Below are 144,179 nucleotides of genomic sequence, written 5' to 3'. Positions count from 1 at the left end.
GCTCGGTGTGTTGGTGCCTCTGCGTCGTCCTATAGGGTGGCGGTATCTAGGGGCGGGGCGGTGTGAAGGTGTGGGCGGGGCTGAGCCGGTGTGTATGGAGCGTCCCCGTGTCCCAGTGTCAGTGGGATTATGGCCCGGGATCGCACGGAGAGCCGGTTCTGGGAGGTCCTGGCTCGGTGCGGAGGCCCCCAGCGGGTGCTGCTGGTCGGGGAGCTGTGGGAGCGGGCGGAGAGCCGGGCGGCGCTGGAGGGCTTCCTGCGGGCGCTGTTCCCGGACCAGTCCCAGGATGCGGTGGCCGACCGGCCGGCTCGGTTCTCCCTCGTGTTCTTCCTGTGCCGGGCTGAGTCTCTCCGGCTGCGGGAGGCCCGGGGGCAGCTGCGGGAGATCCTGCGGGATGTGAAGGAGCGGACTCCGGGGGGCGGAGCCATCATTGGGGTCATCATACCGCCCGACAGCCCGGCCACGGACAGCGACACCCCCGGGCACAGCATGGACTCCGCTCCCGGGGAGACCCAGCCGGAGGGACCGGGGCACAGCCTGGACTCCGCTCCCGGAGAGCTGCCCGCCATGCTGGACCTCCTGCAGTCCGTGTTCCCGCCGGGCAAGGGCCGCTGGCCGGAGGTCCGAGCTGCAGTCCTGCTCCCGGGGAAGGAGGAGAGCCGGAGGGAGGTGCAGAGAGCGGCCTGCGAGGCTCTGACAGCGGCAGGTACTCCCCGAGATCCCCCAAACCAGGGGCATTTTATATGGATAGTGCCAGACCGACCATGAGTTCCTGGACAACCATCACCACTTCATGTTGACGGGCTGTGCAGGAAAAGTGCTGCCCTGTATTGTGTTCCATTCATACATTAATCAAGGCTGCCCACTGTCAATTAGTAAACTTTATTCCTGCACCACGTGAAATCTACAGAATACAGGGCAAACTTTTCATGTCGTTCCCAACATGTGATGTGTGTGTGTGTGTCCAGGAAAATAGAGTTCTGGCTACCCCAGGCAGCAGCTGAGCAGAATCTCGAATTTCCCAAATTGTGATTATCAGCCATAGAACTAGTTATATGAGTTGGCGGCCTAATGGTGGTAATTTCAAACTGTGTATGTGACTTCTAACCGGTCGCAAGAGCAGGTTATTACTGCTATCGATAGTGATAACGTTAAAAAAAGTACTTATTGTCTTATACCACTTAACCCCTTGTGACATGTCATGATTCCCTTTTATTCCAGAAGTTTGGTCATTAAGGGGTTAAAATTGTCACCAAACGAATTCTCTCTTCCACTGACATTCCTTATCCCTGCCCTACTGCCTACATCTGTAGGAAAGTACCATAGTATTGCACACAGAGAGATGGTCAACATCTGACTCCATTCTTTTAAAAAAATCGCCACACATCCTCTCATTAATTATTTACATTTTGGCATCCTTATTTGTCTGAGTAGGTAGATTAACAAAGCCACCTTTACACATACATTGTATTTGGGAGAAGTGCTTGATGAATATGCTGTTTGCCGGGGGACATACTAAAAGGAATGACAGATTGGAATGCCCATAGACTTTAACAAGGCAGTGGAATGCCCATAGAGAATAATGGAAACAAAATATTTCAATTAGAGACAAAACTATTAGACATATGAAATAAATCTTTTGCCACAATACTCTCCAGATTCAGTGGCAATTTTTGAAATTGAGATTAAGTGGGATTATCATTGTTTTCTATGGAATGACCGGTAAATGATGCAATGGAATGCCCATAGAGTATAATGGGAAGCAAATGTGACTTGGAATCTGAACCGTGAAACATATCAAGTAAATCTTTTGCAGGCATACTCTACGAGTTCAGTGGCAATTTTTGAAATTGAGATTAAGTGGGATTATCATTGTTTTCTATAGAATGACAATGGTGAATGAATAAAGAGAATGCCCATAGAGTATAATGGGAGGCAACACAAACTCATTTGCAGGGAAATCTGTGTTCTGTAGCAAATTCAACTTTACCACCCCCCGAGAAAACCGACAGTCTCCCTCTCCCCTGCCAGCACATGCAGGTGCTAGCCCTGCAATGTGCCTGTGGACCGGAGGGGAGATCAGAGGGATCTCCCTCCCCGGTCCGCAGGCACTATGCTGACAGCCGGCAGGGAGGGAGAGGGAGTGAGAGATGACCCGGGAGCTCAGCCTGCAGCTCCTCCGGGTCCTCATCTCACGAGCTTGGAGCGTTGCCGCGGTAACCACGGCAACGCTCCAAATCTCGCGAGAGTGAACTCTAGTCCTGGAGCGCAGGCTAGAGTTCACTCCACACTGGAACCACCAATGAATCCCACTGGGACCACCAGGGAGTCCCCACCTGACCACCAGGGAATCCCACCGGGACCACCAGGGATCAAGAAATGTCCCCCCTTCTCCCAGTAAAGGTAAGAAGGAAGGGGGGACATCAATATTTATTTAAATTAAATAAAAAATATATGTATATTATAATAATAAAAAAGCCCCCTACCCTTATCACACACTCTACACACACACACTGCCCCCCCCGTACACACACACTGCCCCCCCCTACACACACTGCCCCATACACTGCCGCCCCATACACACATTACTCACACTGCAACTGTTACACACACATACTGTCCCACACATATACTGCATCCCTGACATACACTGCCGCCCTCACTCACACACTACAACCTTCACACACACTGCTCACACACTGTCCCCCTCACACATTGCACCACTCACACACACCACTGTACCCTACTACAGCCCCATTTCCCAGCAGACCTCAGGTAAGTTGTTAAACTGTTTTTAAACGGTTTGACTACTTTCTCTGGGAGGGGGTCCCAGCACTATTGTCACCATAACCACTACACTGAGCTGTAGTGGTTATTGTGTCAGTATTATTTCTTTAAATAATCTACAAGTGCCCCTCCCGAGATCAGGCTCTGGATCCGCCACTGCTACGAGTTCAGTGGCAATTTTTGAAATTGAGTTTAACCTGTTAACGCCGTTACGGCGCTCTATGCCGTCCCGCTTTAAGTGGGCTTTAAAGCCGTTGCGACGGCATAGAACGTTGTAACGGCTTTGAGCCCTGAAGCGCCCGGTACACTAACCTTCCCGGCGCTCCGCTTCGGGAGGACTGCCTCACAGCCCAGGCAGCCTACGGCTGTGGGGGCTGCAGAGCTGTAACTTACCTGTCCTGCAGCTCCTGTCGGCTCTCTCCTCCTCCGCGCCGTCTGGTCAGCTCTTCTGTGAGCTCACACTGTAAGTGGCTCTCGCGAGATTTACACTGGGAGCTGATCGAGGTGCTGAACGGACGGCGCAGAGGAGAAGGGAGCTGACAGGAGCTGCAGGACAGGTAAGTTACAGCTCTGACAGCCCCAGTCTGTATTATGGCAATGCAAATTGCCATAATACAGACTATTGACTCGAGTATAAGCCGAGTTGGGGTTTTTCAGCACACAAAATGTGCTGAAAAACTCTGCTTATACTCGAGTATATACGGTATGTAATTTCATTCTAACTGTATTTTGTTTATATATTTACATTAGTATACACGTAGAATTTAAATACCTATAAATGCATATATATTAAAAGTCTATGTGTATATTTAAGTAATATTTGAACATAATTAGGTGATTTGATTAATTAAAATTTGATTGACATACCTGATAACACAGGGAGAAAGTGCAGAGAATTTAATTCGCAAGCACTATATTTGACCCTGAAACTCTCCAAGACACCATAAAACCTGTACATGGGGGGTACTGTTTTACTCGGGAGACATCGCTGAACACAAATATTAGTGTTTCATACTGGTAAATTGTATTACAATGATGATATTTTAAGTAAAAGTGACTTTTTTTTGCATTTTTACAAACGAACGGCACTTTTATGGACTATATTATTGTTGTAATATGTTTTTTACTGTTTTAAAACACTAATATTTGTGTTTAGTGAAGTCTCCCGAGAATAACAGTACCCCCCATGTACCGGTTTAATGGTGTTTTGGAAGGTTAGAGAGTCACATATAAGGCGCGCAGGCAGGCAGGCGCGCAGGCAGGCGCGCAGGCAGGCAGGCGCGCAGGCAGGCGCGCAGGCAGGCGCGCAGGCAGGCGCGCAGGCAGGCGCGCAGGCAGGCAGGCGCGCAGGCAGGCGCGCGCGCAGGCAGGCGCGCGCGCAGGCAGGCGCGCGCGCAGGCAGGCGCGCGCGCAGGCAGGCGCGCAGGCAGGCACGCGCGCAGGCAGACGCGCGCAGGCAGACGCGCGCAGGCAGACACATACACACACGCAGACAGTCGCACACACGGGAGGCCATACACACAGAGGCACACACGGGAGGCCATACACACATAGGCACACACGGGAGGCCATACACACATAGGCACACACGGGAGGCCATACACACAGAGGCACACACGGGAGGCCATACACACATAGGCACACACGGGAGGCCATACACACAGAGGCACACACGGGAGGCCATACACACAGAGGCACACACGGGAGGCCATACACACAGAGGCACACACGGGAGGCCATACACACAGAGGCACACACGGGAGGCCATACACACAGAGGCACACACGGGAGGCCATACACACAGAGGCACACAGACACACAGACTCTGGCAGAAGTCAGATTTAGTTCAAATAGACGAACGGCAACCATTTGTGCAAACCGTCAATGTTAAAGTGCTGTTCGAATTCTCGAACGGTGTTCGACTCCAGTCAAAGTCTGGAGAAGGTAAAGTTCAGCGGTGTTCGTGCCGTCACATATCCGATTTGAGTTCCATGAACTCAACGACCAAACACCGCTGGACGCGTTCGACTGAATTAAAATGGCCGCTGCCACGTGTTCGTATGTCGAATGGCGGCTACTTCGACTACTTCGGGACTTCAGCTGCATCAAAAGTGCAGAACTGTACCAGTACCATTTAAAGGGGCAGAAACCGTGCTCCTAACAACAATAGGCAGAAATAGAGTTTTTAAAGGGCAATACACCCCAGGGGCCATAGTCACAGGGCAAGAGGCTGTCAAGAAGGCCTCTCCAAAAGCCAATGGAAAAGGGTAGTTCGTTACTGGGCTGTAGTAGGGGGTTATGGTTTAAAGTAGAGTATGGGGGCTGTAGTGGGGACTAAAGGACTGTAGTAGGGTGTAGGGTCTGTAGTAGGGGGACAGGGGCTGTAGTAGGGTGTGTGGGCTGCAATTGATGGTTAGGGACTGTAGTAGTAGGCTAAATGCTGTAGTCTAAGGAGGGATGCTATGTTTAACTTGCTATGTCTTTCAGATTTCCTTACAAAAGAGTTAATATACACTAGACTCTATGGGCATTCCATTGCATCATTCACCTGTCATTCCATAGAAAAGAGCTATAATCGCAGTTACTTTTAATTTTACAATCTACTGCTGTCCTTGGGGAACACCTGTGGTAAAGATGAATTTGCTACATAACACAGATTTCCCTGCAAATGAGTTTGTGTTGCCTCCAATTATACTCTATGGGCATTCTCTTTAGTCATTCACCATTGTCATTCTATAGAAAACAATGATAATCCCACTTAATCTCAATTTCAAAAATTGCCACTGAATCTGGAGAGTATTGTGGCAAAAGATTTATTTCATATGTCTAATAGTTTTGTCTCTAATTGAAATATTTTGTTTCCATTATTCTCTATGGGCATTCCTTTCACTTCCATTATTCTCTATGGGCATTCCAATCTGTCATTCCTTTTAGTATGTCCCGTTTGCCGGACCTGTATAACTGTCCCAAAGTCTGTTTGAGTTAAGTCCTCCTTTCACTTAAATGGGGCTTCTGGTGGGGGTTGGTTAGAATTAATTTGGGGGAGTTGTTACACTTAGCCAAGTAAAACTGAAGTCTGTGAGAGACCTCTTCATTTTTATTTAACCCCTTAAGGAATAAAAGGAAATCACACATGTCATGTGTCCTTAAGGAGTTCAAGGAACACTATAGTCGCCTAAATTACTTTAGCTAAATGAAGCAGTTTTAGTGTATAGATCACTCCCCTGCAATTGCACTGCTCAATTCACTGTCATTTAGGAGTCAAATCACTTTGTTTCTGTGTATGCAGCCCAAGCCACACCTCCCCTGGCTATGGTTGACAGAGCCTGCATGGAAAAAAAAAAAAAACTGGTTTCACTTTTAAACAGATGTAATTTACCTTAAATAATTGTATCTCAATCCCCTAATCACATACAGGAGGCTCTTGCAGGGTCTAGCAAGCTTTTAACATAGCAGGGGATAAGAAAATCTTAATTAAAGGACCACTCTAGTGCCAGGAAAACACTAGTTTTCCTGGCACTAGAGTGCCCTGAGGTTGCCCCCACCCTCAGGGACCCCCTCCCGCCCGGCTCTGGAAAGGGGAAAGTGTTTAAAACTTACCTTTTTCCAGCGGAGAGCTCTCCTCCTCCGATCCTCCTCTTCTCCTCCCCGTCGGCTGAATGCGCACGCGCGGCAAGAGCTGCGCGCGCATTCAGCCGGTCACATAGGAAATCATTCATAATGCTTTCCTATGGACGCTTGCGCACGTGCTCTCACTGTGATTTTCACAGTGAGAATCACGCAAGCGCCTCTAGCGGCTGTCAATGAGACAGCCACTAGAGGAAATAGGGGAAGGCTTAACCCATTCACAAACATAGCAATTTCTCTGAAACGGCTATGTTTATGAAAAAATGGGTTAACCCTAGAAGGACCTGGCACCCAGACCACTTCATTAAGCTGAAGTGGTCTGGGTGCCTAGAGTGGTCCTTTAAACAGAACTTGCAATAAAGAGCCTAAATAGGGCTCTCTTTACAGGAAGTGTTTATGGAAGGCTGTGCAAGTTACATGCAGGGAGGTGTGACTAGGGTTCATAAACAAAGGGATTTAACTCCTAAATGGCAGAGGATTGAGCAGTGAGGCTGCACGGGCATATTCTATACACCAAAACTGCGTTATTAAGCTAAAGTTGTTCAGGTGACTATAGTGTTCCTTTAAAGTCAGCCAACATGTTAAAGTTCTTCAAACTTTGCAATGTTTATCAACAACAACAGCAGAGTTATGCCAGAGTGATCCCCAGACAGCTCAGGGGAAAGTGCTCCCTCACCATTGCCGCCCGACCGACCCCCCGCTTGCCAGTTAGCCGCAAGGCTAACAAGACATTTGCTCTGGGCATTTGGGGGCGGCTTTTTTTTTTGCCGCCCCTGGAAAATGCTGCCCAAGGCAAATGCCTTGTTTGCCTCGCGGCTAATACGTCCCTGGGTATACTGGAATGGGGGTGATAGAGTGTGTGCGTGGGGGGGGGGGGTTAGTGGGAAGGAGGGGGTATATTGGGAGGGAGGGGGTAACTGGGAAGGATGGGATATATTTGGAGAGCGTTATATTGATGTGTGTTACTGGGAGTGGGGTTACTGGGAAGGAAGGGGTATACTGGGAGGGGGTGTAGTGAGGGGGGTATACTGGGAGGGGGTTATTGTGAGGGAGGGGGTTACTGGGAGGGAGGGGGTAATGGTGAGGGGGGTTACTGGGAGGAAGGGGTGATATTGAGAGGGGTTACTGGGAGGAAGGGGTAATATTTAGGGGGGCTACTGGAAGGGAGAGGGTATATTGGAAGGAAGGGGTGATATTGAGGGGAGTTACTGGGAGGGAGGGGGTGATATTAAGGGGAGTTACTGGGAGGAAGGGGGTGTGATATTGAGGGGAGTTACTGGGAGGGAGGGGGTGTGATATTGAGGGGAGTTACTGGGAAGGAGGGGGTGTGATATTGAGGGGAGTTACTGGGAGGGAGGGGGTGTGATATTGAGGGGAGTTACTGGGAAGGAGGGGGTGTGATATTGAGGGGAGTTACTGGGAAGGAGGGGGTGTGATATTGAGGGGAGTTACTGGGAAGGAGGGGGTGTGATATTGAGGGGAGTTACTGGGAAGGAGGGGGTGTGATATTGAGGGGAGTTACTGGGAAGGAGGGGGTGTGATATTGAGGGGAGTTACTGGGAAGGAGGGGGTGTGATATTGAGGGGAGTTACTGGGAAGGAGGGGGTGTGATATTGAGGGGAGTTACTGGGAAGGAGGGGGTGTGATATTGAGGGGAGTTACTGGGAAGGAGGGGGTGTGATATTGAGGGGAGTTACTGGGAAGGAGGGGGTGTGATATTGAGGGGAGTTACTGGGAAGGAGGGGGTGTGATATTGAGGGGAGTTACTGGGAAGGAGGGGGTGTGATATTGAGGGGAGTTACTGGGAAGGAGGGGGTGTGATATTGAGGGGAGTTACTGGGAAGGAGGGGGTGTGATATTGAGGGGAGTTACTGGGAAGGAGGGGGTGTGATATTGAGGGGAGTTACTGGGAAGGAGGGGGTGTGATATTGAGGGGAGTTACTGGGAAGGAGGGGGTGTGATATTGAGGGGAGTTACTGGGAAGGAGGGGGTGTGATATTGAGGGGAGTTACTGGGAAGGAGGGGGTGTGATATTGAGGGGAGTTACTGGGAAGGAGGGGGTGTGATATTGAGGGGAGTTACTGGGAAGGAGGGGGTGTGATATTGAGGGGAGTTACTGGGAAGGAGGGGGTGTGATATTGAGGGGAGTTACTGGGAAGGAGGGGGTGTGATATTGAGGGGAGTTACTGGGAAGGAGGGGGTGTGATATTGAGGGGAGTTACTGGGAAGGAGGGGGTGTGATATTGAGGGGAGTTACTGGGAAGGAGGGGGTGTGATATTGAGGGGAGTTACTGGGAAGGAGGGGGTGTGATATTGAGGGGAGTTACTGGGAAGGAGGGGGTGTGATATTGAGGGGAGTTACTGGGAAGGAGGGGGTGTGATATTGAGGGGAGTTACTGGGAAGGAGGGGGTGTGATATTGAGGGGAGTTACTGGGAAGGAGGGGGTGTGATATTGAGGGGAGTTACTGGGAAGGAGGGGGTGTGATATTGAGGGGAGTTACTGGGAAGGAGGGGGTGTGATATTGAGGGGAGTTACTGGGAAGGAGGGGGTGTGATATTGAGGGGAGTTACTGGGAAGGAGGGGGTGTGATATTGAGGGGAGTTACTGGGAAGGAGGGGGTGTGATATTGAGGGGAGTTACTGGGAAGGAGGGGGTGTGATATTGAGGGGAGTTACTGGGAAGGAGGGGGTGTGATATTGAGGGGAGTTACTGGGAAGGAGGGGGTGTGATATTGAGGGGAGTTACTGGGAAGGAGGGGGTGTGATATTGAGGGGAGTTACTGGGAAGGAGGGGGTGTGATATTGAGGGGAGTTACTGGGAAGGAGGGGGTGTGATATTGAGGGGAGTTACTGGGAAGGAGGGGGTGTGATATTGAGGGGAGTTACTGGGAAGGAGGGGGTGTGATATTGAGGGGAGTTACTGGGAAGGAGGGGGTGTGATATTGAGGGGAGTTACTGGGAAGGAGGGGGTGTGATATTGAGGGGAGTTACTGGGAAGGAGGGGGTGTGATATTGAGGGGAGTTACTGGGAAGGAGGGGGTGTGATATTGAGGGGAGTTACTGGGAAGGAGGGGGTGATATTGAGGGGAGTTACTGGGAAGGGGGGGGTGATATTGAGGGGAGTTACTGGGAGGGGGGGGTGATATTGAGGGGAGTTACTGGGAGGGGGGGGGTGATATTGAGGGGAGTTACTGGGAGGGGGGGGTGATATTGAGGGGAGTTACTGGGAAGGAGGGGGTGTGTGATATTGAGGGGAGTTACTGGGAAGGAGGGGGGGTGTGATATTGAGGGGAGTTACTGGGAAGGAGGGGGGGTGTGATATTGAGGGGAGTTACTGGGAAGGAGGGGGTGTGTGATATTGAGGGGAGTTACTGGGAAGGAGGGGGTGTGTGATATTGAGGGGAGTTACTGGGAAGGAGGGGGTGTGTGATATTGAGGGGAGTTACTGGGAAGGAGGGGGTGTGTGATATTGAGGGGAGTTACTGGGAAGGAGGGGGTGTGTGATATTGAGGGGAGTTACTGGGAAGGAGGGGGTGTGTGATATTGAGGGGAGTTACTGGGAAGGAGGGGGTGTGATATTGAGGGGAGTTACTGGGAAGGAGGGGGTGTGATATTGAGGGGAGTTACTGGGAAGGAGGGTGTGTGATATTGAGGGGAGTTACTGGGAAGGAGGGGGTGTGTGATATTGAGGGGAGTTACTGGGAAGGAGGGGGTGTGTGATATTGAGGGGAGTTACTGGGAAGGAGGGGGTGTGATATTGAGGGGAGTTACTGGGAAGGAGGGGGTGTGATATTGAGGGGAGTTACTGGGAAGGAGGGGGTGTGATATTGAGGGGAGTTACTGGGAAGGAGGGGGTGTGATATTGAGGGGAGTTACTGGGAAGGAGGGGGTGTGATATTGAGGGGAGTTACTGGGAAGGAGGGGGTGTGATATTGAGGGGAGTTACTGGGAAGGAGGGGGTGTGATATTGAGGGGAGTTACTGGGAAGGAGGGGGTGTGATATTGAGGGGAGTTACTGGGAAGGAGGGGGTGTGATATTGAGGGGAGTTACTGGGAAGGAGGGGGTGTGATATTGAGGGGAGTTACTGGGAAGGAGGGGGTGTGATATTGAGGGGAGTTACTGGGAAGGAGGGGGTGTGATATTGAGGGGAGTTACTGGGAAGGAGGGGGTGTGATATTGAGGGGAGTTACTGGGAAGGAGGGGGTGTGATATTGAGGGGAGTTACTGGGAAGGAGGGGGTGTGATATTGAGGGGAGTTACTGGGAAGGAGGGGGTGTGATATTGAGGGGAGTTACTGGGAAGGAGGGGGTGTGATATTGAGGGGAGTTACTGGGAAGGAGGGGGTGTGATATTGAGGGGAGTTACTGGGAAGGAGGGGGTGTGATATTGAGGGGAGTTACTGGGAAGGAGGGGGGTGATATTGAGGGGAGTTACTGGGAAGGGGGGGGTGATATTGAGGGGAGTTACTGGGAGGGGGGGGTGATATTGAGGGGAGTTACTGGGAGGGGGGGGTGATATTGAGGGGAGTTACTGGGAAGGAGGGGGTGTGTGATATTGAGGGGAGTTACTGGGAAGGAGGGGGTGTGTGATATTGAGGGGAGTTACTGGGAAGGAGGGGGGGTGTGATATTGAGGGGAGTTACTGGGAAGGAGGGGGTGTGTGATATTGAGGGGAGTTACTGGGAAGGAGGGGGTGTGTGATATTGAGGGGAGTTACTGGGAAGGAGGGGGTGTGTGATATTGAGGGGAGTTACTGGGAAGGAGGGGGTGTGTGATATTGAGGGGAGTTACTGGGAAGGAGGGGGTGTGTGATATTGAGGGGAGTTACTGGGAAGGAGGGGGTGTGTGATATTGAGGGGAGTTACTGGGAAGGAGGGGGTGTGATATTGAGGGGAGTTACTGGGAAGGAGGGGGTGTGATATTGAGGGGAGTTACTGGGAAGGAGGGTGTGTGATATTGAGGGGAGTTACTGGGAAGGAGGGGGTGTGTGATATTGAGGGGAGTTACTGGGAAGGAGGGGGTGTGATATTGAGGGGAGTTACTGGGAAGGAGGGGGTGTGATATTGAGGGGAGTTACTGGGAAGGAGGGGGTGTGATATTGAGGGGAGTTACTGGGAAGGAGGGGGTGTGATATTGAGGGGAGTTGATGTTGAGGGGGTTCCTGGGAGGGAGGCGGTAATGGTGGTGTGGGAGGGGGGACGAAATACCTGCATTCCCTGGTGGTCCAGTGGCTTCTTTCCCTGGTGGTGATGTCTGGTCTGCAGCTCCACGAGACCCGGTCAGAGCGTTGCCGTGGTAACACGCGGCAACTCTCTGATTGGCCAGATCTCGCGAGACATTTTGTCTGCAGCTCTGCACACTGTGCGGAGCTGCAGACCAACGGCTACAGGCGCTCTCCGGCCAGGCAGCCTGGAGGGGCCTCGCACCCGGCGGCATACCGGGCAAGCCGCCGGGCCCCCTCCTGGTGTCAGGTCCTCGGTCACTGACCGAGGATCTGACACAGTTTGCCATAAGGCGGTTTAGGCGCCCGCGAGGCCATTATTATTATTATTATTATTATTATTATTATTATTATTATTATTATTATTATTATTATTATTATTATTATTATTATTATTATTATTATTATTATTATTATTATTAAACTTCCTACCTATTTATCCCCTCTCACTCCCTATTGTAATGGCAGTTCGTTAAACAAATAATGAATGAAAAATGTATGCAGACGTGCATGAAGAACAAACTGGGAACTACGGGCAGACACTAGATTAGGTGCAGATTTAACTATTGATAGATCTGGTACATATGGGATTTTTGCAAATTAATTACGTTTTCTAATTGTCAGACCTACATCACTGGAGGAGGGGGGGGGCATGTTTTTGTCCTTCTCTTAAACACAATATTGTTTATTACTGCTCTTTTAAAGTACTCTATAGGGAAGACTAGGTGTGTGTGTCCGTGTCCCCAGCTAGTCCTAGATCTTTTCAGTTGTGCTCAGTCTGAATCTAACTAAATTCCCTTCTTGCTCAGATCTACAGAGAAATCAGAAGAAAGAGTCTTTTCTTCCGTGCTTCTTCTCATGTAGACGCAGGAGGAGGAGGAGGAGGAGAGACCCCGTGCTGAAAGGTAATATCCCCTGCTAAAAGACGTAAGGAATTTGGATATCTTTTCCAGTAAGACTCTAATGCTGTCTATATGTAATTACAGATAATCCAGAAGAAGGAACTGCACTAACTGTTCTAAACCATTCCAATGGAGACTATGCCAAGAGTACCTCTGATGCTTAATTCCTGAATGAAAGTCTCCAATGTAACTTTTATCGAAGGAGATTGGACATAAGATATTTTAAGCTTGGGGTTATGACCTCTCAACTATTAGACGGATGAGCAGACATTTATGAAGCCTCAGATTGTCGATAATCTGTTTCTGTAAACTAATATCCTTTAGAAATATCAGGCCAAAAAGTTGTTGGTTACATCCTATCTTTGACGTGAAGGAGAGAAACTGGATTACAAGCCTGAATCTGCTTGTAAAAGTGGACCTTGTGACTTAAACCTCTCAGAATGAGATTAACTCTTGCATTTCGTGCCTTACTATATAGTTTATAAAACTAGACTGAAATGTTTTATTGTATTATAGCTGCTAAAAGTAGACAATGCACAGGTTGTGTTCGCTGATTATCTGTTAATTGTAATGCAGTTTTCTAACGTGTCATAGGTGTGATCTGGTGTCTTCAAGACATATGTTCAAGATAATTTAAGACAATAATACTATTTATATTAACCAAGATAAGCACTCTCTTCTTTCCGTTTTACTTTAGATTTCCTTGCACATCTGCTTTCCCTCTCTGATTGCGTACACTGTTAAGAACACTAGCATTAGGAATGCAAACCTGTATTCCTAACAACATTATAGTGCCCCTGTCCCTAGTCATGGCAGGTGTACCAACACCCTTTCCATTAAAAATAACATGTCATCACTTTTTCTTTCCATCCGTCACTAAGACTCCCTTAGCCCTGCTCACCTCTCTGCCTTCTGTGACGTCATCGAGGAGACATGCCCTGCTCGGTGATGGTCAGAAGCAATGTTCCTCATAGACGATCAGTGGGGATCTGATGTGCTTGCGCAGTGAGCACTACCCGTGCATCCAATGTTTCTCATAAAAAAGCATTGAAGAATGCATTACTTTGCTATGATTTTCTGCATCACGTGACCAAGTTTTACTCGGCCAGAGCAGTTAAAGCACCTCTAGTGGCTATTTGGGAGGCAGCCATTAGATGTGTGTTTTTACTCTGTAATGTAAACCTTGCAGTTTATACAGGACTTATTCACTCTTTTATGGTAATGGGTAGACCAATCACTTGTCCTTCTGCCAATCCTGACAAGTTATCTATCACAAAGGTGTTAAACTTTAAATAACTGAATGGAGATTTTTTTTGGTGGGGGAAAAAAACACATCAACAAACGGCGGGTGTTCTATGCGTCCTTTTCGGGGCGGTCCTAAATGCGGGCTGTCCCCGCTGTTCCCCTGACGGCAGTCGCGATCCTGGGAGCTCAGGCAGACCCCCTCTGCCTGCTCCGGCCATGTGATTGTGGGGTCCTCGTGATCACATGGCCGGAATTGCTGGCTTATGCGGTTCCTGCATGGGGGCCTGCCTGAGCTCTCAGGCAGTCCCCCTAATGCCTGTAAAAAAAAAAAATGTTTTAATGTTTTTATTTTTATTTTTTTAATAACGGATATTAAAAAAAAAAAAATTAAAAAAAAAAAACTTTATATATTCTAAGTGGCTACTAAAAAAGACCGGACAATACCCCATTTGCAATACCTTGGGTTGTCTACTTCAGCAAATGGTATGCCATCATGGGGGTAATTTTCATTCCTGGACAACCATACCCTCTCAAAGGCAACATAACCAATCTGGCAATTTCAATGTGTATAAACTGAAAAATGTAATATGCTATATTTGACACTGTAACTTTCCAAAAAACCTGTACATATGGGGTACTGTTTTACTCATGAGACATCGCTGAATACAAATATGTGTACTTTATTGCAGTAACCGCTAACAGTATTGTGACATTCACAGTTAGAATGCCATGCAGAACTAAAAATAAATAAATTTCTCATTTCTTTTTATTTTATTCATATTAAATTATATTTAATAATCAAATATTTTATGTGACATGAAAGCGCTGGTTCTCCTAAACAAAACTATATATGATAAGTGTGCAAATTCAAGGTTTTGTTTTGATTACAACTGCCTCAGACTTTAAGGGGTTAAGCATTTTGTAGTGTGGTTTGTTTTTATTTTTTATGCACCCATTTTCAGTAGTGGCCATGCGCTTAGTTGGTCATGACATCCATTTCATAACGCAATTCTTATGTCGCAGGTGTTTTTTTTTTTTTTTTTTTTTAAACTGCCTTCTTCAGATCCCAAAGTAATTATTTTGTTTTTGTGGTGTCACGCTGTTGCACGATATATTTGCACTGGGGCTGGTCAGGACCATAGTCTGTTATTTGTAATGGTGTAATAAATAGATGATACACTTTGGTATAGTTGGCAAAAAGTGAAATGATAAGGGTTAGAAAATAAACTGTGTGCATATTAAAGCAATAGTACGTGTAACATTTACCATCTTGAATTATTATATATGTAATCTCTGAATGAACTGCCTTATGGGGAAGTGTATATAAATCCTACCAAAGTGTAAACTGTTGCTGACAGTTAAAGGGGCACTACAGTCACGCAGGCCAATTCAGCGCATTGGTCTGGGTGCAATATCCCTGTCCCTCTTAGTCCTGCAATGTAAATCATTGCAGTTTAGAGAAATTATTACATTGCAGGACAAGGACTGCTTCTAGTGGCTGTTATTTCAGACAGCCACTAGAGGCACTTCCTGGATGTTAACAGACCCCATGTTGCCTAACTGTCGCTGGATGTCTTTATGCTCTGCATGAGTACATCCAGTGTCAATGAAATCCCCATCGGAAAGCATTGCCTCATAGGAATGCTCGCTGTGCATGCACATTAGGCTGTCATGTTGGAGGAGGCAGAGCACTGACCCAGTGCTGAAGGACATTGGAGCTGGAACCGGATAAGTGTAAAAAGGGTTTTTTGAAGCCTTTACGTGCCAGGGAGTGCTTGAGGAATGGGGAGGCCTGATGGCACTATAGTGTTAGGAATACAAATCTGTATTCCTAACTCTTTAAAATCCCTTTTTAAAAAGTGAATCCAATGGTTTTAGGGGTTTTAATAATTGCCCAAGATTTTGGCCTGAAAACCTTGGGTAAAGCCTTCCCCAGTAATGCAGACCTACTTGGTTGCTGGGCAACTGCTTTGCAATCCTACTACTAGTATGTGACATGCGCTACATCAGCCCAGTCAGTATTGACCTACAAGGGAAAGATCATGCAGAGAAAGAATGCAGACTTAGTCATGCTTGTCACTAAGAAGAGGTAACGGCACTCAATGTGTCCCCATTTTACCACAAATCTAAAGCAGGGCTGCATGAAAGTTTGTCTGAACTACTGTTAGATTCCTTCATATTTTTCCTTCAGTTTTGTATTTAAATTTTCTCCTTCTCTAAATACATATAATTTTTGTGGCTATTGCTCAAAGTGCTAGGCTCTATTATATGTCATTCATATGCTGCAGCAAGCTCTATTAAATGATTACAGGAGTATTTTTGGTGTTCTTCCTAGGTAAATGTATTTCATGTGCGTGGTGTCTGCTCACATACTGCCCTTTGGCCCAAAGTAATGTGTTCACATCTGACAATGTTACATCCAATGCAGAAGGCATATCCCAAGATTGAAGAATGATTACTTGTGCTGTTAGAAGTGTTAATGGAGGAAAGAATGTATGTTGAACTAAGAGAACTATCTGCAGTTTTGTGCTGGGGGCTCCTTACACCCATGGCTCTTCCCTTGTGACTTTGAGTTCTGAGCTAATGTCAGTTCTGTGAAAAAAAAAATGTTTGTCATTAGAGAACATGTGCTCTGAGTCTGGAGATAGAAACACAGAGAGGAAGAGGGAGTGTTGCAGCTTGATATTGAACGGGGCGTGCAATAATCTCGCTCAGCGCTTGTAAGCTTATTTATTAATTTTTTTTTTTTTTTACTCAAAACAAAGTGGGTGGAGGGGACAAGATACTAATGCCCAATAAAGCATTACAAAAAAAAAAAAAAACTTCAAATAAAAAAAATAATAATGGAGTAACCTCTATAAGTCCCATGTATTTAATTTTTTGTTTTTTAAGGACATAAACATAGTACTGTTGAATGACTTCAAGGGTGTACGATTAATATTGTTTTTAATTATTATTTATATAGTGCCAACAAATTCTGCAGTGCTGTACAATATTTAATACATGAAACATCTGAAATAGAGGGGGAGGATATCATAGGTAATCAAAGGTCGTTTTGTGGGTGCGACAGGTCTGGTATGTTTACAGTGTGTTACTGTTTGTTGTCGTGTGTAATCACGTAGTTTATTGCTTCATTCTAAAATTCTCTATAGATATAGAATACTTGAATTACTCCACACGCTGAATAGGAGTCTGGGAAGTGTTTGTTTCCTCTAAAAATAACTGCCTGAATAGTTAATTCTGTGTATTTTCTTTGTTTGAGTTTTGGTTGAACCGGCATCAGATTGAGGATGTGCAGGTATTTCAGGACGTGTTTTTCCAGTTTGCTTTAAGACCAAAGCAAGGGTCTACTTTATAGCAGAGTTCTTCAAACCTATTTGCAGTAGCCATCAACTGGCTACTAATGTTAGGATCTCCTAAACTGCACAGTCATTTCAATTAAAATGGCTGAGCCTCTGGTTAAACAGAAGAACATACCCTGTTGGTAGGTCCTATTGTTGGGCTTGATTCTAAATAAATTTAAGAAAGAAATGTGGTGGAATCTCAGTAAAAATAAATTTACTAGGACAAGATTGCCATGTGGCATATGTGTAAATGTTGTATCAGTTAGTTACACGTAGCTAAGATACAATCAACACTATATTGAGCAAATGCAGGAATGCAGAAACTGAAAACACTTCCCCTCCTCCATTGTTCCGGGTGAGCCATGTGGTCTAACAGGTAAGGGAAGTTAGGCTTTGTTCAGCTGATTGTGTAAAGAGTATATGTGGGTAGAGTTAACTATAGGAGGAGCTATATGTCTATATCATGCATTTACACAGTCAGTTCTGGGCTCAGATCTTTGCTGTTTTTGGTGACATTAGTCCCTCTGAGTCCCGATCGGTGAACCGAATAAAGAATCTCTTCCTTCCTGAAGAAACCTGTGTCCACTTCTCTGTGCTTGGCTTCCGTCAGTTTCTCCGGTATCATTTGGTGCATTGGGCCGGGAAGCTGAGAAGCAGAGGCGTGAGACGGTCTATCTTTGCCCACGTTCTCTACGGCTGCACCCCTGAACTTCTGCGTGGACCTCCTTTCGTCTCGGCGCCACTGGTCTGTTGTCCAGGAGATCATCGGCCTCTACGTAATAAGTGCTGGGGTGCCCCCGTCGATGAGTGTGAACCCAGGTTCAGGAACGAGGAGGTAAGACGACTGCTGTTTTAGACGGCGGACCCACTAGGGGTATACCGATTGTGCGGTAGGCCCATAAGGGGTCTGAATTGTGTACGGAATCTGCCCCCTCCAGTGGAGGGAAGGAGCGAAGGCGCACCGCTCAATTGAACGCTCTTTAGTAAGACCGTTTAATTTGGTTTGGAGTCAGGCGGGGTTCTGTGTAAATAGCCCTAGCCGGACACCGGTGTCTTGTCTAGACTAGCGTTCTAGGGTGTATATTTTGTTCGCTAGGTCGGAGGGGCCGGGAGACTAAGTGGCGTCTGTGTAAATTCGGTCCGCTAGCTCTCAACCTATCTTGGCTAAGTGGGAAGGCGTGTAAATTTGGAACCCACTAGACTTTTGATAGAGTAGATAGACTAAGAGGGTTCTGTGTAAATTCCGCCCTCTAGTTCGCTATATGTGGTGTTTGGGCAGCGTGGCTAACCAAAACGGATGTAAATTGTTTTAGGTAGTCCATCAAGGTACTGGCCAATAGATTAGTTGGGAATTGTAAATGTGTTAAAGATTGTTGTAGTAGAGTGTATATCTTGCCAGATAGCGTGAGCTCTGCCGTCTAGCGAGAGTGTGAATAGTGTGTAACTGTATTATAGCGCACGGTACCATAACCATGTATAATAACTACTGATACTGTAAATAACTACTAATAACTGTCGTCTATGTTGTATGTTTAACACCATAACCACTACTAATTGAACTGTGACTTTAAATTGTACTCTAACCAATGCTAACCGTACTATAACTACTGTTTGTAAAGACGATGTTACTGGGGTGTGTTATAGACGGGTAATTCAGATATAGGGAATTATAGCGTGGGTGACTGTATAGTTTCGCCAAAGGGCACAGTATTAGTTATTTACTGACTGGTGTAACAACTGTGTGTGTACGGGAATTCCCTGTATGTTTTGTTGTATGAGTTTGACCTAGTAACTGTGCCACATGGTGCTGTTGCCAGGGAAACGAGTGTGACTGTTGGAGGTGTGTTTGTTGTGTTTCTTTGAATTAGACGCTCCGTTGCTAAGTATGGCAGCGCCGGAATTTAAAGATTGTTGATCCCTTAGAATGTATGCTAAATAACTTTAAAAAGGGATATAATGTGTGTGATTTTGGGGACTACCTTATGTAGTAGAGAATGACCAGTTTCCATATTTTGACTGTTAACACAGTTTGTGTTACTAGATGGTTATCAAAACTGGTCTGTCCATCCCCAATGGAATCTGACCCATCTGACCATCCCTCAACTAAATTCTTTAGCAAGAACTGGTGCCTTTGTGCCTACCTACCCCCCCCCCCCCCAACTGGTTCTTGTACCCTGAGGCCATTTTTGGTGGAAGGGTATTTTAGTGTTTTTTTTATTATTGTTTAGTTTTATTATTAGCAGTCAAAATTATGAGGAGAATTTTTAACAGTAACTCTGATCCACTGAATCAGATAATTCTCAGCAATTACAAAATACCATAACCACTGACAATACCATAATCACTGACAACACCATAACCACTGATAACACCATAACCACTGACATAGCACTATAATTACTGAGCCTTGTGTGCCTTTAGTAACAGTAAATTAGTTTTGAAATACAACTGGATGAAATGGTCAATGGTATAGGACGCTGGAATACACTTTTACAATTTTTGGTTACTGGTCAAGCTCCTCCTAGCCCTGTCCGAAACATTTTGTTAACCAAGTTACTGACCAGTACAATTAATTTATCCATTTCCACCTGCCTCACCACTCCCCGACCGGAACCTATGACTAAACAACCCTATCTAAGTCCCACCCTAACCTGACAAATGACCGGTGCCCTCCAACTTTGATATTTACAAATGCCACTGCAGCTTACCCCTGGTCCCCCACACATTGATATTAATGGTCAATTACAGTTGGCAGACCCTGTATTTGGTTATGTCCCGTTCACCATGACTGATCTGTTTAATTGGAAGACCCATAATTCCTTTACGAAAGCAGACGAGTCACCAAGTGCTTTCTATGAGAGATTGCTGGAGTCATATAGATTATATACTCCTTTTAATCCAGAGGCCCCTGAGAACTCTCGAATGAACAACTCAGCATTTGTCAGCCAGACCCAAGGTGATATCAAAAGAAAATTGCTAAAGTTAAAGGGATTTGTAGGAATGTCCATATCACAGTTAATGGAAATTGCAAGTCAGGTGTATATGAACAGGGAGATTGAAACAAAGCAGGAGGAAGAACGTAAAATGAGGATGAAGGCAGATATGCTAGCTGTAGCTATCATAAGTGTAGAGAGACAGGGAAGGGAGGTGAATAGAGGAGTTGAGAATAGGCTGAGTAAGGGAGGAAGTAGGAATCACTGTGCGTATTGTAGAGAGGAAGGATATTGGAAAAGTGACTGCCCACAGAGGGAATATAAAGCAAGTTATAGATAAGACAAGAGAGAAGGTTACGAGATGGTTACAGAGGTGGCTATAGAGAAAGTCTTGGAGGGAATGACAGTAGTAACAGAGGAGGTGTTCAGGGAAGTAGCTACTATTCCCCTACCCAGAGATTAAGGGATAGAGAAGATAGAGATTTTGTCGGTCTGGCTGCCACTGTCATGGAAGACTATTGATACCGACTGGGCTCCATCCCCCTTTAGCCGAGTGCAGCCTATGGTCGATGTATCAATAGAGGGAAAGAGGAGCTCTTTCATGATTGACACGGGTGCTGAGTACTCTGTGGTAACTAACCTAGTTGCTCCTCCTTCAGGAAGACTATAATTATGATAGGAGCTACTGGGAAAAGCGCTGCTAGACCAATTCTCAGGAGTCATACTTGTATTCTAGGAGGCCATTTGGTTAAGCACCAGTTCCTGTATATGCTGGAGTGTCCAGTTCAGCTTCTAGGACGAGATCTATTATCAAAGCTTCAAGCCCAGATAACTTTTAAACCCAACGGATCAACGTCTCTGAAGTTTAATAGATCACCAGGCATAATATCAGTATCAGTGCAAAGGGAAGAAGAATGGCACTTCTACTCTATAATAACAAATACAGACCCTAAGAGTGATGAATCCTTATTTGACATTTCAAGAATATGGACAGAGAATAATCCTCCAGGACTTGCTCGAAATATTCCACCAATACACATTGAATTAAAGCTTGGAGCGTATCCTGTTAGCCTTAGTTAGTACCATATATTATAGAGGGCTAAGGAAAATATACAAACCTATGTGGATAAGTGTGTAAAGTATGACATCCTAAAATTCTGTACCTCCCCTTGGAACACTCCATTATTACCTGTTCAGAAGCCGGGATCAGATGAGTATCATCCTGTACAAGATAGATTACCTGTGAATATTTATCCACCTGTTCATTCTTACCATCCAGGGGATCAAGTGTGGATAAAAGAATTGAACACTGTTCCATTAGGTTCCAAGTGGAGAGGTCCCTATGTTGTTCTTTTATCTACCCCAACAGTTGTAAAGGTTGTAGAAGTGACTCCGTGGATTCATCACTCTAGGGTAAAAAAACCAGCGGCAGATTCCTGACAAGCTACCAGATCCAGAGAATCCCTGCAAGATCCGGTTAAAGCGCACGACTCAGTCGGAGTAACGAGGAAACCTTGTGGATTACAATTATTGTTGTTTCAGAGATTGGTAAGTGAGTGTTTAGACGGCCATAATAACGCCTGTCCGCTCACCAACGTTTTATTAAAAGCAAGGAAAGTCTCGAAGGGACCCCTGTGAAGACGAGCAGAACTCTATTCCCTGCAGCCCTTACATCCTGGAAGCTGAGGTGCCATCGCACGGATGAAGACTGAGGATGCAGCCGACGAAAGATGTGCTTATGATAATGTTTATTTATATGTCTTTTTATATTCAGGAAGGTAGAGGTACTGACACTCCTAGCTGTGAGGTTTGCATTAAGACTACTAAGACAGGTAATCATATTTCCCAGACCCTAATTTGGCATTCACAATATGAGTGTAAAGGTGATGTGTCTAGGTGTATATATCTAGGTATAGAATATAGTGTATGCCATTTAGGAGTAGGAGAACCTAAGTTCTTCAATCCAGAGTATCAACCCCGCACAATTTGGTTGACCCTCAGGAATGGAGATCCTCAGGGGACCCTAATAAATAAAACTGAGTTAGAAACCGTACATTCTTTGGGTGTTCTGCTATTTGATGCATGTAAAGCAATATCAAGTGGTAGAAAGCCGTGGAATGTATGTGGGGATCTTAAGTGGGAGAGAACGTATGGGTCTAATGATAAATATATTTGTCCCAGTAGTAAAAACAAGTATGTAAGTCCGAGATGCCCAGATAGGGAATATAACTTTTGCCCATATTGGTCTTGTGTGGGGTGGGCAACTTGGGGACAGACAGTAGATAAGGATATGATTGTTACTAAGCTGCCTACCAAACCGTATTGTAAGTCTATGGAATGTAACCCAGTCCATATACTCATAAATAATCCTGAACAATTTTTAGATAGGTTTGGGAACTTATTTGGGTTCCAGATATATGGAACAGGTTTGGATCCTGGGACAATATTATTTATATGAATAGAGACCGATACTGTGGCAACCCAGACTCATCAGGTTTTTCATTCCTTCTATGAAGAGATGAGTGTAGAAAATAAGATCCCCCATAATGCTAAAAACCTGTTTATAGATTTAGCTGAAAGTATTGCTGGTAGTCTTAATGTTATGTTTGGTTATGTTAAGGTTATGTTTGCATAGCAAGAAAAGGAATAATGTTTAACACATCTGTAGGAGAACTAACTTGTCTAGGGCAAAAAGCTTATAATGATAGTACAAAAGAATACAAACCTGGTGGTCGGCTTCAAATGTCTCAGAACCACCTAACCCGTTTGCAAGTTATGCCAATTTAAAGGATGTGTGGTTTGACCTATCTGCTACATCTAGTTGGAAAGCCCCAGCAAATTTGTACTGGATCTGTGGTAAGAAAGCCTATTCGGAGTTGCCACAGGACTGGGAAGGGGCATGTGTGTTAGGTATGCTCAAACCATCCTTCTTCTTGTTGCCAATTGAAACAGGAGAGACCTTGAGAGTTAAAGTTTATGATGTGAATCATAAAAAGAAGCTAGCATCCTTGAATGTAGGTAGCTGGGAAGATAATGAGTGGCACTGGCTACCTTAGCGCGCTTCATTGCCAATAGGAGGGATGTAATATGTGAGGGAACTGGTTAACAGCCAAACTGTATGCCCATGAAGTGTTATTGTATTCTAATACAGGGATTCAAGCCTCATTCTACCATTAGGCAATTATGGATTCCTCTGTAAAGCACATAGCCTTCTTACCAGGTAAACCAGTTGGGCTGTTAATAAAGTCCTCCATTCACTTCCAGTGCAAATAGAAGGAGGTGTATGTGGAAAGTTCAATCTCAGCAACTGTTGTCTGTACATAGATGATGAAGGGCAGGCAGTGGCTGATCTCACAAGCCACATGGCTAAACTGACGCATGTACCGACTTAAGCCTGGAACGGGTACAATTCTAGTAGTTGGTTTGGAAGTAGGTACGAGCAGCTTGGAGGGATCAAGACATTGGTAGGAGGAGTCATGTTGATTATAGTTTGTCTCTTTCTACCATGTTTGGTTCCATTGGTAATTAGGTCCATACAGAGTGTCATAGAGAGCACGACAGAAAGGAAACCAGCTGCGCATGTAATGGCTGTTTGCAAGTATGAACCCTTAGCCTAGAGAGAATATATTCAGAATGAGGAGTGCTAAAGGAATTTGTAAGGATGCTAAGATGCTTACGAGGTCTGTTCTGATTCATGGCAACCTGAGGTGTAAGCAAACTATGGTTAAGTGATGCATCTGGAATTGTGAAATATCAGAAGCATCAAAGGGGGGAATGTGGTGGAATCTCAGTAAAAATAAATTTACTAGGACAAGATTGCCATGTGGCATATGTGTAAATGTTGTATCAGTTAGTTAGTTACACGTAGCTAAGATACAATCAACACTATATTGAGCAAATGCAGGAATGCAGAAACTGAAAACACTTCCCCTCCTCCATTGTTCCGGGTGAGCCATGTGGTCTAACAGGTAAGGGAAGTTAGGCTTTGTTCAGCTGATTGTGTAAAGAGTATATGTGGGTAGAGTTAACTATAGGAGGAGCTATATGTCTATATCATGCATTTACACAGTCAGTTCTGGGCTCAGATCTTTGCTGTTTTTGGTGACATTAGTCCCTCTGAGTCCCGATCGGTGAACCGAATAAAGAATCTCTTCCTTCCTGAAGAAACCTGTGTCCACTTCTCTGTGCTTGGCTTCCGTCAGTTTCTCCGATATCAGAAAGACGCATGCTATTGTGGTCCTTTACTGATGACATTCTGCATGATTATTAATGCGTTTTACTGAACAATGCTTCCCAGATTTTAGGTCTTTATGTTGTAAAGTGTGTTTATAATGTTCTATATTATACTTGTGCACCGCCAAAATGTGTTTTTTGCTCAAATACATTCGGATGGAAAAAAAAAAAAAGTGGTTTCATCCAAAATAAATTCAAGCCATTAGTCCAGTCGTTTTTCAGATGAAATTCATCCATTATTTTCGTTTTGGAAATTTCATTTGGACAAATGGAATTTCGCAACTTGAACTCAACAGCCAGCCAGTCAGTCACAGTCAAAGTACAGATTAAGAAATGGATCGCACAAAATGCAGTTTGAGGCTACCTAAAATCACCTACCTCAGCAAACAAATATAGGAATTCAGTTCCACCATATGGCCATATGGTCTAGGCTCACCACTAACTCCCAGTAACCCGTGAAGTGCTTAACATGATATCGCCATATGGTGAAACTGGATCCCCATATTTGTTTGCTAATGTAGGTAATAGTAATATATTTTATAGCTGTTTTTAAGAAACTGTAATAATGGCCTGCTAGGGTTAACTCCACCTCTAGGGGATAGCTACCAGACAGCCACAAGCGGGACTTTCGGTCTGTTAGGCGACTTTTGGTCGCCTTACTTCTACTGTTACTACTTTTTATGATGTAAGTTGCTTGTGTATAAGTAAATGACTTAAATATTTCTATATTTAAAGGGACACTCCAGGCACCCAGACCACTTCTGCCCATTGGAGTGGTCTGGGTGCCAACTCCCACTACCCTTAACCCTGCATGTGTAATTATTGCAGTTTTTCATAAACTGCAATATTTACATTGCAGGGTTAACTCCACCTCTAGTGGCTGTCTATTAGACAGCCACTAGAGGTCACTTCCTGGGTTCTAGCACAGGTTTCCTGTGCTAGAGCGTCGCTGGACGTCCTCACGCTGTGTGAGGACCTCCAGCGTCGCTCAAAACCCCATAGGAAAGCATTGAAATGATTTTTTAATGCTTTCCTATGGGGAGACGTAATGCGCATGCGCGGCATTTCCGCGCATGCGCATTAGGTCTCCTCGGCCGGTGAGCGAGATTAGTCTCGCCCACCGGCCGACGTAATCATTAGGAGGAGCGTCGCGGAGGCGGAGACAGCGGCGAGGGACATCGCCGCTGTCCCAGGTAAGTGACTGAAGGGGTTTTCACCCCTTCAGTAACCGGGGATTGGTGGGTGGGAGGGAGAGGGACCCTCCAGTGCCAGAAAAACGGATCGTTTTTCTGGCACTGGAGTTTCCCTTTAAAGGAACAATGTAGTGTTAGGTATACAAACATGTATTCCTGAAACTACAGTGCTGGTGTAGCTGGTGACTGGCCCTGCTCCAATTGCACTGCAAAGGTGATTTTACTGACTTTTTCTAAATTGCTGTGCCGGTATCGCAGCGGATGGCTCTGTCTCCATGTTGGATTTCAATCTTGATTATCTCAGCCAATCCAGGTTACCATAGAAAATCAATGGGAGACTATTGTGCATGCGAGGCAAAGCGCAGTGCCAATCAGCATCTCCTCATAGAAATGCATTCAAGCAATTCATCTCCATAGGAAACATTCAGTGTCTCCATGCAGAGCGTTGGTGACTGCCACTAGAGGTGTTCCTTAGCAGCGATATAAACACTGCCTTTTTTTCCTGAAGCTTAGAGGGACAGGCTATAGAAGCCAGAACCACTACATTAAGCTGTAGTGGTTCTGGTGATTAGTGTTCCTTTAAATTTCATCTGCTTGTTGAGTGCCCAGTCCCCAAAACTATCTAAATCCCTCTGCAGAGAAGTAATATTCTGCTCACATTGTATTACTTCACAAAGTTTAGTGTAATCTGCACCCACTGAAGCATGACTGGCAATGCCTATTTCAAAATCCTTTTATAAATATGCTGAATAGAAGCGTTCAGACATCAGAACACTTACCACTTTTGTCTAGCTTGAAAATTTTACCATTAAAGGGATGCTATAATGAGCAAAACAACCTTAGAATAACGAAGCAGTTTGTATGTATAGATCATGCCCCTGCAGTCTTACTACTCAATTCTCTGCCATTTAGGAGTTAAATCACTTTTATTCTGAGGGTAGGGCTTGGACACCACGCGTGACATTCGCAGCTTGCTTGAGCTCCCAAGTAAAACCTATACAATAAGCTATTTAGGGGGTGCAAATACCCTGCAACTTGAATCCCAGACAGGGGCATACACTCCTGGCACCCCTTGGACAACTCTGGTGCTGGCTCCAGGCTTTGCCATTGCGGCTGTTCGACGGCTGAGGCCTCCAACATATTGTGGCCTGGTGTGGCTTGGACAGGAGGCGCATCTGGTGCTGCCCGGATCTACTTCCTGACTGCCAGAACCCCGGTTCCCAACAAGCAAATACCTCCTCAGCACGTCTTGGCAAAGCTCGTGAAAGAAGCTCCCACGCAGTCCAAGATGGCCGCCGACAATGCAGCTCCTGCGCATGGTGAGCAGGTGACTGTTCGAAACTGGGAGGCTGATTTCCTGAAGGAGTTCGATAATATCTGCCAGTGGTTTTAGATGGGCTTGGAATCGGCGACCTACATCACCCACTCCTAAGGCACAAACACCAGTCAGACCTCCTTCCCAGCACCCCCCTCAGGCGGAGAACCAAGAGGGTCTCATGAAAGATTAAAACCGAAGTTCACTTATTCCCACACTTGGCTCCTTAAGTAATTTTTGTACATGACAAAAAAAATGGGACTGGAAGTTATTTTTTTTTTTTTTAATCTCCTCTCTGTATAAAAGAACTTTACATACAGGAGGCTCCTGCAAGGTCTAACAAGCTACTAACAGAGCAGGAGATGAGAAATTCTTAATTAACCCCTTAAGGACCAAACTTCTGGAATAAAAGGGAATCATGACATGTCACACATGTCGTGTGTCCTTAAGGGGTTAAATAGACTGTGCAATAAATAAAGCGTAAACATTAGATCTTACTTTACATGAAGTGTTTAGGAAGGATGTTCAAGTAGTTTTATGGGGGGGAAAAGTAATTTTTCTGAATATTTATTTTTCCCTCCAACTTATACATAAGGGCATGACTAAAAAAAGGTAACAGCTGCTCTTTTTTTTTTTATTACTTTATCTGTCCGTTTTCTTTAGTTGCTTGCTCCCTATTTGGTACATTGAGAGTGTTCCCCTGGTCGGTCTTGAGTTCCAGATTCTGTTTGTAGTCCTCTTCCATCCCCACCAGTCTTCTTCATATTCCTTCCAGTTGTTTATTTTTTCTTTTTTTTGGATGGGTCAGTGAGTGTGTGATGTTGTTGACTTTGCACAGTGTGTCTCTCTATGTACAGTGAATGCATTGTATACTGTCCACAACATCACACACTCGCTAACCAGTGGCCCTGTGACCATCGGGAGATTGTATGTGAGTGTCATGATATGGTTATTGGTTGTATTATGGTTGTACTGGTGATTTTTTATGTGCAATGTAGGTGTGCTACTAACCTTGTTTTGTTTTTAGATTTTTTTGTGTGTCTGTGTGTGTAAGTGGAATTTAAATGGTTAGAAAGAAATTGAAAAAAAATAAATTAAATTAAGATTTACAAAGAACGTCAATTGAATGGAAAACAAAATGAAAGTTGAAAGGACAGTGAATGGGTAATTGATGAACAACTCAACTGTTTCATCCCCAACGTGCAAAGCATCCAAACTCCTTGGCATAGGGAGCGGACTTTTAGAGATCAAACAAGGGGAGAAACCAGAAACACATGTGGGCAGGAGCTTTATAGAAAGTAAAGTAAAAGAAAAATGCAAAACAGAGTGGAAGGGAGAGTGAATGGCCAATTAACAACCCACTTCTTGTTTCAACCACAATGGCCCATTTACAAGTGCTGAGCATTCAGTATATTCACTATTACTGAAAACACATGCTCACTGTGAACATTAGATGGTGGACATAGTTGGAGCTCCTGAGCATCCAAGGAACGTACAGGCCACACACTCTTCTTGTCATCCAGTAGCAAAGAGGGTCAATAGTATGTGGCAAAGGATCATCAGAGAGGTAAATTCTGACAATTTCTAAGGCACTACTCTCCTTTCTGGTGCTTGGTGTTGATACCGGAGAAACTGACGGAAGCCAAGCACAGAGAGATGGACACAGGTTTCTTCAGGAAGGAAGAGATTCTTTATTCGGTTTACCGATCGGGACTCAGAGGGACTAATGTCACCAAAATACAACAAGTTCTGAGCCCCGGACAATAGTGCAGGCTCCTTATATAGGCACATAACTCCTCCCATATTAAGCTCCACCCGCACATTCTCTTGACCAATCAATACAAATAAGAATTAACTTCCTGCTTGACCGCATGGCCTGTCCAGCACAATGGAGGAGGGGAATACTACATCCTGTATTCTTGCACATGCTCCGTACACTACTGATCGTATCTTGCCTCGTGCAACCAACTGATCGATACGTCAGCATATGCACGTACACATGCCACGTGGTAATCTCGGCCTACTAAATTTATTTTTACCGAGATTCCACCACATTCCCCCCTTTGATGCCTCTTGATATTTCACAATTACTTGAGGCATCACTTAACCTTGGTTTGCATACACCGCAAGTTACCATGAACCAGACCAGACTTATCTATGATGTGAATCTTCAACACTCATCTTCCTGCATTGGTTCTCCCTGATCTAGAGCCTTATATTTATAAATTGCCATTATCTGTGCAGCAGCCTTCCTCTCTGCTATATTTTCTATCAGGCTTTGCACAGACCTAACTACTAAGGGTATAAGACATGGCAGTAGACACAACATTAAAATCAGTAGGACTCCACCTACCAATGCCTTAAGCCCTCCAAACTGCTCATACCAGCTACCAAACCAACTACTTGGATTGTACCCTTTCCATACCTGAGTAGGCACATGCGCTAGTTTAACCATATGGCTAGTAAGCTCAGCTATTGCTTGCCCTTCGTCATCTATTTGAAGACAGCAATTGCTCAGGTTAAACTTCCCACATACACCTCCCTCTACTGCCAATAGGTAATCCAAGGCTAATCTATTTTGGTATACTGCTGTCCTCATCCTGGTATTATGCTTCGCTAGAAGATTGAGCGCTTGTGAGGTCTCATTAGTAATAATCTCAACCACTGCCTGTAACCTTATAATACGGTTGAGCATATAAATTGGGGTTCTATAACCAAAGGTACCATCCTCTGCCCACGTGGCTGGCACATAGTAATCTATAATACGCTGGGGAGGCCATTCATCATCTTCCCAGGCGCCTATCTCTATGGGTCCCCTTTTCTTCCTATGATTCACATCATACACTTTAACACCTAAAGTCTCACCTGTTTCGATAGGTAACAAGAAGAAGGATGGTTTGAGCATACCCAACACACATGCCCCCTCCCAGTCCTGTGGCAACTCCGAATAGGCTTTCTTACCACAGATCCAGTACAAATTTGCTGGGGCTCTCCAATTAGATGTGATGGATAGATCAAACCACACATCCTTTAAATTGGCATAACTTGCAAACGGGTTAGATGGTTCTGAGACATTTGAAGCCAACCACCAAGTTGTATTCTTTGTATCATCATAAGCTTTTTGCCCTAGACAAGTTAATTCTCCTACAGAAGTATTATACATCATTCCTTTCCTCGCTATGCAAACATAACCTATGATGGAGGTCTTTAATCTCCACTCAGATTCACCTCTAACACTCATATGATAATCGGCTTGTGAAGATATTAATTGTTCAACTGCCTCAGAACCGGACATTACCTCCTTTGCTTCCCAAGGCCATTGGTCTCCCATGTTAGTACCTCCACACACATAGCAGTTGGTAACATTAAGACTACCGGCAATACTTTCAGCTAAATCAATGAACAGGTTTTTAGCGTTATGGGGGATCTTATTATCTATACTCATTTCTTCATAGAAGGAATGATATACCTGATGAGTCTGGGAGGTTACCGTATCAGTCTCTATCCCTATAAACAATACTGTCCCAGGGTCTAAACCCGTCCCATATATTTGGAACCCAAATAAATTACCATATTTATCTAAGAACTTGTCAGGGTTATTTATAAGTATATGGATGGGATTGCATTCCATAGACTTACAGTATGGATTGGTAGGCAACTTAGTCACAATCATATCCTTGTCTGCTGTCTGTCCCCAAGTTGCCCACCCCACACAAGACCAATATGGGCAAAAATTATAATCTCTATTTGGGCATCTAGGACTCACATACTTATTTTTACTACTGGGACAAATATATTTATCGTTAGACCCATACGTTCTCTCCCATCTAAGATCCCCACATACATTCCACGGCTTTCTACCACTTGATATCGCTTTACACGCGTCAAATAGCAGAACACCTGAAGAATATACGGATTCTAATACCGTTTTGTTAATTAGGGTCCCCTGAGGATCTCCATTCCTGAGAGTCAACCAAATTGTACGGGGTTGATACTCTGGACTGAAGCACTTAGGTTCTCCTACCCCTAAATGGCACACACTATATTCTATATTTAAGTATCTACATCTTGATACATCTCCTTTACACTCGTATTGCAAATGCCAAATTAGGGTCTGGGAAATATGGTTACCTGTTCTTGTAGTCTTAATGCATACCTCACAGCTAGGAGTGTCGGTACCTCTACCTTCCTGAATATAAAAATACACATATAAAAACATTATTAGAAACACATCTTTCGTCGTCATCCTCAGTCTTCGTCCGTGCGAAGGCACCTCAGCTTCCAGGATGTAAGGGCTGCAGGGAATGGAGTTCTGCTCGTCTTCACAGGGGTCCCTTCGAGACTTTTCCTGACTTATACACTACACGTCGGTGAGCGGACAGGCTTTATTATGGCCTTCTCACTCACTTACCAATCTCTAAAACAATAAAATTTGTAATCCACAAGGTTCCTCGTCACTCCGACTGAATCGTGCGCTTTAACCGGATCTTGCAGGGATTCTCTGGATCTGCTGTAGCTTGCCAAGAATCGACTGCTGCTGGTTTAACCCTGGAGTGATGTATCCACGGAGTCACTTCGGCTACTTTTATCGCTGTAGGGGTAGACAAAAGAACAACATAAGGACCTCTCCACTTGGGCCCTAACGGTACATTATTCCACTCTTTAATCCACACTTGGTCTCCTGGGTGGTAACTATGAACTGGGGGATAAATATTCACAGGTAATCTATCTTATACCCATTTCTGTACCTCCTCCATAGTCTTACCCAACTCTACAACCTGCTGCCGGGTAATTCCTTCTCCCAACTGACTCAAATCCCCCCTTAAGTTACCAAGTACGGGAGGTGGTCGCCCATACATGATCTCAAAAGGAGAGAGGCCCATCCTTCTGGTAGGTGTACTGCGGATTCGCAATAGAGCTATGGGCAAGAGAACGTTCCACTTAAGTTGGGTTTCCTGACACATTTTAGCCAACTGATTCTTAATAGTTCTATTAATTCTCTCTACCTTACCAGAACTCTGGGGTCTATATGCCGTATGAAGCCTCCACTTTATACCAAGCATATGAGTCAGTTGTTGTAGGCACTGATGAACAAAAGCTGGACCATTGTCCGATCCTATAGAGCAGGGTAGTCCATATCGGGGTATTATTTCTCGTAGCAGGAATCTCACAACTTCTCCTGCTTTCTCTGTACGAGTAGGACATGCTTCTACCCAGCCTGAATAGGTACACACAACTACCAGTAGGTAGCGATATCCACCAGATTTAGGCATTACTGTATAGTCAATTTGTAGATCGGACATGGGGAGTCCCCCCATAAACTGGACTCCTGGTGGCTTTACTGGTCCTTGCCTTGCATTATTTTTAGCACACGTTACACATCTTCGTACAATGGCCTGAGTCAAATTGGACAATCTTGGTATGTAGAAATATTTTCTGAGAGATTCTTCTGTACTGTCTCTCCCAGAATGTGTCCCGTTATGATAGTTTTGGACAATTTCTACCGCTAGTGATGCTGGAATGACTATTCTTCCATCTTCTAACTGATACCATTTGTTCTCCAAATACTTTCCAGGTTCAGTCTTTAACCACTCCTCTTCTTGAGCTGTATAAACTGGAGTCCATTGAGACAGTGGAGTTGGTATCAGAGCAGCTATATGCTCCACATATTCCTGTCTTTCTGATTCAGCGGCACGCTTAGCTGCACTATCTGCCATCCGATTTCCTTTGGTTACATCACCATCTCCTCTCAGATGCGCTCGACAATGTATAATACCGACTTCTTTCGGCTCCCACACTGCTTCCAATAGTTGTAGGATTTCAGCTGCGTACTTGATTTCTTTGCCTTCTGAATTCAATAGTCCTCTTTCTTTATACAAAGCTCCGTGGGCATGGGTGGTTAAAAACGCATACTTGGAGTCCGTGTAGATGTTCACTCTTAAACCTTCAGCCAATTGTAACGCTCGTGTCAGTACTATCAATTCTGCCTTTTGTGCTGATGTTCCTTTTGCCAGTGGCCGAGCTTCTATCACCTTATCTATCGTTGTTACTGCATATCCTGCATAGCGGATCCCTTCTTTCACATAACTACTGCCGTCGGTGTAATATTGAACATCGGGGTTCTGGATGGGAAAATCACGAAGATCTGGTCTACTTGAAAATACTTCATCCATCACTTCCAAACAATCATGTTGACTTTCAGTAGGTTGTGGCAAAAGGGTAGCTGGATTTAAGGTATTTACAGTCTCTAAATGCACTCTTGGGTTTTCACACAACATTGCTTGATACTTGGTCATACGGCTGTTACTAAACCAATGATTTCCTTTGTAATCCAACAACGTCTGTACTGCATGTGGGACTCGTACATAAAGTTCTTGACCCAGAGTGAGTTTATCGGCTTCAGCTACTAGCAGGGCGGCTGCAGCTACGGCTCTTAGACAAGGTGGGAGTCCTCTGGCCACTGCATCCAGTTGCTTAGACATGTAGGCAACAGGTCTTTGCCATGATCCCAAGTACTGTGTCAATACTCCCACAGCCATTCTTCTTTGCTCATGTACATACAGGTAGAATGGTCGTGTGTGATCAGGTAGACCTAATGCTGGGGCACTCATCAAAGCCCTCTTCACATCTTCAAATGCCGTTTGCTGTTCTTGAGTCCATAAGAAGGGGTCGTGCTCTGTACCTTTGATAGCTGCATACAGAGGTTTTGCCAGTATCGCGTAGCTGGGAATCCATATCCTACAGAAGCCTGCTGCCCCCAAGAATTCTCGCACTTGTCTTCTATTCTTGGGTATCGGTATTTGGCACACAGCTTCTTTTCTCTCTGGCCCCATAATTCTTTGACCTTCAGAGATATGGAATCCCAGATATTTGACAGTTGGCAAACACAACTGAGCCTTCTTTCTAGACACCTTGTATCCTGCCTTCCAGAGAATGTGTAGTAGATCGTGCGTTGCTTGCTGACATATTTCCTTTGTAACTGCTGCTATCAACAAGTCATCTACATATTGTAACAATACACACTCTCCTGGGATGGACTCGAAATCCAGTAGATCTTGACTTAGAGCTGAACCAAATAGGGTAGGTGAATTTTTAAACCCTTGGGGCAGTCTTGTCCAAGTCATTTGGCGTTTTGAGCCCGTCACAGCGTTTTCCCATTGGAAAGCAAAGATACATTGGCTTTCGGAGGCAATTCGGAGGCAAAAGAAGGCATCTTTGAGGTCTAAGACTGTAAAATAAGTTGCCCCGCCCGGAATTAAAGCAAGCAGGTTATATGGATTGGGCACAACTGGATGTATGCTAACAACCGCATCATTGACTGCTCTCAAGTCCTGCACAGGTCGATACTCATCTGTACAGGGCTTTTGAACAGGCAGCAATGGGGTGTTCCAGGGGGAAGTACAGAATTTTAGGATACCATACCGTATGAACTTATCCAGATAAGATTGGATGTTCTTCTTAGCCTTCTGCGGGATGTGATATTGCCGTAGGCTCACTGGATAAACCCCAAGTTTTAGTTCGATTTTAATAGGTGGAATATTGCGGGCCAGTCCTGGTGGGTTGTTCTCTGCCCAAACTCCTGGTATGTTGAATAAGGATTCATCACTCCTAGGGTTTTGGCTAGTCAACGCTGTATAAAGTCGCCACTCTTCTTCCTTTGGTACGGATAATGTCATAATACCTGAAGGTCCATTAAACTTTAATGATGTTGTTCCATTTGGTAGGAACGTAATCTGCGCTTGTAATTTGGATAGCATATCACGTCCCAGCAATTGGACTGGACATTCAGGCATGTAAAGGAATTGATGTTTTACTACGTGGCCTCCCAATGTACAGAGTCGACTTTTAAGAACCGGTTTTGCAGCACTTCTTCCAGTTGCTCCTATTACAGTAATAGTTCTTCCAGATGGAGGAGCAACTAGATTAGTCACCACCGAATGTTCCGCACCAGTGTCGATCATGAACGCACTCCTTTTTCCCCCTATTGATACATCGACCATAGGCTCCGCTCGACCAAGGGGGATGGAGCCCGGTCGGTATCAATAGTCCTCCATGACCGTGTCAGCCAATCCTACAAAGTCCCTACCTTCTCTATCACGGGACCTTTGCGCTGCTGGATAGTACCTATCTTCCCTTACACTTCCTCTGTTCCCATTACTTCCTCTATTACCATTGCTCCCTCCGGGGCCTCCTCTACCTCTCGCTCTGCCTCTAAAGTTTCCATAACCTGCCCTGGGTTGGTCTCTCTCATACTGCTCTCTTTGCGGACACTCACTTCTCCAATGCCCTTCTTCCTTGCAATATGCGCACTGATTCCTACTCAGGGGCTCCCTATTCCACCTACTATCGCCTCTATCTGTTCCCCGTCTATCTACGCCTGCAATTGCTACCGCTAGCATATCTGCCTTTCTACGCATCTTGCGCTCTTCCTCTTTCTTTGTCTCTGTTTCCCTGTTCATGTACACCTTATTTGCTACCTCCATTAGTTGGGTGATAGACATACCTGCAAACCCTTCTAACTTTTGTAGCTTGCGCTTAATATCTCCGTAAGCTTGGCGGAGTTTACCATTCGGGAATTATCAGCGTCTTCCGGATTAAAGGGGGTATACAAGCGGTATGCCTCCAATAATCGGTCATAAAAGACACTGGGCGCTTCATCACTTTTCTGAATCACCTCAACTGTCTTCGACATATTAATGGCTTTCTTCCCTCCGGCTTTCATGCCAGCAATTATAGCGTCTCTATAGGCTTTTAGTTGAACCATATCTGCGCCATTAACATTCCAGTCGGGATCGGTATTAGGATAATGTGTTGCGGCCCATGCTGCTGGATTGGCTTGATTTAAAGCACGGGCTTCATCCTCTAGCGCTTTAATGGCTGCTTGGTTAATCCTAGTCCTTTCCTCATTATTGAACAATGTCATTAATAACTGCTGGCAATCAGCCCATGTTGGATTATGTGTCTGAACTATCGAGGTGAACAGATCGGTCATAGCTTGTGGTTTCTCAGTGTACGAGGAATTGTGGGTCTTCCAATTCAAGAGATCGGTAGTCGTGAACGGGACATATACGAAGACTGGGTCAGCATATACCATTTGACCTGCGGCATCGAGATAGGCTGACCCAGGATTCAGACGAAGAGGCATCTGGTAATGTTTGGGTCGTTGGGTACCGGTCAGTTGTCGGGTTAGTATAGGGCTACGTGGAGGGGCGTCGGTTAGAGGTTCCAGTCGGGGGGTGGTAAGGCAAGAGGATGTGGGAGCTTGATTTTGGGAAAGGTCGGTAAATAGAATATTCCGAGCCGAGCTAGAAGAAGCTTGACCGGAAGTTTGAAGTGGCGCCAGATCAGGATATTCAGATCTAACGGGGGTTGGTTCCGGAAGGGAAGGTTTAATACGAGGGGGGGTGGATTCTGCACTGGAGGAGGAAGCGGAAGTGGATGGGGGCAATGGGGGAAGGGGTGTAGAGCTTCCTGTACTCGTATCACTTCCTCCTAAAGGGAAGTAAGGGGGCGGCAAAGGGATCTCGGACTCAGGGGGCGTGTCCAAAATGGGCCTAACCATAGTCCTAGTGGACAAACAAGTCCTGGCCACCATGAGGCGACATTGCTCCTCGTGGCATATCCGAATCCATCTTGGCGAGTCGTTTACGGCCTGTCTCCAAGAATCAATATATGGAAACTGTCCGTAAAGTTCAGGCCTACCTGATACAGCCACGTGTACACGCTGTACCAGAGTTGGATCCAAACTGCCACGTGGTGGCCATGCCGCAACCAAAGTAGGCCACTCCCTAGTGCACAAAGTGACCAAACGTACAGGGGACATTTTAACCCCAAAATCACATGTTTTAAATCCCTTTTTGAAATTCTTTACCATACAACCTAAGGGATCCAAAATCGTTGACTCCGACGCGCCCATACTTATCAATGGAGCGTCGTTGACAACGAATACTATGCACACGTTCTATTCAACAGTCACACCCGTTTCTTCCGGCAACAGCACCACGTGGTACGGTTACCAAGTGAAAAGTACACAATAACACAATAAACACTCAAGGAATTCCCGTACACACACAGCTGTTACACCAGTCACTAAATAATCAATATTATGCCCTTTGGCGAAACTATACAGTCACCCACGCTATAATTCTCTATATATGAATTACCCGTCTATAACACACCCCAGTAACATCGTCTTTTACAAATAGCGGTTACAGTACGGTTAGCATAGGTCAAAGCACAATTTAAGGTCACAATACAATTATTAGTGGTTATGGTATTAAACATGCAATAGACGACAATGATTAGTACTTATATACAGTGTCAGTAAATATACAGGGTTATGGTACCGTGCACTATGATACAGCAACACACTATTAACACTCTCGCTAGACGGCTGAGCTCGCGCTATCTAACAAGATATACACTTTACTAACAATCTTTAACACATATACAATCCCAACTAAACTATTGGCCAGTACCTTGAATGGACTACCTAAAACTATCTACATCCGTTTTGGTTAGCCACACTGCCCAAGCACCACATATAGCGAACTAGAGGGCGGAATTTACAACAGAACCCTCTTAGTCTTTCTACTCTATCAATAGTCTAGTGGGTTCCAAATTTACATGCCTTCCCACTTAGCCAAGATAGGTTGAGATCTAGCGGACCGAATTTACACAGGCGCCGCTTAGTCTCCCGGTCCCTCCGACCTAGCGAACAAAATATACACCCTAGAACGCTAGTCTAGACAAGACACCGGTGTCCGGTTAGGGCTATTTACACAGAACCCCGCCTGACTCCAAACCAAATCAAACGGTCTTACTAAAGAGCGTTCGATTGAGCGGTGCGCCTTCTCTCCTTCCCTCCGACAGAGGGGGCAGATTCCATACACAGATTTAACCCCTTATGGGCCTACCGCACAATCGGTATACCTCTAGTGGGTCCGCCGTCTAAAACAGCGGTCGTCTTACCTCCTCTTTCCTGAACCTGAGTTCACACTCATCGACGGGGACACCCCAGCACTTCTTACGTAGAGGCCGATGATCTCCTGGACAACAGACCAGTGGCGCCGAGACGAAGGGAGGTCCACGCAGAAGTTCAGGGGTGCAGCCGTAGAGAACGTGGGCAAAGATAGACCGTCTCACGCCTCTGCCTCTCAGCTACCGTTGAACGATGAGCTTCCCGGCCAATGCACCAAATGATACCGGAGAAACTGACGGAAGCCAAGCACAGAGAGATGGACACAGGTTTCTTCAGGAAGGAAGAGATTCTTTATTCGGTTCACCGATCGGGACTCAGAGGGACTAATGTCACCAAAATACAAGTTCTGAGCCCCGGACAATAGTGCAGGCTCCTTATATAGGCACATAACTCCTCCCATATTAAGCTCCACCCGCACGTTCTCTTGACCAATCAATACAAATAAGAATTAACTTCCTGCTTGACCGCATGGCCTGTCCAGCACAATGGAGGAGGGGAATACTACATCCTGTATTCTTGCACATGCTCCGTACACTACTGATCGTATCTTGCCTCGGGCAACCAACTGATCGATACGTCAGCATATGCACGTACACATGCCACGTGGTAATCTCGGCCTACTAAATTTATTTTTACCGAGATTCCACCACAGTGTATCAGTGGGTTCAAACTCCTCCACCAAAATGCAGATGTTCCACTCACATGTGTTGTGGTGGTACAGCTGCCACAGGTGCAGACATCTCAGGCTCCTGCTGCACTTCTCTCAGCCAGCATTCTCCTTTTGCAGACATCTCAGGCTCCTGCTGCACTTCTCTCAGCCAGCATTCTCCTCTTCTGCTAAAATCAGGCATACTTTGGATGAGTTATTGCCTCCAAATTGAGTCTGAGTGCTTGTTTTCCCTTGATCTTAGGTTCTCACAGACAAGCTAGCATCAGTCTGAGAGAATTATCTATTCATTCGGGTAGTCAAAATTTCAACTGATCATTCATCCTTCTGACCAGTGCTATTACGTCAGGATGTAGAGGGCCACCTTAACTCCTTAAGGACACATGACCTGTCATTATTCCCTTTTATTCCAGAAGTTTGGTCCTTAAGGGGTTAAACAACATTTTAGTTTTTTAAGGAAGGCATCTATCTTGCTCCCTAGATTTGAGAAAACGGGGATGACCTGTACCAGACTGACAGTGTTATAGCTCAAGTTTTCAGTAACATCTGTAACTTGCCATTGCTGACTTGACAATAAGATGGTGGATGTGCGCTGCACAGTGCACACCAACAATGTTACCATTGCTCAGAGCTTTCATCATGTTTGAAGCTTCACTGGTTATCACAAACCCCTCTTACATTGGTGCCTGGCTTGGCTCATACCTAAACAGACACCATCCTTACCTTGCAAAATATTACCTGAAGTATGTTTCTCATCCATCACTTCAACATGGAGAATAAAGGATCAGTAGCTCTGCTGACCTACAGATGCACTTCCCCCTTTCTGCTAGGCCCTGCTGCTGATGTTGAACTTCCTGAGACACACTAAGATGTCACCATTGTGCTGTCAAGGAAAAAAAGGTATCATGGGTACTAGATGCACACTACAAATCCATAGTAAAATGCACAGACTGATCTGTAGCCTTCACAACCTCCTCTTTCACAACTCCATCGCAGCAACGACTGAGCGAGGGAATGATCTTCCTGCTAAAAGATGTGTGAGGGAAAATGGTATTGTGGGGCCACAGTCTCTATCAGTTGTTTGAAAAGCTCCCTTTCTAGCATAGAACATGAAGCACCCCCAACCGCAGACTGCTGGCCAATTAGTACCGTGATTTTATCGGTCTCCTGTTTGGACATAACCCTGGAATGGGATGTCTCAAATAATTACAGGGTGGGATGGACATTTTGCGACACATTGCGAAGCTCCAGCTTCACATACACAGTGCACCCCTGTACACTCACTACACCTCTCACACACACACTTAACCCCACACACATTGCAACACACACACACAGACCACTGCCCCTGTCCTGGCAGACCCCTAGACAGCCACTAGAGGTCACTTACTGGTCTATAGCACAGGTTTTCTGTGCTATAGCGTCGCTGGACGTCCTCACACTATGTGAGGACCTCCAGCGTCGCTAAAATTCCCATAGGATAGCATTGAAAGCATTTTCAATGCTTTCCTATGGGGAGGTCTAATGCGCATTAGGTCTCATCCCGCCAGCGGCCATGCATGCACAATTGTTCTCCACCGCCGGCTGACGTCGGCGGGGGAGGAGCGTGGGCGGACCCTAAACCACCGCCGAGGGACATGAGCGGGGGTCTCAGGTAAGTCACTGAAGGGGTTTTCAACCCTTTAGCAACATGGGATGGGGGGTGTGAGGGTGACGGGACCTGCAGTGCCAGGAAAACGATTTGTTTTCCTGGCCCTGGAGTGTCCCTTTAAACAGTTTGGCTACTTACCCTGGGAGGGCACCACGGCAGTCCTGGCACGATATTGCGATGCATATTGTGCATGGATTGTTTCTTTAAATAATCTAATAGTGCCCCTCCCGAGATAAGGTTCTGGATCCGCCGATAGGGAAACATTTTGCGCAGTATATGCCGCAGTGCTGTACATGTATACAACCTAATTTTTTAAAAAAAAATTTATTATTGAAATATTAATGGCGCCTTAAACCTAAAAGGTTCATAATGAAAGAGTTTTTTTTACATTTACACGGCTTTTCTTTGCAGCTTTCCAAGGGACAAAACCGTTGTCAATATTCCAAGGTTCTGGGTCTAGTGTGTTTGCAATTTCCAAGATTGTATTATCACTCTGTTGTGCTTTATCTCCTGACTTCACCTGGCTTGCATGTTGCTGATAACTGCTTCCAGCAGTTTTTGACAAGGAAGATTGACATATTTTTGATTGTCTACAAAGTCAATATTTTTAAAAACATCAGATTATATTGTAGGTTCAACTTTATTTTCGCATTTTCCACAACTTCGTTTCAAGTATTTCAGTACCCCTAATTGTTATTTTTATAAATTTTTCAGCTCTTACAAAATATTTTTTTTGCTTTGATGGATATTGGAAACTAAGGACATTTCATGAAGACAGACTATTTTTTTTTAATTCTTTATTTTTGTGGGTATGCAATATGTACAATATGTACGAAACAAAAGTGAAATAACATGTATGAAATAAATTTGAGTCAGTCATCATTTAACAGTTGAGTTTGCACAGAAACTTTGCCACCCGATTTTTAATAGAAAAAGCCCTGCATTTCTCCCTCGTGCTAGTGACCGGTAAGGCGTGTGGCTTCCCTGAGGGGCTAGTAGATAGCATTATGTGCTCTGCTTCGGGATATTTGGGCTGTAGGCTCAGCTTGGGCACTTGAATTATTGGGTAAGGGAACGTGGTTATTATGGCTGTTGGTCATTGATAGGAGAGGTGCAGGCCCTCGCATGTCTCTCAGTAGGGAGCATGTAGGTAGAATTTGGGCCTCTGCATTTGCTTTGTGTTGGGGAGGGGCAAGTCTGCTTAACCAGGATCGGTGGGAGTCTGCTTACGGAGCCAGAAATTTAAAGATATCTGTTGTCCTGTAACCTGCATAAACTTACAAAGAGAAAACAAAAGACATTTAAGGACCTTAGTAAATGTAATAAACTTAGAGAAAAACAAGGAAACCAAGAACCAAAAAGCCTCTGCTCCCAAGGTGAGCAGAGAGACCAGGCAAATGTAGCGTAGGAGAGGTGTCCAATATATAGTCCTGCAGTAAGGGACCCATCAGACAGTGCACAGGTACGTTTGCATGTACAGTTGCGTTTCTCAAATTAAAGGATCCATCAGCTTCGGCACGGTTCTTCTGGGCACAAAGGGAGTTATTTCATCGATGTTCCATGATGGGCTGGCCCTTGTTGCTGCTGCAGGGAGCGAAAGTCCCAGTGACTGGAGAAACTGAGATGCTTCAGATATGTGTGTCAAGTGGGCCGTCTTGCCGGCGTGCTCTGTGGTTAGACGCTGAGGGCCCCATTTATAAGGGATAGAGTTCTCGCTCAGTAGCAAGGTGATGTGGCAGAAAGATCTGCGCCAGGTGAGAGTGTGTCTTGAGAAGTCTCTGTATAAGGTCAGACTTGCTCCCTCAAACATGATGGTGGTAGGAGAGCCTCTCGCGGCTCCCATGAGGGCCCCCCGGTCGGAGTCCTGGACAAATTTAACCAGCACATCCCTTGGTGCTTCCTGGGGCGCTTTGAGTGCCTTGGGGAGGCGAAAGCAGGTGTCCATCCCTACCTGCTTCGCTTGTTTGGGAGTTAGTAAGGTTGCCACTAACCTCCTACAGTAGTGTGGTAGTTCCAGGTTTCTCGCCGATTCCGGCACTCCCCGGATTCGCAGGTTTCGGGCTCTAGTTTTGTCCTCCATGCCCGCTATTTGAGCGGTTAGCACTGCACACTGTTTTTGTAGCTGACCCAGGGCAGCGTCCGTCGCCACTTGTGTCACTCTCGCGCCCCCGAGGGACTCCTCAACGGAGACCACCCGGCTTGTAAGCGTGGAGAGTTCCCCTCGGACAAGTGCCATGTCGGCATCAAACATAGCCTTGATATTTGCCATCAGTGCCTTAATGTCGGCTTTCGTGGCGGGTGCTGCATCGCCTAGTTCCTTAGGCTGCTGGGGTGTGACCTGTACCTTGCTGGATGTGTGGAAGGAATCGAGTACACTGTCGTCGTCGGATGACTGTGTGTCGTAGGCCTCTATCGGCGCCATCTTGCTAGGTACTTGCTGCTGCGTTGGGCGCATAAAAGTGCCTATATCTTTGGATCCCGAGCCCGGATCCGCTCTACTCCTCTTCGTTTTCTTCCCCATGGTGTGGGGTGTTTGGGGATCTGTTTGTCGGGTCCCAGGGGTGATTTTTGTCGCTTGGGTAGCCCTTTTAGGGGTCTCACGCTCGGAGCTATGGTGAGTTGCGACTTGACAGACTATTTTTTATGTGCAGAAAAGCATTGGCATATGGCTGGATAAGCATGCTAATCAGCAAGAGTTGATCCAATCTTTATAATTTCAAGCCCAAGTTTTTCATAAATTTCTTAAAGTTCCATTTGATTTTTGTTTAATGTGTGAAAAATAATATAGACTTTATATATAAACATTTTTAAGTGATTCAATTGCTTTACTTGAGTGACAGAATCAACTGATACAAGTTGCAGATGGTGATTTAAACAATGCCAATTAATGATGCCTGTAAAACCTCTTTTTCAAATCTGGTGAGAGTGGAATCCTCTTCCCATATTCAATCCATTTTTTACTTGCAGTTTGATCTCATCTTCAGTTAAGACAATGGCCATTTTTTTTATTTATTTTTGCTATTTCATCATCTACTGGTGATTGACATGTGTAGTGCACCAATGTGACCCCCCAGACCCAATGACGAACATGAAACTTAACTGGTGAAAAACAGGCCACAGCTCTATTAACAAAATATTTCACCAATAAACATTATTAATAATATTAACTTAATATATTAATGTAATATATAGCTTTATAACTTAACAGCAGAAACACATCCGTTCTTGCCAACCTATATCAAGTGTAACCGAACTCTCTAGGCTGCCTGCCCACCCCCCTCGTTCCAACCTACACTAGTCTCAAAACCTGGCAATCTATCAACACTATGATAGGCAGCCTTTGGCTCAGTGGGCAGGTCATTTAAACCAATACATTTCTTTACCAGTCTAGGGGAGGTAAGCTCTGATATACCTGTATTTCCCATTTGATTTCCAGTCCAACCCTGATTGGCAAGGTCAATCCCCACCTGCTGTGACAAAAAAGTAAAAAAAAACGCACACCGGATGAGAACAAATAAGGGCGGGAGGGAAGGGAACTAATTCTCTCTTAAAGGGAGTGCTCCTAATCTCAGCACGTTACCTGTATAAAATACACCTGTCCACAGAAGCAATCAATCAATCAGATTCCAAACTCTCCACCATGGCCAAGACCATATAGCTGTCCAAGGATGTCAGGGACAAGATTGTAGACCTACAAGACCATCGCCAAGCAACTTGGTGAGAAGGTGACAAGAGTTGGTGCAATTATTTGCAAATGGAAGAAACACAAAATAACTATCAGTCTAACTCTGTCTGGTGCTCCATGCAAGATCTCACCTCGTGGAGTTTCAATGGTCATGAAAGTTGGTGAGGAATTATCCCAGAACTACACGGGAGGATCTTGTTAATGATCTCAAGCCAGCTGGGACCATTGTAACAAAGAAAACAATTGGTAACACACTACACCGTGAAGGACTGAAATCCTGCAGTGCCCACAAGGTCCCCCTGCTCAAGAAAGCACATGTACAGGCCCGTCTGAAGTTTTCCAATGAACATCTGAATGATTCAAAGGAGAAATGAGTGAAAGTGCTGTGGTCATATGAGACCAAAATCGAGCTCTTTGGCATCAACTCAACACGCCGTGTTTGGAGGAGGAATGCTGCCTATGAACCCAAGAACACCATCCCCACCGTCAAACATGGAGGTGGAAACATTATGCCTTGGGGTGTTTTTCTGCATTGCATCACAGGGATAAAGGACGGGGCCATATACCGCCAAGCCCCTTTGTGCCTGTGTGTGTGTCCCCAGCCCCTCTGTGCCTGTTAGTGCCCCCCAGCACCTCTGTGCCTGTCTATGTTCCCCTATCCCCTCTGTGTCTGCCTGTTTCCCCCCCAAGCCCATCTGTGTCTGCCTGTTTCCTCCCCCCCCAGCCCCTCTATGTCTGTCTGTCTCCCCAGCCCCCTGTGTCTGTTTGTGTTTCCCTCAGCCCCTCTGTGCCTGTCTGTGTGTTCCCTAGACCCACACAGAGAAACATCGACATAGAAAAATAGAATATGATGGCTGATAAGAACCATTTGGCCCATCTAGTGTGCCCAATTTGCTAAATACTTTCATTAGTTCCTAGCTTATGTGCCTGTTTGTTTGTCTTCCCATTTCCTCTGTGCCTGTTTGTCTTCCCCCAGCCCCGCTGTGCCTGTCTGTGTGTCCCCCAGCCCCTCAGAGAAACATAGACAAAGAATGTGACAGCAGATAAGAACCATTTGGCCCATCTAGTCTGCCCAATTTGCTAAATATGTTCACTAGTCCCTAGCTTCTGTGCCTGTTTGTTTGTCTTCCCAGTTCATCTGTGCCTGTTTATCTTCCCCCAGTCCTGCTGTGCCTGTTTGTGTGTCCCCCAGCCCAACTGTCCCTGTCTGTGTGTTCCCCAGCCCCTTTGTACCTTTTTGTGTGTGTCCCAGCCCCTCTGTGCCTGTTTGTCTCCCCCCAACCCCTCTGTGCCTGTTTGTTTGTCCCCCAGCCCCTCATTGGCTGTTTGCGTTTCCCTCAGTCCCTCTGTGCCTGTTTGTGTGTCCCTCAGCCCCTCTGTGCCTGTCTTTGTGTCCCCCAGACCCTCTATGCTTGTCTTTGTGTCCTCCTGCCCCTCTATGCTCACCTCTGTGGCCGAGTCTCAGAGGAAGCAGTTTAATGCTCTCAGTGAGCACTTCTTGTGAGACTTGGGAGAGGTTACAGGAGCTCCACTACCCTGTTCCGCGGCTTGGCCACGCCGCATGAAGTGACCAGCAGGAGAGGAACGCTGTGCAAAATTCTTGGGCGGGCCGCATGTTGAGCAGGCCTTCTTTAACCCCTTAAGGACCAAACTTCTGGAATAAAAGGGAATCATGACATGTCACACATGTCATGTGTCCTTAAGGGGTTAAACCAAAGACTATGTGTATGCTACTGTGTGCAATGTGGCTAAAATAATACTTTATTCATTAAACTCTTAATTGTTTTGACTTGAAAAGCAAATAGCAACCTTTTGTATTTTTTTCCAGTTTCCTATTTTTGTTGTTTAGTGAATAATCCCTCATGTGATGAATGCAGTTAGAACAGAAACGCGGAGACCATGTGTATTGCCCAAGCACTGTTACTCTTTGAACCTTGTGTGTACCTGTAGAAAACCAATATTTGTCCAGTGGGCTGTTTTATCCCTGATTTAGGTGCCCCGTGACCTTATTAGTGTACAGAAGAAACACACACACTGGAGGTCAGTCTATGGACTCGCCTGCTTCTGTGCATTATAGTGATATGAGAAACTTGAATTATTCAATAATTTTAGAATTTGGGAGTACGGACCAGGGAATAGTAGTTTAGGCTAATATATATTCCAGTTCAGCTATTATATTTCCAGAATATTTCCAGTTCAGCTATTTTGGCCTGAAATTTGCAGCTATTGTAAATATTCAACAATTCCCATTTTAGTGAATAAACATAAAATGATGCATTTTAGCATTCTTTTTAAATATATTCTAACCTACATTTTTTAAAAAAAATTTATGAATCTTTATTCTTTATATCACACCTCGGTTTTGAAAAAGTATGATTTAAAGGCATGATGTGGCAGTTTAGTACTGAGTGAAATGAAACAAGATACTTATAATGGCTCTGTCATTGAAGGTTTTACTTTTAAAGTAATTCCTTTTTGTCCCTCTATTTCTCCTTTGTTTTTTTATTTGTTTTTTTAGTTACACATGAGAAAGAAGAAACTACTATTCCTTATGGGCAACATTATTTCTGGCAATGAACGGAGCTTAAATCAGTGGCTAAGCTAATTTACCCACCATCCATGAGTCAAACGAATCCCACAGAAGGGAAAACTACAGGTATCATGGACAGCGGAGAACAAAATGGAGGCGCTTACAAATGAGACCTGGTACAAGAAAGGAATGATGAGATGTAAACGGCATAAGGAAAATTGAACAAAAAAAGTGAAAGGTACACTGTGTCCTTTATTAGTTTTCTAGCTAGTATCATACCCCCCTCCCAACATCTGCTTTTTGAGACGTATGTCAATAAAGTAGAGAGGGCAGGCTTGATCCTCCCCCACATTACTGGCATGTACTCAAGCAGGCCAGCCCAGCGAGGGCAGACCATGCAGGAAGCCCTTCCTAAACACTTCCTGTAAAGAGTCATCTAAGGTTTATACTTCCTTTATTGCAAATTCTGTTTAATTTAGAATTTCTTATATTCTGCTTTGTAAATAGCTTGCTAGACCCTGCAGGAGCCACCTGTATGTAATTATAGTTCAATTGACAGAGCAAGACATACAAATGTTTAAATTAAGTTACGGTTAATTGAAAAATAAACCATTTGTTTTCATGTGGACTATGTCAGTCATAGCCAAGGGACAAAAACATGATTTAACTCCTAAATGGCAGTGAATTGAGTAATCATGCATAGGCATGATATGTACACAAAAATTGCTTCACTAAGCTAAATTTGTTTTGGTGACTATAGTGTCAACTTTAAGGAATACTACTATTAAAAAAACGATGTATATATTTTTTAATGGGAGTGTTCCTTTAAGGTCAAAATTTCAACCATTCCACTCATTTAAACCCAAAGAACATTCTTACTGTATCTCCAATGCCTATTAAATGAATTCACTCATAATATCTTCCTGAAGAGCTGCGGCATGGGACTTAGGAGTCATCCAACCTTAGCAGGCTAATTTCTTTTATAAAGAATTATTTTTTTTTAGAAAAAAATAGCCACAGCCAAAAACGTGGTCAAAGACAACAGTTTAACATTTTTGTTTTACAGGTGATACTTGAAAAATGTGAATATCGTGCAAAAGTTTATTTCAGTAGTGCAACGTAAAAGGGGAAACTAATATATGAGATAGACGCACTACATGCAAAGCAAAATAGTTCATAATATAATTTGTCATAAGTGCGATGATTATGGCTTACAGCTCATGAAAACCCCAAATCCACAATCTCAGTAAATTAGATACAATCAATAAAACAAGGATTACATGCAATCAATAAAACAAGGAGTGGGCAGGTGCCAAGTCTTGCTGGAAAATGAAGTCAGCATCCCCATAAAGCTCGTCTGCGGAAGGAAGCATGAAGTGCACCAAAATCTCCTAGTAGACGGCTGCGTTGACCCTGGACTTAATGAAGCACAGTGGAGCAACACCAGCAGATGACATGGCTCCCCAAATCAACACAGACTGTGGAAACTTCACACTGGACTTCAAGCATCTTGCAGTGTGTGCCTCTCCATTCTTCCTTCAGACTCTGGGTCCTTGGTTTCCAAATGAGAGGCAAAAGTTGCTCTCATCAGAAAAGAGGACTGTCACGGCTCCCGGCTCGCCACATGGCGCGTTCATGCCTGACCGGCATGACCACGCCGACAAGCTGAGCTTACCTGCTCGGCAGCGAACCGGTAGCCGCTCCTCCAGATCCTCTGGGCAGCTTACCCAAAACAAAGATGGCGCCGACCATGCGGTCGGGGCCATCAATGGCTCCGCCCCCCAGGGTTATACAAACGTGCGTGTGACGTCATGACGCCAACGCACATTCTGGGGTCAGAGGTCACCCTCTGACCAATTACAGCTTAGAGAGGGATATATAAATCCCTGAAGCACCCCAGTATCTTGTCCTGTCGTGGTTTCCTGTCCTGGTTCCCGAGAGAGCGTTTATCCTTGCTATTATTGTGATTTCTGGTATTTTGACCTTGACTATTCCTGACTACGCTGATTTATGGTTCCCCTGACTTGGCTTGTTAAACGGTATTTGTGTATTTCTGGCTTCCTTGACCTCGGCTATCCCTTTACCATTCTCTGTCTTTAACGTATTAGTCCGGCCATTCTAAGGACCGGTTTACGTTCTATCCTTTCTGTTCCTTTCTATTTTCTATGTAGATGTTACATAGTTCTGCGTGCTGGACCACACTAGCAGTCGTGACATTGACTTTGGACCCTTGAGCCACAGACCAGGTCTGTTTTTCTTTAGCCCAGGTAAGACGCTTCTGATGTTGTTTGATGTTCAGGAGTGGCTTGACAAGAGGAATACGACATCTGAAGCCCATGTCCTGGATCTGTGTGTGGTGGATCTTGATGCACTGACTCCAGCCTCAGTCCACTCCTTGTGAAAGTCCCCAACACTTTTGAATGGCCTTTCCCTGACAATCCTCTCCAGAAAAAAACCCCAAAAAACTGAGGGCAATGGAAGGAGGCGGGAGGCAGCGCAATGGGGGTGGGAAGGGGGAATTGCAATCTTCCCCTTGTAGGTGTTCTGCATAGCAACCTGAAAAAAGAATGAAGGTTTAGTGTGCAGTGCTTGTTTACGACAGATGTATTTTATGCACAGAATTGACATTGAGCACCCGTAACAGAAACACTGCACATTCAGACTCCTACCACCATAATCACTTCAAATCAATGTAGTAGTCATGGTGGTTAAAGTAACCCTTTAAGAGTATCAATTTCATCCATGTATAGACAGCTGTGATAGTGATATCAAAAGTGATATCCAGGAAGAGCTGAGCTGTGGCTCTGCATTACTGTAATCAAAGGCGGGTGGGAGACAGGGCCCGAATAGCGGGGCGGGGCCGGACCGCCATGCCGATAAGCCGCATGTCTGATGGGCTCCTGAAGTCTATGGCTTTCTAAATTGATTAAAACCGTCTTCTACGCACTCTTGACGCCAAAAGCTGTGCCATAAAGTAGATAAGACCGGGGACAACACTGAATGACCCAACTACAGAAGCTTTGAAGCTCTGATCAAACTCTGAGGCAACCGGAGGTCTGCGGCTTAGCCGAGTGAGAGGTGAGGTGGACGGCCGCCTCCTTACCTTTCTACCGCTTACTGGTGTCTAGCAGGTCGGAGGCGAAGGCTGCGAGTCGCCCCCCCCCCCCCCTTTGGACCGGTGGGGGTTATTTCCACATCAAAACTAAAGGCTACTATCTGCGACATGGAGATGACTGCGGTTCCCAAGATGGCGCCCGGACTCGCTCCTGAAAAGCGGAGCCTGAATCAAATCCATTGCGACATGCAAGATCACATAGACAAAACCCTGCTACACATTGAAGAGATTTTTGATCGCTTCTGGGCAGCACTGGATGAACGCACAGCAGCAGTACCACCCCTGCCCCATGAGAAAGGCCAGAGAGGTAATAAGAGAGGGATCCCTCCAGGCAGAGCACCTAAACCAGCACCTGTCAGTGCCGTCAGAGGCCCCCATGGGCCGAGGGCAACTCAGGAGTCAGCCCCGCCATACAAACAGAAGCCTGCAGACCGAAAGAAACGACGGACCGCCAACACCTCCTACAGCTCTCCACTGAAGTGGGGCCAGGACTTAGCATGCTTCCGAGTCCATGTCTTGGCGATAACGGCACCAGAAAGACTCGGGGTTAGAGAGGCGCCTTCCCTCAGTGACTCTCCTGTAAGTGCCCGGCCCTTACCGACTGTGGGAGTCGGGTGACTTTCGCTGCCTCATAGATTGATGGACTGCTATTTTTCCACTATGTCCATGCAAATCTAGTAGATCCTCTCTTGTTTTGTAATGCTTTGACCGTTTTGATTTCAGGTTAGAGTGCTAGCTTACTAAGGTTTCAGTGGTCGCTATATGGTACAATAGCCTAATCTTGACACTAGTACATATTCAACACTCACCATGTCTATAATCTCTTTAACTACTTAATTACACCAGCCTAGTTCAGCATTAAGACATGAATATCGTTACCAGGGCTCCCACTCTAGCTTCAGCCCGGTATAAGCAACATGAGCAGAGAACCCCGGCTACTTAAATACTATGAGAATGCCCCTACTTGTTTAAATGTTATAAGCCTGACATCCACGACGCGAACCACTATAACAAGACTTAAATAATCAGCTTGTATTTTGCTTGTTTTATAAACTTAAAAAAATTGTGCATTTCTTTGCATGCCATGTAACTGTCGACTTGCTTCCAAATTGCCTGTGATTGCTGTTGTGGCATTAGACAGGCGTATGTTATTTCATGCACAGCAAAAATAAAGAATATAAAAAAAAAAAAAAAAAAAGTGATATCCACATATGGACTTTATTAATATCAGCCCATCCAATGGACTGTAGCTGGGTAACATCTTTTGCCTAAAGGGTTATTCACTAAACTCAAAGCTGTAAATAATTGAAATCTGGACACATTCTTGAACTGTGCATTAGTCACAACTACGTTTTCTCATTCAGTTTTTGATTCACTACAATTTGCATTTTTGAGACAGCCTAAGAGCAAACTAGTATCTAAGGCAAGAGCTCCCTCTGCAGTACAGTTTAATGTTGGATGTGAGTGATCCTAGGCCTGTTAAAGGACAACTGCTATCACAGTTTCACTTCTTAAGTGTTTATTACATTTAATGAAACTTAATGATACATATTGTAAAATTATGTATATCGATTTTTTTTTCTAGAAAATTTTACTTTTTATCAGGGTGAGCAGTCGTGTTATGTCTGACTACTGTTATCAGACAACTATTGCTCGACCTAACTTGCCGGCTGCTGTGTTGATAGTTCTATGTGAAACTGCAGCAGCAGGCGAGTTAATTTGATCAGCAGTTGGTCAGATAACAGTACAGTCTGACCCAGCAACATAGCTGTTCAGTCAGATAAAAAAGTGACATTCATTGCTATACCTGGTAGCATTAGAACATCTATTCTACTGAAATGACATTGCTGCCAGGGACTGTTTGCTGGCTTGCATAAAAAGGGCAGTTCCCAACAGAGAAACTAGATACACAGTCTGAATTTTCCCTGTTCAGGTATGAGTTGCGTAGCACCAAAACTAATACGCTTTTATGAAGAAGTGGGTTTTTAACAATTTTTTGAAGGAGTGGAGACTGGGTGAGCATCTAACGGAGGAAGGAAGCGAGTTCCACAGGAACGGTGCAGCCCTCGAAAAATCTTGAAAGCGAGCATCAGAGGTGGGAGTACGGACAGAAGATAGACGTAAGTCTTCAGCAGATCGTAAGGGCCTAGACGGGACATACCTGTGTATAAGGGAGGATAGATGGGTGGGAGCAGCATTATGTAGAGATTTCAAAGCAAGAACCAGAATTTAAATTGAGCTCTATATTTTATAGGAAGCCAATGTAGGGACTGACAGAAGGGTGAGGCATGGGACGTGCGGGCGGACAGAAAGATGAGCCTCGCCGCCGCATTCATTATGGACTGTAACGGCGCAAGTTGGGAGCACATAAGACCACTGAGAAGCGGATTACAGTAGTCAAGGCGAGAAAAGACAGTGGAATGAACCAACACCTTAGTCGCATCTGGCGTTAAGTAGGGTTTGACGGGATTTGGCGATAGATTGAACATGAGGCTTGAAGGAGAGGTCGTAGTCAAAGAAAACAGTAAAGTAAATAAAATTTGCCCCAAAAAAGTCAACATTCATCAATTAATAGAAATTTCATTAAGTTTCATTAAATGTAATAAACCTCTCCTGAACAATATGGTGGTAGTAGATCAGATATGGTGGTAATAGATCAGATATCATAAGCTGTTAAAACATACTTTGAAGAAAATTAAACCATTGATATATCCCAGCTGAATTTGTGGAAAGCTCACAATTGCGCCTGTGGGGACACTTGCTTAGCATAGCCACCTGCAAAAAGGAGAAAGGTTTAAAGAAACTGTACGACCTTACCTCGCGAATCTCAGATCATAATCTCGCATAAGTGTTCCTAAGCAGATACATTGTATCAAGAGCTACTATTGGATAGGAGGGAGCTTCAGGACATGGCTCCACACGTGGATCACGTCGCTTTATACCTCCTCTGAAGCGTATGTGTGAACAGCTCTCTCTCGGAGGTTGTGCAGATACATAATGGCACTAAGCAGGGGTGTCCACTGCCCGCTTATTTTTTGCTCTGATACTGGAACCATTCCTGGAGGCAATCAGACAAGATCCAAATGTGATGAAGTTTAGAGTGGGTGACTCGGAACATAGAGTGGCTGCATATGCAGACGATATGCTGTTCTTTATTACAAACCTGAGAATTACTCTTCCGGACCTCATGCCGCATTTAGGGAGTATGGCACTCTCTCATACCTAAAACTAAAGTGCTTTACTTAACGGTCCCTAAACATGTCCTGCAGGCACTATACCACAGTTCACCTTCCACTGGTGCAAAGACCAGATGTAATACTTTGAGTGTGTTTGACAACGTCTGATTCAGACCAATTATACTAAAAGAACCATAGAAAAAAGTTAATTGCGCTCTATGCCAAATCTCTATACACATTTAAATAACTGGAGGGTTTTAGTATCACTCCAATGGCCATCAAAGTGTAAGCTCAACGTCAAGCCAAAGCCTCTTAGGTGAGTCCTACACTAACAATCCATCTTGCTGCTTTTAGCTAAATAGCAAAATTTCCAATGAGACAGAGAGCGGTATTTTTCTATACTCCTACACACTTAATAACCTTTTTTCTTTGTTTTTACTGTTTGTATTGAGGCTGATGTGTACTATAGTACACATCATCACTGCTGCATATTTGCTAGACTGTGAATTTTTTGACAAGCCCGGAGTTCCTGGTCAACTGGGAGAATTCCTGCCTGTATCTGTCACGGAATTTGGAAGTCCTCTAATTTCTTGTGGACTCACTGACCAAAACCCTCAGCTTTTCCTCCATTTTTGATGAATCCCTGAACATTTCTGTAGGACTGGCAACAGCAAGTGACAATCATCTGTCTGTTCCCATTTGGTATGGCTCATTGACTTCCCTGGGCTTTTTCCCTCTTAGTAGTTTTTACTTCACAGTCCAGAGGGTCTTACTCATCACCTTCTATTTCCCTCCTGGTGTGTTTGAATTGGGATGTCCTGAGTGTTTCTGACTAGACATCTTTTGGAGGTGCATGGGCCACTGGAATTCAGAAATCCTATTGCTCTGCTTGGTGTGCGTGGGCTGCCTGATGCATGGCTCAGGACTTGGCCTTGACTGCCATCTTGCAGTTTCTTACCTCCATGTATGAGGCCGGTTGTGTGTATAGGACATAGAACTTATAACATTCTGTAATTTCTTAAGCACATCAGGGTTCAACAGTTTCCCAGCTAGTCAGCATCCTCTGGTTTGTAGGCTCCTTAAGGGTACCAGGGTATTATGCCTGCCTACACCAAGATACTTATAGGCTTTGATATCTCTTGTGCCTTGTCACTTTATGAGCCTTGGCCTCCTCAACTCAATCTATCTCTTAGCAACATTTAGCTAAGCTGTCGACCTGTCTTTGCATTGTTTCTTTCAAGAAAGTTTCAGATGTGCAAGCCTTGGATTATGATACTTGGTCATTTACCCCCAAAGGGTAGTTGACATCCAGAGCACACTAAAACTGTGTCCAGATTGGTGCCCTATCCAGCTTTCCTGTCCAAGCTGCTGTTGAGCCCTGTTGAATTGTCTTAAGGAATATGACAATATTCTTTAAGTCATCCTTCCTGTTTACACCTGTTTCTGTTATTTCCTCCCTGTACTTGTCTTTCCACATTGGCTCAAATGGATTTTGCATTTGCATGGAGTGGATATTTCCAATTTTTGGGCCCACTCCTTCAGGGGAGCATCTGCTTCTAAGGTCATGTCCCTAGGTGGCTGGTTGGGAGATGTGATGAGAATGGCAGATTCTGAATGCACCTTCCGCAAGTTCTATTTCAAACCCATATGCCAAGTGTTTTTTTCCTGTGGTTTTGCAGCTTTAAGCTTGCACAACATGAGCCTCTGTGTTTTGACATAAAATTCCATTATTTTGCTTTTTCAAGACAAAAAGTCATGATTTTATTAAAGACACAGAGGCATGTATTGTCCCTCCCTTTCAATTCTGTCTTGTGCTCCCCCGCCCCTCCTCCCCCTTCCTTGGTTGAGCTGTCTTATTTGTTTTCCCTGTCTTCATTTATTGTTACGTTTTGTTAGTGTTTGTATTTTACTAATAATTTATTCTGTTCTGCCAATTTTCATTATTTCTCTTTGGTTTTATTTATGCTTACATAGATCTCACATATGTATATTGTTTGTACACAACAGGCCCGGACTGGCCATCGGGCACACCGGGCAAATGCCTGGTGGCCGAGTCCGGCAGGGGAGGTTACAGGACATCCCCTGCCAGTCTATGCAGGGCCGGCACTATCCGAGCGCCGCCCCCACTGTATTCCATGTGGGCCGGTGAGGGAGATCAAGGATCTCCCTCACGGCCCACATGCTGTCAAACACGGGCGCCGGCGGGGGAGAGAGGGAGGGAGACAGTCAGCCTGGAGAGAGGACCCGGCGGAGCTCTAACTTGCAGCTCCGCCGGGTTCCTCTCGCGAGATCCAGAGTGTTGCCATGGCAACGACCGGATCTCGCAAGAGTGAAGCCCACAGGCTAGAGTTCACTCACCACGAGGACCACCAGGGAACACCGCCACCCCGCCTCCCAGTCCCAGGTACCAGTCCCCCCCTCCCAGGCTAAAGGTAAGAAGGGAGAGGGGGACATAATGCCTGTTATTTTATTTGTTTATTTACCCACAGCACTCCCACATCATCACACACAGCACTCTCACACCTCTAACACCCATCACACCCAGCACTCTCACACCCAGCACACTCACACCCATCACACACAGCACTCTCACACCCAGCACACCCAGCACTCTCACACCCATCACACACAGCACTCTCACACACAGCACTCTCACACACATCACACTCACACACAGCACTCTCACACCCATCACACACAGCACTCTCACACACAGCACTCTCACACCAGGGCCGGATTAAGAGCCCAGTGGGCCTGGTGCTGACAATTATGATGGGCCTATTTATCGACCAAAAACACTAAAACGGTCATACCTCCCAAGCGTCATGTATCTGGTGGAGATGGTGTTGGAGGGAAACTCATAGGATGCAGCTATAATAAAACACATACTCTATGCTAATCTCTCTCTAATTTATGCTTTCATCTTTCAAGTAAATCCATACCCCCTAACAGCAGTGTCCAGTGAAGCAGGAAGTCAATGGGCGGGGTAAAAGGGTGGGCCACTGGTGCGAATCACGTCACCAGACCTGCCAAAAGGGGAGAACATGCCCAAAAAGGGGGCATGTCTGTCCAAAGAATTTGAAGGACAGTCTGGCATGAATGCATGTCAGGCTGCCCGCCAATCCTGCAGGCTGGCCAACTAAGGGCATACTATGCAGGCAGCATAGATGCGTCTAATGATGCGCTCACTCCATGCTTTCTAAGGACTGTCCCCTAGCACTCGCTGGTCCACTTGTCTCCTTATCTTCTTACTAGCAGGCAGAAGTTCCTGGTATACAGTCTGAGACAGAGAAAAGGTGTATGTAGTGAGTGTAGAAGAAAGGAGGGGACATAACACAGTGTTAGAGAGTCCAACGTCTGCATTACCTAAACTAATTTTATTGTCAGCCAGTCCACACAAGTTTTGTTCCCATACATCCCTCTTGAGCTTCCAAACTTAAAGGGACACTATAGTCACCAGAACAACTACAGCTTATTGTATTTGTTCTGGTAAGTAGAATCATTCCATTCAGGCCTTTTGCAGTAAACACTGTCTTTTCAGAGTAAATAACTCCACTGGCCACTCCTTAGATGGCTGCTAGAGGTGCTTCCTGGTGCAGTACTGCCTAGTGTGCAGCACTGCCATTCAGTGTCTCCACCCTCTGCATGCAGACACTGAACTTTCCTCATAGAGATGCATTGATTCAATTATCTTTATGAGGAGATGCTGATTGGCCAGGGCTATGTTGGACTTGTGCTGGCTCTGCCCCTGATCTGCCTAGTTAACAGTCTCAGCCAATCCTATGGGCAAGTATTGTAATTTGCTCAGACCACCACTTCTGATGATGTCAGCAGACAGTCAGTTCAGAGGCAGAGCCAGCAGCTGCAGACTTGAATACAAGTTATATTTTACAAGAAGGGGCCAGGGTGGTGGTTTTAACATAATAGGGTCAGAAATACATGACTGTGTTCCTGACCCTGTAATGCTCCTTTAAGCAAGAGTATGTGAAGAGTAGTTAGGGTTGCCACCTTTCTTGGGAAAAAATACCAGCCTTAATCATTTGTATAATCACAAGGAGTGACATCAGAGAAAATTCTGTAAAATCACCAACAAACTACTCACAGTTTGATTCTGCTGTATAGATGGATTGCTCCCAAAGTCTCCCTGTCTCCCAGTGTCTCAGTCTCGCAAGTCACCCAGTGTCTCAGTGTCCCTATGTATCACAGTGTCAGTGTCCCCATGTCGCCCAGTCCCCTAGTCTCCCAGTGTCTCAGTGTCCCCATTTCTCCCAGTGTCCCAATGTCTCAGTGTGTCCCCATGTCACTAGGATACTGGGGACACAGTGAGACCCGGGGACACTGAGAGACATGGGGACACTGAGAGACCCGGGAACACACAGACATGGGGACACTGGGAGACATGGGGACACTGAGACATTTAGGGAAACTGGGAGAAATGGGGACACTGAGACACTAGGGACACAGACACTGAGACATGGGGACACTGAAACATTTGGGGACACTAAGACACTAGGGACACAGAGACATGGGAACACAGACACTGGGAGACTAGGGGACACTGGCTGGGAGACAGACACTTGGGGACACTGGGAGACATGGGGACAGTTGGGGACATAGACATGGGGACACTGGGACATATAGGGACACTGGGAGACATGGGGACACTAGGCACACTAAGACACTAGGAACACAGACACTGGGAGACATGGGGACACTGCAACATTTGGGCACACTAAGACACTAGGGACACAGAGACATGGGAACACAGACACTGGGAGACTAGGGGACACTGGCTGGGAGACAGACACTTGGGGACACTGAGAGACATGGGGACACTAAAACATTTGGGGACACTAAGACACTAGGGACACAGAGACATGGGAACACAGACACTGGGAGACTAGGGGACACTGGCTGGGAGACAGACACTTGGGGACACTGGGAGACATGGGGACAGTTGTGGACATAGACATGGGGACATTGGGACACATGGGGACACTAGGCACACTGAGAGACATGGGCCACAGACACTGGGAGACTTGGGGACACTGAGACACTGACTGGGGGACATGGGGACACAGGGAGAAATGGGGACATAGTGTCTCCGTGTCTCCCAATACCGGCACGCCCAGAGAGCCTCAAATACCGGCTGTGCCAGTAAAATACCAGTCAGGTGGCAAACCTAAGAGTAGTGTGTAAAAAAAAAAAAAAAAATTTATTTTAAATGGGCCTATTCCATGGGCCTGGAGCTGCATCTCCATCAGCCCCTATGTTAATCCGGCCCTGTCTCACACCCATCACACACAGCACTCTCACACCCATCACACACAGCACTCTCACACACAGCACTGTCACACACAGCACTCTCACACATCATACACATCACTCTCACACACCATACACAGCACTCTCAAACACAGCAGTCACACACATCACACTCACACACATCACACACAGCACTCTCACACACATCATACAAAGCACTGTCACACACAGCACTGTCACACACATCACACACCAGCCCGTAGCCACATATGCATCACATTACACCACAAACACAACATGACTAAAACCAACCTTATTACACAATACCACACCACAATCAGCTCACTCTAAACACACGCAATACCACAAGCAGGCTCCAAACACATGCACAGTACTTTTTCCTGGCATTTTTAACCCCTGGTATCCATTTATAGAGACACCAGAGACAAATTGCAAGGAAACACAGTGCAAGCATGTTATTAAATTTGCTTGCACTGTGCAGAGCAAATACAGGGCTTTTTTCTCATGCTAGAGCTCTTCAGCAGAGCTCTGGGAATGGTCTGCCCTGGAAGAGCATTGATCCAACATGCTCACTTTGAGAGGGGGCGTGCTTGTCATTGGTGATGACAAAACATACCTCCTCTGCCCCGCCCCCTTCTTAGTGGGCCGCTGTGATAAAAAAATGCCCGGGCCGAATTTTTCTCCCAGTCCGGCCCTGGTACACAATATATGTATGCTTCTGTGTACCATTTTTTCTTGTCTTTTAAGCTAACTTTTGAAATCATTTTTTTGGTGGGTTGGTTCTTTTTGCCTAGTATAACTTAGTATAAATGGAATCATCTTCTAATGGAGACTTTAGTCATTTTGACATTGGTTATTGCTGTTTACATTGTTCATGCTTTGTTTTTGACACTTTGCAGTCTCCACCTCTTATCCATCTAGATCGTAAATTCCCACCGGAATAGGGCCCTCAACTCCTTAAGTATGTGTTTGTCAAATGTTGTATTTTCTCAGATGTATTATACCTTTGTCTTTTTATTTGTACCAATTGTACTCATGTACAGTGCTGCTGAATGTGTTTGGTGCTTTATAATTAAAGTATATAATAAAATGATAAGGATAGGAGTATAAGTATTGACTGCAACATTTCCCATGTAGCTGTGGTAAATAATTGGCTATTTAGCTAGCACCGCCAATTGTCCCAGCATCCAGCAGGATAATCCTGAATTTCCAGGCTTGTTTATGCTATCAACCTGTTTTTGTTCTCTGGTGTCCATTAGCAAAAGCGCATGACTCTTGATTAATTCTACATGGCCACCTCTACATCCTTGAGTAGTGGCCGGTATGACATGCGCCTTACTATACCACCCCCACCTTGTCTTGTAATGACTTTCTGCTTTTATGAACAATTACTGTTGATGCTGCAAAGCACTAGGACAGGGGTAGGCAACCTATGGCAGATGTGCCATGCACGGCACTCGAGGTGTTGTTGCACAGCACTCAAGGCTGCTAGAGCCAAACATGCTCTGGTCTATCAGGAGTCTCAGTGAAACTTCAAATATCTGCTAATACGAAAAGGTGGAGAAGGACAATTCTCAATGAATGCATTGCAGCATGTAGAAGAAGTGATCTCATATCACTTCATTCCAGCACTTGTGAATGATAATCCGCACTGGAGAAAAGCAGCCCACAACAGCTATCACAGCTCCTGCCCAGCCAGCCTGGTCCCCAGGGAAGCCACCCATACTACTAGATATACACAGAAATGCAGAATAACCCTCCCCTCATACAATTAATACGAACAGCTCACACACAAACTGCACAAATGCAACACCACTGATGTGGCATTATTAAAAATCTTTATTGTACTTGTATTGAATTATTGTACTAACTCCATTTTAACTTTATACTGTGACTTCGTCCTCCATTTTGTCCTCCTAACCTGACTTCTTCAATCCTCCATTTTGTCCTCATGACTTAACTTGTTCATTTTAAAACTACATTACGTGACTGAACTTCTCAACCCAATTAATACAGTAGACAAAGACTGTGTTTCCTTCAAGGACAAGTACCAGGAGGTGCTGGCTACTCCTTAAGACTCGCTGGCTACTCCTTAGAGCTTGTAAGATAGTACAGTTTGAAGGCCACAGAACACAGTAGTAATGAAATGTTCTATTCATAAGAGACCTTGCACCTGGACATAAAGCCTGATATCATTGACCGTGTAAAATGACGCTTAGGACCCCCTTGTCCCCCACCCGTGTCCAGAATAATCCCACCTCTGATGGGTGGGCATGGGACTAACCTCTTAAATTTACGAACCAATAGGTAAGACACTAACCCCGTCACTTAACAATTAATCCAATTGATGATGTTTATTTGCTGATATTCTAATAATCAATGATGACGCAAAATGCCTCTTAAAAGGGCCTGCGCGCCCGCTTTTTCTGCACTTGCCAATAAACTTTCTCGAAGTTATTTTAACCTGAACCTCGTGTGTCAGACTTAATTACTTCAGCGTATATACGCAATTTAATTTTATTGATTTGGACAGGAACAGATAGACATTTGAACATTTTGGTTTACTTTCAAAAAGTACCATAACAACTTGGCGCCCAACGTGGGGCATCGGGCTATGTCCGGCCGGTGAGCCGTCCTAAGGAAGACAAGGGTGGACGGAGGAATCCAGGGGGAAGGAAGGGAGATTGATCACCTCCAGATACACGGTAGAGACTTCTGCAGAGCCACCGGTACGTTCCGGCCCCTTTGATTGACCCGTCCACGTGTCTGTGACTGCTTCCCGGGAGGACATCAAAGACAGGTAATATCTTGCCCGGTGTCTCGTTACTCACTTGTTTACCTGCATTTTAGTCTATCTGTTGCCTGGGTGTGTTTGAATTGTGTTTGAATTGTTTGCCTGTTTCCCCATTTTGAGATAAAGGGGGGGTGGACCTGCAGGGGATTTGCCTGGGGTTCTGTCTTGCTTGTTTTCCCCTTTTTGGGATAAAGGGGGGTGGACCTGAGGGGACTTGCCTGGGTCTTCAGTGTGTCTGTCTATCTGTTTGTATTTTACCCCTTTTGGGATAAAGGGGGGGTTGACCCGTGGATGTGTTCCTGGGGGGTCTTCTGTTGCCTGTTTTACCTCTTTTAGGAACCACGGTGCTGTGGTTGTAAGGAAAAAGAGGGGTTGACCCGTGGATGTGTTCCTGGGGGGTCTTCTTTGCCTGTTTACTTCTTTTAGGAGCCTCGTGGCTGTGGCTGTAAGGAAAAAGAAGTTTGTGGAACTGTGGGATCTGTGTAGAATCATAGTTTCCTGTGATCCAAGTTTGTGTCACTTTGATAGCCTAGCTAGCTTCACTGTGCGCGTTCGGACTATCCAGCTCTAGTTGAGTTGGGGACGTCCTGACCCGGACCATCCAGCTCTAGTTGAGTTGGGGACGTCCTGACCCGGACCCTTCGGCTCTAGTTGAGCTGAAGGTCCACTGATTATTTAATCGTGGTAGGAGACTTAGCCTTGTGGCAGGGGACTTTGTTTCCTGGGGGAATTCAGGCAGGTATTGCTTGTTTTTCGCATCACGTGGTAGTGAGACTTATAAGTGGGTTTTATAGGGGCACTACGGGAGTGAGGATAGACGTGGCCACATTCTTGTGGACTGCAGAGTAGAGGGAGGCTGGAAAGGATTTCGGACCGGTGTTAGCTGTTATCCTTGGCCGCTGGTAGTGAGACTTATGAAAGTCGTTCTCCGAGCGGGGACACTACGAGGTTGAGAAAGGTGACTTTGGAGTAAGCACATGTAGAAGGAAAGGGTTGAACTGTAATGCATGCACTGTATTTCGATTGTATTGTTGTCTTGTCTGTTTTATTAGGAGTCTCATGAACTCCTGTGTCTGTCTCTAAGGATTTTTCCTTGCCTTTCATCTTTTCTAAACTTCCTATATTATTATACTATCCACTCCCATTTCTCTTGAAAGAGAAGTGATTGGTCACACACTTCTCACCTCGCTCCAATCCGTGTCTACCACCCCGGGTAGGCGGATTCAGTGACTAGTCTACGTTTTGGGAAGACGCACCTGAGAAAATCCCACGATTCTCGGGTGGCAGTCGAGCATTGTAGACGTTCTTGTTCAGTTTTCCTTCTCTCTCCCTATATCTAGGACGCTGGTATAGGGGTAAAGGGATTATGGGACAGGATTTAAGCAAGCCCAGTAAGGGCTGGTTAGCATGTGATTTAGTCGAAGACAGAGAGGGTGAGGAAATGGTTAAAGGTGTTGAAAAGATTGCAAAAGTATGTAGAATTGCTGTACCGACATGTGGAAGATTGCAACCAGAAAGTTGGCGTAGGTTACTGACAGAAAAGAAAGGCAAGCTTACAGATAATGGTTTATTAAAGACTGCTGAAGCATGGTATAGAGTAGCGAAGGCTATTCAGCTAGAAGGTTGGGTTGAGGAAGAGATAAATCACAAAGGTGTGAAATTGTTTGTGTATCATAATAATTGTGTTGCTGGGGTCTACCCTCAGCCAGCGCCCAAAACCGGCGCCCAGGGAATGTCTATCCCCAAGGTCCAGTCAGCCATAAGTGATAGCCAGCCGACTATGTTCCCCACTCCCAATCCTCCTAACACCCATCCCATTACCTCCCCTGTCTGCCCGGTCCTGAATTCTGATGGATCTTTCTTTTCCCCTTCCCCATCTTTGACATTCCCATCATCCTCATCCATCCCTACGCTACCTGCTATACCTTCCCCTACCATTTCATCTGCCATCCCTTCCCTACAATCCCTCTCCATTAATGATCCCCTCCCCTCTGCATCCGCCCAGCCAACCACCTCTTCCACCCTCACCCCGGCTCCTCCCTCTGCACCCACCCCTACCAATCCCTCTCCGTCCCCTCCCATCTCCGCCCCAGTCCAATACCCCACCTCCTTTCCCTCCCCAGCCTGGCCCTACCCCTTCCCATATCCCATGGCCCTGCCCTATCCCGGATATCCACTACCCCTTCCCCAAGCCACTCCCCAGGTTCCGGTTATGCCCAGTCCGGCACAGGTTGCTCCGGGTGTGCCCACATCTAACATGGCCGCCACTCCTTCCCTTAACCCTAATGTAACACCTTTTCCGGCCACCAATATGGCGGCCCCCAGTTCGGCCCTGATGCCGGTAATTCCCGGTGACTACCTATCCCCAGGTTATGACTCGCTAGCCACCCCTGCATCCGGGGCTCGTTCCCAACCACCGATCCTTTCACCTCATGCGGGCCCTGCACCGCGCAAAAGAGCCAATATCATAGAATTCGATGATGACGAGATGGACAGGGTGTCCCATGTCTCATCGGAGCTTGCCGCGGGAGCCCCAACTCATCGTTCTATCGATGACCCCTTTGGCCACAAGGGTCGGGGAGAACAGGCCCCTCCTAAATATGTTGCTTTCAATCCCACTCAAGCTAGTGCTCTAATGAAATCACTCCCTGACCCAGAAAAACAGCCTATGCCCTTCTACCGAGGGATAGTTCAAATTCAAAAGACTTATTCCGCCGCATGGCGTGATTTGCTGAGCATTTGTGCTATCAAAGCAGGGGATGCATATTGGCCAAGTATGGCCCGACACCTCAGTACAGATCTGCTCAGCAGTGATGTTGATTACCCCTCTGGAGTAACTTTTTGCACCCAATTAAGAGAATGGGCTAAGGACAAACTTGCGGATCAGGCTGCTGGCCTTACTGATGTTATTCAAGATAAAGGAGAATCAGTGGAAATGTTTCATGCAAGACTGTATCAAATGTTCACAGATTTGGGGTTTGATCTTACAGATAAGATTCATTCACAAATGCTGTCAGGTGCGTTTGTCCAAGGTGTTAAAGACTCTATACGCAAGGGAATCATTGCTGCACGTCCTGAATACAAGGTTGTTCCCTTGGATACCCTGCTTTTAGTTGCTAGAGGTCTGGAATCTGTTCAGACCCCAAGAAGATCCAATCCAGCTCCACTCATGGTGGCCCGCGCTACCCCCATCACCTCTGGCACCAAGGGTGTCAAGTTAGAGGATGTAACTTGTTTTAATTGTGGGGCTCAGGGACACTACAGAAGTGATTGTCCGGAACCTAAAAAGGAACCTGGGGCACCCAGAAAGTTCTCTAAGCCTGCCCCAGGCCCCAAGACCGAGAAAAAGATTCCAATTATTGAAGAACCAGATGATTAGGAAACTGGCAAGCCTGTGTCCGTAACCCCTGTAATGGCAGCGTCTACAGGGGATAAGGGAGGGCCACTTGCCACAGTGACTTTGCCCATTGAAGACCATCCTACTACATTTCTAGTTGACACAGGTGCAGCCCGTAGTGTTCTACGAGAACAAGACCTGCCAGACCCATCCTTCCTGTCCAGTATTGATGTCTCTTGTGTTGGAGTGGATGGCCAGCCAAGACGTAGCCCCTTAACAACTCCACTACGAGTTGGCTCTAGCCTGCTTGCTCGCTTTGTAGTATCCTCCACATGCCCCATTAACCTGTTAGGTGCTGATGTTCTCTCACGCCTGCAAGCATCCATCACCTTTACCCCGGATGGGCAGGTAGAAATGTTTACACCTCTGTCTGTATCAGACACTTCAGCCCTATGCTCTTTGCCTCTGATGCTGCATTTAGAAAAGCCCCGTGAGGAGGCAGCAGAATTAAGGTCCAATTTCCCAGAGGAATTAAAAACACAGGTGCCAGCTAAGTTATGGTCCTCAGGCCCAGAGGACATAGGTCACCTAAATGTTCCCCCTGTGGTGGTAAAGCTTATTTCAGGAGCTAAGTTACCAAGAAAACCACAATATCCATTAAAACCAGCACAGTCTGCTGCAATTTCTGTCCACATCAAGGCACTCTTGGAGAAGGGTGCCCTTGTCAAATGTAAATCTGAATGCAACACCCCATTATTTCCTGTGAAAAAGAAAACTCCAAAGGGTGAGCCGGAAAAGTACAGGATGGTCCAGGATCTCCGTGCTGTTAATGAAGCTACCGTCCTGGACACCCCTCTTGTACCAAATCCTCACACTCTGCTCTCTGGAGTCCCACCATCTGCAAAATTCTTCACAGTTATTGACCTGGCCAATGCTTTTTTCAGTGTCCCACTGGACCCATCCTGTCAATACCTGTTTGCTTTCACTCATGAGATGCAGCAGTATACCTGGACTGTCATGCCCCAAGGGGCACAAAATTCTCCAAGTCAATTTGCAAAGGCCATGGGCACCATCCTTGACCCATGGCAAGCTGACCACCCAGAAATTGTCCTGCTTCAGTATGTGGATGATCTACTGCTGTGTGGAGATGATATGCCCACTACTGAAAGGTGTTCACTTAGTCTTCTTTCCTATTTGGCAGAACAGGGATGTAAAGCTTCACTCATCAAGCTACAATTCTGTCAGTCTTCAGTGATCTTCCTTGGACATTGTCTATCTCAAGGTACCAGACATCTTACTCGGGACCGGGTAAGAGCTGTGCTAGACATTCCGCCTCCAAGGACTTCTAAGTCTCTTCATGCCTTCCTAGGCCTCATTTCCTACTGCAGAGCATGGATCCCAGAAGCCTCTCTGCTTATGCAACCTCTCTATGATGCTCTTAAGTCCGAACCCTTCGGTCTGACCAATGAAGCTCTGGACAATTTTAATGCCCTCAAACGTGCCATTGCTTCTGCTCCTGCCTTGGGCCTACCTGACTACTCCAAACCTTTCAAATTGTTTGTCTCTGAAAGACAAGGCCATGCAACAGGAGTTCTCACCCAAACTAATGACCTGAGAGGCCGCCAGAGACCTATTGGATATTTCTCATGTCAACTGGACATTGTGGCCAGAGGGACTCCTTCCTGTCTCAGGGCTGTTTTTGCTGCGAGAGAACTCATAGAAAGAACCTCAGACCTGGTCCTTGGCCACCCTCTGGTTGTTTTGGCCCCTCATGACATTTCTGCCATCATCAACCAAGTCCAGCTCAAGCACGTGTCTCCAGCCAGACATCTGCGCTTACAGTGTCATCTTCTTTTGCCTGACAACATTTCCATCCAAAGATGTCAAGTGCTTAATCCGTCCACTCTTCTTCCACTCCCTGAGGGGGGTATCTATTATGGATTTATCACGGATGAAACCTACATTCACCTGCTCTGTGGATGTATCAAGAAAGTCATGCATCCACATTTGACATTTTATGAAGGCGAAAAACCTCTCTGTGAAGGCCCAGATCACGCCTTCTGCACCACGTGGTACAAACCGAACATTACTCCTGAACTTTGCTATGAAGATGAGCTTTACCACCGGACCGATGTAAAGCTCACTGCACAAGACTTCTATTGTGACTCTGAAGGCAATAGCATGGTCTTGATCCAGCTACCTCAACAACTTAACTACCTTTACCGTCATTGGGATACTGCTATCCCACATATTCCTGTTACCAAGTTGAAGACAAGGTCATGGAATGATCTTGGGCCCATGGCAAAACTATGGGCCACCATGAATGAAGAACAGCTACAGGAAAATGGTATTGTCAAATACCCAACAACTGACCTTCTAGAAGCATGGCCACGCCATTTCCTGGAAAAGGAATTCCAAGATCTGGTCATAAAGAATGATTATGACCCAGAAACACCTCATGACTGTTTTGAACAGATGAAAATGGAAACAGTGCACTTACCAACTGTGCATGAGAACCCATTACCAGATCCGGATTTTACCCTGTTTGTGGACGGATCGAGATATGCCGATGAAGGAGGAACATATCACACAGGATATGCCGTAACCACAACAGATGAAGTCATTAAATCATCATCCTTACCGCCAGCAATGTCTGCGCAAGAAGCTGAATTACAGGCTCTGACTTCAGCATGCAAAATTTCCGAAGGAAAACGTGCCAACATCTATACAGATTCAAGATATGCTCTGGGTGTGGCACATGACTTCGGCCTAATTTGGAAGACTAGAGGATTTCTTACCACCGCCGGTACACCAGTCAAACACAGCACTGCAATCAAGGAGCTAATGGATGCCCTCCTACTCCCCAGAGAAGTGGCCGTTTTGAAAATTAAGGCCCACGGGAAATTGGATACAGATGAAGCAAGGGGCAACCATTTGGCTGATCAAGCTGCTAAGTTAGCGGCCAGGGATCTGCAGGAAGTGGATGAAGAAGTGTCCGGACAAGAAGAAGAAGAAGAAGAAGTCCCTATTTTTGCTTTGCAAACTCTTCCTACTGATTTGCGAATTTTACAAGAACAACAAGCTGCAGTCACTCCTGAGGAAATCCAGAAATGGAAAAAGAAAGGAGCTGTCCAAAAGGACGGAATATATTACAACAACTTCAAATTTTGTCTTCCCAGAAATTTATACCCAGCAGTGGTCCAATGGGCACATGGGCCTGCACACCTGTCAAAAGAACTGATGGCCGCCCTCATACAGAAGTATTATGAAGCACCCGGAATCACAACATTGATAAGCAACTTCTGCAAAGCCTGTGTTATTTGTGCAAAATGCAACCCGGGAAGACCAGTCAAGGTGCCTGCAAAGAACCTGGCAAAGCCCATGTACCCCTTCCAACGAATTCAAATTGACCACATCCAAATGCCCAAGAGTGGGCCCCATGAATATGCACTAGTAATAGTAGACATGTTCTCAGGCTGGCCAGAAGCCTACCCAGTGGCCAATATCACTGCAAAGACAACCGCAAAGCGCCTAATTACAGATATTGTATGCAGATTCGGACTCCCAGAAGTCATTGAGAGTGATCAAGGCCCAGCCTTTACAGCAACTGTGACTAAAGAAATTTGGACTGCTCTAGGGGTGACTCTAGCCTTCCATACCCCTTACCACCCACAAAGTAGTGGTAAAGTGGAGCGCATGAATGGCACTCTAAAAACCAGAATGTTAAAAATGTCACAAGAAACAAAGATGCCCTGGCCAGAAAGCCTACCAATAGCTCTATTTAGTGTTAGGCACACACCTAGAGGGAAGCATTCACTGTCCCCATATGAGGTTCTATTTGGGACAGCACCCAGACTAGGTTGTTATTATCCGCAGCAGTTGCAACTCCAATCAGATGTTTTAGTAGACTATGTAACTGAACTTGCAAATGTCCTAAACAAAATACATGCCCCAGTTTTCTCTTCAATTCCAGATCCCGAATTGGATACAGGTTCCCATAACCTACTCCCCGGAGATTGGGTCCTGGTTAAGAAGTTTGTGCGGAAAAATACTCTAGAACCGAGATTTGACGGTCCATTCCAAGTTCTCCTGATTACCGCAACCTCCGTCAAATTGGCCGGTAGGCCAAATTGGATCCACGCTTCCCACTGCAAGAAATCTCCTGCCCCAGAGGAGGCGAATATCGCACAAACATGTATCTCTGGTACATCTTCTCCTTAATTAGCCTTATGAAGGCCCAGCAAGTAGCCATTACCAAAGACATTAGTGGGTACACCTTCTGGTATAATTCATCATGCACCCAGGTGGCTACTTATACCTTTGACTACTGTGATATTGTAGAATGCCCATTTCCCACACCACAAATCCAGAGCATCTATAGAGATATCCCTCATTCGAAAGACCCATATGTTTGTGTAGTTGACAAGCAATGGGGGCACAATTGTGACCATTGGGGGGCGGCGGGGTGGAATGCCGGGCCTGCCTGGGGTTACAAACCAAAAAGTGCCGTAGCTAAAGTAGATGATCGTGGTAGATCGCTTCTCCAGAGAATGACTTTAAGAAAGCCTGGGGGGAGCACACCAATGAAATTAATCCTTAACATTGAGCACCCAAGCCCAACCGATGCAGACCAGTATGTGATGGGAATGTACTGGAAAAGGGGTTCCTACCAGAAATTAGGGCATTTCTACCTCAAAGATATGTGCAACTCTTCTGAGTGGCAAGGGGCCACCCATATGGTCCCTAACCCATTAAAACCCCATATCCAGACCTTTCAGGACATGATGGCCATTGCTAACCCCACTTTTGAAGATACCATGGCCGCTGAAACAGGTTTTAATGATGTAAATTTATGGTTAGAATGGATGAAATATAATGCTAATAAGCATAATAGAACCGCATGTTATGTGTGTGGAGGTGCCCGGCCTCACCTGGGTACCGTACCTTTAATCCTACCCGTAGATATAGAAGAATGTGTTTTAAGCCTTTTTGCCTATCACTATAATTTTAACAGGTCCATATGTATTGCATGGACAAAGGAGTATCCTCTTCTAGCCAAAGACGTCAAACCCCCTGATGGTATTACCGTATATAAAGGTAATTACACTTGCTATGCCATGTACGATGGTATTGGTAAATTTGTGGGTAACTTTTCCAAAGGTTATTGTGCTACATACAGAACTGTTCCTGTACGCTTGCTGCAACACCATACTAGGTCACTAGGAGACATTTACTGGTTGTGTGGGGATTTACAGCTGAGATCCAGAATGGACACGGAATGGTGGGGAGAGTGTACTTTGACTAAGGCCATTATGCCTATACATATTATTTCTGACACACACCTCAACACCCATGAGTTCAGCCACACTAAGGTTAAACGTGACGCCCCAGTGAAAGGAAGTTTTGATCCTCATGTATATATTGATGCCATTGGAGTGCCCAGGGGGGTGCCCAATGAGTTTAAAGCTAGGGATGAAGTTGCTGCAGGATTTGAATCAATTTTTACCATAGTTACCGCAAACAAGAATCTAAATTGGATAAATTACATTTATTATAATCAACAGCGTTTTGTCAATTACACCAGAGACGCCCTCCAGGGGTTGGCCGAACAGTTACAGGCCACATCCCAAATGACTTTCCAGAATAGGATGGCCCTAGATATGATCTTAGCCGAAAAAGGAGGGGTTTGTAAGATTTTGCCCGACACTATGACATGTTGTACCTACATCCCAGAAAACACAGGCCCTAATGGTAAAGTCACACTAGCTATAGAAAAATTAAATGACTTGTCTGAAGAGTTAAAAAGGAATTCTGGGATAAAAGATCCCTGGGAAAGATGGTTTGGTTGGATGACAGGATGGCAAAAGGCTTTAATGCAGATTGGTATGGCTATACTAATTTTTCTTTTTATCTTTGCTCTTCTCTTTTGTTGTGTCCTCCCATGTCTGAGAAAATCCCTCATGAAGACTGTTGACCAAGCAACACCCACTTTGACCCATCTCGAAGTTGATGACCAAGAATTCCAAGACATCAACTCACCCTGTCTGCCGCTGCAAATTATCCCCTTTGTTGATAAAGTGCAGGAATTCTAGGAAGGGACTAGATTAGGGACAGCATCTGTCAGTGAATGGTAAAGGCCCCATGTGGAGAAGTGGTGGGTTAGCTGCCATGGGATACCCTTGGGTGTGAAGCGTTCGAGAGCCATACTGACGGATGGTTAGCCTATTAGGGTCAGATCTAGGGACAGCCTCGCACTTTGCATTAACATCTAGCTAGCGGCCACGGGGTTTCTGTGCCTTTGGGTTAACACGTCTGCTGATACTAACATAATAAAGTTTTATCTCTTAGAATCTAACATTTCATAGGGGGGACTGATGTGGAATTATTAAAAATCTTTATTGTACTTGTATTGAATTATTGTACTAACTCCATTTTAACTTTATACTGTGACTTCGTCCTCCATTTTGTCCTCCTAACCTGACTTCTTCAATCCTCCATTTTGTCCTCATGACTTAACTTGTTCATTTTAAAACTACATTACGTGACTGAACTTCTCAACCCAATTAATACAGTAGACAAAGACTGTGTTTCCTTCAAGGACAAGTACCAGGAGGTGCTGGCTACTCCTTAAGACTCGCTGGCTACTCCTTAGAGCTTGTAAGATAGTACAGTTTGAAGGCCACAGAACACAGTAGTAATGAAATGTTCTATTCATAAGAGACCTTGCACCTGGACATAAAGCCTGATATCATTGACCGTGTAAAATGACGCTTAGGACCCCCTTGTCCCCCACCCGTGTCCAGAATAATCCCACCTCTGATGGGTGGGCATGGGACTAACCTCTTAAATTTACGAACCAATAGGTAAGACACTAACCCCGTCACTTAACAATTAATCCAATTGATGATGTTTATTTGCTGATATTCTAATAATCAATGATGACGCAAAATGCCTCTTAAAAGGGCCTGCGCGCCCGCTTTTTCTGCACTTGCCAATAAACTTTCTCGAAGTTATTTTAACCTGAACCTCGTGTGTCAGACTTAATTACTTCAGCGTATATACGCAATTTAATTTTATTGATTTGGACAGGAACAGATAGACATTTGAACATTTTGGTTTACTTTCAAAAAGTACCATAACACCACTAACAATCCACATACATGCACACAACCCCACAGGCAATACCCCAAACAGCCCACACATACACACCCCACCAAACACACAATGTGACATATCCATCCACACACAATTTCACAAGCAGCCCCCAATACACAGGTACAAGATGCCACAAACTACTCATGAACATATACAATATTATAGCTCACATATGCACAAATACAACAATACAAAACAACTGCAGTATAAATAACAAGCAGAATACGGCAACATGCACACATCAATTTTAACGAATCGGACCGGCATGCTCCGGGTCATCACAATCTTATGCTAAAAGGTTGCCTACCTACCCCTGCACTAAGACCTGAAACAAAAGCAGGAACTTCAAAGCACTATCTACAGGGTGGCCCATAAGCCCCTCCCCATCCAGCACACAGACACACTGGATACAGAAGATATAGGGATGGGTAGGGACTTATGGGCCACCCTGTACACAAAGCACTAAGAATGGGAGTTTTCTCCAGCCCACATTGTCCCTTTAATACTCATGCAGACGGTGCATAATACTATAATAAATAATATACTGCTACTTATAAAACAATGTTTGAAGCGGCGCTGTAATAATAATGCAGTTACAGCTACAGCTGGTACACGTGCAGCTTTTGCCCAATTCCAAAATGGCTGCCGGCGCTGCCTTCCCGTATCTCCATGGCGAGCGACACTTCCGGTCTGTCGGTGTGACGTGCATAGCGCGCCGGATGCAGCAGAGTAATAGTGGATCTTGCCGGGAGCATTGTACCGGGGGTTCTCGCTGAAACAACGGAAAGGGGACTCTGAAACTCACCATGATCACGTCAGCGGGTGAGATACCCCGGGCGCGGCGGGAGGGCTGTCAGGGCGGCAGGGCCGGTATAGCGCTATGTATTCCGCCCAGTCATGGTCGGTGCTGCCGTGTGTCCCGGGCTGGGGAGCTACCGGGGGGGAGCCGCTACCATGGAAACAGGCGGGGCCGCGAGTACAGGCCCTGGGAGAGAGCTGGGCTTCCTATACCGGGGCCCCCGGGGGGAACATGCGCTGATACAGGGGGAGAGAGGGAGAGGGTAATGCGGGGCCATGCTGAGTCACCGGCCGGCCCAGGCCCTCACTGCCAGCTCGGCACTGTGCTATCCTCCCAGCAGTCTGTCTATCTATATCATATATTATAATATAGCAAACTATGGGGGCACGCTGTAACAGCACACCATGCTTGGGATTCCCTTTATTGTGCCTTGTCATTCCGGGGGCCATATTAACAGCCGTGTGATGTAGCTGCAGTATCCAGTGTCTGTTTACTGAGAGGCTGTACTGATTGGGACAGTTTGCACAACCAGCAAAATACATGTTGTAAACAGCTCACTTTGGAAATTATACGAACGTATTTAGGAGTAAGGGTGTAGTAGCCTTTGTCGATTTATAGAGGCTTTTATATTGTACGTGTTTCAGATCGATTTTTAAAGCATTTAATTCGTTTAAATTACTTGATCATTAACACATTTGAATAGATGTCATTTTATTTATTTATTTTTAAACAATTTGGAATGTGACGTAAAAAAAAAGTTTATTAAAATATAGCTATATATTTATAAATACATACATAAAAATGCCCCTTATAAATACACATAATTTGCTGCATACTGCTGTATTAAAAAAAAAAACTAAGCAAATGGAACTCAACTATTCACAACACAACCTGTTAAGTCTAATACAGAGTACTTTGGTAACTTTTTTGAGTCACACAGCTTTGAAGCATTCATCTTTTGAACAGTCCAAAGAGAAAAAAAACAACTTGATCTAAATAAAGAAGTTATGGTGCCAGAAGGCACCCTGAGGCACTCTTAGCTCAAAGGGTTAAACTATTCTCCAATGGTTTAACCCCAGAGTTGCCTCCAGAAGCATCCAGCTTCTGAATTTTCAGATTTGCAAAGACCCATGTCGGTGACCTTGCCACTCCTGGTTCTGGTGGCCAGGGGAAGGGAGAGATGAGTTTAACTTACCCCAACCGGTCAATAGGATTTGCTGACATTTTCTTCCGGCTTGTCCTCTTCTGCTCCTGCTGCTTCAGCACCAGGAACCAACGTCACTGTTGTAGTCTCGCGGATACGCAACAGTAGAGTATTAAGGGCTATAGATGGTCCCGGAGGAAACCCAATTTAGAGAATTATTGTAAGATATGTAAATGCATATTTTTTGCGCAGTACCAGATAAACTGAGTTGTGTAAAATCACAGACCTGTATAACTTTTTGAGCAAAATACATTTATGAATTGCAAGTGTGGTATTACAGTAGTAGTTTCACTTTTACTAATGAATGAAACTACAACTGTAGTGGGCTGACAATCAAAAACAATGGGTAATTGGGATGCAGGATTCGGCACATCCCAGGTCACCATGGCTACCAGGAAATTTGTCATGGTACCTAGGATTTTTGAACCCGTTCAACCCCTAAGGTGACTGGCTCCCTCTGATTAGAGGTGGGCAGTTGGTTCATGCAGGGCTGAGGCAGGTGGGCAGTCGGCTCATGGAGAGCTGAGGTAGGCAGGCGGCTGTCTGAGTGTGGCATTGGCAGTGAGTAAGCTGTAATATTCCTTGTGCGACATCCCGTGATGCCGGGAGACGGCTTATGACATCAGTCCTATCCCGCATCTCTAGGGAGCAGAGTAGGGAGAATGACCCCAGGGAAAGCTGATCTTCTCCCAAAGGTAGGGAGGCTGGGTGGATTTAAATTAGTGTGTGTATGTTAAGGTGACCTGCCCCCTCTAATTACATGGTAAAGGTGTTTTTACTCACTTCTTTTCCCATGCCCTGCTGGTGATGCCGCAACTGGGCCCCACCTCCATGGATGAGATCATCAATCGGAAAACATTGGGAGACTATTTTGTTGGCACACACCAGTCTCCCAAAAGCACTTTAACTTTAGGGGTTGGCTGCATGACCCCCTTGTCCCAATTCATAAAAGTACTAAAGATAAATCTACACTATTATAAAATTACTAAGAAATGCCCAGCTGGAAGCCAAGCTGACAGCCAGGAGGGCTTCCTGATTCACTCCAGTTCAATGATTATTCAAGTGGAAGGGAGAGCTTCTATAGCAATTGCAATATTTGCGCCAATTACCATGCGTGACAGTTTCAAGCGGACAAGCTGGGAGACAGACTCTTCACTGACAGTCTCCAGTGGCAGAAAGTAGAGTGGACTAGTCACTGATGATAAAAGTAGTTATCGATTTTTTTTTTTTGATTTTTTTTTTTTTTCCCCCCACCCTCCCCAATGTATTGGGGTGCTAAAATTAATTTAGAGAGTTAAAGGAACACTCCATATGCTAAAACCAAAATACCTTTTGTTTTAATGTTGGAAAAATGTCATTAAATACAGTTTGGTTGTATCAAATAGCTGGTATTACCAAATGTTATAATTTTAATATCACATTACATTAGGCTTGACCATTTTGCTTGAAATATAGGAGCCATTTTTTTTTTAACCCCTTAAGGACACATGACGTGTGTGACACGTCATGATTCCCTTTTATTCCAGAAGTTTGGTCCTTAAGGGGTTAAACTAATGAAGTTTCATTTTCAACAACAACAATACAATTCTTAAAGGACCACTATAGGCACCCAGACCACTTCAGCTCAATGAAGTGGTCTGGGTGCCAGGTCCATCTAGGGTTAACTCTGCAGCTGTAAACATAGCAGTTTCAGAGAAACCGCGCCGCGCATGCACATTTGTCGGAAGAGGGTTGAGTGTCCCCAGTGCCGGAGAAAGGTAAGCCCAGACCCCTTCCTCCCCCTAGACCTCGGGGGAGGGGGGCCATGAGCGTGGGGGGGGACCTATTAACACATGAGGGTGGGCCGAATGGTTCTTGTCTGCCGTCACATTCTATGTTTCTATGTTAAGTCTTCTATCCCAGGATAGCCTTGATCTGAGCGCCCAAGTTGTCCAAATAGCACTCAGATCCATGTAGTATTGACAAATCGCCACTGGGGTAAAGTCTTGACCGACCGCACACGTGGCTGGTGCCCAAAATAGTTCCATAAGAAAAGAGGTAGTGGCTGTCAACTTTTGGGAGTTCCTATGAGAAAACAAATTAATGCTCCCACTGGCTCATAGGGAGCGAATGTTGCCCTCATTCAGGAGAGTCTTTTCCCTGAAAACCTCTCTCCTGGCTTGACTGGGAACAGAGCAGGCAACTGTAAGATTTTCTGAAATAGACTCCATGCTTTACATCGAGACACTGAATGTTCCCCATAGAGAGATGCATTGATTCAAAATTGTAGGATATACCTAGCACACCTATTCTAGCTAACTGTTTCTTAAATGGGAGAGGTGGCGGAGAGGGACAAATTCACGGCCTTCATCCATGGCAAATCCAAAAACTGCCATAAAATGTGTGACCCATGGCTCCATAACTAACCTATTATATCCTCTAATGCTTGGGAGCCATTGACATTTCATGGTAGCAGATGTGGTTTTCCCCATTTTGCTTGGGGCATCTTGCCCTTTTCGGGCTTAGCTCACAGTGTTAGTATGTATGTAGATATGCAGACTTTTTTTGTTTGTCAATTCAGCTAAGGGAGATAGGTGTTTTGGCATGCAAGCATGATTACTCCTTTTTCTTTACAATTGAAGCTTTAATGATTCATTATTCCTTCTGGATATTTACCCTACTCCTTATATAGCAATTGATGACACTACTCCAATGACATTGTAATTTTTACTACTTATTTCTACATTTCATCTTTCTGTAGGGTATTGTTTCTGACCATTGTTTGTTTCTTCTTGTGTCCTTATTGTTTTGCAGCTGTGAATTATATTCTGTATAAAACAAAATAAAGACAGAATTAAAAAAACATACATATTTTGTTGTGGTGTTTAGATCAGTTAGATTTGATTTATAGTACTGACTGTATACTTTTGCTAGGTAATTGAACGCGAGTGTTAACTTTTTACTTGGTTTTCATTTCCTTGCTTTATGATTTTACATTATGTCATAACTTAAAGTTAAATGTTTTCCCATGTATTTTCATAGCTGGAATCCTTTCCCTTCTGGATGAAGATGAGCCTCAGCTTAAGGTATGTATACATAATATATATTAGCGTCTCAACTGTAAATCTCTTTTTAATAAATAATTGTGACTTAAAGTATTAATTTGAATCTGTGGATACTTTAGAGTTATTTAACATCCAAGTACTTGGATTTATGTGAAGTTAAGAGTATTAAAAACATCTTAGAAATCTGATTTATTTCCATAGAAGCTATTATTGTTTGTGCTGTTAGGCCATAGATCTTAGAATCATTCCTGTTTGTCTTGAGATAGATTCTAACCTATACTTTACAAACTATTTACTCTTCACTTACATTTCTTACAGGAATTTGCACTGCACAAACTGAATGCTGTAGTCAATGATTTCTGGGCAGAGATTTCTGAATCGGTGGATAAAATGTAAGCCTTTTTTGTATGTTAGGGTGTTATGGGGAGAGGGTGATTTTTTTTTTTTTTTTACTTTTTTTTTCTGTGCTTGTAGGAAAATGCTTGTGCTGATATGAATTCTACGAGTTTGGAACATCTTAATACTAAGATACCGTATTTGCACAAATGTAAAAAAACACAGACCTTTTTGTTGGTGCAATTAATCTCAGTGACACAACTGCTAATGTTTCTCTCATATGCTAACATTCACATGGTTGTTCACTAAAATGTGATTTGCTGTGAATTTCAAATTTAAAGGGACACTGTAGTCGCCAGAACTACAGCTTAATGCAGTTGTTGTGGTGTCTATAGTCTGTCCATTAAGGCTTTTTGCTGTAAACACTTCCTTCCCAGAGAGAAGTGTTTTGTTTTTTTTCTTGTCTTTTATCTGTAACATTTTTCTATTATTTAAAAAAAAAAAAAAAAATCCTGTGTGCATAGTTTCTCATAGAAACATAGAATGTGACGGCAGATAAGAACCATTCGGCCCATCTTGTCTGCCTAATTTTCTAAATACTTTCATTAGTCCCTGGCCTTATCTTATAGTTAGGATATAGTAAAGTAATACTTCCTAATATTATTTTTAAACCTTTGCCCCTCTAATTTACCTCTTTTTTGTGGTAGTTTTTCTTCTTTTAAATATAGTCTCCTCCTTTACTGTGTTGATTCCCTTTATGTATTTAAATGTTTCTATCATATCCCCCCGTCTCGTCTTTCCTCCAAGCTATACATTATAAGATCCTTTAACCTTTCCTGGTAAGTTTTATCCTGCAATCCATGAACCAGTTTAGTAGCCCTTCTCTGAACTCTATCTAAAGTATCAATATCCATCTGGAGATACGGTCTCCAGTACTGCGTACAATACTCCAAGTGAGGTTTCACCAGTGTTCTGTACAATGGCATGAGCAGTTTCCTTTTTCTACTGCCAATACCTCTCCATTTACAACCAAGCATTTCCTGCTGCTATATTGTCTGCCTACCTTTAAGTAATCTGAAATAATTATTCCTAAATCCCTTTCCTCAGATGTTGAGGTTAGTAGGGTATCAAATATTCTGTATTCTTTTTATGTCCAAGATGCATTATCTTGCACTTATCTACATAAAATGTCAGTTGCCACAACTCTGACCATTTTTCTAGTTTACCTAAATAATTTGCTATTTGGCTTATCCCTCCTGGAACATCAACCCTGTTACATATCTTAGTATCATCAGCAAAAAGACACACCTTACCATCAAGACCTTCTGCAATATCACTAATAAAAATATTAGAGAATGGGTCCAAGTGCAGATACCCCACTAGTGATAAGACCATGCTTCGAATATACTCCACCTATGCATTGATTGCCCAAATTCACTATTCATCATGAATACACACAACCTGTTTACCACTTTAATTAGGTTAATATAGAAAACCCATAATGTCAGATCGGTCAGAAGGTGTTTGTGTCATTTCAAATGTGTGTATTAGTGGAAGCTGATGGATTAATAACAATTTGGTTTTCAGTGAAGTGCTCTATGAAGATGAGAGTTTCAGGAGCAGACAGTTTGCGGCACTTGTGGCTTCCAAGGTGTTTTACCATCTGGGGGCATTTGAAGAGTCGCTGAACTATGCTCTGGGTGCTGGAGATCTGTTTAATGTTAATGACAACTCTGAATATGTGGAGACCATTATAGGTAAGTAGAATGATATGTTTATTTATGTATTTTTTTCTGCCAGTCTTCAGAACAGTCTGTAAGCAGAACCTTGTATTTACTTTTGTGTTACCAAGTAGAATAGTTAAAGGAACACAAACAGGTATTCCTGACCTTATAGTGTTAAAACCACCATCTAGCCTATCATGCCTCCCTAGATATAGCAAAATCTTACTTGTATTCAAGCCTGAAGCTGTAGCTCTGCATGCTGTTTGCCTCAGAATAGCAAGTTGTCTGCTGACATCATCAGAATTGGTGGCCTGATCCAATCACAGTGCTTCCCCATAGGATTGGCTGAGACTGACAAGGAGGCAGATCAGGGGCAGAGCCGGCACAATTCAAACACAGCTCTGACTAATCAGCATCTCCTCAAAGAGATTAATTGAATTGAGGAAAGTTCAGTATCTGAATGCAGAGGGCGGAGACACTGAATGTTTGGATGCATTTTAGGTAGCCATGACCCAGGTAGGATCTCTAACAGCTATCTGAGGAGTGGCCAGTGAAGTTATCACTAGGCTGTAATGTAAACACTGCATTTTCTCTGAAAAGACCGTGTTTACAGCAAAAAGCCTGAAGGTAATGATTCTACTCACCAGAACAAATTCAATAAGCTGTAGTTGTTCTGATGACTAGTGTCCCTTTAACTGCCACCCCCTCTTGCAATGCTCGCCCATGCCCACATTGCATTACAAAATGTCAGTAAACTGTAACCTGGGTGCTCCTTTAAGCAGTTGTTACAACTTTTTCATAATTGTTTTGTGTGTGATTGTATCACTCAGAGACCCTGTTGAATTTTTCATTTAAGTAGCACTACGTACTGTATTCCATTTTCATCTGTTTAGTCCCTTTTGAGCTAAATTTGACTTTTTTTTTTTATTGTTTAAAATAAATAGATTGGTAGATTATATTTACCTCCATTCCAGTTATTGTACAAGTCACAATATTTCCTATTTACAGCCAAGTGTATTGACCATTACACCAAGCAATGTGTAGAGAATGCAGAACTTCCTGAAGGTGAGAAGAAGCCAGTGGATGAGCGCCTAGAAGGGATTGTGAACAAGATGTTCCAACGCTGTTTAGATGATCACAAATACAAACAAGCCATCGGTATTGCACTTGAGACACGGCGCCTGGATATTTTCCAGAAAACTGTATTGGAATCGGTGAGACCTAAGTTTTCACTCATTGCTAACTGTGTAACAGAGAATGTGACGGATGATTTTCTAAATGCTTGCATTAGTCCCTGGGCTTATCTTATATCTAGGATAGCCTTTTGCCTATCCCACGCATGCTTCAACTCCTTTACTATGTTAACCCCGACCACTTCAGCTGGAAGGCTATTCAATGCATCCACTACCCTCTCGGTAAAGTAATACTTCCTGATATTATTTTTAAACCTTTGCCCCTCTAATTTAAGACTGTCCTCTTGTTGTGGTTTTTCTTCTTTTAAATATAGTCTCCTCGTTTACTGATAGAAACCTAGAATAAACCAGTATTACACTGTGTGGATGCATTACTATTTTGTTTTTGTTACAGAATGATGTCCCTGGCATGTTGGCCTACAGTCTGAAGGTCTGCATGTCCTTAATGCAGAACAAGCAGTTCAGGAATCGAGTCCTTAGAGTGTTGGTTAAAATCTATATGAACTTGGAAAAACCAGACTTCATCAATGTCTGCCAGGTAATCCAAAGTATTACATCCACATGCTTCTCCTTTTTATGTAGTCATTGAGTAATGTGATTACACACATGAGATTTACTATGTTAATGGCTGTAACTGAAGATGGCTTTGTTCTCCTGAATCCCTGTAGGTTAGTTATACATAGTGGGTTGTTAAATTAGATCTGTAACAAAAGAGGCTTTTTTTATGTACAATAACCTAATTTATTGTCTTTCTGTGTTTGAGAAGAAGAAAAAAATATAGTGCAACCCTCCGCCCTAACAGCTTGTCTTCTATATTTTGTAAATTACATTCTTCTGGCAATTTAGATACTTGACTATGATTTGTTTGATGGTTTTACTCTAATTTTCTTTGTAATTTCTTTATTTAGTGCTTGATATTCTTGGATGACCCCCAAGCTGTGAGTGATATTCTCGAGAAATTGGTGAAAGAAGATAACCTACTCATGGCTTATCAAATTTGCTTTGACCTGTATGAGAGTGCAAGCCAGCAATTTCTGTCCTCCGTCATACAGAACCTACGCACTGTTGGAGCTCCAATTCCATCCATTCCAGGTTCTACTAACACAGGAACCGTGCCAGCAGCCTCAAAAGACAGGTAGGGTCGTATAATGAGCAAATTATTCCACTAACAAAGTTATTCATTAAAGTAAGAATTCAAAGTAAATTTCAAATTTAAGATCAAAGTAGCTGGGTTTTAATTTGGCTGTTCTGGCCTAAGTAAATGAGAGACTTATCTACGTCACATAATAGCACTATTACTAATAATTTATTATTGAAGCCCTGTTTCACTTTACTGGCCATATAAAATTAATGGGAATGGTAAGAAGAAGGCATTTCCTTCACTTTGTTGTAGCTGCTCTGTTTTGAACACATTATGTAAATGGGGATTATGTATCAAGTGGAACTTTAAAGAAAAGTTTTATAAAAGTGGTCAACTTTGCAAAATTACATTGTTAGTTTTCCCTTGTGAACATTGCCCTAGAATTGCGTTTTATCAATAAACATTCAATACACTTGTTAACAGTTTGGGATCATGTCAATTAACCTTATCTGCATGTAGTTTTTTTTCTTGCTTAAAGACATACAATATAAATTGTGTGTGTGATAGTACATGTAACCTACTTAAGGAGTGTGAATGGTTTTGCCACTTAGAGTACCTCCATTAGAAAAGAGGTCAATATAGAATGGGTGGACTCCTCTAAATTGAAAGTAAATATTAAACTACTTTTTAAAACACTATGGTGTGCAAACATTGTTTGGATTTCAAAGTTTATCCTACTGAGGACAATGCATGTCTGATACTTTAACAACTAAAACAAATTCATTAGATTTCCTTGCATCCACTTAGAAAAAAAAAATGAAGAGCATTGATTTTGAATTCTCTATTTGAAGAGTCTATATATCAATGTAGATTAAATAGCCCATTTCCTTATTGTTAAAGGAACATGCATTTACAATAACATTTAGTTCAGTGGGCACTTGCATTGAACAAATCTATATTCTGCTTCTCCAGTTATGAGAAGACCAGGTGCAGTGCAGGTGCCCAGGTAACAGTCAAACTATGCTAAAATGGTTTGCCAGACTACAGTGGGCTGTAGAGATTTTGGTACTTGGAGTGTTCCTTTAAAAAAAGGTTTCATTTTTTACATAGTACTCCATTGATTGGGAATCTATTTTTTATTTTGTTAGCATCTGTATGTTAAAGGACCACTATAGTGGCAGGAAAATAAACTAGCTCACACCTTCCCTCAGAGCCCCGCTCCCGCTGGGCTGAAGGGGTTAAAAACCCCTTCAGCCACTTACCTTAACCCAGCTCCGGGCTCACTTGGCGCTGGTGACCTCTCATCCCCAGTGGTGTATCCTGGTTTTGTGCTGCCCTAGGAATGCTGGGGGGGAGGTGTCTCTTCCTCCCTGGTGGTCCAGTGGCTGCTGGGCTGGTTGCAGGTCGGGCGGCGCTGGTGGGCGGCTGGCGAGGGAGCACTTCCTCTGAGCTGTCTGCTCAGCTCCCTCGCGCGCCGCACAGTGAGGCTGGGAGGCGGAGCCGGAATATGACGTCATATTCCGTCTCCCAGCCTCACTCTGCGGCGCGCGAGGGAGCTGAACAGAGACCGTTCAAAGGAAGTGCTCCCTCGCCAGAAGCCCAGCATGTCTGTTAGCCGCAAGGCTAACAAGACATTTGCCTTGGGCATTTGGGGGCGGCTTTTTTTGCCGCACCCTGGAAAATGCCACCCAAGGCAAATGCCTTGTTTGCCTCGCGGCTAATACGCCCCTGCTCATCCCCCTGCCGACGTCAGCTCCGAATGAGCGCATGCACGGCCAGAGTGGCGCGCGCATTCAAACCGCCCATAGAAAAGCATTACTCAATGCTTTCCTATGGACGTCCAGTGTGAGTTCAATGCGATTTTCGCCTTGAGGATCGCTGAAGCGGCTCTAGTGGCTGTCAGGGAGACAGCCACTAGAGGCAGGATTAAGTCTCAATGTAAACATAGCAGTTTCTCTGAAACTGCTATGTTTTCAGCTGCAGGGTTAAAACTAGGGGGACCTGGCACCCAGACCATTTAATTAAGCCGAAGTGGTCTGGGTGTCTATAGTTGTCTTTTAAGAACAGAAGGTTTTTGCATTGTAATAATTTGCTTTTTTTTTTTTTTCCATACTTGCTTTGCAGTGAAGAGATGGAATCTGAGGACAAGTCTGGGAGTCCAGTAGTTAGCAAATCTGAAGTGGTGAGTGTAACAGTCTCAAAGGTTTACTGTCAAATTTCTTGGAAATTCTTAATCATGTTTGTTTTACAATCTCTTTACATTATCAGTACATCTCACACTTTCTGATAGATCCCACTGTGACTCTGTTGAGAAATGTTTGTATGTGCATTCTTTGTGTTCATACACCAATTTCACTTTATTTTATTTTTTTTACTTTTTAAAAAATAAATGAAATGTTTACTGCTACTTCAGTGCAAAATAAAACTTTTTAAAGGTAAGCCAGTACCAGAGTGACACCATAAGAACTTTATTTCAGTTATGTTGTTATGGTGCCCAATCTGGTCCTTTAAGTTGCCACATTAATTGCATTTGATAATGCGTTAGTAGAAATATAGTCACACTCTTCTGGCAATTTTGATGCTTGATCATGATTGTAGGATAAAAAGCGGTATAAAATGGCACAGACTGACCACACTGCAAAGTAACACAGCCAAAGGAGAGGAGAATGGGAAGGGTAAAAGTCAGAGGGAAACATTATAGACTTAAATGTGTGTGAGCTAATGTGTTACGAGAAGAAAGAGGAAAAAATCCTAAAATACTTTTCACTGTCTGGCTGCATAGATGCTTTGGAGTAGCTATCAATTGTGGCTTGCATTCCTATGTTCCTAACCATGATTCCGAAATGCCTTTATGTCCCTTGAATGAGAACATATGGTGTTTTGTCAGTCTATGTATTCTTTCTAGCAACTTGCCTGGAAGGATATCTTTGTGTTTCCCAGTGTTCTAAAGAATTATTTGTTGCTTTACTTTTTTCTCGAGATATGTAAATGTCCAAACTTGCATATGGCATGAAACTGTGCCATGTCACTTGCAGGAATAGTGTCAAGAATTCTTCAGATCATTTATATAATTTTATTTTCTTCTTTTCAGAACCCAGAGCCTAAAGATCAAATCTCCAAGATGATAAAAATTCTCAGTGGGGAGATGGCCATAGAATTGCATTTACAGTTTTTGATACGGAATAACAATACAGACTTGATGATTCTTAAGAACACTAAGGTAAGCGTTGTTGATTATAAAATGCCTTCTGACCTGGGTTACTTATGTTTCCCTAGTAATTCGTAACTCAAGTACTGTGTAAAATGTCAATTAAAGCAGACATAATTTTCACTCACGTTACAAAGTCCTTCTAGTATGGGTAAATTTGTATTTTAGTCTTCCGGATTAATTAAGGTCAATGAATCTGTAATCTAAAATGTTATTGTTATTTATGTCACCACATCATAGTAGCCTTTTGTCTTGTCCCTTATAGGATGCAGTAAGGAATTCAGTTTGTCATACAGCTACAGTTATAGCAAATTCTTTCATGCACTGTGGCACCACAAGTGACCAGTTTCTAAGGTGAGTTTGTTACCTCTGCCTTAGTTTAATTTATATTGATCCTTATTCATACATTTTGAGAAATTATACTTCTGTAAATTGAAACTGTTGATATATAATGGCAATCTTTATAAGGATCTATACATTATTAGACTTAGACCACACTCTAAGTTAACAATGAAATATAGGATGTGAGATTTCGGTTAACATTAGGATTTTATATACGCTAGGTCAGGTGTGCCCAAAAGGTAGATCCCCCAGATGTTTTAAAACTACGGCTTCTATGATGCTTTGTCATTCTAACGGTATGCAAATAATCATGGGAGTTGCAGTTCTTTTTTTGGTCACTTCTGCTCTAGAGGGAACATGTTAGAAAACAATGCTCCAGGCAAGGAAACCGAATCTGTTGTATTCAGCTCCAAATATGTAGTGTCAAGTGACCCATAGTTTACCTGTTTGGGCACCTGTTTTGCAACCTCTGATTTTAGTGTTTTTCAAAAGGTTTCCAATAAAGTACAGCTGCTGTATTATTCCAGGCACAAACCAGTCTCCGTTGCTCCCATAATTGTTGCAATTTACTTCCATGTAAGCAGGTGTCAAAGAAGTGCCCTATATAGTGCACATATCTGCACACAGAGGCTCTGAAATAGAGATAGGGCATTCATTTAACAAGTCCTTGGGTGTTTTAAGTTTCTTGTCACAGGAGCAGAGGTGAAGCTGCCATTTTCAGCCATCTTAGAAAATGTCTGTTTTAGGAAATTAACACATGATTGTGAAATCATGGAAAAGGTGCATGGTAGAAACTAACCCCCATATATTTATCCTGGATTGTTGTCTGTGTGGGGGATGTTTTTTTTTTTTTTTAAGTCTAATTTTTTTTTAATTTTATGTATTAAAGTATTTTTAGTGGTTCATTTGTATTGTTTTTTTTTTTTCCTTATTCTAAAACCCATATGTGACTCTCTTTTTTTCACAGAGATAATTTGGAGTGGTTGGCTAGGGCCACAAACTGGGCAAAGTTTACAGCAACAGCAAGCTTAGGAGTTATTCACAAGGTGAGCTGCATAACCATTTTGTTTAAAGGAACAATCCCACTCTATAACATTAGCTCAATTAAGTTGTTATGGGGATAAGAGTGGCTGCGTTTCATCTTACCATCAGGGACTAAACAATTTAACCACAAAGTTGGTTGCCTGTGCTGTCTGCCTCCTTTCTTTCTTCCTCCTGTCTGCTGTATCGGAAAGGTTTTCTGGGTGGCTTGTAATAGGCCGACAGCCCATTGAGAAAATTGTATGTACTATTTCTCTCGGTGAGTAGCTAGTCATAGAATGAGAGCTTCAGATGATGCTCTTGACCTATCACTGGCCGCCTGGCAAACTTTCCTGATACTAAATCGGCTGGTAGTAGGGGAAAAAAAATAAGCAACACTGAAAGTGAAGTTTTTGTGTGAAAAATGCAAAAACAACAAATCAATGATTACTTTGGCCATGGTTTCTGACGAAGTGGCTACTAAAACAGACTGGACATACCCCATTTTGAGTACCCAGGGTTGTCTAGTTTTGCAAATGGTATACCATACCGTATAGCCTCAATGGCAACAAAAGCACAGCAAACCAATCTTGCAAATTTCAATGTGAAAAAACTGAAATGGGCAAGCTCTAGATTTGTCCTTATAATTTTCCAAAACCCCATAAAACCTGTATATGGGGGGGCACTAGTGTACTCTTGAGACATCCCTGAACACAATCAAGTGTTATATTGCAGTAAAAGCTAACTCTATGTTGACACTTACAGCTAAAATTCCATGCGTAACTTGGAAAATAACTTATCTTAATTTTTCAAACTATTTAGTCAAAACGTAAAAATCTTTAGTCATAGTCAAAAAAAATGAATATTTGATGTGAAGTTTTCTTTTTCTCCTGAAATAAATTATATATAAGTGTTATGAAAGAGGCAAATTAGGGTTGAACACCCTGGGGCTCAGAAGAGAACCTACCCAGGGATCTTCACGGAGGGCCCTATCCTACGAATCCCTCCAAACCCCCGGGGGCACCCTTCCCCATTTTTTACTTTACCCTTCTCTTATAACCTAAGGTATCGCACTACAACTAGCCAGATGGCTAGGGGGAGTCATACTTGCCACAAACCCAATGTGTTTCCTGGACTGCAAAACCATAGCCCCAACTGCAACACTGATTCCCCACCGAGTATTAGCTAAACCTATAAGTTACGCGCCTATATGTTGATGCACTTCCACTAACTCTAAGACAGGCACCTGAAGCTTCCGTTGATAATATTAACTAATCTAATTGTTCTGATTGAGTTTAATGAGCACATCTTTCCAACTGTGTCCACTTATTATGCAATATGCTCCTGTACTGTTACCGCATGTTAAATGTTACTACACTACACTCACACCTTTAACTATAGCGCCTACAAGCAGAGAAGTTCCATGTAAAACACTCTACGGAGGCCCTGACTTAAGATCCTGAAATTGCAATAGGGCTATCAGAACAATCCATGCTACACTGTAAGGTCGCATCAATACTGAATGTCGACCCGCTCACTTATGCCACTTATGATTTTAGCCGTTACTTTTAATTTTTAGCCCTGTTTCTCCACAATGGCAAAATTTTAGAATGTTCTCTACGTCATCAAACTATCTTGTTGTGACATAACCTATTATAAGAGACCAAAAAATGTAAATTGTGCATGCATACTGGTCTACCCCATTGTTGTATGTGTTGCAAACTGGCTTTAGGATTGCCGTCGGGGTACCTCATGCTTGTATGTTATTTTCGATATGCACTGCAAAAATAAAGAATTAAAAAAAAAATAAAAATTGGGGTTGAACAGACATGTAGTTCAAATTCTAGGTTTTCGTTTGGTCCTTAAGGGGTTAATATCTATGTATTTAGAATGGTGTATGTGTGTATATATGCATATATATATATATATGTGTGTGTGTGTATGTATATACACACACACGCCCTCATATTTGACAGGGTCGATCGAGTAGAATGGACAACTATTGATATTCAGTATGTCTTGTGCAATGTGTTCACTTTTATTTCTATATCACCTGAGTTATCAGTAAGTATCTTGTGTGACTTGTACTTATTTGATTGTTTTCTTTCCAGGGACATGAGAAGGAGGCACTCCAGCTCATGGCAACTTACCTTCCTAAGGACACATCACCGGGCTCAGCATACCAAGAAGGGGGAGGCCTCTATGCTTTGGGGCTGATTCATGCTAACCATGGTGGCGACATCATAGACTACTTGCTCAACCAGCTGAAAAATGCTAGCAATGATGTGAGAATTTTATTAGTAATAATGCACATTATTGTAAACAGAAAAAAATCCTGGCATCGTTAAAAGGATGTTTTTAGCCAGGAAAGGTTCAGTGGCTGCTGCCAGACTGGCACAACATGGTATTAAAAGTGGGAATGGGGGGGGAGGGGAGGTGCTGGAATGGGGGGCATAAATCTGAGAAGTCAAGAGAACACTCTAATGTAAAAAAAAAGAAAAGTATTTAAGTATTTCTATTTACCTATGCATATATTTGCTTTCTTTCTGAAACGTGGGAAATGTTAACCATCATGTGCTATGGAATTTTAAATGAATCCTCTTTGCAACATCTGAAAATATCCTTGCAATAATAATCTTTAATAGCTTTGACTGTTAGTACTGCTGTAGGTACGATACCCGTTTTTATGACTAATAATTACCACCCTGCCCCAAATTATGTCTCTCTCTCCAGATTGTGCGTCATGGTGGTTGCTTAGGACTTGGTTTAGCTGCCATGGGCACCGCACGCCAGGATGTTTATGACCTTTTGAAAACAAATCTCTATCAGGATGACGCAGTCACTGGTGAGGAGGATGTAGTTTTTTCATATGGTTACTTGTCTGTTTTGTCCGTTTGAGATGCTGCCTATTTAATAAGTGGGTTTCTAATTTGAAACATTCCTTACATGGTGAAGGAAATAAATCGACATGTGCTTTGATCGCAAACTATTTTATGTCTTAGGTGAGGCTGCTGGTTTGGCTCTTGGCTTAGTAATGCTTGGCTCTAAGAATGCACAAGCCATTGAAGACATGGTGGGATACGCTCAGGAAACACAGCATGAAAAGATTCTGCGAGGTTTGGCAGTGGGCATTGCTCTGGTCATGTATGGTCGCATGGAAGAGGCAGATGCGTTGATTGAAAGTCTCTGCAGGGATAAGGTAGGAGTATAAACATTGAGGTGGCAGAAACTATTGCTTTGTGCCCCAAAAAAACGGAATTTTATACATGTACAAAAAATCAGGTGCTATCTTACATGGAAGGTGCTAAATACTAAGACATTCTATTTTTTTTATTTTGTTTATTACTCCTTATTTAGTAATTTACTCTAAATTAACACTCTTGACATGATAAAGCTCCCCCAAAGAGTTGAGAACTGTCCATGATTATGGCTAATGTCATTTTAGTCTCTTAATTAAATATTACCATGTTTCTTCAATTCTGGTCAATGCCTTGTGTATTTAATTGATATTAAGTGCATTATCTTGCTCCCATGAGTAATGCAGGGAGACCGTTAAGGCTGTTATGTGTTCAAACACATACTGTTTGTGAATGGCGAAAATGATCCACTTGTATGTTTCATAAATAATTTTCCCTTTGCGGAGGGAAAAAATGAATGCACTAGGTTATTAAAAATGTATTATAAATACATATGTTTCTACTCTGTATTGGCGTCTGTTCTTGTCCTCCATTTCTACTTATTCCAGTAGAATTTACAGAATGTGTCTGTTTTGCCTCTCAGCAGCAGACATAACTGGCTTTCTAATTTGATTCTGACCCATGAGGCAATGTCCGGGAGCGCTACACTTAATTTATAATCTCAGCAGGGTTATTATGAATAGAGCTAGCTGTATAGCACAAGCATGACCTGCACATACAGAACTTATAATGCTCTACATGTCACATCATTAAATTTAAATGTTGCGGGAACTTAAATGTTTTACCATAAACATTGTTATTGTTTTTTGTTTGTTTTTTTGCTTTTCACCAGGATCCAATCCTGCGCCGTTCTGGCATGTACACTGTAGCTATGGCATATTGTGGTTCTGGTAACAACAAGGCCATCAGGCGCCTACTGCACGTGGCTGTGAGTATCTGTGCCTCCACTTTCTTTGTGTGTGTAAAATATATATTCACTTTGACATTTTTTTTGTATATAAAAATGTTTACATGCCAGTTGAAAATGTTGTGTAAAAGGAATGAGTCAACGTGGGGAAATTGCCTACTGTTTTTTCCTGCTTTGTCTCCCCCAGGTTAGTGATGTGAATGATGATGTCAGAAGGGCAGCTGTGGAGTCCCTTGGCTTCATTTTATTCAGGTTAGTGATATATTTTCTGTCTGATTTGTTTGCATTAATATCACACAACAACATAATAGCCAAGCTTTTTTGCTTAGGCTAGAGACAGGCAGGTGGTAGCTCCCATCTTTTGTTGAATGAGAACTTATCTTATGTTGGCTGTTATGCGATTGAACACAGTTTGACCTTGGTTGCTCTATCACAATTGCAGAGTCCTACTTTGAATGCACTTCTTTCCATGTGCATTTACCTTTAATCTGAACACATGCTTATTGTGTTCTATATATGTATAAACGTTTAGTTAAAGGACCCTCGAGGCCCCAAAACAACTTCATGTAAATGTAGTTGTTTTGGTGCCTGGAGGCACTCTCACCTCAGAGTTAAACCGCTCCCAAACTGAGAGTGCTGCTGGGCAGGACCACCGCTGATTAATTAAGAACGGTCAGCTAACGCTCTCAGCCAATCCGTGACTCCCCACTCACTAAACTGGCTTGCAAAGAAGCCATTTAGATGAGGTTGTTCTGGTGCCTGGAGTGTTCCTTTAATGTTAAGCATCTATATTTGACCAACATTGATGCAAAATGTTAAAAAGCTGCAGCTATCAAGATGTACGGAATGTGTGAAATTGCTGTCCAAGGTGTATATATGTTATTTTATTCTAATTTAAGTTTCCATCTTGGCTTTTTTTTTTTAGCATCTCTATTAAATTACTATTTCTAATAGTATATATAGAAATAAGGTTAAAGATATTACATAATGCCAAAATTCAAATGCCGAATGTTACACCCATATGGAAAAAATTCTATTGCAGGCTGTATAAACAACTTATCACAAAGTGAAGATTTAAAATTGTGTTGTCATAATATGCTGTTTGACAGCAGAAAGTAACTACTACTTTGTTTGAGGTTTGGAGCATGTGCACTGTGTCCAAGCAAATGTGCAAGAATATTAAATAAAAATGTTTTGAAAATCTGAATTTTTCTTGTAATGGTAGAGAATGTAGACATTATTTAATAGACTATACAGCTCCTCCAACATACCTAAACACCTGCACCTTAATTTTCATGCTCGCATGCCCAAGTTAAATGAACACTATAGTGCCAGGAATACAGCAGCTGACTACGCCTCCTTGGCGAGATCATAGGGAAGGAATTGGAAGGCTATTGTGTATGCGCTGCACCAATCAGCATGTCCTTATAGATATGCATTGAATCAATGGATCTCTATGGGGAGCATTCAGCGCTGTACAACTAGGAAGCACCTGAGCAGTGGTGAAACTAAAATAGAGAGGGGCCCCGGTACAAGAAAGTCTTTTGGCCCCTAGTTCCCCTTTACATTTTAATTTCTACATCTTTTTCCCTTCTGTTGTCGGGTTTCCTCACACTCTGCTCTGATCTAAAATGAACTTGGGAATATGAGCTGAAATTTTAGATATGCTTCATTTCTCTGTCTAAAGAGACTGAAATCTCAGGGTTTTACGAAACAATTTGTTTTTGTTGTTGCAGTTTGTGTATAATTGTCATGTTCAGTGTGTGTATATAAAATGCATAGTTGTTTCACTCAAATTCATTTTCAAGATGTCTTGATATGAAACATTTGCTTGAGGTACTCAGCCTCTCAGTAAGTTAGTTCAGTAAAATGTACAATTGGTTTCTGAAGGTTGAAAGGCGTAATTAAAGGGATACTCCAAACACCATGTCCGTGATAGGAAGTGGTCATGGTGCCTAGAGTCTGTATGTGCAGCATTTCCGTTTGAAACACTGCACATAGAAAATCTCAGTTTTTTGTATATTGAATGTCCGGCATTGGCATACACAGAATATGCAGGCAAAAGGGGCGTGGCATCAGAGGAGGACTATTGGGTATAGGGGTAAATTAGTTATGGGGGGGAGGGGGAAGGAGAGGATAAGAAGGGGTTATGCTCTGACCAAGTACAGTGTTTTAATAAAACATTGTTTTTTGTTTTGAGTAACCCCTTAAAGCAATGTTTTGAAGAAAGCACTCCACTTATCTGTAACTTACATATAGCGTTGTATTGATAAAATGTCAGCTTCCATTGTCAATTATTACTGGCTGAGCATAGCCTTACGGTTGTTTGAGTACATGCCACAGTCCATAATATTTTCCACATCTGCATTATTTTTGCTTAATTCTTATAGATTAAAGGTGTCAGTAGTTTAGGTGCTAAACTGTCAATCTGGGTAAGCCTGTTTGCGTACTCTGGACACGTGTAGAAATGCTGAAGGGCCCTGTCTCTGATAAAATATATTAGGAGTTTAATTTATTGCATGATATTTTGGAATTCGCTCACATTGGGATGATTGCATTTTACATTTCAAGACTTCATAGTTCCCCATTTGACTCCAAGATGTTGTGAGATCATTTTACAGCCTGTTCTTAGGGTGTATTTTCTAGCTGGACTAGAACTTGAAGCTGTGTGGGCTTACCAGCAGCTCTTTTTTTTTTTTTTTTTTTTTTGCATGCCTGTATATTTTGTCCTAGTCTAGAGATTTTTGCATTGGACGTTCTGTGAAGGAAATGTGAACTGGCTGTACATCCAAGGTTACTGATTTACAGATTTTAAAGATGTCTTGTGGGTTTTCATTTTTAAATTGTGTGTGTGATATCTATATATCTATATATCTCTGTGTATATATCTATCAGTATTTAAGATATTTATATTTCACTACAGACGTAAGCCATTTTCCAGAGCACCTTTTATTTCCTGTGTTTGTTTTCTGTAGTCCTCTAATTTGAATGTAGTTATTGCAGAGATGAACAACTTCCTCTTGTCTTTTGAAACACTGTGTAATTTCCTAAACTGTCAGCATGTCAATATTGCTAATTTAATTGTGTTTATAAAATGTTCTGTTGCTTTGTGGTGGGGTTTTTTTTTTTTTGCTGTCTGACTTTGGAACATTTTATTTTCATACGCAGTCCTCAATGAATATAAATAGGTTTTGAGAGCGTTTTATGTATTGAGAGGCGCATTTAGACTTTACATTTTCTGGGTTTCTTAGTAAGGACAACTTGTAAATATTCATTGAAATACTTTATAGTTGTGTGAACCATTTCATAGTTGAAACAATCTTACAAAATAGAACCTGGGTGTTTTGTTTTTTTCTAGTCATATTAAGTGCAAATGCCTGTTTTAAATTTTACAAGAATGAAGGAAATCAATCCATACTACTGTTACCTAAACCCTGCTACTATCTAAGACTTACCCGGATGGTTTCACCCAGTGTAATTCTGTGGTCTGTTGCATGATGCGAACTGCAGAACCTCTGCTGGAAATGCAGAAAGTGTAGTGAGTAGCGTCTGGTACAAGCTTCGTATTCACTGAACTCTCTGACGGAAAACTGGTGTTTATACAGCCGGTGACAGATCTCCTGGGATGAGATGCAGGCTGGGTTGATCCTGGAGTTGTGTACAGACAACCTTGTTAATGGTGCAGCAAGTCTCATGCTAACTATTTCATTGCTAGTGTTCAGATTTTATATCTGTGTTTGTGACTGTTCCCCCACCCCCCACATTTTTTTTTTTTTCTTCTCCTCCCTACGTTTTGGTAGCGGGGCCTAATGTTTTAGTTATTGTTTCATACTGCTATGAGGATTCATCCTATTTGTTCTTCAGCCATATGATGGCCAAACATTAACTGTGCCTACCAACAAAAAGTCACAATATAAAAGTAATTTTAAGCGCAGCGTCTCATTGACTGTTTTATTATGCTTTGCTTATGGAGATGTAATTTATAAGATGTCTGCAGTAAATGCTTCTGCTCCAGCTAATGAAGGCAATTAAAAGATGTTCAGAGCACAATCTTAGTTCATTTGGATTGTTCATAAAAGGAAGGAAAGTGTGTGGAACCACCTTCAATCCTTTCCCCGCCCTGTGATTTCATTAGAAGATTATTCTGAGCTCTACTGATCACTTGCTGACAACTCTACTTTCCACCCGACCCTAATGTTGTTCCATCCCCAGCGTCTTTTTCCATTTTTACCTCCATACTCTTTCTTGCCACGTGTAGCTCCCCCCCCCCCCCCATCTTTATTTATATTATAAATGGTATATGAATACTAAAGAGTGAGTCAAAGAACAATTCAATTCCATCAATGTATCAAAAGGCTTAAGGCCAGACTTAGGAAATTAAAGAGAAAATGTAACATAAACGTATTCTCAATTACAGTAATGCTTTTCTAAGCAATATATATCAAACCCACGTAGTGTGGGATGTCCTGACCAAGTAATGTAAGAATCTTGTTCCAGACTGCCCTTGTCAGGTATGATTTCTAAAGCCCACAGTTAGGTTCGGGATATGTTAAGTTACTGCTAAGCAAGAGGATACATCAAAGGGGGGGGGGGGGAAGAAAGGATAGAGAAAAATAATTGTAAATAGAAAGGATAAAGGGAGGAGTGAGTTTGGGAAAAAGGTGGATGATTGGGACCTGCTCCCATGATAATCAGTTTGGCTAAGTATCTCCCAAGCTGATAGAGTGGAAAACCAGCTGTGCATACAATCCAGCAGTGTGGAGCAAAAATGCTTCAGATTTGTCATTTTATTGCTGAAGTCATGGCCTCCAAACCATCCTGATACATAGTTGCTTAAGAGTTGGGCTCTACCTTTTGAATCCAAAATGCAGGAACCAGAGCCTTTGCTGCATTTAACATCTGCTTGGGAAGTGACATCGTATAGCTGTAGAATAGAAGGCTGACACGCTACTATTCAGCAAATACAAAATAAAAATGGGGGCACACACGAAACATGCATTTTGCAGAGAGAGGTGATTTTAAGTAGACTTGTAAAATGTATTTTTATGTGCGCTCTGTTTATTAATCTGTATTACAATACTATTCAGTAACCTACTGGCTGCTTAAAATATGGCATTCCTTTTCCAATTATCAAAATTATTGCGGAGTGCATCTCTCCAGAATCTGGGCAATTATATCATATGTGAAGCGGTATTTAAGGTTTATAGTAATCAATGCAAGCCATGTGTAGGCATGATGAGGGGAGGGGCACTGTCACTCTGCCCAGCTTTATTTCAAGCCCCGCCATGTGTCAGGCCCCCCCCTTTATTATATTATCAGCATGCGGAGCCCCATAGACTTATATTTGTTCATTTAAACCACCGGAGGATGATGGGAAGGAATTAACTGCTCTTTTACTCTCCTCTTCCTTTTTAACCCCCTCACTCACTGGGAAATTAGATGTTAAAAATTTAAGCAGTTATTCTAATTTCTAATATGCAAACAACATTCAGACAAACCAAACCAAAACATGGGTGCAATTTGCTTTGGCAAATTTATTTTTATTTTTATAACAAAATTTCTGATTAACTGAATTTTTCATCCTTGCATGTCTATATGGTGTATTGTAGTTATGTTCCAGCAGATGGCGCCTTAAGGTTACTGACCACGCTTCTATAGTCTACTTGGCAGCATTGATTGATTGTTCTCTCTGTCCCTATGTATAAAGAGGGGAAATTCCGCACGCGCCTTGTACTACACAGTCTTATATGTAGAAGTACTTCTTTCATAGTATTCCGTGTTATGTCCTGCTGAGGTTCTCAACCTACATTTAATTTGGAAAAACAAAACATTTTGTGTCAGCACAGCTTTTATGGTATAGTTTCTCCCTCCCCCCCCCCCACTTTGTGTATGGTGTGCTGCCAACATACTTGACTGTAAGTATTCTGTTCAATGTTTGTGCCGATTTGTGATGTGTACTGCATTCAAGAATTCTAAGATCCCTAACCAAGACATGTGTTAGTACTTTGGCCACCTACGCCTGACAGGAACCAATAGCATGTTGCAAAAAGTGGTTAGTGTTTAAGAAACTCAAGTTATCAACACAGCGCCTGCCTGCTTTCAGCAGTTATACATATACAGATTTAATTAATTGTACACTGCTTGTTTTATGTCCTTCTGTTGGCCACATAATCGACTCCTCCAATATTAGATTAGTGAACTTTTTATTTCCTTGATTATACACTGTAACAGTTGCCAGTGCAGGAACAATTCTCCACATTAACCTGATCAGTAATGCTGCTTTGACTATGTCAGAATAATTTGGATTCAGTTATTCTTCTGGACCTGTGCGGGTGTGTTTAGAGAAGGAAGGGAGCCGCTGGCTAATTGGAAGCAGTTAGTGTTGTAATGATAGTGCTTGCGCCAGGTGTATGCGTCACTCTGACAGGTCTGTGCAGTCATATGGGGGCAATGTAGTTGGTCTAGTGGTCGAGAATTACCAGAGGCTGGCGGTTGGTTAATTTAATCCCCCATGTGGCTGTAAACAGGCCCCGTGTTCTTCTGGGTGCCATGCCTAGTGCTGTGTGCTTCTGTTAACAAATTGGTTAAATCCACAGGCAAACTGACTACACGCTCTGTGTGAAACATTACACATAAGTTGTTAACAGATTAGAACTATTTGGCCCACCCAGACTTTAAAAGCTCAAACATTAGTTTCCTTACAAACTTTCATACTTTTGCTAGTTTTATGTTTACCCAAAGCATTTTTACACTTGGTTTAAGAATGTGCCTTTTCTGTCTACTGGGTTCCTGATCGCTAAAATTTATACGATCTGTATTAAGAAGGCGCAAGGGTCATGCAGATATGTCCTGGCCCCTGTGTGACTGGTTTACCCAGGATAATATTATAGTCATGGTAAAATGCAGCCTGGCTCTATGTGCCACATTAACCCAGTATAAGCTGCTAGGTTCAGTAAACTGCAGCCTGGCACTGCATGGCACTTTTACCCAAGGTAAGCTGCTATGGTCAGTAAAGTGCAGCCTGGCACTGCATGGCATGTTTACCCAGAACAAGCGCCAGTAAAATGCAGCATGGCACTTTTACCCAGAACAAGCTCCAGTAAAATGCAGACTGGCACTTTTACCCAGAACAAGCTACTAGATTAGTTGGGGGTTATTCTTACTTCCTCTGACACGAGTGTTGATCACTTTTGTTTTAGTCATGGTTCACATGAAAAGAAATTAATTAGAAATTCACCTATTTCATGCTCCATTGAATTAAACATCAGTGCCTTCCAAATACTTGAAGAGGATCTCACATCCAAAAAAGGGCTGAGGTATCGTTGGTGATAGATGAGCTGTGAGATAAAAGGACCGTAAATCACTTTTTATGTAAATACGTCATTTTATCACACACTAGAATTAAGAGATGCAGAGAGGCCACAAAGGAGTGAGAAGAAAGCACTGTTTTAGTTTTGGGAGCCGAGATTGGCATCAATGTGAACAGCGCATTATTTGTTCAGATTCCTACCACCCGTATCCCTCCCTGTCTTCAATCATTGTCAGATTATGTACTGAAAAATACAGAATAAGTCGTACTGTGTTCTATCAAATACTCTACGATATATATAACTATATATATATACTGGCACGTTGTAGGCAATGCAAATTCCCTTCAGAATTGTCATTGCACGCACATGATTCCATGCATTTGTTTAGGGGAGATTGTAATCTGGCTGGGTGAATGAAAACTAAATTCTGAAGCTTCACTTCTCTGTATCCATTATATTTCAGTCACGTAACCATTTTACGTCAATCTTAACATAATCCTTCATGGCTTTATTGTCAAACTAAAGAGTTGTATGCAACGAGTTAAGCTGTAGCTCTGCAGGGGCCCATGTTAAACATTTTACCGAGTGTAAATTAACAAATCAGTTTTTTGGTTTTTTTTGTTTTTTTTACCTGTAACCGTTATGTACACCTGTGATGGCTGGTGTGTGATTGTTGTGTATGAGAGCTCACAAGACTTTATGTAGTCTGCTGATGGGCTGAAATCTTCAGTAACATTTAAGCACCTAAAATGAGACCAGTGTTCAAATACTAGAAAGCTTGTTTGCAGCAGTTAAAGCTACAAATTTCAGGTTTGTGTTCAGCCATGTGTTGATACTAGGCTATTTGCAGTCAGCCACCATCAGTCTCCAGCTCTACCACGAAGCCACCAAGAACTAAAAAAAAATATTGATAATATTGCCAATTTACCTATAATGGTTGTCTAGCTACTAACTTCTAAGGGAAATTTAAGATCTGTGCTGCTAACTTTTTTGATTTCTTTTAAAGTCCATCAAGGTTTACAAATAACTTCACCTTCTGCTAGAGAGCCAACCTTAATTTTTATTTCTTCACTTTATGACAGAAAAGTGTTCTGTTCACATCTGGTTTCTTTAAATCTTATTTAAAAATTCATTAACAGAAATTCATGTGTTTTTTTTTTTTTTTTGAGGTTCTTTGTTTTTTTTATCTGGTTATTAAACCATTTGCAGTACTAAATACGTTTCTACTAAAATTTCTATCTCTGCAGTCCTAATTTTCTCATTATAATTGTTTTTATTGTATGCTTTCCACATGATTTTTTAACTCCTAACCACTAGCCCATTTATGTTTATCTGTACAATGAATGCATAGTGACTTCCTTTGGCATTATTAACCCGACTTTAAGGCACTCCACTTAAGGGACACTCCAGACCCCTAAAGCATGTTGGTTTACTGAAAAGCTTTGTTTAAAGAGTGTCCGATTTTATTTTTTTTCCATTTTGCAAAAAGTGCAGATTTCAATAGAAATTTACACTTTTTTTTATAAATTAATCTTGTTACACCCACAAGCTTTTAAGCAAACAGGCCATGTTACTTCCTGCTTTGGTGAGCTTATTTCCACTGAACTCCAGGTGCAGCAATTGCCCAGAGCACCTGCATTGGGAAGTGTGTGGGTGGGATTAGAAGAGGAGGGCTTGCAAAGGCAGCAGACAAGAGATGTGCAGTTTTTGCAAGCTGTTCTTGGATATACCCTAATAAAAATTCATAATTAAATGCATGTTTTAAAAAGGCAATATCTACTAAACAGTGATTTATTTTTATTTTGTATTCGGGCAGTGTGTGTCCCTTTAATGTTCTCTTGCTGTGAGCCTAGTATATCAAATCTTAATATGACCATTATGTCTCCTGTTATTTAGCCAGCATCATATGCAATCAAGTGTTTTTGTCCAGTACCAACACATTTAGTCTGAGATTAGCTGTACAAAGATCCAAAGTCAATGTCAAACTATTCTGTAATAGTCATTTGACTGCCTCCATATAGCTATTGTGTGCATCCACTCTGCTTCTCTACCTTCCTCTTCCAAAAAGTGTCTTTAGTAAAATGTAAATGGTTATGTTAACAGGCCCTGCAAGTTATGCTGTGTTTATTTAGCAATGGACCCATAAAACAAACATTCACAGAGTTCAGGGTGTAGGAGTGAGCACTGCAACTTTCTTGGCTCCCTCGTAACATTCTGTACATAATTCTACTGGGTAGGACAAGGTGGTCTTAACTGCAAGATGTAGTCATCCCTTAGTTGCATCCAAGCAAATTAGAAAGTGGGCAGTATGGTTATCTCTCTTTTGTAGAGAAGACTCAAAGCTATAAAGATAGATTTATTCTGTAGCTAACGTTTTATTGGTTTGTGGTTAATAAGCCTTTATTGCTGTCTATCTATTCTATCACTTGCATATGCATGTTGCAATAAGTACATCTATATTGTACCTTAAAGTATTTGTTTATTGACTGTTTGAAATAGGATATTTTCAAATCAGCTTCTTTCGGCTGGGTTCCTCTGCAGTTAACAGTGTGTTTTGCAGCTAGTGTTCAAAGGGTTTCAGTGATTTGGTCGTCATGCCTGGAGTCTCTATGTGCAGTGATTTCCTTTTTCTCTTCAGAGCTGCTGAAAGTGATCACTGGCAATAGAAGAACCCTAGGTGCCCGGCAGAGATTCAGATAAGAGGGCAAACTGTTGCAAAACAATTTGCCCCATTTCCGTAAAAAGAGGCCATGTTACTCTTGGCATCATAACCGCTTCATGGGTCTGTAGTGTTTGGAGTAACTGTTTAATATGTTTTTATTAATGCACTTTGTTTGCACAAAATTGGTTTTATTGCTTATGTACTATGCTATTATTCTATACCATCTACGCAGATGTGTGCCATTCATAATGTGTGTAAAAAGTAATATGTGTGTGTATGTGTACATCTGGCTTGCAGCCAGTGATTAATGTTTGACCAATATACATTTTTCAAAATATAAGGAGAAGGACATAGTGGAACTAAATGCAGAAATAATCACAGATCAGCATCTGCCCATACATGTACATATTGATCTTGGTTTTAGAAAATGTAAATATGTTGAAAGACAAAAGCAGTTTTATTTTGGCGTTAAAACCTACATAGGTTTATTGTCTTAGTCTTTACAAACCAACAAGAATGACCACAACAAAATAAGCAGATAGGACCTGCCAAAGTGACCCTGTGCTGTCACATCCTGCCCGTTTATAAATGCCATCACTGAATAATGCAAATTTGTGTGCTTGGACAGGATGTGTAGGCTTAACCCTGCTCAAATTAATCAATAAATGTTATCTTATAATAGATTAGATTTGTCAGTGCAGATTGGACGCAGCAGAAAAAGTTTGGCAATCCTGAGAGCAAGAGTTATGCGGTGCTGTCGATCTGACCCGTTCACCCGTTCACCTGCGTTCGAAAGCAAAACCAAGTGTCCTAGTTGATGCCATGCACCACCCCTATATTCTTTAAATGTATTCAGTTACTTATTTGCTCAATTCTTTCCAAGCCTCCCTCATATAATTTTTTCAAATTTCCATTTCCATATTTCTGCGATTTACTTGTGAACAGTGCTTTGTTTGTGGTCAGTTGAGGTCCCACAGATGTTGTCCAGATAGCGATGTTAGTTGTCAAGGGTTGGAGCTGGTCCTCGCTCTGGAGATCTTTTTATTCCACCATGCCAGATTATTCAATGCGTTGGACCATGTGAGACTGAACTGTAATAGATACATATAAATAATGAATGAAATGGTATTCTACTACAGAGTGTATATACTGTAGTTTTTAGTTTCTACCGGTTAATGTAGCCATTGTTTTTGTCCCACTCACACATAGCTAACTTGCTCTTCAGTTTTACCAGCTTCATTTTCTGTCAGTAATAATGTGTCAAGCAAAATAGCTGTGGATTCTAGCTGAGAGTTGCACATCCTTAGCGGGCTCTGGTACATTGCTGGATTAATCCCATTTCTCATTCCATGCTTCATGATCAGTTTGGAATTCTCAGCCATAGAGTTTCGGAATGAGATGCGACTTGAGCAGTTGCGCAAAAGTGTAACAGAATGCATGCCACGGAAGTTACATTTGATATACCGTCCAAAGGCATCTCGGAAAGTCTTATTAAAGAGTGTATAGACCAGTGGGTTGACACCGGAAGAAATGTATCCCACCCAAACAAAAATCTCCATCAGCATTTTAATTACATTGGGATCACAGTTATCCGGGGGACACAAAACTGAAGCCACATTGGTGATAAAGAATGGACACCACATAAAAACAAAAAGGAAAAAGACTATTCCTAGAACTTTTGAAGCCCGCTGTTCATTAGTGATTGTCTGCATGGACTTTTTCCCCACACTGGATAGTCTGCGAATTGGAAATTCATCACTTGTAATAGCCAGCGGCCTATCTCTCCTCTCCAGCATGGCCACCTTTTCTGGTGATGACCCCGGGGTCATGTCTCTCTGAAAAACTGTAGACACTGTGGACCAGTTCAGTCTTTGAGGTGGTTTGTTTTTAATGAGATAGGCTTTCTTTCTTAGCAGATGAATGGTCAGAAAATAAATAACTACCATGATTCCAAATGGGACAAAGAATGCAGCCATAGATCCATAGATGATGAAATACTTGAAGTGCTCGGTTCGTACCACGCAGGTGTTGTTTTCGTTGAAAATTGTGCTAGGATCAAGGAGGCCTTGGATTGGGATAGGAACAGCGATTCCTGAAAAAGAAAGTGATGATCATTTACTGCTTATATAAAAATTACACAAATTCTTTGTTTAATTTCTACACTGGAGATGTTTATCTCATTGGCTCTGAAAAACATAATCTCCAGTCTTCAACTAATGCATTGTGAATACCATTAAATACTCTTCATAGTGTTGTGCCTTCAAATCATAATATGTGAAGAATAATTTAAACACATGTTCCCTTTAGCTAATATTTTGCATGAAGAATAAAGTATTCTGCTGGTGTAATGATTCTGTACAGCAGTGAGTGCACATGTCCTGCACAAACATGCCATTTAAAGCACATGGCTTTTCTTTAGAGGTAACGTCTTTCAGAGAATTTTATTTCCTGTTATGTTGTACAGCTGCCGCAGACCGATTACCAAAGCTTTATCGTGCGGGATCCAAGTAATCTGATCATTATGGATTGTAAGCTATTCTAGGCCAGAAGAAATTAAAAGAAAGTGTGTCTGATCTGCTCACCATGGGAGCAAGAGATAGTTTTTCAGCATGTCCCAGTTCTTGAGAGCACACCCACAGCTGCGGGATTCAGTGGGGATCAACGGCTTGTCATAGTTCCTCTAACTACCACAGACTGCTGCAAATATATCTGCTGCCTAGGGATTAGAACCTGAGCTTTGACTGCGTATTGTAAATATATAATTGAACTTGTATGTATCAGGCATTAAACCTGTTCTGTATCTGGTGTATTGTTGAGCATTTTGCTTAGTATGAGTTATTTAACATATCCTTTAACAAACAGTTGATGGAAGTATCATGCTATATATAGTGAATTGATTTTCAATGTGTTAAAATGATTAAAAAGTATACATCAAATAATTAAGATAAGAAAAAATGTCTTCCTAACTGAAAAGAAACCTTATACGGCTTGCCTCCGCTATCACTGATTTGTAATTTTTTCTTTTAATTTTCAGCACATTATTTGCACACATTACACACATGCTTTTGCGGTGTTGAATGTTGAGATGTTTATAGGTGCTGGCATATTTGGCATACGCACTAGATATGCAAAAATTATTTTTAAGAGTTTCGTACGAATGAAATTCCTGGCAAATGTCAAATGAAAAGGATTTTAATTTGAATGATTTTAATTTGATTCGGAGTTCGTTTCAACGAACAGTGTTTTCAGAATTGAGACAAAACGCTTTAAAACTATTTTTTACACATGTATAATAGGCACCTTCATTTTCTTGTGATGAGTACAGCACAAGCGACAAATGAACAAGAACCTGATGTATGTGGCACAAGGCAAAAAGGAAGGATTTGGAAAAAATTGTCAAATATAGTACTGTAACTATTTCTTGACCAGAGCAGAATCTACAATGGAGGAGTTCAAAAAAGCTTGGGCTGGATACGCCATCTGGATTATATGGCTCATTAACTTTTTATCTGATGTGAAAACCAGTTTCTGTATTTTTGTGTAAGTTGGTTTACGAGATTGAGTTTAGATATGCTAGAGGAGGAATTGTTTTCACGTAAAAAGTCTAAATCCATTAAAATGTTTCTTGAAATGAAAACAAGACGTTTAGCTGTAGTTTTGTCTCCTACCTGCTGATATCACCCACACCACAGCTATCTTGATGAGCGTTTTAGCCCTGGAGTTGAACTGACTGGCTTGAATAGGTTTCTTTATGGCAATGTAGCGATCCAGTGATATGGCACAGAGGTGCATGATAGATGATGTGGAGAACAGAACATCCAAAAACAACCAGATGGCACACAAGCATTGTGGTAGTGGCCATTGCGGTCCTGAAATAGAGAGTGAAAGTGGTCAGTGTGGATTAAAGTCACGTGGAGTCAGTTAAAATCTTTATCTTTCTTGGATGCTAATAATTATTCTGTCAATTAGCCTGCCTTTCATTGCTTCCTGTTAGAGAATTGGTAATAGTAGGATATATATATATATATATATATATATATATATATGTATATATGTGTATGTATATATATATATATATATATATATATATATATGTACACTTTGTATGAGATGGATATACAAGTACTTTACATATGGAATTCAAGTGGCTATTGAAACAAACTAGTAGGGAATAATGGTATAACATTTGGTTGATCTGACTTTGTCCAGAATAACAAGGCACAGACTGAACCAGGCACAAGGTTCAGTCTGTGCCTTGTGATGATAATCATTATATTTATTTATTTTTAACCTGGAGGCATGGGAAAGACAGATATGAGTGGTCAAGAGCTTATCAGTCATTTAATTCTGACTCGTCTGACAGATGGACAGCTCCATTTAGTTTTATTTATTTGCTGTCCCATATTTTGCAAACCGCAATCAGTGCTGTCTTATCCATCAGGAAAATTACACACTTACTGGTAGGATTTGTTTGTTCTGCAAACTACAGAATTGGAGATGTATCTATCTCCCAACGGGTGTACCCCAATCTTTTTCTATGCATGGTCCACAAAGTTAGTCATTTAAACCTATAGATCGGATAATCCCATTAAGAACATCAAACCTTTTGCAGCACAAGGACATAATACTGTTTGGAGAGCGAATTTAAAAAGCCTTTTTATGGTTAATAGACCAGTGTATAGAATATTTTCTTTTGTGATGCCAATATCTCTTGTAAAAGAGAAAAAGCACTGAGCTAAAATTATTTTGTGATCACATTCGGGTTTGTCATAATCCTTAGCCAGTCCAACCCCACCAAGAGTGTAGAAACATTGATCTTTTGTGTAGCACCCTTTACTTTAGCTGACCACCATTTGCAGTAAAATAACTGCCCATTTATTGACCTTTAAATTATTTATTTCTTAACAATTTAACACAAATTAAAGTTATGTCCGAATAGTCCTTCCATTAGGTATATCGTATGTCCTGTGAATTGCCAATCATTTTTGCTTTGTCCTCACATCTATTCATGATATATTACAAGCACCACTGCTATATCCTGTTATAACATCCCATCCGCTGACACAAGATGCTATTGTGATTTAGGAGTGCACCCGAAGTGTGTGTATCATTTCATAATCTTGTTTCTGGTATTTCGGAATCAATCGAACAAACTCCCTACTATTCAAATAATGCTGTCCCACGTACATAGCCTTTGCTCTCTGATCAGTTCATAATTGCCTAACTCCTCTCGTTCCTTGTAGGACCTAAATCCTGGGTTATAACATTCTGCTATTACAGCAGTGATTGCAAACGCACAGAGACTACATGTTATTACACCACCTGTTCATCTGCAGTATATTTGGTTCTATTTGTGTTCATGTGTGTGCATGCTTTCTGAACTGCACTTGGGACAACTTAAACACAACCAGTTCCCTGGTGTACAATCAGTAACTCTGCTGCGCTGTTAACATTTGTCATCTTACCATTCCATAAACCCTTAGCTCCAATATTGCAGCTTCTGAATTGCACTTTTTTTATTCCATGCCTCTAGCCGCAATCCTGTAAAGACCTTGTGATCATCATCTGTATTATTCCAGTCTTGGGCTCTGTTCTAAGAACATCTGTCAATAAATTAACTCTGCCGTTTTATCTGTGCCACCGGAAACGCAACACTCAGCGTGCTTACCCTTGTTTAGCAAGAACTTTCTCTGAGATCCAAAACTACATCTTTGCACTTGCAAAGAGATGTCATGAAATGGCCCTTCCTTGGAATGTTTAGATTAAATAGACTGCTCCGTTCTATGTTTTTCTTACTTGGCCTGGCAGCTCTCTTACCTCTCACAGTTTAATAATGACATTTTCCTGCACTAAGCATTTATCATCCCCAAAGGCAGCATTGTTCTCCCTCTCCACTAGAAGATGAGTTCACTTTGTGACAGCGATTTTTATTTTAAAAAGTTACTTTATAGTGGCTTTGTTACAGTGATTTTCTTTTTTTTGTCTTCCCTTTTTTAAATCTGTTACTTTAACAAGACTCAAGACTTGCCATTGGCGAGTGAAAGTTTAGCCCGGGCGAGTAGAAATTCATGGCTGATATATGTGCCATGGAAACTCCAAAATGACTCTTGCGATAGGCGAGTAACTTTTCGCATAGGACGTTAAAATTTGTATCCCTTAGTGTATGGTTCTGCCTGAACTGCATTTGTCCAACTCTTCCCCATGACAATTAATAATAAAATGTCAGTGTATTATTCAGTGTTATGACACTGAAGGCTTTTAGACCTCTTTATGTTACGAGTTGTGCTCTGAGTGTTGGGTAAAGTGTATATTTAGATACTTTCTGCTTTGTAGAAAGTCTGCACTATGTGAGCCAGCCAATTTGAATACTTTAAAGAACAATAATGGCTAAAGCATATAGAACAAACTGAGTTGTGGTGGTTTTTTTTTTTTTTTTTTTTTTTGTTTTTTTTTTTTCTTGTTTCCACTTATTTAGTAAAATCAGTGCTGGATGACCGTGGTTCTCAACCCAGTCCTCAAGGCACACTAATGTCACAAACATTTTCAGTATTTCCATTAGACTAGAATTTAGAAAATGCCTAATTCCTGGACTGTTGCATGAATCTGCTAAGTTAAAGCAACCCTTCAAGCACCATAGCCATCACAGATGTTATGGTGCCAGGAGTGTCCTGGTACCCTCTCAGGGATAATAAATAGGCAATCCATTTGCCAATGGTTTGACAAATTACCTCCAGGGTAGATGCAAGTTCCCTGCTTTAGGTTAGCCTGGCGGTGCAAGGCTTAACTCAGAGGTCCTAACAGAAGCTCTATGCTAGAGAATCTGCTTCTCTTTGGAACTGTGACCAGTGCCGGTGGTAAGTTTAAAGAAAAACTTTAGGTTGCATGAGTGGTAATAAATGGGCTTTGCCAATCTGATGCTTTTTAGGCAAAGCATTAGCTGTATACAGCATTATCAGAGTGATGACAATGAATATGAAGGCCAGCCCTAGAAACTTGTTCTTATACAAATGTAAAACATTGTCTGGGTGAACGGGTATCATTCTATTCACTAAAACTGCAGCATTATTATGAGGTGGTGTTGATCATTAGAATGTCCCATTAATTGTTTTATTTTTTTTTAACTGGCTATGAATTTCAGGACTTCCACACTGATGGGTTTCACATTTTAAGCCCATAAGGACCAAAAGCTATTCTTGCTAACATCACAATCCATTAGAACCTAGTACACTTTGTATCCATAGGGCTCATAGATACTCCATTATTACAAATGTCTGTCTTGCTTATAGGCTCTCATATGGCCTCTCTTTAAGAGTCATCTCTTCTCCTTATTAAATATAAAAATAGATTTTGGTGTGTTCATATATCAGTTTCCTCTAAGAGAATTGGAGTGAAGCCTTGGGGATGCCTAATTTTATCATTTAACTGCACACTTGCATAAAAAAAGCTATCCTTAACATTTTACCCCATTCTGACTCAACTTGCCAACCACTTGTATGTTGTCTCTGCTCATTGTATGTGTCTGAATAATGTTTCTTCTTTATATATAAACTAAGTGTATTAGAATATGAATGAGTACCCCAGAAAATATTTATCACTACAGAGTATATCTTTCCTAAACTAGTTCAGATCTATTTTCCAAAATAACATATGTCTGACAACAGATGCTAGTTTCTGTTTATGTATAACAAATGTGGCTGTATACTAAATTAATCTTTATTCAAAACTCTCTGACAATCCACATATATTTCAGATGTCAGCTGCAAATTCATAAAATATATTTGATATACATGGTACAGTACATATTTGCTAAATTCTCTTTAAAGCATTCGATAAAAAGTAATCTAGTAATTCCAGTAAAATAAAGAGCCTGGCCTGTTGGCTTTTTCCTTTTGTATGCGATTGTCCATATTTTGCTTCACTAAATGTATACTTCTTTCTATTTTCTATCCTTACTTGCTAAATTCGAATTAATACCATTGGCCGGGTAGTAAAGCAAACCTGCAAAAACTGTTAAAAAGGAAAATAATATAAGCAGTGAAACCCCAAGAATTCAGCTACCAAATTTTGGTAAAATGATTTCCTATGATAACTTGATAATGATGACCCTGGGGCTGTGTGTAATTATAATTGTTTGGACAATGTTTTCCGTGTGTCTTGTTTGCTATGGTACTATTCTGCAATTATACAGCGCCTCGAGTGCCAGAAGGGTGACCGATGCTTTGCAAATCTGTTGGTGATACCAGGACATCTATTTTTTACACAGTAAAGGTTTTATTTTCCTGGATTTTTCTAGTGTTTATAGAATGTTTAAACATGCATTAATTCTCAAATGCAAGCTTAATTATTTAGCTGCCTTAACATATTTTCATCTAGTTGTCCTAGCAGATTTGCATGTGATGAGCACAGTAATTGTCACTTGCTATGCAGCGCAGTGACTGAAGCATGTACTGTGGCTATAGCCGTATGTATAGCCCTGCTGTATATAAACATGTGCTGAGTTTGTATATGCAGTGTTATCCTTTTATAACAGCCGTATTCCAACGCATGCTGCAATTGTGGATTTATGGATCAACATAGAGCTACTAGATATATACAGCAGTTGAGTGCTTCTCACTTCAGCTGTATGCTGACACGTTATTTTCTAATATGTTTAACTCTATTACTCTATAAATTGCAGGATAATATCTACGTGTTACGTGTCCTGTAGCTTTTAATGTATGTTTTTTTTGTCATTTCTCTTCTTCCTAAGAAAGCGTTCATTAGATCTTGTATGCACTGCCTTTTCTCCTATTTATACGCATGCAGGGTATACAGGCTTCTCCCATAGCCAGCTTGGTTTAAAGAAAGTCAGAATATATGTTGCACTACTTGCCAGATCTAAATTGAATTTGAACAAAGCAGTGTGTTGGAGTATTCTGATAGAACATGATGATTTGGACTTTCCAAAATCATTTACTGTACTTTAAGTGACACCTATTGTTGTATTACCTTTACCAAGTATAAACGTTGAATCTTGGTAGTGTCAGTCATGTTAGCTAATAAGTGGCGATTCATTTTAGTTTTTTTTGACAGCAGTCGTGAATTGTATTTGGATTGTCGTGGGGGAATTTGATATCATTGTTACATTAACATCTAAGCCTTGACATTCTACATATTACATTTTAGAGTTTAGTTGAAAATCTTGTGTTGATTAGTTATCATATAGCTGTTGCTTACTGACCATTCAATTTTTCTTCTTTACTTGAATCTTAGTTTGACATTCTCTAACTTTTGAGGGGAGGAGGGGGGGCGGCGGCTTTCTTGTATATAACATTTTTTTTTTTTCTTCTGATCATACAAATCCTGTTGTATTTAAATCCATTGTTCGTTTGTCCCCAGACTGTGATATATTGTATGCTCTGCTTTGATTTCAGAGCCTTAGCTACTCCCCTAACTTTTGGCATTTGCGAAAATAAAACATAGTAATTGAAAACTCTGTGATATTTTGGCCGCTTATAAATAAAAGTAATAAAGCAAAAGTAATAAAGCTATTAGCAACAAGCTGCTTTTGTCTCTCTCAAATGAGATGCATTTAAACAGATAAGAAAGATGACAGTGTATTTCAGGACACCTGAAGATTTTCTGTGATGTCACTTCAATTTCAGAAAAGATTAGATAAGGTTACTTGGGGTGAAGCATAACCAAGTCCAATAAAATCATAAGCAATTTATCCATAAATGATTTAATTTGAGCCAAGGCAGTGTGCATTAACACTTCAGCAATGAAGAGGTCAAAAGTATTGGCAAACTGTTTGTTAAGCGTAGAAAGGGTTAATATCACCAGGTCTTTGGGTACTTACTGAAGAGAATGGTGAGAAGGGCGATTGGCATCACGAATATCCCAACCAGCAAGTCTGCCACAGCCAAAGACATGAGGAAGTAATTGGTAGCGTTCTGCAATTTTTTCTCCAGAGAAATGGCCAAGATGACCAGAATATTGCCTCCTATGGTGGGCACAATGACCATTAGAGTGAGTAGTGCCAACCAGCATTTCTCGGGCACGGTGTCTGGAGAGGTGCCATTAGAGATATTGTCATTATAAGAATGGCTGAGCTCTGGCATTTCGTGCTAGAGGACACAACCAGACTGAAGATGTGATCCAGCTGACCAAGAGTTAGCCAAGCCTGCCACAAACATGTCCAAGTCACTTTGCAACCTCTCCGCTATTACCCATGGCACAGCGACTCACTCACACTGTATGCATCAAATATTCAGAAGGTCCAATTCTGTGCCATGCTTGTTGGATCTTAATTTGGCGTCTTAATCCTGGCAGATTCTTTGGATAAATTACCTGTTTTTCCTTCTCCCACTGAGAAGAATCCCCTTGCACTCAATATGCTAGTATTTCTTTTTCCTGCCACACAAGGAGAGTCTCTTTTTTTTTTGTGTGTGTGGGAGGTGTTTGCTTAACCCTCTAGATGCTAGAGATGATGCTCAGATTATGCCATCACACTCCAGAGCTGAATTGGTCAGATCAGATTTTTTTTTTTAGTTTTTTTTTTTGTTTTTCGTTCCAAAGTCAAAACAATCCAAATACATTTCCAAATAGAATTGTTTTAATATCATTTAAACGCTGTGTTTATCCCTGGTAATGAGGTGGATGAGGGATTTGCATGACTGTTGCCTGCTTCATTTAAGCCCATCTGCTTGGCCCCACTGTGCTTATGTGATTTTGCTTCCCCCCCTCAAGGAAAGGTAGCAGTCATTTAGATTATGAGATGGAAATCTAACTCGAGCGCCCAGGGCTTGTAGTTTAAACTTGTAAAAAATAAATAAAAAATGTATGTAAAATCTCAAACTTCTGCTGTCTTAAAGATTTGTAGTAGAGTGGTAGCAGCTTGCTATAAGTGATAAAATCTGAATGAATCCTGTAGCTATCACCTTGTCGTACCAGTCAAGTTCTTCAGACGTTCTTGAAATGTGAGCCTGTATAAAACTTTATGGTTTTACTCACCATCCCCGAAGATGATTTTGTGGGTGATCCGTGTAGTTGATTAGGGGGGGGTGAGGTCTGTCACCCTGTCCATGTGCATCCACTGTAACATTAATGCTTGCACTTCAAACTTTGAGTGTGCTTTTTTCTTTGCTTGCGTTCTTTAGTGAGATTGCAGAATGTTTCACACCATGGTATAATGTCCCAGCAATACATGGTCTCTGTCCTCCGATCGCTGTAACTTTGGATGTGTTGCATCTGCCCTATGTACACGGAGTTCTGTCTCCTCCAGTGAGTCTGAGTTGCATATCTGGAGGTCAGCCAGAAGCCAGATTTTTTTTTTCCCTCTTTGCTCCACCCACTACATACAGCTGAACCCTTGGGGGGCTTCTTTGCCAGCTGCTGACAGCTCAGACCCCCTTATATCCACTTCTTTTCCAATTAACAATTAACACAGGGAATGGAGAGTTTTAACTCCTTGTATTTCAAGTGCGAATTGTTACAGAGCCTCTTAAAGTTAGGAAAATAAATAGCAGAATATATTTTATTTTTGATTGATCCTTGATTATTGCCCAAGTACGTATTGGTATGCTATGTGTTTCCTAAGTACAGCATGCCTTTTATGGAAATCATTTCAATGCAGTTTTAATATGTGGGGTGTTTGTGTGTGTGTATATATTACTAGGTTACTGCGGCCTTTATCTTCCACCACAAATAAAAGAATATATATATTTTTTTGTATCCTCCTGTTGACACATGTGCCTCTTATATTTGGTTTTTCCTTCTTCATATCTGTTCTAGATGTGGCATGAAATGCTCTTTGCGTCACATGTTTTCACTGGCTGGAATTGTGTAATAAGATGCTGTTCACCTTTTCATTTGGGGTTTGACTTCTTTTGGACCAAATGAACCTGTTTGTATCCAAGGAAAAAGATAGGGGAGTCTGGAGTGTTTCACATGAAGATATTGTATACACAGGACAGGCAGTATACTTCTCACATCTCAACCCACTTTTCCTCCCGCAGCAGTACAGACATTTCCCATATATTAACCCATTGGTGACCTCTATAATCCCTGTCAGAATTTCAAATATTTCCCTGGCTGCTTCTTGGACATTTTCCCACTACAGATACACTATAGACTCGGAGACCCCCCAACTTAACTATGCTCACAGAACATGCATACATATCAACTGTATGCTGCTGTTACAAAAACTAAAACGCAGAGGAGTAGGATGTGATCACAGGGTGACAAAAAGCATGTACTGGTGCACTAACATTAAAGTGTCAGCAACAGATTAAATATGAAAAAATAGCACACTGAAACAAATTTAAGCGTGTGCAAAAGATGTAGGGCTTGTGTGGTGTCTATATTTCACTGCGGCATGAAGTTTTAGAAAAATAGCAATACAGTGAGGAATGGGGAAAGGAAACCCTACTGATATTTTTTTCGCGTTCATGCACTATTTTGCTTTAGGGGTAAGCAGAAAGTCCCTTGTGTGAACTCCAGGCATTATGTTTCTTTAACACTCCTGGAATAACTTTTTAACCCGGGGGAAAGACTGCAATAGAGGAGAAGATTGAGCGAGTCAAACAGCAAATTAGAACCACTACAAATTTAACACTAACCCTTCCACACAATGGGAATGAAAGGTACTAATGTGCTATGTATTCTTGATATAAAGTATTCAGTTGGTAAATGGCGCGTTGCTGCAAGAGATGGGTTTCTGCTCATTTTTTGTTGCCTCAAGAATTGCAAGGTAGCATTGGGTACTGTTCATCTTTTTACGTTTATTTTTAAATGGTACAGATTGTTACCCTTTTAATAAAACCTACAAAACATATCTTGTTAAAGAGACCGATGTTAAACTGACATTTGCTCTGCATGCATTGCGTCACTATGTATGCCTATATCCAAGTTATATTGCTGGAATTTCGCTACAGTGTTTACATTACCCCCTAGGGACACCTCCAGTGGCCACTCCTCCGATGGTTATTAGAGGTGCTTCTTGTGCAGCACTGACATCCAGTGTCTCCACCCTCTGCATGCAGACACTGAACTTTCCTCATAGAGGTGCATTGATTCAATGCAGTTCTCTTGAGGAGATGCTGATTCGCCAGGGTGGCGTTTGGCTCTGCCCCTGGCCTGCCTTCTTGGCTGAGATCATCAGAATTGACGATCACAGCCAATCTATTGCTTTTCTGTGGTAAAGCATTGTGTTTGGATGAGATCATAACTTCTGAGGATATCAGCCAAGGAGGCAGTTTAGGGGCAGAACCAGCAGCAACATACTGGAATAAAGGTAAGAGTTTACTATATTTAGGGGTTAGGGGAGCTGGATGGTGTCTTTAATAATATAGGGTTAGGAATACATGTTTGTGTTCTTGACCCTATAGTGTTCCTTTAAACTATCTCTTTCCAAATCACATTTTGCAAAATATATGTGGATTTTGCGCGGTGCCTTTTTTTCCCCACCTTGTTTTGTTGTGACTTTTTTGTTTGTTCCAGCCATTCACATTTTTGCAATCTTTAAATTTCTTCTGTGATGACCTCTAAATATTCCTTTCTTACTTAGGTGAAATCTATGTATAAATTTTCTCTGAATGACTAGTCACACCCAGAATTTCTATTGGATACAAGCTTTCTGTTAATCAGAATTGTTAAAGGGACACTATAGTCGCCCAGACCACTTCAGCTCAATGAAGTGGTCTGGGTGTCAGGTCCCTCTAGGGTTAACCCTGCCTGATGTTATCATAGCAGTTTCTGAGAAACTGCTATGTTTACATCTGGGGTTAAGCCAGCCTCTAGTGGCTGTCTTCCGGACAGCCACTAGAGGCGCATCGGCAATGATTGAGGCAAATTATGCCTCAATCACGCAGAGCGTCCGTAGGAATGCATTGAAAAATGCTTTCCAAGGACACTTTGAATGCTTGCGCGGCAGTGCTGCGCATTCAGCATCGGTGACATCAGTCAAGGATGCTGACGTCGGCGGGGGAGGAGAGGTAAGGGAGCCCGGCGGGGGGAGGGTGAGTAGCTGTAGGGGTTTTAACCCCTTCAGCGCCATGAGAGGGGGACACTGAGGGTGGGGGCACCCTCAGGGTACTATAGTGTCAGGAAAACCAAGCGGTTTTCCTGACACTATAGTGTCCCTTTAACTTTACCTTCACTCAACTGATTTTTATCAGAATGACAACCCGTGAGCAGAAGCAAGGATATCTGCTAGCACAAAGCAAATTATGCAAATAGCAACCAAACTAGTCTTCAGTACTATCCCAAGGACAATCCAGTAATTTGTGTTATGCCACATTTATTTAACATACATAACATTGGATGTAGCTGGGAATGTGTGGCTCAGCCAGGATGTAATTGTCATGCTGGCATATACAGCCTTTGAAGTCTCTCTATTGTGTATTAACACTTGCTTTAAACATATCATAGTCCTAATATTTAACACTAGTGCCTGTTACAATGATTTACATTAAATTAACTTATGAAAGGGCAGCTGAACAATTTTATGAATTCAAATTTCGGCACCTTTTGTTGATGAATATTTATGCAAAGTTTAAATATAGTTTAGAAGAAGAAATTTTTTTTTACATGTATTCTCTATTCAAAGGAAGCATATTAGCCAGGTTCATTCCAACATACATACATACATACATACATACACACGTAGCATTTTCTTTTTTTTCTGTACCAGTTGTTAAAACCTCATTCTGAAATTGTGGTTTTTATTTTTTTGGTGTCTTTATTTCCAAGTGTAGTTACTGTTCACATTACATACTCATTTTATTCCATAACTGTCATCAGCTAATGCTCTGTATAAAAACTATTGTTTCTCTTCTCACAAACAGTCCTTCGAAATGGAGGAGACATGTGAAAATGATTTTTTTTCATTTATGTGTATGTTTGTAAGTTTTGATTTCATTGCCGTATCTGGAGTTGTTGTTTTTATGTTCTAATTTGCAGGTAGAGATTTTGAACTACCGTATATACTCGAGTATAAGCCGAGTTTTTCAGCCCATTTTTTGGGCTGAAAAACCCCAACTCGGCTTATACTCGAGTCAAGGTCTGTATTATGGCAATTTGCATTGCCATAATACAGACTGGGGGGAGAGGGGGGCTGGCAGAGCTGTACTTACCTCTCCTGCAGCTCCTGTCAGCTCTCTCCTCCTCCGCGCCGTCCGTTCAGCACCTCGGTCAGCTCCCAGTGTAAATCTCGCGAGAGCCGCGGCTCTCGCGAGACTTACAGTGTGAGCTGATAGAAGGAGCTGCACGGACGGCGCAGAGGAGGAGAGAGCTGACAGGAGCTGCAGAACAGGTAAGTTACAGCTCTGCCAGCCCCCCTCTCCCCCCCACTGAACTGCCACTGGACCAGCAGGGAAGGAGAGCCCCCCTCCCTGCCATGTATCAAGCAGGGAGGGGGGACGAAAAATAAATACAAATATAAATAAAATAAATAATAATAAAAAAAATAATAATAAAAAAGGGGGTATAAGGACCACTGTGAGGGGGGGGGGTATAAGGACCACTATGGGAGGGAGGGGGTGGGATAAGGACCACTATGGGAGGGAGGGGGGTATAAGGACCGCTATGGGAGGGAGGGGGGGGATAAGGACCACTATGGGAGGGAGGGGGGGATAAGGACCACTATGGGAGGGAGGGGGGTATAAGGACCGCTATGGGAGGGAGGGGGGGTATAAGGACCGCTATGGGAGGGAGGGGGGGGATAAGGACCACTATGGGAGGGAGGGGGGGGGATAAGGACCACTATGGGAGGGAGGGGGGGGTATAAGGACCGCTATGGGAGGGAGGGGGGATAAGGACCACTATGGGAGGGAGGGGGGGGGATAAGGACCACTATGGGAGGGAGGGGGGGGGATAAGGACCACTATGGGAGGGGGGGGGGATAAGGACCGCTATGGGAGGGAGGGGGGATAAGGACCGCTATGGGAGGGAGGGGGGATAAGGACCACTATGGGAGGGAGGGGGGGGATAAGGACCACTATGGGAGGGGGGTATAAGGACCGCTATGGGAGGGAGGGGGGGTATAAGGACCGCTATGGGAGGGAGGGGGGGATAAGGACCACTATGGGAGGGAGGGGGGGGGGGGGGAGAAGGACCACTATGGGAGGGAGGGGGGGATAAGGACCACTAGGGGAGGGAGGGGGGGAAGTAAGGACCACTAGGGGAGGGGAGGGGGAAGTAAGGGCCACTAGGGGAGGGAGGGGGGGGATAAGGACCACTATGGGAGGGGGGTATAAGGACCGCTATGGGAGGGAGGGGGGGTATAAGGAACACTATGGAAGGGAGGGGGGGATAAGGACCACTATGGGAGGGAGGGAGGGGGGGGGGAGAAGGACCACTATGGGAGGGAGGGGGGGATAAGGACCACTAGGGGAGGGAGGGGGGGAAGTAAGGACCACTAGGGGAGGGGAGGGGGAAGTAAGGGCCACTAGGGGAGGGGAGGGGGAAGTAAGGACCACTAGGGGAGGGGTGAGTCAGGACCACTGGGGGAGGGGGGTGAAGGAACACGGGGGTGGGGAGGTAAGGACCACTGAGGGAGGAGGAGGGGAGGTCAGGACATATGGGGGGGGGGGGGGGCAAATATCCTTGCACCGGCCCTGCACACACTGCATTCATACACTGCATTCATACACACACTGCATTCATACACACACTGCACTCATACACACACTGCACTCATACACACACACACTGCACTCATACACACACGCTGCACTCTCATACGCACACACGCTGCACTCATACGCACACACGCTGCACTCATACGCACACACGCTGCACTCATACGCACACACGCTGCACTCATACGCACACACGCTGCACTCATACGCACACACGCTGCACTCATACGCACACACGCTGCACTCATACGCACACACGCTGCACTCATACGCACACACGCTGCACTCATACGCACACACGCTGCACTCATACGCACACACTGCATTCTTTATACACACACTGTAAATAAATATTCAATTAATATATTTTTTTTAGGATCTAATTTTATTTAGAAATTTACCAGTAGCTGCTGCATTTCCCACCCTAGTCTTATACTCGAGTCAATAAGTTTTCCCAGTTTTTTGGGGAAAAATTAGGGGCCTCGGCTTATATTCGGGTCGGCTTATACTCGAGTATATACGGTACTCTACAGAAAAGCATATCTAGATTTGAACCGGTTACTCCACAGTCAGAGATACCTTTATGCCAAAAATGTCTCTACATTTCTCCTGTAAATGGACCCTTTTCTAAAGTGAACATTGAATACCTTAGCATTAGACTGCAACATATTCTGTGTTTTGTGCCCAGACGAAGGCTGTATTCTGTTCTTGGCTGCAGATGACATTGTATATTTATGTTGTAGAGTTTTGAACACAAACACAATCAGTCCTCTAATAACGTGTGACATTAAAGCAGCCAAATAGACCTCAAGCTGTAATGAGCGGGGTGGAACCTGCAAAGGAATCTGAGGGAATTAGTGAGGGGAGAGTAAGTGTTGAAATGTTACTGCCCTGAGAGCAAGATCCAGAGTCTGCTAAACAATAAAACTCCTGTGCCCTGGTGAGGGTCTGTCTGTTACCTCAGTTTAGCTCTTATATAATTGTACATGTGCACTTATGTGATGGAATAGGATTGCTTCTAGAATTTAAAAAAAAAAAAAAAAAAAGTGTGTATGTATGCATGTTATATAGTATTTTACCAGAAATGATACACTGACATTTCTCTTTATTTTTAAGTATGTCAGGGGCCAACAAATATAGCACTGTTACAATTGGGTACAATATCATATTAAAAATGCAAAGTAATATTAAAATACACAAATTTAGCACAGAACGTGTAAGAAATATAATCAACCATTATTACAGGTGCATTGATTGAGATATATTGACAGAAATATCTTAAAGGATTTTAGATTGAATGAAGATTTGACAGTGTCCGTGAGGTAATTCCATAATCACGGTACTCTGTAGGAAAATGAGGATCAGGCTGCCTTCTTTTTGTATTCTGGTATACTAAATAAAGTGCTAGTACTGAATCTGAGGTTATGGGATGCAGAAACAGCTGGGGAGAGCATTCTACTAGGCTAGAGTATGGTGGGAGCTTCCCAGAAAAGGACACTCTCATTCCTTACACAGCAACTTCAAAGATCACAGAATTTTTTTATTTTATTTTTTTTAAACACCTAACTTAGGCAAAAGTAATGGGATTAGTTACAGGATATGATCATACATTGCATAAGCCTGTACAAGGGCAATGTGTGCCTTTTTGGACCCCAAATATCCCTTCAGATATAATGCAAGAACCATTGTTATATAATTAAACCTTATAATTGTTCTAGGTATCGTTGTGTAACTTTTAATGTAAAAGGATATATCTCCTGTATCCTTTTTGTGTATATAGGAGTGCACGATTTACTGTAGTTATGAAGGCTAAGAACCATTGTTATATAATGAAACCATATAATTGTTCTAGGTATTATTGTGTCACTTTTAATGTAAAAGGATATATCTCCTGTATCCTTTTTGTGCATGATTTAGTTATGAAGGCTATACCATTGAAGTGGCATAAACAGATGATGGATTAAGTTACTTGATGGATAGTCTGATTTGGCAACTATCACTCTTAATGCTGTATAGGCATGTGTAGCAAGATTATTCATTTATTTATTTTTTAAATGTCAATAGTTTTTTTTAAATCTGAACTTATCTGTGGGTTCTTCATTACCCATGTTATCGGACCCACTGATATTGGGGTACTTAATACGTGTGCTGGTGTTCTTACCATTATATGGTGTAACTGAATCTCCTATTTGTTTAAGATAAGTGATTTTAAGTAGCCTTGTAGAACTTAATTGTATTTATAATACAAAAAAAATGTGTGTAGTAATCAGTATTTTGTATTTATTTTTGTCTTTAGGGCAGCACCACTACTGATAAATGCATGTTTCCTTTTGCTTCCCTCAATTCCCTTTTTTTTTCTGTGTGATTGAACCAATACATTGCCTTTTGGTAGCTTGTCCTCCGGATAGAATATGGCTGTACAACATGTATTGATTTTGGTATTTTATACAGCCTATGTGGTCTTTTTCTTGCACAAATTTTTTTTTTTAGTATACACAAAATATCAGATGAATCAAATTTGTTATTTATATTTACCACCTTTTAAAGCACAGGTCATAGAGCTTATGTGTATAATTTTTGGATGTTTCATATGGATTGACTTAATATAGAGCTGCATATACAGCACACACAAACTTTTTCAGAGCCTGAAATGTTTCCATTTTGAGCGAATATTTAACATTTCAGCATGGCAGTGAAGTGTGGACCTCAAAGGTATATGGTGTCTTGCCCCGATTAGCTGACACAATATGTCCCTTATACTGAAAACGCCATCTTGTGCTCTGATTGGCGTTTGAGAAGGGTTCCAATATCCCTTCACCATTGTGCCGGCTGAATGTCTCTGTGAGCAAGCGCCTCTTTGTCATCGGTGTGGGAATATTGGCCGGATGGTTTTATCGGCGGAGAGACTTAAGCCCAGAGGAGGTAGCTGAGTAGTAGGCCGCAGACCTGAGCTTCAATCTAGTCTACTTTGGGATATGAAAGAATTCATGACGACGCGGTGGTGTCTTTTCAGAGTTTCTCGCTGGTTAATGGCTCCTAGAACATGAGATACTCGTGAGATTTACAAGTTCTGCCGGAGCTTCAAGATTGGCGTCTGCTCTCACTCACTAGCAAGCTCCGCCCCCCCAGAAACATCCAATTTTGATTATTATCCCTTCCCTCTTGAGTTTCTATCTTGCAAATAGTACTGAACAGGACCAAGCTTTGTCATTTGTGTGTTCTGCTTTATTTATTTATTTATTATTGCCATTTATATAGCGCCAACAGATTCCGTAGCGCTTTACAATATTATGAGAGGGGGATTTAACTATAAATAGGACAATTACAAATAAACTTACAGGAACAATAGGTTGAAGAGGACCCTGCTCAAACGAGCTTACATTCTATAGGAGGTGGGGTGTAAAACACATTAGGACAGGAATTTACAATCAAATAAGGTGGGCTGCCCTTTAGGAGAGGGCAAGAGATGGGTATGTGAGGTAAGGGTTAGTCTTGGAGGCCATAAGCTTTCCTAAAGAGATGGGTTTTAAGGCACTTCTTAAAAGATGCAAGACTAGGGGAGAGTCTGATGGCGGTAGGCAGGCTATTCCATAGGAAGGGAGCCGCCCGTGAGAAGTCCTGCAAGCTTTTGTTAGAATGTGTTGAGCAGGGATCAAGTTAGAAGTCTGAGTTTTAATGACCAGTGCCAATCAGGACTAGCTCTCATTGTATGTACTGAGCAGAGCCAAGCTTGTGTGTAATTCTGTTGTGCTTTTCTAATTTTACTGAGAAAGGATACTTTGCATAGCTTGAGTATGGCCAGGCAGAGGGTGACAGCCAGGTAGCATTATTTACATTAGCATTGCACAGCTTGTAGTCTTCCTGCCTATACTCAGTCCTCTGTTTACATTCTTGCACAAATTTTCAGCTGGATATCAAGTTTTTAACAATAAACAACCCATCCACCTTCCAGTACTCTGAGCAAGATTAAGTGTCTTACATTAGTTGAACATTTTAAACGCAATGTTTCCATTACTGCCCGTCCCTTACTGTATGTTCTTTCCACTCACCAAGCAGCGGGTGTTGTTCATTTTGCTATCCCTCTCTCTGTTTTTACTTGTAGCCTTCTTTATACCTTTTCCCTGCTCTGTGCCCCTAGTTCCCTCCTCCTGTTTATTTTGTCCGCAAAATGTTCTGTTGTCCAAGCAGATTAATTTTTAGATTAAGGATTCTGGGAAGTTAACCTCTAGTCATGTTTTACATTCTGTTTGTGCTTTGTGTTTGTTATTTTTTTAATTTTATTTTGCTGTATGTGAGGCTTCTATCTGTAGTCTGAACACGTTCAAAGTGAAGTCTTCAGGGTCTTCTATATTAATGGCATAGAATAATTGGAATGATATGCATGCGACACAGCGGTTTTTATACTTAATTCTGAAAGTTGTCACATGGAGAAATGAAATAAGTTTTTATATATATATTTTTTTTTTTGTTAATTATGGCTCAGACCTACAGAAAGCATTATAGGTCAGGGCAACCTTAAAAATGGTCTTAAAAATAGGTCTGCATGTGCAGTATGGACATACATTCAAATATACAAATTTTTATGAACAATAGTTAGTGCATATGTAAAGATAGATGGACGGGACATGGCATGGACCCCACGCGGAGTGGAATCAGTGCCACCCCTCCTCTTCTGCACTCTTTATTTTAATAAGAGTGAGCTGTCATAATAAATAAACTTCCAGGTGTCCTGGTTTAATAAAAATGTAAATAAAGGTAGAGGGACAGATACATAAATGTATATTTGTACATTGATTTTGTGTGTGTGTTTATATAGCAATAGAGATATTAGTCCTAAATACTTACTAAATAGTTTTATGGGTGGGGGTGTAAGGTTGGAGTTTCATTATTTTGTGTGGTTTGATTTGGTTGCTTTTAGCTGGCTCAATTTCTAACAAATGTAAAAAGAGATTTGGCTAAAACTACAAACTGAGCACGACTGGGCTTCATATAGCATAGTTTCTGTTGAAACAAATTGGTCAAATGGAAGTCTTTCCTGGCATAGTGAATTAACCTTGCTGAAGTATTCACCACATTTGCTGGGTAGTTTTTATATGTGTACAGTTCCGTTAAACTGCTAGCTAGCATTTGCCAGTCAACAGTTCTAACTGGATCAGGATGCTGTCAGTATCTGTGCACCCCAGTGAAGTGTGTTTTCAGTGATTTTGTCTTCTCCTAGCCACATGAGAATGTAGAAATAGGGGTTCCTGTATTGAATATGTATAAAATAGTCGCTCACTGCTTGCAACCCAGGCTTCCTATTCCACTATAAAATATGAAGAGAATATGGCATAACCACATTTTCTGAGAAGTGCAAATTCTTCAGACTTCAATGATCCAAAACCCATTTCAAATATGTGTGGATTTTGCCTGAAGGCATGCAGGAAATCTAGCAAACATAAAGCTGTATACTTTGCTCTGTTTTGACAAATCCTTGATCAAAAGATGATGTAAACGTGAACCACACCAGAAGTTGCAAGGGACCTGGGCAGGGTTAGAATGGCCCAATCACAACACCAGAAATGTGAGGAATATGGTTGACTTTCACAAAGGGGCAAAAGGCGCAGGATCTCCATATGCAAAGTGGGATTAGACCTCAAACACCCACAGATATAATTGCTGCCTAACTTACCTTCTGGTAAACACTCTCTGCAGGTGAACACTTATCTGTTTGTGCAGTTTTTTGTTTTTCAGCTTGTTATTTAAAGATTGTTTATCACTGTCAACATGTCATGCAATAATAATTAGAATTTTAGGTAAGGGGTGGTTTGGGTCTAAGACACATACTTGTGATTGTGTATGTAAGCAAGGCTAGTAATCTGGTTTCCCAGAAGCAAGAATTAAGGCTTTATGAAACTTACCTATTTATCTTCTGACTTTTTCAGGACACCAGAACAATGCCCAAGTGTTGTGTCACTGTTGTCTGAGAGCTATAATCCTCATGTACGATATGGTGCTGCCATGGCCTTGGGGATCTGCTGCTCTGGAACAGGAAACAAGGTAAGACCCAACAATGTAATGGAAGCCTCTCTAAAAATGCATAGGCAGTAACTGCATGGAAATTTGTTGTGTCCTTTAACTAAAATGTCTTGTCTCCAACAGGAAGCCATTAACCTCCTTGAGCCCATGACCAATGATCCTGTGAATTATGTGCGCCAAGGAGCATTAATTTCCTCTGCATTGATAATGATTCAGCAAACTGAAATCACCTGCCCCAAGGTAAGAGTTGTATTCTTTGTTGACATCTGTTAACTTGAAGAAAGTTGGTGTAATGTAAGCTAGTCCTCCTGAATCAGCTATAAAACCTCCTCTTGTGCATATGTTGATAGCTTATTAAAGTAATCACCTTTCACTGATTGTAGAGGTGTTCTCTTTATAATGGACTAATGGACATAGCAGATAGCACAGTAAATATATTCCAAAACGGGTTGTTCCATATTGTTGATAGATGGTTTTACTCGGTTTATTTTTATTGGATTTTTTTTTTTTTTTATGCTTTTCACACCCACCCCAGGAGGGACACCGATTTAACCAGTCGGTGTCCTATCCCTAGAAATGATGTAATAGTGCATTAGGATCTATTCACCTGGTGTTGAGATTATCTCTTGCTGCTGCACCTTGATGCCCTGTTTCTCTCATTAGTGTACTGGCCTGAAACCGAGTTGAATAGGTAAGAGGGGAGAGGTGGGGTATTCTAAAGATACTCCCCTAGCTGAGAGACGAGCCCAACAATGTAATCTGACCAACTCTGTAAACGTTTGTATATTTGTTTGCTGCTTTAAAACATTGTCCCTTTGAGGCATGTCCCTTTAGCTCTATGCATAGTGTTCGCAGTCTTTCAACCATCTATACATATTATGCGATTTATTAAGACTGAAAACAAATAATTCTCTAATTTCATTAGTGTGTTCTAAAGTCTGTGAATATATGAAAGATCGATCTCCATGTCTGATGTTAAAACCACTCTATAGTACGGTTTTGCATTCAGTCTATGGTTATAGGTTTTATCTTTCTACTGCATTTCCTATTATTAATGTACTAATATAAAATACCATTTAATGCCACCCACTCAGTTATGTCCGGAATCCTAAGCACTGCACCTCAAGCAGTCAGGCGCCAGTGTACTATTGTCTGCAGTGCATCTGCCCTACCACAGGTCTGCTTCTTGCTGATGTGATTGTAGCAAGACATATATGTTTTGTTGCAAGCTGCCCCCAGGGCTTTTTAATTTGTCACTAACAAGTATCATACCAGTGCTGCATTTTGAGCCCATACAACTGACCCTGGAGATCTTTATTAATTCTAATAAGCAGGTGTTGTGACACACAGTTAGTATGTCATTTACTAAACTATATGCTGACATTTTCACCAGTATTTCCTTGTTGTGAATTGAACGTTGACTAAAATGTTTGGTATGAAGGTTTTACCTGAATTCTAATTAATTCCCATATTCCAAACTTCTGTTCTGGTTATGCATGTTAATTTTCTGGGGAAAAACAGACACAAACATTTGTTCTTCATGCAAATTGTAGTGACCTTATTTTGATTAGTAAGATGTTTTAGGTTTTTGGTGTTTGAGATTGTTGGGTTTTCTTTTTGGACCTGTAAATGAAAAAAACTCCAGTCAGATTTAAAGGAGCATTCTGGGTACCATAACACCATCATTTTAGTGGAATTAAGGAGTCTTACCTACTTTAATGAGGAAGCCTTGGACTAGCTTCCCATTGAGAAAACTATGGTGTACATAAATGGTAAGACAAGATGAAGTTGTTATGGTGCCAATGGTTTTCCTTTAAATCTTTCCTCCATACTTAATCTAGCTTCATAGTATGGTAAAACATGCTTGGCAGACAAATCCCCTCACTTTCTTTTGTGCTTTATCTCATTTTATTTTTTTTCTTATTTTCACAGGTTAGCCAGTTCCGTCAACTCTACTCCAAGGTGATTAATGACAAACATGATGATGTGATGGCAAAGTTTGGTGCCATCCTGGCCCAGGGAATTCTTGATGCAGGTGTGTACAAGAATGGCAGAGGAATTGATTGGTATTTACAAGTAAACTTATGCAAAGTTGTTAATAACCACATTATGAACCAGAGGGACTTGAAATCCTGGGTTGTAGTGTGATTGTTTCCAGTAACTAAGGGGTTACCCCTCTCATAGCAAAGTCACTGTATATTCTGAGAGCCAGCGGCTAATGACTCAGTAATGTTATTAGCCGGCAGCACCTGGCCCTTCAGCGGTAATGACCCTGCCGGCTGCCCTCTTCACCCTGTTCTGCGGGAAGAAGGTCTGGCTTTGGTCACTTTATTTTAACCACTAAACCTACACAATCTGAAGTCCTTAGTGCAGATAACTATAACTGCTAAATATGAGCGTCTCTGCTTTGAAGGCATTACTTTGTCTGTTATGAAGAGCCTAACATATAATTTTAAATGTTTCCCATACAGGAGGTCACAATGTTACCATTTCACTGCAGTCACGTACTGGTCACACTCACATGCCTTCTGTGGTTGGGGTCCTGGTCTTCACGCAGTTCTGGTTCTGGTTTCCTCTCTCACACTTCCTGTCTCTTGCTTTTACTCCAACCTGTGTTATTGGACTTAACAAGGACCTTAAGGTGAGTACATAAGGGCCCTGGCACAGCACAATCATGATTGCGTTGTCCGTTGTCTTGATACGTTCCAGGTTATAACTGGTTACAGAAACTGCAGCATCACAAGTTCCTGAAAGTTAAAAGAGAAATGCGTAATCCTCTTACAGACCTTATGATGCTGGATCTTTCACTGCTCATTAGCAGTACATAGTAATGACAGACAGCACACTTAATAAGATACTAATTAACTCTTTCACTGCCATATTAACTTGCTCTGTTTATTCTAGAGACGCCTGCAGGTGACTCTAATAAATATCTGTAGACTGCTATAGCAGCTGAACTGTTAAATAGCATATATTGTATTACAAAACAGCTCTGTTGGCCTCCTTATAAGTATTTCTTAATCGGTGTGCAGTGATGCACCAGACAGTGCTCAGCAGACCAAGCTACCTAACCTAATCAATGCTGTGATAAGTAGATGGTTATTGTTTGGCGATGTGAGTTTAGATAATAATTTTACTGACTTAGCTGTTTTAGAGGAATGTGGACACCTCCAGAACCAGGAAATTGTCCAAAGAGGAAAAGGATACAGAGTTAATAGGGTGTGTTCCCATTTAACACCAGACTGTATCTTTAATGGATGCATTGGTCATTTTTTATTTCATGTAGTTATATCTTTATATACACACACAAGTGTTATTGATTTATGTAACACATTTCCGTGAAGCGGACATGCAGCTACTGTTCTCTAAACTACTTGCATCCCAATTTCCTTGCCCATTATTACTACTTTTATTTTAGGACTGAGTGTTTTAAGTAGCAATTTCTCAAAAGCATGAAAAGTAAATATTAATAAGCTATAGAGTTCATTAAACCAATCCGTCTTAGAGGATCACCAGTGATTCGTGTTTTATCAATATCGGTCCTTTTTGGAATAGATTTTGATCTATCTTAAATACTTTGCTGTTCCCATATGATTCGATTGAAAAACAAAGCACCATTAAAATACGGAATCTAGATTATTTATAGAGTATTGAGTCTGTTTCTAAGCTGCAGGACAACTTATAGGGTCAGCATAACAGCATTTTAACATCACAAGAAAGTTGAAAAACCTTCCGTTTAAATTTTTTTTACACATTTTTGCATTCCTTCCAAAGTTCCCAATGCTTTATTGATGTGAATTTTGTTTTAAGCACAAAACTGAAGGTGTGGCTATGGGGTAGGCAATCTTCGTCACTCCCTGTGTTGTGGACTTCATCTCCCCTGATGCTTTGCCTGCATGCCGGTGAGATAACTCAGTGGGCTAATGCATCAGTAGAATCTGTTCAACCCTTGGGTCGCAGGTTTGAATACCGGCAGGGTTGACTCAGCCCTTCATCCTTTTGAGGTAGATAAAATGAGTACCGTTAAATTGGGTAATAGTAACAACCCCTGGATGTTGGCTAAGGTAACATCCCCAGGATGTACTTGAAACCCAGACTAATATGAGTGTACCTTTCCTGGTTAAATACATTGTTGTTGATGAAAATAGTATTATGGCTGTAAGAGATGTAGTCCACTGGCGTGCTGCCAGCTAATAACATTAGAGTCATTAAGGAGATGCAGTCCACTGGATTGCTAAAGATTGCCTGCCCGTGTTTAGAACATGTTGTTTGTGTGTTTTCCAATGAATTGTTTGGAGCAGTTACATAAAAGGAACATAGATTTCTAAAAGCTAAATTATTTAATGTCACCAAACTAACTTCATCTAAGTACATATAGTATGATTTAAAGCTGTTTTATTACTGTGATTTATTTATACTTGTAGGCTACTGATAATTCTGAGCTTCTGTTTATGTTGGACTGTAGAGGAGAGTCTAGCGATCTAGGTCACAAAAAGACACTAGAAAGGTTGTTTGTCAAATATGGTTTTAAGTAAGATATTTATTTTTTTCCGCATAGATACAGTTACTCTGCAGGACTTTCATCTTAAAATTACAGAAAGGGATTATGCATACACAAAATAAAATTCAAAACGGTGAAATAAAAACTAAATTGCGAATTTTAGGATTTTTATTTATTTCGACCTACATTTTGTAATACTGCTTTCAGTTCAATGGGGTTTATTTATTAGATATTTGTATGTGTGTGTGTATGTCTTTATCTCATCATTTTACGTTGACTAATTTATCATTCATTTTACATTTTGGGTTGTGTTTTACATGGAACATTCCTTTAAGCTTAATCTTAGACTTGGCATATTTCCAGTTATAGGGTTAACAACAAAATTGGTTTTCACCGAGTGACTTTTGATGGTATAATTATGCTGTTAAAAAGTCACTTGTGTGCACCTGTATATATTCTTTGGTCTGTTTAATTGCTTTATGTTCTGGTGAATAGCTTTTTCATGCCTTCTTTCAGATGCCAAAAGTCCAGTATCGATCGAACTGTAAACCATCAACATTTGCTTATCCTGCTCCATTAGAAGTGCCCAAGGAAAAAGAGAAGGAAAAGGTAGGTTGCTCGATGGTGGATTAAAGGGGGGATAGGTTTTAGAAATTGTCACGTTGATATTCTTGCAACTTTTTTTTTTTTATTCAAATTTTGCTCAACACTTTAGACTTAATTTCCAGTATAAACTGTCCCTTCACTGTAAGGGTGACGTGTTATTTATACTAGCACTCATCAGTTTCAAACCTCTATGATGAATGTGTTTTATTTAAACTTTAAGTCTTTTGTTTACTTATTGCAGGAAATAAAGGGTTGCAATTTGACTTGCATTCATGATTAATAGGTTTTCAAAAGGGTTACTCTTAAGTAGATAATTAGGCTCTAATTATCTAAGCTAGTCTACATATAGTAATTCTGTTTCATAGTCTTGGCTATAAAAGGACAAGTGAGTTATATGGCAAAATTGAATGCAGCATAAAAGAAAAAAACATGACCTCTCAGCCCTAGATAATGGATGGCCACATCGCAATTGATACACAAGTTGGGAATATGCAAAATATTGTTTTATAATTTCATCTCCGTGTTAGATTTTATCATTTTGGGATCTCTAGGTAATATTAGGCTTTTAGGGTTTTTTTGGTTTGTTTTTTGTTTTTTTATCGGATGTACACATAATTAAAAACTCTCCTTTGGGGATATTTTCCCTGCTTTATTCATTGCTATTTAATTTCAGGCCACTCCATTGACCTATTGTGTATGTTTAGTGTCTTTCCCAAGGTATCTGGCAGAATTAATTACATATATTTTAATTGTCTTTATTGTATTAACCTAATGGTGCATTAGACCCATTTCATGACAGGTCCTTGAATAATCTCTCTGTAAGAGGCTTGTGACAGGCCAGTTTATGAATAATCTAATTGTCCTTGGCAATAAAACTTTAGCTGTCCCATCACTTGATAATACGCAAAATCTGTTGGTAACTGTCACTTGTACCCTGTCCACTAAAATACTGACTTTCTTTATTCAGTTTTGCCAACTTCATTTTTTTTCTACTACTGAATGAAAGTAGGAGACTCCTGTGTTGGGAAATTCCTCATGGATTTATTCCTACCACACCAATATTGTTTTAGTGGGAATTTGAAGGGACATTCCAGACTGCTAAAGTACGTCAGCTTGCTTGAACTGCTTTATGTTTAAAGAGTATGTCCTCTTTAATTTGCTTTCAAAGGGTCCCACGGTGCTGGTCCACTGAGTGCCCAGTGGAACAGCTGGTTCCCTCCTATAAGAAAAGAGAGATGGCTTTAGGGCACCTACCGGTATTTTTTTTTTTTTTTCACCAATATCAATTTTTGGGGAGTGAAGTTGAATATTTACATTTTATGTATTTTTCACACATTGGCTATGATCCTTTTATCCCCTTAATAAATTCCTATTCAATTTAATTTGAGTTTTACATCTAAACTTCATTGTCTAAAATGCTTTTACTGCATTTCATCTTTCAGACTTGTAGCTTGGTAAATGGCATTAGCTATTTTTTATTTTTTACATGGATGTTAGTCTTATTTTTCTTGAGGGACATGCAACCATCTTGTTTGTTGTTACCATAGTGGAATCTGCTCTTACATGGCTCTTGTTTTAATAGTATAACGCTTTGTGTCTTGTGAAAGGGAATTCCTTATTTAGAGTTTATAGTCTGTTCTTCTTCCACTGTAAGCTTTTCTAATGTTGGGTTTGGTTCCTTCCTTCAAACTCCTTATGGCTTAAGTGCTGGTTTATTAAAGCAGTCATACATGCTTTCTTATATTATCAACATTGCAGTTTAGTTGCTAGATCATTCCAGATTAACGAGCTCTTCTCAAAATGAAGGTTTTAGGTTGTCTCTAGAACTGTATTTAGACTTTCAAAGAGCTGCTTTTTCTTATGTTTGAGATTGTACATGACATTTTTGTGAACTTGGCATCTTTGCTGTTTTTTTGTTTCCAAATCTTTCCCCCCCCCTCCTTGATTCCCTTATCCTTAATTTTTAATGTCCAGAGCAAATTAGTTTTCCTTTTTTGTCCTTCATTCACTGGTGACATGTTTTCTCACTTATGTACACACACACACAAACTCAGACTTCTCCTTAAGGGCAGTGAGTAGATAGACTCAAATTAAATATATTAAGCAAGTTGGAAGGAATCGGCTTATGGAAGGCACCTATAGATATATAACTGGGTAAAGGGTGCAGTTTCAACAAATATATATCTAAAGGGCAGTTTAGCTCAGTGCAATTTCAATATATGATCTCCAGTATCGTTTTATCACAAACCCAAATAATCTCTTAATGATTTTCATTTTTCAGGTCTCCACTGCCGTCCTGTCTATCACAGCCAAAGCCAAGAAGAAGGAGAAAGAGAAGGAGAAGAAAGAGGAGGAAAAGATGGAAGTTGTGAGTAGTTATGAGCAATTGTATAGCCAATTATAGTAGCTGATCGGGCTAAAGCTTCTGGCAAGTAATTTAAAGGCTTAGTTCATCAATAACTCAGGTGGTATGTTTTGTCTCCACCTTGACCAGTACACAGTACAGCTGTCAGAACTGTTTCGTCAAAAGCTGAAATGATGTTTTGCAATTATTACAATTAATTGGGTGAAGTGAAATGGAAAGTAAATAGAATAGCTAAAAACTAAGTGGAACAAAATGTAAGTAACCTAAAATAAGACACACATATAGATAAAAAAAAAATGGGTTAAAAAGGCAAGATAGTTTGCATAAAGTTGGTGTGGAAGATCAGTAGTTGTGAATCAAGAATTTAAACCTGTCCTAATTTCATGTTTTTGTAATGCCACCATTCACCGCACCTTAAATTATACACCACATATAGGTGGTCCTCACTTTACGAATCCGCACGTTAGAGAGCTGGTCTATAACATAGATTAGAGGGATTCCCTGCTCTGCTACGTTTGTCTATGTTTGGGGAAATTTCCCCGAACATAGACCTGCACTGGTGCGCATGCTCTGTAGTTCATCCTCACTTAACGACCAATTCGTTTTCCGACCAGGTCATAAGAACGGAACCCGGTTGGTAAGTGAGGAGTATCTGTATCTACAAATAAAAATCACATGTAGTATAAGACTTTATTTAAAACAGGCTTCAGGGTATATATAGTATTTTTTTGCACTCTCAAAAAAAGCTGTTTGAAGGGGAAAACTGTTTGGGACATTGTAAGTAAGAGAGATGTACTCTTGCTTGGGTCATTTTGCCTTCAATCCACATTTGTTTGTGAGTGCAAAATACTGCCTATACCCAAAAGGTTGTTTCAAATAGTGTATTACACTAAATTTGATTTTTATTTGTGTGTATATTTAGTTTTTATGAAGATTTGGAGGAGTCTTTTTAAGTCTGCAATTTAGTGAAAAGGGTAGTTTTTTTTTCACTAGTGTTACAGTGGATATTCTTTGTAGAGTTGGTTTCACCACACCTTGTAGAGTGAGGATCCATATCAATGCGTTGTGTATTTATATCAGACACACTGGGTGAGGTATTATTTTTTATTTATTTTTTGTACTTTTTTTGTGTTGCCAAATATTCTGTGCCTTTTCTGAGATTTTTATTTTTAGAAGAAGAAAAAAAACACATTGGTAATAGTTTAAAAGACGGAGAACTGATATTTCTTCTTTTTTTTGTATTACTTTTTGTGTAATGTATTCCATTTTTCAACACTTTACAGAACTCTTTGATAAAAGCTCCCTTTAAAAAAATAAAATAAAAAAATTCTAGAACTTATGAATCTGCTACTACTTTGTGATTGTTCTCTTTACCCCACGTAGACACTTGGTGTATGCCACAGACTTTTAATTAGCTTGAGAAGAACTCCTTAAGTTGATTTAGATATACAAATATATTTTACGATCTCAAAAAACAGAAAATGCATCCTTCAGCAACCTTAAAGTATTTAATATTTGTTATAGTAATACTTTGTTGTTAATGTTTTAATTTAAAAGACTATGGCTATGTCTTTACTAAATCAGTTTGATTGAGATTTAAATGATCAGAAATGTGAATACAATGAATTCTGCATGCACATACAAATCCCTGTATTTATTCCCAGGATGAGACTGAGAAAAAGGAGGAGAAAAAGAAAGAGCCTGAGCCGAACTTCCAAATTCTAGAGAACCCAGCCCGTGTAATGCCAGCTCAGCTCAAAGTACTCAGCATGCCTGAAGGCACTAGATACCAGCCTTTCAAACCCGTAAGTACAGTTGACCACTCATAAGCAGTTTGTGTACATTGACAGTAAAGAATACTGATTCATCTAAATGGGGTACTAGGTCACTCAGCAGTGGAGCAATACCTGAGTAATGTATGAAAAATAAACCCGAATCTGACTTTTGAGAAATGTGTGCATTATATAATTAGTTGTTTTTTTTCCTCCTTAAACTCTGTCTTTCTCTGTTTATAGCTATCTATTGGTGGAATTATCATTCTCCGAGACACCAGCGAGGAAGAGGAGCAACTGGTGGAACCTGTTGCTGCTCATGGGCCAAAGATTGAGGAGGAAGAGCAAGAACCAGAACCCCCTGAGCCCTTTGAATATATTGATGACTAGAACTGTAGGTACTTCAAAGTGGCTTTCAGAGCAACTTATGTGTGTGCTTCTACATAGAGTACCAGCTTCAGTTAAAATGTTACCTTTGGGTAGATCATAGGTGTGTATTAGCTATGTTTAAATATAAGCCAATGAAGAAATTATGTATTCTAATATGTATTTATGCATGTAAATAAACATGAGGAAGTTGGGTAGAAGGTGGGCCGAATGGTTCTTATCTGCCATCACATGCTATGTTTCTATGTAACATAAGCTGTTATTTTGTGAAATGTTCTGTTACAGCCAATGAAGAACTGTGTTTTGCTCACGTAATTCCATCTGACGTTTCTTTTGTCTAGATTGCCAGAGTTCGAATGTCTGACATCTTTGTGTGCTCACTTCCACACAAGCATCATTAGAGCTGCATATTGAACGTTTACCACCACTGTACTGCTTCATCACATGCCCCGGATACTGTGTGACTGATCGAAATGATCTGTTTTCAAATAAAATTCTGTAAAAACAAAGTGTTTGTCTTCATTGCTAGAGTGAACACCTATAGGAAATGTACAGTAAAAAACATCTTGTCACAGACTTGTGTGGTTATGTCTTGGCAAGCAGGACTAATACACATTGTGTAATGGTTTGTTTTTTTAAATGTTTTAATTTTAGTAGCAAGTGCTTATTGTTTTAGCCTTTGTAATCAGGAGCTTGAAACCTAAAAGGAGATTCATCCTACTGGTATTTGTCACTGCCATTCTTGATAAGCATTTTATTCTCGTTGAGCCATAATTTATTCCCAGGCCAAAATGTTCCTGTCATTCTCTGCTTCTTACTGTCAAAGGTTAATTGGTCTTGTTCAGGCCCTCCACATTTATTCTTAAACTTATTATCTCAGGCGTTTCCTGTTGTATTCTCCTATTTTGGGAACCCTTTCAAGTGGACAGAGCTGAATTTGGCTGTCTTCAGTGCTCTTAGAAAGAATTCACAAACAAACCATCATGTAAACAATTTACCATTGGCGTTGGCTAGTTCTACAGGATTTCTAAAAGGTGTTGGATTTATAACCTGTAATAAAAATTCTATTTTCCACTAGAAACATTCCAGTATTTCACAAAATGTCTGCTTGATATATTTTACCAAAACACTGTGAGCATGCTTAAAAAACACAAGGTTAATTTGTATGAAAAGTATTTTTAAACCGTTAAGACATTTTAATGAAGCATGGCTTAAAGGGGATGGGTTTCATTTTTATTGTAACTGTAACATAAGAACTGAAACTAAAATATCAGTTTTATTATCTCCTTAAACTCACACTCACACACTTTTTTCTTTCTTTCTTTAATTCATGAGCACAGACTAGTTCACTTCTATTCATGATAGTATCCTGAAAATGTAACCACTTTTTTGCCAAAAATTCGTTTTTTGTTTTGTTTATTCCGTAATTTAATGCGTTCTCTTAACGTATACCTGTATATAGCGTAAATGAAGGGGAAGTCACTAAACTCTCAATCCCAAAGGCCGGCTTAATCTGTAAATTAATTGAAAAATAGCATATACAGTGACTGAAGCCAGTATAAACCGGTAAAAAAAAAAACGGGATGAGGGTAGAGAAAAATATTAAATGTTTTTAAATAACTTTTATTAAAGAATGACAAAGATATGAGGACCATTTTTTTTAACAACCTTTGCCAAATCTTTATTTTTTTTTAAATTTAATTCATTGTAGACCTTTAGCAGATTTGAGATGTTACAGGGTACAAATTACAGACATACCTATTTCATTTTTTAAATTTCCATTTTCCCCCAGTAAATTTATTGGGCTCATGTCCCTTTTAGGACAAAATAGAAACCATAACTGCACTTTACCAACATAATGATATACCATTCATAGTACAAGACAGTTTGAAGTTGCAGTCAGGGGAGTTGTTGCTAAAGCTGCATCAACAAAGGGATCTAAATCCTAAATGGCAGTGAGACTGCAGGGGCAGTCACTAGCTTCTTATTCAAAAAACAAAGTGAAATAGATGAATTCCTTTTTCATTCAGTGTTGTGAATGGAGAGCTCGTGATTTGCTGAAAGCACTAATCTCAGCCTATCCTCAGCTTATAGTTGTGATTGAGCCTTGAACCAATAAACAAAATTTAAGGACAGAGCAATTGGGCACTGTCTCTTCTAATGCTGAGGTTCATTAATGAGTTAGCTCATAAAGCTAAGACAGCTTCCTGATTGAAGCCTAGGCAAAGAAAAAAAGTTGGTGGGAAGAGTGAAAGTTTCTGGGCAAATGCGGTATCCCAAACTTTGGGATTAAACCATTTAACGTTTTAACCCCTTAAGATAAGTTGCCAGCTGGTTCCTCCTTGTACCATAACAATTTAATTGCAATAGTTATGTTACCCAGAGTGTCCCTTTAAGCTACATTTATTTTGGTGCTTCTAGTGTCCGTTTAAGGATTTATTCATGGAAGTCTGTATTGTAGAGCACGGTTTCTGTGGGTCGCCGGCTGATTTTTGGTGGGTCGCACTGACCCACACCATGGACCCGGGAGACCGTCAGGCCCTCGGTCCATGGCCATGGGCCCGACACCAAGAGGGCTCCCAGCGACTTGCAAAGAGTGCCGCTGGATGCAGGCCCCTCTGTAACAGGGATAAAGCCCTACGCACCCTCTGGTCTGCAGCTCCGCCTCCGTGGGGGGCAGAGCTGCAGACCATGCAGAAACTGTCAGTGAGCTCGACCAATCACAGAGCGTTAACGTGGTAACGCTCTGAGACTTCACGTGCCAAAGCTCGCGAGACTGTCTGCATGGTCTGGCGGAAGCGGAGCTGCAGACAGGACAGCAATCGCCACCGGACCACCAGGGAGGAAAAAAGTATTTAAATGGCTTTCATCCTCACCTCCCCCTTACTGTCACCCTCACCTACCCCAAACACGCTAACACACTCAGTGTGCTCTTTTGTGTATGTGTTGCGTCAGTGTGTATCTGTCACTGTGAGTAATGTCATTGGTGTGTGTCTGCATGTGTATTGCTGTTTCAATCTGAGTATTTGCTCTCTGTGTTTCATTGTGTGTATACACTGCACACAATTGCACACTTACATTCAAACACCTACTTCATACAAAAACATGCTTACATTCAAACGCTCAAAAACAGCTCACAAATACAACCCTGCAACGTTGGGCAAATGGTAGATCCCCAGTTCGCATAGCATTGTTGGAGTTCTCCGACAGATGAGGATCTACCACTGGAATACTAAACGTGAGAAAGAGAGGGGCACAGCACTTCGGAGTCTGTGAGTAACAGTAATTGTATGCCTATAAAACTGATTGCAATGATGTGCCAAGTTTATGCCTCTAAACTCCCATGACATGCCGAAATAATTTCTCTAAAACTGAGATTCCAGAATTATGCCTCTAAAACTGCCACGTTAAGCCACAATTATGCCACTAAAACTGCCATGATATACCAAAAGTATGCCTCTAAATCTTCCATGACATGCCACGTTTATGCATCGAAAACTGATTGCCTTTCTGTGACAATTTTATGCCTCTAAAACAGATTGCCACGGTGTGACAATTTTACCCATCTAAAGCGGATTGCCATGGTGTGCCAAATGTATGCATATAAAACTGGTTGCCCTGGTGTGCCAATTCTATGCCTCTAAAGCGGATTGCCCTGCTGTGACAATTTTTATGCCTCTAAAGCTAATTGCCACAGTGTGACAATTTTGTGCATCTAAAGCAGATTGCTGTGGTTTGCCAATTGTATACATCTAAAGCTGATTGCCATTATGTGCCAATGGTATGCCTCTAAAACTGATTGCCATGGTGTGCCATATGTATGTCTCTAAAACCGATTGCTATGATGTGCCAATTTTATGCATCTAAGACGGATTGCCATGGTGTCAATTTATGCCTCTAAAGCAGATTGCCATGGTGTGCCAAGTTCATTTTGAAAATATGCATTAAAAGTTAGTGGGTCTCGAAAAGTTGTTTTCAAAAGTGGGTCTTGGCCCGTAAAAGTTTGGAAAGCCCTGTTGTAGAGAATTGAATTCTAGATAGCAAACTTTAGGTTAAAATAACCAATCTCTGTGACTACATCTAAGTTGAAGAATTTTTCCTGGTCAGCTATACTTGCCTGAATTTTGCAAATCTGAAGTCTGGTATCAATTCACTACATCTATCGGGGGCAAGAATTTATTAAAAACACAAAATATAAGCATGTATGAGTAAACACAAAAAAAAACAGGAATATACAGTTCAAAAGGCAGTGCAAAATTACAGGAGAGAGAGCATGTAAGACCATTTTGGGTCAGTGCACCTGTCCTGTGTACTTGAATACATTGCACTGGTACCTGTTATAGTACCCCTTGTTTAGTAGTGTAGTCCAAACACTGGCATAAGCAAACCGCATAAAACGTGCTCAATGATGCTCCCAATAAAAGACGGCGCTCCCACAATGTTGTTAATATTCAGGACCAGGTTGACATAAATACAAGTATAATTGCAACACTACAATATAATACATAATGCAATTGCTGCATAGGAAAGATTAAAATAAAAAATGTTTTTCCTTATAACACACACAAAAAAAAAGCAATTACTCATTGGTACCATTTTGTAGCAAATAACCCAAATTCAAAATACTATTAGTATCTGGCCCAGCCAAAAGGCTTTACATGTTTTAATAATGCCTGCTTAACTGCCTAATTACTGCACTGTATGATATTGTGCCTAAGCAATCACACGACTCGACTAACACAAGGCACCTGCACAAACCAGCTAGCGTAAAGCACCTCCACAAACCAGCCAACTCAAAGCAACCACACGGACTAGCTAACTCGTAACACCTGCATAAACCAGCAAACACAAGGTAACTATCCAAACAGCTAACACAAAGCGACTGCACAACCAGCTAACACAAAGCACTTACACAAACCAACTGACACAAAACACTTATACAACCCAACAAACTCAATGCAACTACACAGAACAACTGCACATACCGACTAACACAAAGCAACCGCATAAACCAGCCAACACAAGATAAATACACAAACATAATCTTGAACCACGCCAGATAGCATAAACACAAAGACAAGACACTAACATAGCAAGAGTCACAAAACGCACATGACTGAATATGAATCTACTTGCTGTAAAACCAATGACTCAATTAATATGCCTCTGCGTAGGCAACTGCTCGCGTACCCACACATGTATTGCTAATTACGCCTCTGCGCAGGCACTTCCATAATTGAATACAAATAAGTTTGCATTGAGATTTATGGTGTACAACCAATAAACATATTTAAAACAAATTGTATGAGTCTGTTTCTCTGTTATCATTAGATAAAATAATTGAGTCATCAGCCCAAAGTTATGGTCAATATTTATAAACTTTAAAAATATAAAGTGGATACTTTAAAAGTATAAAGTGGATACATCAACCATAACCCCCACCCCCCCAAAAAAATAATAATATATATATATATATATATATATATATATATATATATATATATATATATATATATATAGTCATCTCACCAAACAAAATCCTCTATTCTTTTTAATATATGTCCTGCATCCTTAACATATGATGGAAGGATCACAGCGTACTGTTGTAAATGAAAACCACTCCCCTTACGTCACCTATGTTTAAATGGGTTGATAGGAGAACATTAAAAAAGAAGAAAAAATAATTATCTAATAAGTATTCCTTTTTGAAGAATGTCTCCAGCATCAGAAATAGGAAAATAAATTTCTCATCCTAACACCTCAGTTAGGGCTGGTTCTCTTTCACAACGACTGTAGTCAGCAAGCCGAAGTTCTAATAGATCCTGGACTATTGCATAGACCACTGCAGATCTTAAAATAATGAATATCTATCTCCTGGCTACAGCCAGGAAGGCTGAACTCTTTAGACTTATGAAGTCCTATTCAGAGAAACCTGACAATGAACGTGGAAGAAATAAATGCCAAGCTATCAGTACTTTTGTCCATTTGACAAATAACAGATGTGAAAGATTGGGAACAAAATATATACACCAAAAACAAGTAAAAAATAGGCGCTGGTAAAAGTTGTCTAAAAGTCTAAATGCAAATACCAAGAAATATTGTAAAACAGAAAAAGCTGCACCTAAACAAGTGTAAAGCTCCAACACAACACTCTTACAATACAAAACAACTCCAAATAAAGGTGCGCTGTGTCTTTAAGACCAAATTTCTAAAGTGCCAAAAGTGCAAGTTGTGATAAAGTGCGAAAATATATGAAGTGCACTCAAAGTGTTAAACTAATTTATACATACATATATGTGTCCTCTCCAATAGCAATGAACATATAAAAGGGAGAGACAAAAAAAACAGTAATAGTGTAAATCTATTTTAAAAAACTTATTAGTATAGTGATATAAAAATTTACACTCACAAAGATAGAGCAGAAAAAGCCTGCTCTAGCTGTATCAGCTTCTTCAAATATTTCCTTAAGGAAAAAGACTGCACGGGCAAAAGATTCCTTTCACATATTTAATGCCCAGCTTTGCACAGGTACTTCACCTTCCTCTGCATACAGTACACGATCAAATAAAACAGGCCGTATATACTTTGGGGTGTCGACAAGTCCCTCAGTTTTCAGCCGATACTGTCGCCGCTGTCTCAGATCCAGACTTCCGGGAGGAGGAGTTACCAGTTGTGCGTAATTAGCGTGATGAAGCGTTTCGCCGTATTCACGGCTTCATCAGATCTGTCCGTTCTCGTCCTCTTCGATCTTTTATACACATCTCCATGGGTGTGTTTAACTAATTAGCATCAATAGTCTTTATTGTAATCTCCCAACCACTTATTTACACTTAAAGAGCTTCAATATGCTAACTATTGACAACGCAATTCAGCTAATCATTTCAGCTGGAATTGGTGCCTAGAGAAGACAGACATTGTGAATGCATTCAAACTCCTCCCTATTCACCCTTCTTTGTGCCATCTACATGGGATTAAGTGAAGAGCCCAGTACTATTTTTTCACTAGACTTACTATTGGCTAAAAAAGTAGCCCTATGCTTTTTAAAAATGTTGCCAATACATTATACTGGCTCTTACTTAACTCATGTAGATGTCCAGCAGTCATCCATTATTTGGATAATTTCCTGACAATTGCAACTCACAGCATTCAGGACACCATTCATTTATTAACCCAACTTATTGTCCCAGTTTCAGTTGATAAAATAGAAGGTACAAGTACTTAGTAGTTAATTTATTTGGTATCCAACTACCTCTGTGGCTATTGAAGCCAGCCTCCCTGCAGAAAATATCAACATCCTGTAAAGCATTGATGTTTGTCTGCAGCAACTTCAATCACTACTTGGTTCATTAAAATTTGCTATGACGATCATTCCTCAGGGCAGTTCTTTCATTTCTAGACTGCTTTGTCTTTTACCAGGTTCCCACAAGGAGATTTGTCTAATCACCTTAGACACTCAAGTAAAGGCAGATCTATGAATGTGGCAAATGTTTCTACTTCAGTGGAATGTGAAGTCCATGTTTCTTCAAACCTCTGTCAGATTGTTCTCCCCTAATCTGGACTGATGTCACAGTCACAACAGGTTTTGCTGAATTTTTTGTAGATAACTGGCTATGTCCTCCAAAATGTGGCAGCGGACGCTTTGTCTTGCTTTCGTTTCCAGGATTTTATCACGGCACATCCAACTGCCTCCAGGCAAGGAATAGAATTTTTAAGATCTATTCATGGACTAAACTACCTCATAACACAGTAGACAACTGGCCCAGTTGGCACTTTATGACAATACCAGACTATCGTATGATAGAGCTTTCGGGATTTTCAGAAGCTTTGCAGCAGAATTTCAAGTACTAGACATGTTTTCTATGGAATCTATCGTGGCTTTCATGGCATTTTGCCACCTTAGATTGGAGTTCAAAACCTCATGTTCAACGTATTACCAAATAAACAAGCTTTCCTATCATCATATCAGATTAAGAACATGCATAAAGGTTTTCAGCAGTCTAGTACACCCCTGGCTCCCATAAAACTATCTATTGATGATAATCAATTTCGTTCCATGTCAGACCTTTTCGGTTTGTCACTTCTCAAGCCACATACGAATTTGATGATTAAGACAGCTACCTCAATCTATCCTTCTATGGTTTTCTCAAACCTAGAGAGTTTCATACTAGTAACTTGGAAAAATGAGATCAGTGTTTTAAAGTTTTGTAATCGGTCAATTGCTTAAAATACCTTTATACCCTACGCCCAACATGTGGTGCCCTGTAAGGGTATTAGCTAACTATCTAACTACAATAGATCACTCCTCACCCTCTCATCCTTTATTGACTCTGCATAGTTCATCTCTCACTACTACTAAATTCATGTTATATGTAAGGATCCTACTTATCAGATTGGGTCTGAATCCAGAACTTTATTCAGGTCACTCATTTAGGCTAAGAGCAGCATCAATTTCCTCCAGTAGGAATGTTGCAGTCGATTTTATAAAAAACCTACGTCGCTGGAAATTCACAGCCTATTGTCAGTACATTCTCCAACAGAGGAACAACTTATTCAGGTTTTTCAAGAGTTAGCTGTTTACGTTGCACATTATATAATGTATTATGTGTTTCATAATAAACTTGTATTGCATTTACATTTCTGAAGTCTTTTATTTCAGGCTTACTGGTATGTCCGTTTTGGCACACCGACATATGTACTACTTCTAGGTTATGGCTTTTATCCCCAACCACAAATGTGTGTGTGTTTCTATATATTTCTTTAAAAATAAATAAATTGCAGTGTACCTTTAAGGTTTACTGTAAATGTTGCTTATATGATACAGGTAGCCTTTCTATCATTATGTTGTCTCAGAGCAGATTTGGGGAATCATAGCACATCTGTCAGCCTAATCTCCGCTTTCACCAGCAGCATGAAATAATCCTAAAAGAGATATATCCCAGGATCGCTGAATGTGCTTTGGAAATTCATTAATATGAGATTTTTCTGGCAAATTAAATGGATAAATAAGCTGCCATAGCTTCTCTGCTATGCCACGCTTTAGACAATGCACTGATCTTTTTTTTTTTTTAATTTTATTTATATTTGTATACAGTTGTCTAATAGGATAGATAAGCAGCAACAGACCTGAAAAGCTTGGGATAAAAAAAACAAAAAAAACAATATGCCAAAAAAATGAATTACAAAATAGTTTGAAGGAAGGCAAGCAATACCGTAAGAGCATAAAAGTTCATTTTAAGGAGCCAATATTTATAGGCTCCGCTACATGTGAGTGATCTGATTTTATAAATAATTTGGTGTGTATTTCAGTGCCATCTGCACTATATTTTGTCTTTTTTCTTTGTCTTTTATGCACTTCACGTACACATTTTGTATATCAAGAATACGTGGGGTAAGTTAAACCCCTTTACAGGTTGAATTTAAGCTAGCACTCCACTTAGTAAGTTTGACTTATACCATAAGTTTTTTTGTGTTTGTTGTGGAGTGTGGGGAATAGGGTATCCTAGCTGCTTTTGTATAACACACCACCTCCTAGTGGAGGTTTTCTTTTGTTTGATTGAAGCCAGTAGATCACTTCCGTAAACCATGTGACATGGACATACTACTCACAAATTGCACCACATCAGCTTGCATACCTCTAGCTTGTCCACGGCAAAAAGAAGACAACGTTGTTGTTTGGACCCACGAGGGTGAAGACATGATGGTCTGTACGGATAATGTGGTACACCACCTGACCACCAGTGAATAAATACTGGCTAACAGCCACTGGATCACCAGGGTAGATGTCGAACACTGGTGCCAAAGGGTTCTTCGTAGGTAATGTTGGGGTGCGAGTGATGGAAGAGGCAGGCCACACCCAGACTCCTTTGGAGTAAGAAGCACAGGGAGTTGGGGGAGACAGTTGAAGCATGGACCGCAACATTGCAAGAGAAAGGGAGTGAGTGTTTCTGTATGTGTTAGTGTATGGGCTCATGTGTCACTATTTGTGGATATGTGTGTATCTGTGCAGGTATGTCGGTGTGAGTATCTCTGTGTGTGGCAATATATGTGTTTCTATGTAGGACAATGTGCACCTAATGTGTCCAGTGTATGTGTATTTGTGAATACACACCTGCATGCAATCACCAATATTACACACAAGCATACCACTGCATATCAACACCAACACTGTACACAAAAGCTGTCTTGCATTCAAACACCAACACTACACACAAACACAACCCTGTATTTACATTCCAGCACACCTCTGGATTCAAACTTTACTGCATACAAATAGAACAAGGCAAGGATGGGTAAATGGTGGATTCCGAGCTGGCTGAGCATCGCTAGAGTTGTCTCCCCCTGCCCCCCTTCCTCTCTCAGACCTGTCCCTTCTTTGTCTTCTAATTTTCCACTATCAGAGACGAGTCACCAGCAAACGAAGAACAAGTGTGTCATTAAATGTACAGGGCATTTCCTTTATCCCAGAGTTTTTCAGCAGGACTCTGTGCAGGAGTTTTCCATGAAAGGCATCAAACTGGCATGTCCTCTCTGAGCCCACCCCCCCCCCCCCCCCCACATCACCTCCCACATAGGGCTGCTCTGCCTTTAAATGCCTGGGTTGAGTTTTTGCCCAGACTAGCACGGACCTAACCGTCACACAACTATGGCATTCAGCCCCTTTTGTCAATGTGTTCCATAGGCGTGCGCGTGGGGTGTGCCGGGTGTTCCTGGAGTGAGACCGGCAGGGGAGATCTCAGGATCCCCCATGTCGGTCCATGCAGAGCCGGCGCTATCCGAGCGCCGGCTCTGCTCTAAGCCTCCCCTCACCGGCCCACAAGCAGGGAGGGAGGCAGGAGAGGACCCGGGGAGCTCTTGCCAGCAGCTCTGCCGGGTTCCTCTCGCGAGATCTGAGCCCCGCAGGCTAGAGTTCACTCTCCACTGGACCACCAGGGATGGCAGCAGCAGCAGGATCATCCCTCCCAGGCATAATGTAAGAAGGGAGGGGGGATATTAAGCAATCTGCCCCACCTCCACTGGACCACCAGGGAAGGCAGCAGCAGCAGCAAGGTCCCCCCTCCCTACATAAGGTAAGAAGGGAGGGGGGATATTTACTAAACGGCCCCCACACAATACACACAATCCCCCAAACACACAGCACCCACATACAGCACCCCCCCCACACACACACAGCACCCTCACACATACACACTAACAGCACCCTCACACACACATTACCCTCACATATACACACTAACAGCACCCTTACACACACACAGCACCCTTACACACACATACAGCACCCTTACACACACATACAGCGCCTTCACACACACACACAACACCTCACACACACACAGCACCCTTACACACACAGCACCCTTACACACACAGTGCCCTTACACACATCACCCTCACACACACTGCACCCTTACACACACAGCGCCTTGACACACACACACACAGCAGTATATATATATATATATATATATATATATATACGCGGCGTGTGTGTTTGTGCTTTAGGGTGCACACCCTTATACAATAGGCTGCGCACGCCTATGATGTGTTCTATTATAACCACAGCCATAATCCAGCTGGTTTTGCTACCATCACTTGAAATGACCTAACACTCACTAAATAGCTCAATCTGGCACCTTTGACACCTCAATCAGTGCCTGGTGTTAGGTCTGAATTGAGAATTTCCAGGAATACAGGCATACAGTGCAAACCCATGAGTAAAGAGTTTACTATCACACATTTCTTATATAGATTGACACTAAAAGGCTGGATGATTATTATTATATTATTTATATAGCGCCAGCAAATTCCGTAGCACTGTACAATGGATACAGCTCATTACTGGTAGACACTATACCCTTTATTTTATTGTGGCGGCCACCCCGAGAGGTTGAGGGGTTTCGCCACCAGAGATGTTCTTTCCCCCTATTCAGAGTGATGCTTTCGTAATCCCATGGTCGGTATAGCTGTGTAGCTCATACAAGAGCTGGTGATAATTATAGCAGGTATAGCGGACCAGCGGCTCCCTACAAACATGAGATGAGACTCTATGTTGAGGGTAAGCAGGAACTGATTTATTGGTAGCCACACTGATCTTTTATGACAATCCCCATGCAAGGGGCACTCCCCTCTGGACCTGAGAGTAAACCACAGTAAAAACATATACACAACTGGCTCTTAGGTCCAGGACACTCCCACACAAAGTAGGTTAATCCCTCCTCTGTACCTGGGAGATAATTGAGTCAAGCTCTGTTCTAAACTCAATTATCTCCAGGTACATAAAAATATAATTTTTACCACATATTAAAAATACCTCCAAAACACATGGAAACCCCCATATACTCAACCCCCCTGATAGGCCCGATCTGGGGGACCAACATATCCAAAAATCACCCAGATCGGTTCAGGGGTTCAGTATTTCCATGGAAGTCTCAGTTTGACCGACCGCACACAAGGTGTCAGGGTTCTCACCGTGACCTCCAGACTGCCAGACGGAGTCGCCCCTTTATTGCCCGAAGAGGGATTTGAACCTTTGTACTCTGCAATTCTGGACCTGCTCTCTTACCTCTGAGCCATTTCAGGACTTTGGATAACTCTCATTTATTCTTGAATTGCCTGCAGCACTAGGGGGCTGGACTTCACCTTGCTCAGACCTGTCAGTAACTCTCCAGCTGAATCTGATACTTAATTAACAAGGTATAAGACACTG

General features: G+C 42.3%; 3 protein-coding genes across 4 annotated transcripts; 2 read left to right on the top strand and 1 right to left on the bottom strand.

The window, feature by feature from the left end:
- The first annotated feature begins 84 nt into the window (after nucleotides 1-84).
- Nucleotides 85-13,207, top strand: C2H2orf72 (chromosome 2 C2orf72 homolog). Its single transcript, XM_063441104.1, has 3 exons — nucleotides 85-706; nucleotides 12,446-12,541; nucleotides 12,623-13,207. Exons 1-3 carry the CDS (start codon nucleotides 130-132, stop codon nucleotides 12,700-12,702), a joined length of 753 nt encoding a protein of 250 aa, XP_063297174.1. The 5' UTR covers nucleotides 85-129; the 3' UTR covers nucleotides 12,703-13,207.
- Nucleotides 13,208-71,880: 58,673 nt separating this feature from the next.
- PSMD1 (proteasome 26S subunit, non-ATPase 1) lies at nucleotides 71,881-131,982 on the top strand. The gene is made up of 25 exons (XM_063442857.1): nucleotides 71,881-72,000; nucleotides 76,203-76,246; nucleotides 76,544-76,617; nucleotides 78,149-78,318; nucleotides 79,294-79,499; nucleotides 79,873-80,016; nucleotides 80,387-80,613; nucleotides 82,684-82,741; nucleotides 83,651-83,779; nucleotides 84,033-84,121; nucleotides 85,077-85,155; nucleotides 87,241-87,414; nucleotides 87,863-87,974; nucleotides 88,132-88,328; nucleotides 89,159-89,254; nucleotides 89,421-89,485; nucleotides 121,749-121,863; nucleotides 121,966-122,082; nucleotides 123,775-123,877; nucleotides 124,314-124,483; nucleotides 126,860-126,952; nucleotides 129,231-129,317; nucleotides 130,979-131,119; nucleotides 131,330-131,480; nucleotides 131,815-131,982. Exons 1-24 carry the CDS (start codon nucleotides 71,985-71,987, stop codon nucleotides 131,474-131,476), a joined length of 2,853 nt encoding a protein of 950 aa, XP_063298927.1. The 5' UTR covers nucleotides 71,881-71,984; the 3' UTR covers nucleotides 131,477-131,480; nucleotides 131,815-131,982.
- Nucleotides 99,679-109,916, bottom strand: HTR2B (5-hydroxytryptamine receptor 2B). Of its 2 annotated transcripts, XM_063441103.1 has the most exons (4): nucleotides 109,044-109,916; nucleotides 102,874-103,074; nucleotides 100,437-101,297; nucleotides 99,679-100,296 (listed from the first exon to the last, which is right to left on the bottom strand). In XM_063441103.1, exons 1-4 carry the CDS (start codon nucleotides 109,303-109,305, stop codon nucleotides 100,265-100,267), a joined length of 1,356 nt encoding a protein of 451 aa, XP_063297173.1. In that variant the 5' UTR covers nucleotides 109,306-109,916; the 3' UTR covers nucleotides 99,679-100,264. The 2 variants fall into 2 exon arrangements, with proteins under 2 accessions (XP_063297173.1, XP_063297172.1); XM_063441102.1 differs by having other exon boundaries at nucleotides 99,679-101,297.
- Nucleotides 131,983-144,179: the final 12,197 nt, after the last annotated feature.

The sequence above is a fragment of the Pelobates fuscus genome, chromosome 2, assembly GCF_036172605.1.
Source record: "Pelobates fuscus isolate aPelFus1 chromosome 2, aPelFus1.pri, whole genome shotgun sequence".
Lineage (NCBI taxonomy): Eukaryota > Metazoa > Chordata > Amphibia > Anura > Pelobatidae > Pelobates > Pelobates fuscus.
This window is presented reverse-complemented; position numbering and strand designations above follow the sequence as displayed.

Bases quoted from the DNA above. Each gene is read 5' to 3' on its own strand.
- HTR2B (XM_063441102.1), bottom strand. From the start codon at position 109,305: ATGCCAGAGCTCAGCCATTCTTATAATGACAATATCTCTAATGGCACC. The intron at 103,075-109,043 runs GTAAGTACCCAA...TCTCTATTTCAG, and splicing joins CCTTCTCACCATTCTCTTCA to GACCGCAATGGCCACTACCA. The intron at 101,298-102,873 runs GTAGGAGACAAA...TTTCTTTTTCAG, and splicing joins GGTGTGGGTGATATCAGCAG to GAATCGCTGTTCCTATCCCA.
- PSMD1 (XM_063442857.1), top strand. The intron at 79,500-79,872 runs GTGAGACCTAAG...TTTTTGTTACAG, and splicing joins AGAAAACTGTATTGGAATCG to AATGATGTCCCTGGCATGTT. The intron at 124,484-126,859 runs GTGAGTACATAA...GCCTTCTTTCAG, and splicing joins GACTTAACAAGGACCTTAAG to ATGCCAAAAGTCCAGTATCG.
- C2H2orf72 (XM_063441104.1), top strand. From the start codon at position 130: ATGGCCCGGGATCGCACGGAGAGCCGGTTCTGGGAGGTCCTGGCTCGG. The intron at 707-12,445 runs GTACTCCCCGAG...CTTCTTGCTCAG, and splicing joins CGAGGCTCTGACAGCGGCAG to ATCTACAGAGAAATCAGAAG. The intron at 12,542-12,622 runs GTAATATCCCCT...ATGTAATTACAG, and splicing joins GAGAGACCCCGTGCTGAAAG to ATAATCCAGAAGAAGGAACT.